Below are 144,179 nucleotides of genomic sequence, written 5' to 3' on the forward strand. Positions count from 1 at the left end.
GATGGCATTCAATTGCTCATTGGGAAAGCTATCATCGATAGGTTGTAGGTCATCAAGAACGTTCTCCAACCTAGACAAGTTATCTGCTACTGGGTTATCAGCACCCTTTCTGTCGACAACGTGCAAATCAAATTCTTGTAGCAAGAGGACCCATCTGATAAGTCTAGGTTTAGCGTCTTTCTTCTCCATGAGGTACTTAATTGCAACATGATCAGTGTGAATAGTGACTTTGGAATCAACTGTGTAGGACCTAAACTTTTCACATGCAAACACGACTGCTAAAACTCCCTTCTCCGTAGTAGCATAGTTTCTCTAGGCACTGTCTAGAGTTTTACTAGCGTAGTGAATAACATTCAACTTCTTATCGACTCTTTGTCCTAGAACATCACCAACAGCATAATCACTAGCGTCACACAAGATCTCAAAAGGTAAGTTCCAATCAGGTGGTTGAACAATAGGTGCAGTTATCAAAGCCCTCTTAAGTATTTTAGAAGGCTTCCTCACAATCATCGTCAAAGACAAAAGGAATATCCTTTTGCAAGAGATTGGTAAGAGGCCTAGAAATCTTAAAGAAGTCTTTAATGAACCTTCTATAGAAACAAGCATGACGAAGGAAACTTCTTACCCCTTTGATATCTGTGGGGTATGGCATTTTCTCGATTGCATCAACCTTAGCCTTATCGACTTCAATACCTATTTCAGAAATTTTATGTCTTAAGACGATGCCTTCATTAAGCATAAAGTGGCACTTCTCCCAATTCAAGACAAGATTGGTGTCTTTACATCTCTGCAAGACTTGATCAAGGTTGCTGAGGCAATCATCAAAGGAAGACCCGTAAACGGAGAAGTCATCCATGAAAACCACGACAATCTTTTCACAAAAGTCAGAGAATATAGCCATCATACATCTTTGAAAGGCGGCAGGTGCATTACACAAGCCAAAAGGCATACGTCTGTAAGCAAAGGTACCGAAAGGGCAGGTGAAAGTGGTTTTCTCCTGATCAGATTATGCAACTGGTATTTGGGAGAAACCAGAATATCCGTATAGAAAGCAGAAGTGTGTGTGTTTGCACAACCTTTCTAGCATTTGGTCGATAAAAGGCAAAGGGTAATGATCTTTCCTAGTGGCTTTATTCAGTTTCCTAAAATCGATCACCATCCTATAGCCAGTAATAATCCTTTGTGGGATCAATTCATCCTTATCATTAGGGACAACGGTAATGCCTCCCTTCTTAGGGACGCAATGCACCAGACTCACCCAATCGCTATGAGCAACAGGATAGATAATACCCGCTTCCAGGAGCTTTAGTATTTATTTTCTTACTACCTCTTTCATCTTAGGATTTAATCTCCTTTGATGATCAGCAACTGGTTTAGAATCAGGATCAGTTTTAATCTTGTGCTGGCAAAGGGTAGGACTAATGCCCTTAAGATCATCAAGAGTATATCCAATAGCAGCACAGTGCTTCCTCAGAGTTTTTAGTAACTTCTTTTCTTCATGCTCTAAGAAGCTAGCACTAATTATAACAGGATATATATCTTTTTCATCAAGATAGGCATACTTAAGAGTATCAGGCAACTGTTTAAGCTCGGACAGAGGATCACCCTTTGGTGGGGGTGGATCCCCAAGCAGTTCAACAGGCAGATTATTCTTAAGAATAGGATATTGTTCTAAGACAACTCTATCTATCTCATCCCTTTCATCCATATGCATATCATTTTCATGCTCAAGCAAGTATTGCTCTAAGGGATCAGTAGGAGGCACGACAATAGAAGCTAAGGCAATAGTTTCATTCTTACTAGGCAACTCCTTTTCATGAGATTGTCTACCAAACTTAGAGAAATTGAACTCATGTGACACACCTTCAAAGCCAACAGTGACAATTTGCTTCTTGTATTGAGAAAGGGTCTACCAAAAATGATGGGACAAAATCTATCTTGTGCGGTAGCAAGAACGAGAATATCAGCAGGATACTTTGTTTTACCACACAAGACTTCAACATCCCTAACAATTGCCACAGGGTAGATAGTATCTCTATTGGCAAGCTGAATAATGACATCAATAGGTTCTATGTCAACAGGTGCAATCTCATCTTTGAATTCATCGTATAAGTATTGAGGTATTGCACTAACACTAGCACCCACGTCACATAAACCATGATAACAATGATCTCCTATCTTAACAGAAACCACAAGCATGCCAACAACAGGCCTATGTTTGTCTCTAACGTGAGGTTTAGCAATTCTAGCACCATCTTCACAGAAGTGAATATTATGTCCCTCAACATCGTCGGACAGAAGATCTTTGATAATAGCAATGCTAGGTTCAACTCTAATTTGCTGAGGGGGTGTAGTTGTTCTAATATAGCCTCTACGTATCACAGTTGAAGCTTTAGAATGATCCTTTATCCTAACAGGGAAAGGTGGTTTCTCAATGTAAGCACTGGGAACAACAGGATCATTATAGGCAATGACTTTCTCTTCAACTGGAGTGGGTTTAACTACATTGACTTTTAAAGGAGGATGATATTTAAACCACTTCTCTTTGGGGAGATCAATATGAGCAGCAAAGGATTCACACAATGAAGCTACTATCTCAGAGTCAAGTCCATACTTAGCGCTAAAGTCACAAAAAGTATTTTTCTCAACAAAGGATTTAACGCAATCAAACGTGAAATTCATACCTGACTCCTTACCTTCTTCAAGGTCCCAATCTTCAGAGTTGCATTTAATTCTCTCCAATAAATTCCATTTGAAGTCAATATCTCTCTTCATAAAAGAACCGGTCCAAGAAGTGTCAAGCATGGTGCGATCATCATGAGAAAGCCGAGCATAGAAGTTCTGAATGGTAATTTCTCTCGAGAGCTCATGATTGGGGCATGAATATAACATTGATTTAAGCCTCCTCCAAGCTTGAGCGATGCTTTCTTTGTCACGAGGCCAAAAATTGTAAATATAATTCCGATCACGATGTACTAAATGCATAGGATAAAACTTTTGATGAAATTCCAATTTCAACCGATTGTAGTCCCATGATCAAGTGTCATCACATAGCCTATACCATGTCAACGCCTTATCCTTCAAAGATAAAGGAAAGACCTTCTTCTTGACCTCATCCTCGGGCAAACCTGCAAGCTTAAATAAACCACAAACTTCATCTACATAGATTAGATGCAAGTCTAGATGTGATGTTCCATCTCCTGTAAAAGGATTAGCCAGCAATTTCTCAAGCATACCCGAAGGAAATTCAAAGAAAATATTTTCAGTAGGTGCAGCAGGTTGAGGAGCAACTATTTGTGCTTCCGTTCGAGGTGAAGATACCCCGAACAAGCCCCTCAAAGGATTAGTATCCATAGTGACAAGTGACAATAAATTTCAGCACACTATATGAATGTTTCCTTACCAAGTTCCACTTACCAAAGGCGCTTCACTCCCCGGCAACGACGCCAGAAAAGAGTCTTGATGACCCACAAGTATAGGGGATCAATCATAGTCCTTTCGATAAGTAAGAGTGTCGAACCCAACGAGGAGCAGAAGGATCTGGCAAGTGGTTTTTAGCAAGGAAATATCCGCAAACACTGAAATTATCGGTAACAAGTGATTGTGTGGTGAGATGATTCGTAGCAAGCAACAAGTGAAAAAAGTAGCAACGGTGCAGCAAAGTGGCACAATCCATTTTGTAGCAAGGGACAAGCCTGGACAAAGTCTTATAGGAGGAAAAACGCTCCCGAGGACACACGGGAATTTCTGTCATGCTAGTTTCATCATGTTCATATGATTCACGTTCGTTACTTTGATAGTTTGATATGTGGGTGGACCGGCGCTTGGGTACTGCCCTTACTTGGACAGTCATCCCACTTATGATTAAACCCTATCGCAAGCATCCGCAACTACGAAAGAAGAATTAATACAAAGTCTAACCATAGCATTAAACTAGTGGATCCAAATCAGCCCCTTACGAAGAAACACATAAACTAGGGTTTAAGCTTCTGTCACTCTAGCAACCCATCATCTACTTACTACTTCCCAATGCCTTCCTCTAGGCCCAAATAATGGTGAAGTGTTATGTAGTCGACGTTCACATAACACCACTAGAGGAAAAACAACATACAACACATCAAAATATCGAACGAATACCAAATTCACATGACTACTATTAGCATGACTTATCCCATGTCCTCAGGAAGAAAAGTAACTACTCACAAAGCATAATCATATTCATGACCAGAGAGGTAATGAGTAGCATCAAGGATCTGAACATAAACTCTTCCACCAAATAATCCAACTAGCATCAACTACAAAGAGTAATTAACACTACTAGCAACCTTACAAGTACCAATCGGAGTCGCAAGACGGAGATTGGTTACAAGAGATGAACTAGCGTTTGGAGATGAGATGGTGCTGATGAAGATGCTGATGGTGATGAGTCCCCTCCAATGAGAGGAGTGTTGGTGATGACGATGGCGACGATTTCCCCCTCCGGGAGGGATGTTTCCCCGGCAGGATCGTCTTGCCGGAGCTCTAGATTGGTTCTGCTCAAGTTCCGCCCCGTGGCGGCGGCGAATCCACGAAAAAGCTCCTCCCTGATTTTTTTTCTGGACAAAACGCTTCATATAGCAGAAGAGGGGGGCCAGTGGGCTAGCAGGCTACCAACAAGCCCTCATGGCGCGGCCTGGGGGGGTGGCCGCGCCGTGCAGGCTTGTGGCCACCTGCTGGCGCCCCTCTGGCGCTTCTTCGGTGCAGTATTTTTTATAAATCCAGAAAAAAATCCTCGTTGATTTTTACGGCGTTTGGAGTTGCGCAGAATAGGTATCTCAACTTTGCTCCACTTTCAGGCCAGAATTCTAGTTGCCGGCATTCTCCCTCTTTATGTAAACCTTGCAAAATAAGAGAGAAAAGGCATAAGTACTGTACCGTGAAGTGAAATTACAGCCCAAGAAGCGATAAATATCAACATGAAAACATGATGCATAATGGACGTATCACCCAGTAATCAAAAGGCTCAATGACTAGCGAATAATTCATAGGCATCTCAACCCTCCTACTAATATTACCAACTCTCTGGCACTTATCACAGGATAAAACGTAATTTCTAGCATCTTTAAGGAGAGTAGGCGAATAAAAACATGATTCGAGAACCTTGTGTGCGGTCCTCTCACCGGCATGATGTCCTCCATAAGGACTGCTATGACATTGTCACAAAATATCCTTCTGCTCATGCTCTGGTATGCACCTCCTCACAATTCCATCTGCACCTTCTCTAAAAAGGTCGCTTGCATGGCGACTCCCACCTCCCACATCCCACCTCGGCGACTCCATGGCGATCTAGTGCTCTAGCCGGCGCATCTACCCTTATCGTCGCTCTACTGCTCAGGTGAACCCTCCCGACCCCCCTCACGTGGTCGTGCATGGCTTGCATGGGTGGTTCCACGTTGGATCTGGATTTTTCTCATGGTTTGGCTTTCGCCGAGGAGGTTTATCGCTATTCTGGGGTTACGGTGCACCCTATGAAGCACCGCCGCTCCTTCATCATGGTGGTTTCTTTTGGTCGCCATGTGTTCCTTCTCTCTAAGGACACGGTCGCCGCAGCTCTGGAATCTGTGATTGGGGGCTCTGCCATTGAGTTTCGCATCTCTCAAGTGACAGACTCGGTTTTCACGTTCAAATTGTCCTGCATGCAAGTTGGTTTTCATATTTTGGATCTACGCTCGTTCAAATGCTCAAGTTTTAAGTGCTTTTTCCATCTATGGGGCCATGGTGGTCCGAATTGGCGTCGGGAATTCTCTCTGTGGAGGAAGCAATGTGATGCTGAATGGATTATTGTGAGTCCATCTAAGAGGAGAGCCTCACTAGGTCTGATGGCCATGCATTCCAGACCTCTAAAATCTTCTCTTAAATATGGATCATCTGTTCGTAAGAAGATCACATTCGCATCCCTCCAACAATATGAGGTTTGCAAGGGTTATAGATGTCTTGTTTCCCACGATGAGCTACTCACGCTTGAATAGGCTGGTTATACGGTGCCTTCTCCTGAACGTGTTATCATCTCTACGCCACCACCGGCAGAACTCCGGTGGACGACAGCCACGCCGCATATCACGTTCGGCACCGTTTCTCGCCAACAGTCACCCCCCGGATCTCCCGGAGCTGATTTTCAAATAGCCAAAATTAACGGAACTTCTCCCGTGCAACAAGGTGCTGCAGCTGATCCCGCTGAGATTCATGGTGTTTTGAATTATCAGAATCAATTTTCGGTGGAAAGTTTGGACTCTGGGCCGATTTCCACGCTCATTAATGAGCCTACTGAGGTTACCTCTTTCTCTCGGCCCGAACCTAATCCTAGGATGGATATTCCCTCCTCATAGGAAGCCCATCTCGCCTTTGATGAACTTACTAATGGCATGGTTGAGGAAATCTTTTCTTGCTCCATTTGTAACGCTCGGGGACATCTAGCTGCCAACTGCACGGCTTCGCCTGGATACGCTGACAGAGATGTGGGTCAGACATGATCTAGAGGAGCCTCGTTTATGCGTAATAATTCTCTTACTTGGAACTGTAAGAGACCCACCACCTCCCTTGTCGCTGATATCTCGGGAACTGCTGATACTCTTGGCGAAGCCGCAACTCTTGCAACACAGTTCCGCCCTGTCTCATCATCGTCGCATCCTCGAACTCCCTCCGAGACGCCGCCTACCACTCCGCCACCGCCTCCCGCAATGGCGAACTTCGAGCTCGACCCTGAGTTCTTTCTCCCGCCGGGTCACAACATCATCGACGGAGGACCGGACCGGCTGCCTCGGACCTACACCACGCGTGCTCTCCCCATCACCAGGCGTCATGAGCGCTTTGTAATTGCTGACGTCCACCTTGCGCCCCCGGCTGACCACTTGGTCTAGGTACGGCAAGAAGTAGCCGCTCTTCTTCTTCACCGAGGACTTCATGTTCGATCAGCCCAGCCATGGATTGAGGGTGTTGGGCTGTTTGAACTTAGAGATGCGGCGGAGAGCTACGCTGCGGTTCACATGGTTCCGCAGGAAGTTGCCCATAACTCTGTAGTGCGCTTCTTGTGACATGATCAGGGCGTTGGTTTCCGTGGACAAGAGGGTTTTCGCCATGGGTGTCTCATGCTTCTGGGGGTCCCCCTGAACTTCCACAATACTGAAGACTTGCGGGCTGCTCTCAACACCTTCGGAGAGTTCCATCATTGGGTCAGCGATGATACTTACTTGGTTCGCTCCATTGTGTTTGCATCATTCCCAGACGACCAACTTGTCCCTCGCAGTATCAACTTCTCTGAATATGCTGCTTGGGGGGGGCAAGGTGTCCTGGTCTGCACCTGTATACATCCTGGGGGCGGCACCTGCCGAAGTACTGCCCAATGATGAGGATCCCATGCCCCTCAATGGCAACCCTCACCCGCTTCCTGGACATCTCGTCAATGACAACCTGCAATTTGCTCTGCCCCCGTACCCTGCTTTGGGATGGAATGCGGTGCCGCTAGCACCCGAAGATCCAGTGGTACCTGCTGCTGCTGCTGCTGCTGATGACGGTGGTTGGGGATAGCCGCCGGCAGCTGCTGATGGAGGAGGATGGGAACCTGAAGCGGCCCCATAAGCACCTGCTGCTGATCTTGTTCAGGATCAGGAGTCCATGGTGATTGATCAACCGAGTCCTTCTTCCTCTGACTCGGTTCATGAACTTGTCGACCTCGACCCTTAGCCACAGGGTGACATTGAGGCGGAACCTGCTGATCAAGCCCCCCCGGCTCCCAACCTGGATGTGGTAATGGCTAACCCTGTCGCCCCTGACGCTGACATGGCACCGGTTGTCCAGGGTCCTGCTGTTGAGCCGAAGGAGGATGTGCTAGGGGTGGAGGAGGCGCAAGATGACAATCCTCTAGCGATTGTCCCATACAAACCCCCTGAGATTCAGTCGGGAAACCTCTTTGTTGGGGCTGCCAGGGTTTTTATGGGCCTCCTCTGCCGCCGGTTCTATCCTGGTCCTGTACTTTTGATGTTTTAATGGGAGCTGCTACCTCTATGCACGTGCCTCGTCAGCTGCAGATGCCAATGGTGGCGCCCATTGTGATCCCCAAGCGATCATGGGCGGCGGCTTTCGACTCTGCTGCTCCTGCGCTACCACCACTAGAGCCTGCAAGCAGCACACTCTCCGTGGATGAGGTAATCTCTGTCAGTCCATCTTCGTCTGCTGAGGACTTCTCCTTTCAATCTCCTGCTCCAACAAAGAAAGGGACCCGCAAGAAGGCCAATCCTGTTGTCGACTCCTCCGTTCGTCAATGCACCCGCGGCTCCATCAAGCGGGATGGCTTCAAACCGATCCTGCAGGAGCTGCCAGTGCACGTCCCCAAGAAGAGGAAGCCCAAGGCCAAGACAATGCCTTCTCCACTGCAGGAGACTGATGATGTGCAAGTACCTCATGCCACTCCTATTCCGGTGATACAGGCGGTCGGGCACACACTTGGCATTGCCCCTGAGAAGCTAACTGTGGATTGACTTATGGAAGATCCTGCTGATTCCGCGCCATCATCTGCTGATGATTAGTTCACTTATGTTAATTTGTTACTGTACTGGCTCCATGTACTGTGAGACTACTGCTTGCTCTGTCTTTTGGTTAACTGAACCTTGGTCTCACGGGCTATTACATAGCCCTGCGTTTGTTCTATGTATATTGTCCAATGGATAGTCGTTCTACGAGAAGTTGGCGTTTGCTGTGTTGGAATGTGCGTGGCCTAAATTTGGACCATAGGCAACGTGCGGTTCGTAATAAGATTGATGAGAGCCTAGCTGCCGTGGTGTGCTTGCAGGAAACCAAAATGCAGTCAATTGAGTTTCGTACAGTCAAGTGTTTCTGTCCTAAACGTTTTGATCAGTTTGCCTACTCTCCCTCCAGGGGGGCATCAGGGGGGCTTATCACCCTTTGGAACTCTTCCATTCTTACTGGTCAGTTAGTTGAATGCACACCCTATGGTTTGATCATCTCCTTTACCTCAAATCATACTGGTGAATCCTGGACTTTGGTGAATGTCTATGGTCCTTGTCAAGGTGAAGCTAGAGATCTATTTGTTAGCTGGCTATACAATCTTCATATAGCCACTGGGGCTAATTGGTTGCTTCTTGGAGATTTTAATTTCATTAGTTCCCTTGACAACAGAAACCTTCCTGGGGCTGATGTAAATGATATGTTCATCTTCAATGAAATTATTGGGCATCTGGGATTATTGGAACTACCCATTAAAGGCAGATCGTTCACTTGGTCCAATATGCAGGATTCCCTCTTCTGGAGCAGCTTGACTGGTTTTTCGCATCAGCCAACTGGATATCCTCATATCCTCTTACACAAGTGCTCCCCTTGCAAAGACAGCTTCTGATCATGTTCCTTGTGTGGTCACTATCAACACTTCCATCCCTAAGTGTAACTTATTTCATTTTGAAAACTACTAGGTTGAAATGGAGGGCTTCATGGAGTGTGTTCAGCAATCCTGGCTCATTCCTTCCAGGAAAACCCATATTACTGCTGTCATTATGGATAAGATGAAACATCTCATGCATGCTCTAAAAAAATGGCAAACAAACCTATCCCAGTTGAAAATTTTCATCTCCAGATGCAATCAAGCTGTGTTGTGCTTGGATGAGCTTAAGGAATTGAGGACACTCTTTAGACGAGAGGCTAACTTCAGGAATATTGTTAAGTTACACTTGGTGCATCTTTTGCATCTCCAATGCTTATACTGGAAAAAGAGAGCCACTATCACATTTGTTAAAGTTGGTGTGGAAAACACTAAATTCTTTCATGCTATGGCAACTAAGAGATATAGGAGGAATTCCATTGCATCTCTGAAGTTAAATGATGGCTCCATCATATCTGATCATGATCAAATCGCTGCATGTTTTTGGGCATCCTTTAAGGATAGAATGGGAACTTCTCTTGGCATTAACATGGCATTTGATTTACAATCTATGCTTCAGAAGGTGGAGGGTCTGGATATTCTCACAGAACCTTTTTCTAAGTCTGAAATGGACAAGACTGTTCAGGAAATGCCCATTGACAAAGCTCCTAGACCTGATGGTTTTAATGGACTTTTCTTCAAGAAATGCTGGCCCATTATCTCCTCTGAGTTTTATCAACTTGCTGCTGCTTTCCATGCTGGTCATGCTCAACTTGAGAACACGAACTCATCTTATATTACTCTGATTCCCAAGAAGAGATCACCTGAACAAGTGGGAGATTACAGACCAATATCACTTACTGGGATGGGCCTCAAATTTCTGTCCAAAATGATTGCTAACAGGTTACAGTTGCAGATTGTGAAGTGTCTTCACAAGAATCAGTATGGTTTTATCAAGTCTAGAACCATTCAAGATTGTGTTGGATGGACTCTGGAGTACTGCACCAATGCCATCAATCCAAGAAACCAATAGTCATTCTCAAGATGGATTTTGAAAAGGCATTCGACTCTGTGGAGCATGAGTTCATTTTTCATATTCTCAAACACAAAGGCTTCAATGACAGATGGATACTTTGGGTAAAGCAGCTCCTAACTTATGGCTCATCTTCGGTCCTGATCAATGGTGTGCCTGGAAGGAAGTTTATGTGCAAGAAAGGAGTCAGACAGGGAGATCCCATGTCCCCACTGCTTTTTGCTATTGCTGCTGATTTTTTACAGACTCTGGTTAACCAACTGCTGATGGAGGGTCTGATTCAGCTGCCCATACCTTGTCATGATAAGGATTTCCCTATAGTGCAATATGCTGATGATACCCTTATCATCCTACCTCCTGATAAACCTCAATTGTTACAGTTCAAGAAAATGCTCTTACTTTTCTCCCAATCCACTGGATTACATGTGAATTATCACAAATCTGCCCTTCTACCAGTCAACACTCCTCCACAGCAACTCCAGGACCTGGCAGACTCCATTGGCTGCAAAGTGGGATCTTTGCCCTTCACATACCTTGGCCTTCCAGTTGGGACAACTAAACCAAGAATCATTGATCTCATGCCACTGGTTGATAACATGGAAAGAAGGCTCAATGCTAGTTCATCTTTTCTGGCTCAGGGGGGAAGGTTACAATATTTAAACTCAACACTGTCTTCTGTGCCTATCTTCTTCCTATGCAGTCTGGATATCCCACCAGGCATACTGAAGCAACTTGAAAGAATTCAGAGGCAATGTCTATGGAGGAGAAATGGGCAAGATCATGCACCCTCTCTTGCTGCCTGGCAACTGGTGTGCAGACCTAAAAATAAAGGGGGGTTAGGAATTATGAATCTAGCAATCCAGAATGAAGCAGTGCTGCTCAAGAATGTTGATAAATTTCTAAATCATGCTGATATCCCATGGGTTAACTTAATCTGGAACACTTACTATCATGACACAGTACCTCAGGGAACTGCCCTTTGTGGTTATTTTTGGTGGAAGGATATCTGTAAATGGCTTGACAAATTCAGATCAGTTACATATGTTCAGCCTAACAAGGGTGACTCCTTCCTGTTTTGGTCTGACTCCTGGTTGATTGGAAACTCCACTAGGCCCCTGGATGCTAGATTCCAAAGACTGTTTTCTTTTGTGGCTGATCCTTTCTGCACAGCTCAAGAGGTCTTTAAAGCCTTTTACGATGACAGCATGCTCTCTATGTTCCACTTGCCACTGTGTGCTGAAGCTTACCAGGAGCTGCTTTCAGTTCAATCTTTGCTTTAAGACCTGGATATTGATCACCAGGCCTCTGACAGATGGGTATGGGGAAAGGATGCTAAGGCCTACACATCCAAGAGATACTATACTCACATTCACAGCAGTATTACACCATACCTTTACTCAACTGGATCTGGAAAAGCTGTTGTACCATGAAGATCAAGATGTTTGCCTGGATGCTCATCATGGACAAGCTTAACACCCAAGACATGCTTGAACGGTGTCACTGGAATGTTTCCGACTCCAATCTCTGTGTTCTATGCCATGCTCGAGTCAAGGAAGACAGAGATCACTTATTCTTCAACTGTCTTTTCAGTACCAGGGTCTGGAATTACCTGCACATCACATGGCAGGGTCCATCCATGTGGAGTGCTACTGTAGCTGCTAAGCGAGACTTCCATAACCCCTTTTTTGTTGAGTTGGTATTCACTGCATGTTGGAACATCTGGACTGTTAGAAATACCAAGGTCTTTAACCAGGAGCAGCCAAAGTTCAGAAAATGGAGATCTGGTTTCATCCATGACAGTTCCCTGTTAGCTCGTAGGATTAAGGCTAGTTTCAGGGATGATCTCCTTAAATGGGTTTCCTTTTTGCCTCCTTGAGGTTTGTAGCCTTAGCTCCTCTTCCCATTTGTACATTCTAATTTCTTCTTGTACATACTGCTCTTATATATGGGAATAAAAGAAAAAAGGTTGTGGGGGGTTTTCCCTATAGTAGCCGGTCAAAAAAAAAGATGTGGGTCATCCCAAAAGTAATACCTCAAGTCATGGAAGAACTTCTTCCGCTGCTGGAATGTTAAACTTGGAGGAAAAAACTTTGCAACAATAAAGTTAGCATAATCTGCATACCATGGATCTGAATTAGATTTCACCTCTAAAACATCTAACTGTTCGTCAGGAAAACTATCGTTGACTGGAATGGGATCGTGTGGTATGTCCTCCATCCTGGAAAGGTTGTCTACTACAGGGTTGTCTGCTCCTTTCCTATCAACAATCTGCAAATCAAATTCTTGAATAAGAAGGACCCATTGGATAAGCCTTGGTTTGGCATCCTTCTTTTCCATATGATACTTAATAGCAGAATGATCAGTATGAATGATGACTTTAGAATCAACAATGTAAGGCCTAAACTTATCACAAGCAAACACTACCGCTAAAAATCATTCTCAATAGTAGCGTAATTCTTTTGAGCAGTGTCAGGGGTTTTGCTAGCATAATGGATAACATTCAATTTCTTATCAACCCTTTGTCCTAACATAGCTCCCACGGCAAAATCACTAGCATCACACATGATTTCAAAAGGCAAATTCCAATCAGGTGGTTGGACTATAGGGGCGGTTATCAAGGCTTTCTTAAGAACTTCGAAGGCTTCCTTACAATCTTCATCAAATACAAAAGGAATATCCTTCTGGAGAAGATTAGTAAGGGGTTTCAAAGTTTTAGAAAAGTCTTTAATAAATCTCCTATAGAAACTAGCATGACCGAGGAACTACAAATACCTCTGATGTCTTTTGGATAAGGCATTCTCTCGATTGCTTCCACCTTTGCCCTGTCCACCTCGATTCCTTTTTCAGAAATCTTGTGGCCAAGAACAATTCCCTCATTGACCATGAAGTGGCACTTCTCCCAGTTGAGTACCAAAGTTTGTCTCCTCACATCTCTGCAAAACTTTATTAAGGTTGTGGAGACAATGGTCAAAAGAGGTTCCATAGACGGAGAAATCGTCCATGAAGACCTCCGCAATTTCCTCACAAAAACCATGAAAGATAGCGGACATACACCTTTGAAAAGTAGAAGGAGCATTGCATAAACCAAAAGGCATACGTCTATAAGCATAAGTACCAAAGGGACAAGTAAAAGTGGTCTTCTCTTGATCGGCAGTATTAACATGAATTTGAGAGAAGCTAGAGTACCCATCAAGATAGCAAAAGTGAGTGTTTTTGGATAACCTTTCAAGCATTTGGTCGATGAACGACAGAGGTTGGTGGTCCTTCCTGGTTGCCTTGTTCAGCTTCCTATAATCAATACACATTCTATATCCAATAATAATTCTTTGAGGTATTAGTTCATTCTTATCGTTAGGAAACACAATCGTACCTCCTTTCTTGGGAACACATTGTACTTGACTTACCCACTTACTATCAGCTATAGGGTAGATAATACTTGCGGCTAGAAGCTTGAGTATTTCGGTCCTCCCAACATCCTTCATCTTCGGGTTTAACCGTCGTTGATGATCAACAACCGTTTTAGCATCAGGCTCAAGATTGATAGTATGCTGACAAATAGATGAACTAATCCCCTTAAGATCATCAAGGGTATAACCAATAGCGCCACAGTGTTTATGAAGGACTTCCAATAAACTCTCTTCTTCATATCCTGAAAGGTTAGAATTGATAATAACAAGATATACTTTCTTTTCATCTAAATAAGTATACTTAAGCATACTCGAAAGAGGTTTAAGATCAAACATCGGGTCTTCTTTTGGTTTCGATAAAATTCCTAGAGGCTCAACCGGAAGGTTGTGCTTCAGGATTGCAGGTTGTCTCAAGAATATGCCATCTAGCTCATTCCTTTCTTGCATATGAGTATCATTCTCATGGTTTTCCATAAATTGCCGCAAAGGATCATTAGGAGGAATAGCAATAGAAGAAATCTCTTCAATAATTTTACCATTACTAGGTAGATCAATACCACGAGTTTGCTTCAAGAATTTAGAAAAGTTAAATTCATATGGCTCACCATTAAATTCAACAGATACTTTTCCTTTCCTGCAATCTATAATAGCTCCACAAGTTTTGAGAAAGGGCCTACCAAAGATAATAGGGCAAAAACTATCTTGTACTGAACCAAGTACTAGAAAGTCGGTGGATATTTTACCTTTCCACATAGAACTTCAACATCTCGCACAATTCGAATAGGAGAGATAGTTTCTTTGTTTGCTAGATGAATAGTAACATCAACTTATTCAATTATTTCATGGTAGAATCTCATTCATAATCTCTTGATAAAGTGAAAAAGGAATAGCAATAGCACTGGATCCCAAATCACATAGCCCATAATAATTATGATCTCCTATTTTAACAGATACAACTTGAGTACCTGAAATTGGGCCTTTATTCTTGGCAGTAACAAGGTTAGTGGAAACATCACAAAAATTTATATTAGAATCCTCAATATTACTAGTAACAAGATCTTTGACTAATGTGTAACGACCAAGATGCGGTCCTTTCTGATCTGGGGATCGAGGCCCCGAATAGGAAAGAAGCGCATCTAAGCGTTTCGCAAACAGGTAACACAACACAAATAATAATAAAGGTAGACAATTCAGGATTCAATTATCTTCTCATAAGTATGTCAAAGTACATCACACATACAACCAAGGTAGTTCCGCTACAGACTACAAATAATAGAAATTCTATGCTACCCTGCCTGCAAGCCCACGATCACGACCATGCCTCAATCTTCTGGATAGTTCACGTAATGGCGGTCTGTATCCTCGTCGTACTGCCACGCCAGCCGAGTGCCGTCGGGATCATCTGTCTCTGGGGTACCTGTACCTGTTGGAGTTTCGGAGGAATCCGTGAGCCACGGTGACTCAACAATCTAAGACCTTGGTGCCCGAACTAGTCAAGTTATTATGTAGGATAAGGTGAAGTGTTTAAGGTTGCAGCATCCTAAGCTTGATTTAGTGGCTATCTTACGTAGAACAAGTATGAAGGTGGTCTATACTAGCGGTCGTGATTACTTGATTACTAAGTGATCCCGAACACCTACCTACGGCATTCATAACCCCACCATGTTCCCGATCGAAGAGTGATCTTCGAGGGGACAGTCATGGTTACGCACACAGTTGGCAATTTTATTGGCTTAAGTTTAAGTTATCTAATACCGGATGTCAACAAAATGATACAAGTTGCCACATAACCGCGGGCACGGCTTTCCGAAAGATTAAACCCTGCAAGGGTGCTCCAACTATTCCATCACAAACGTACACAGGCCGCAAAGTCATCCTCTATCATGAATCTCGTGATCTCGTCAGATTCCTTAGAGGAAAACCTCAACTCTGGGGAAAACCAAAGTTTCACTGGGATTCCTATACGCAAGATATACCGCTAAGGTAAGGCAAGGCTAGCAGGACCTCCCATCGTGTCGACGACCCTGATAAGAGCCGCGTATCTCAGTCTCAGGACACGATGGATGAGCTAGACGTCAGGATGGCTAAACCTCTGGGTGACCAGTGGGGCCCCGGACATCGCTCAGGTGGGACCAACACTCATGAGGAGCACTGGCCCGGGTTGTTGATTAAATTCCTCGAGGTAGCTATTCCCTATGCAGGTTATTAGGTGATTAGCAAATAAAACCAATGTTGGGTCCTGCCGGACAGGCCTTAGCACTACGCGATTTATCAAGGGGGTCCCCATAACAACCCCGAACGTGTTAGGAGCCATCATTATGGAATCAAACACCGGTAACCGGTAACTAAGGCGGCAATAACGGAACAAAGCACCCGGCAAAAGGCTAAGCCTTCCGTCATTTACCAAGTATATAGGTGCATTAATTAAATAACAGCATATAAGATAATGATATCAAGCTCATGTTGTCACATGAGACAAATCACATGCATCTAGCAACGCTAACATTAGTAGCTGAGCAAAGCGTACTTAGCCATTCAAGTTTTGCTAGGAAGGGTTCAGTGTATGGGTTCATGGCATATCAAGAGGCAACTTAATTCAGTGGTAGGCAGCGAGCAATATGACATGGAAACGCAAACTAGCATAACAAGTCTAGAGATGGAATCAAGGTCATATCATCTTGCCTGTGATATCCTCAGCTTGGAATGGTTCTGGTTGGTCCTGCACGTACTCTCCCGAATCCACGTACTCGTTCTCCGATCCCGGTGCTACCCAACATTAGAATAACATCCAATGAACAACAGCACCTCAAGATGCAACAAGCACATGATGCATGGGATGAAAAATGAGCATGCAACACTATTTCTATCACTAGCACAAGCAAAAGAAACTACTACAAGTTTCTGGACAGAACTGTACACAAATCTATTTTTACATGCATGATAATGACATGATCAGATGCGTCTCGTGAAAATGATGCAAAACCATATAAAGAACATTACAATCGGAGCTACGGATCAACGGGAATCAACGAAACAAGATATGAAGCCCTACGTGTCAAAATCAACACCACACACTCCAATGGCACAAATTTGATATTCCCAGGTTGCCAATACATATAACAACCCAACATGTATGGATTGGAGCAAGTAAGAACTCCACAACATCAACTAAGCACCCACAACCATCAAAATGACAATTCTACACAATCTGCCATAAGTTGCATCTTAGCACTTTGTGAGCTACATGCAACATAGCTACAGCCCTCCAAATATGACAAATAATACATGTGGCTGTAGCCAACCAAGAATAATACAAGCACAAGCAAGAATAACACCAAAAGGAATTAAACACAGGAAGATACAAGGCTACAAACTTTCCCAAAACCATCAGATCTCAGGGACTTAGTGAAAATTCCTGCACCTGACTTTCTGTCTTTGTTCTGAAGCATTTTGACAGCAACCAAAACATAATATACAGGACTTCAAATGAGATGAAATTTAACCGGGAGCTTCACAAACATAACAGGTCCAAATTCCTAGCACTGAACTAAGGCTAGATCACAACACAATGACCAGCACAACCTCATCTACAGGAGAAGAAAATGTTTCAAGATTCCCAGACTTAGTGAAATTCCAGATTTCACTAAGCTGGAATTTCCAGCCACATGACCACTTTGGATGGGCACCACTTGCACACATGGATTCCAAATAATGAATTGAAACCCACATGTGGTAGAGGGGGTCACCCTCTACTATCACAACCAAGAACCAAATACAAGAGCACATCACCATGCATGGAACCAAGCTCTAAACTTAGAAGAAAATGCAAATATGACTTTCCAGAAAATTGCTTCAATGTAAAATCTAAGTTCACCAATGGATTCCTGGGGAAATTCTACCACAAAATCATATATAATATGTGGGCACTTACTTGGAACAAGTGACCACAAATTAAGAAGGAAGAAGCTACTCCAAATCATGTATAGTGAATAGTGCAACATATCATGTGACTATCACTAGAACAACTACTACATAGTTATTCTCATGTGCACAAATACAATGGTGACATGAGGGTTTGAACCCCATGTATGTGTTATGCACATCAACACCACTAGCACAACTACCACTAGATCACCCCCCCACACACACATCATGCCCTCTCTCATATGAACATGAGGAGGTGCACCAGTGTTGCAAATGGGGCTGTTATCACCACACACATATCATCACAACACCCTCATCACAAGCACTTAATCCCAAGAACAACATGAAGGAAAAACTACTATGCAAGTAAGCATGGAGCAACACATACATACACTCCTGCTAGGTACCACATATGTGTGCACTACTTACACACACATCACCTCAACACACACAAATCTCACCTACTCAACAATGCACATACTTTGCAAGAACTACACACCCAAACACACTAGCAAGATCACATGAGCCACCTATCACTTAAGCCACATACACACATACACACATCACTTGCACTATCACAAGTGTGCACACACACACACAACCAAAGATCCTGCCTCTATCTATGCATAGCAGGAGAAGAAATCAAAATGGTCCACTTTAATGCCTATGGGTTAGGCACAAATATGGTAGGACAAGCAAAAGAAATAGAAATAAAAGATATGACAAAAATACAACAGGGGCACCTGGGATTCGAACCCAGAACCCACTGTATAGCAACAACAGAGCCATACCACTCTGCCACTGCCATTCTATCGATAGGGAAGGGGGTGTGTACAGGGTAACAAGTCCCTGTTGGCTACTGTACCGAAGCAAACGAGAAAACAAATAAAAGGTGCCGAGGGGGGATCGAACCCACGCCCTCTCATCAGGCAACAACACACTGCTACCACTAGGCTACGGATCGACACTTGACAGGTAAGAGGGAGTAACTCTGAAGAGTATTCCCTTCTGCATTTCTGCTACCCGACGAACGGCCGGAACAGGGGAGGTGCTCGCCGACGTTGTGCTGCAAATCAAACTGCGGGTCCTAGATGTAAGGTTGCTGGGGCAACCAGGGTTCCATTTCTAGCATTACTACGGCCTGAGGAGCCCTACGGCGACGGATCCACGGCGAGCGGCCGCTCCGGTGACAGAGGCGAAGCACGCGTCGATTCTACTGCTACTGCTCTTGATCTGGGACAGGGAGGAGGGAGGAGGAGCACTACCTCACGTACGGGTCGAGGAGGAAGACGCCCGTAGAGTAAGTAGTGGAAGAAGCGCGCGGAGTGGAGGAGCTCGTCGGAGTAAACGCTCCGCCGGGAAGAAGAGGAAGCAGGGGTGATGAAGACGATCCAGCGGCGGGAATGGACCCCTGGAGATGCCCTCGAGCTGCAGGAACCTTCGGCGAGGAAGAAGATGCCCCACGACGACGGCGACGTCGAGCTTCACGGATCGGCCATGGCGGAGCCGATCGCTTCTTACCTTGCAGCGACGAGAGAGAGAGAGAGGAGGGAGAAGGGATCTGGATGGAGCGGCGGCGGGGAGGAACCCTAACAAGGCACGGACGCCTAGGAGCCCTTTATAGAGCGAGGGGGGAAGCGAGGGACGCGCGGGAGGCCATGCGCGCGTGCTCTCTCTGGTGGAACAGAGGGGATCGAAGGAGACACTGACAGGAGGGACCCACTGTCGAGCTGGAAAGGGGGAGGACGACGACGGACGCGCGACGGGCTCACGAGGAAAGAGACAGATGGGCCGCTAAGTGGGAGGGAGCTCACTTAGTGTGCCAGATAGAAGAGAGAGGCCCTCTGGCTCTTTTCCCATTAAAAATAAACCAGAGAAAAGAAAATAGGTACAGGGCAAACTAAAGAAGATAAAATCAACACAAAAATGGCCCTGAACCTGAAAATGAACATACTATTTAAATAAAATACTAAAAGTATTTATGGGGCTACTTTAATAAATACCAAAACAACATTTAAATAATCTGTTTTGTTATTTATTTGCACCCTCAAGTCAAACAATAAAACTCCAAACTATCACATCATCAACTCCACAATATACTCTAAACACAAGACATTTTTAAATCAGCTTTGGGGAAGATGGAATTTTGAACATGAGATAAAAGGAAAGGAAAAGGGTTTGAATTGCAAGGAGCTTTGAAAATACATAGCAACCACTCCTACACTCCACACACCATCATCACATGTGCATCAACACATGAAATCACAAGTCTCCACACTAAGACATGGCAAGGTATAGATGCAAGCAAAATAAGGCATGGTAAGAATGGTATGGCATGGATGCATGCATGCAAAAGAAGAAATACAAGGTGACACATGAATTCATACATGCATAGATAGCTCTCATGACAATGTCAAAGTGGTCCCACATGGGAGGTTACAAAAAGGGAAAGCTTTACACTTGGGGTACTACAAATTCTGCCACACTACAAAGAAGATCTCGCCCTCGAGATCTAAGACTGAAAGAAATCGGGGAATTCGGAACGGAGGTGATCCTCGCGTTCCCACGTAGCCTGTTTATCGGAATGGTGAGACCACTGCACTTTGAGAAATTTGACAGTCTTGTTACGGGTCTTGCGCTCAGTCGCCTCGAGAACCGCAACTGGATGCTCACGATAAGGAAGGTCAGGCTGAAGGTCGATATCTTGAAGATGCACAGTGCGCTCGGGGGTCTTGAAACACCTCCGAAGCTGAGAAACATGGAACACATCATGGACATTTGCAAAGGTTGACGGAAGCTCGAGCTGGTACGCAAGGTCGCCCCTCTTGCCAACCACTCTGAATGGACCAACGAAATGAGACGCAAGCTTGCCTTTGATGCCAAAGCGCTGCATACCCTTCATAGGCGACACCTTGAGATAGACAAAGTCATCAAGCTCATAAGACATGTCATGGTGCTTGCTATCATAATAGCTCTTCTGACAGGACTGAGCTGCTCTGAGGTTGTCGCGAATGATCCGACACATCGCCTCAGCTTCTTCTATCATATCATTGCCAAGGATCTGATGCTCGCCGGTCTCGGACCAGTTGAGCGGAGTACGACACTTTCTACCATAGAGAATTTCAAACAGAGCCTTGCCAGAACTAGCTTGATAACTGATGTTATATGAGAACTCCGCGAAAGGCAGACAATCTTCCCACTTCATGCCAAAAGAGATAACACAGGCTCTCAGCATATCCTCAAGAACTTGATTCACTCTCTCCACTTGACCACTAGTCTGAGGATGGAATGCTGTGCTGAAGCGGATCTTCGTGCCCATAGCAGACTGAAAGGAGTCCCAGAACTTGGAAGTGAATATACTTCCGCGATCTGACGAGATCATCATAGGAGGTGTACAACTCTGCCAGCTGAGCTGCTGAAATAGACTCCTTGACTGGAAGAAAATGAGCTACTCAACTTGTCGATGACGACGAAGATGGCATCATTGCCCTTCTTGGACTTCGGAAACCCGGTGATGAAATCCATCTCAATGTGATCAAACTTCCACTCAGGAATCGGCAAAGGCTGCAAGAGACCTGCTGGGCGTTGATGTTCTGCTTTCACTCTTCGACATACATCACACTCGTTTATGAACTGAGCAATTTCACATTTCATATGAGTCCACCAGAATGTCAGCTTCAAGTCATGGTACATTTTGGAGCTTCCAGGATGAATAGAGAGCAGAGAGTTATGAGCTTCTTCCATGATCACCTTCCTGAGATCACCTTTCGGGACGACAAGGCGATCCTAAAAAAACGTGTCCCTGGCATCAACAGTGAAGCATTTATAGTTGCGGAGACTCTTTCCCACGCCAATCTTGACCTTCTTCACCATAGCATCAAGAAGCTGAGCTGCTCTGACCTGATCTTCCAAGGTAGGAGAGATCTGAAGGTTCGCAAGAAATCCCTGAGGTACTAGCTGAAGGTTGAGCTTCCTGAAAGACTCGGAAAGACCCGGCTAGAGAGGTTGCAGAATCAGACTGTTGCAATATGCCTTTCTGCTCAATGCATCTGCCACAACATTTGCCTTGCCTGGCGTGTACTCAACACTCGGATTAAAATCCTGGAGCATCTCCACCCAACGTGTTTGCCGAAGATTCAAGTTAGGCTGAGTGAAGATGTACTTGAGACTCTTGTGATCGGTGAAAACTTCAACCTTACGTTCCAACAAGAGATGTCTCCAAGTCATCAAGGCGTGTACAACAGCTGCTAGCTCGAGATCGTGCACAGGATAATTCTTCTCCGCAGGCTTCAACTTCCTGGAGGTGTAAGCAACCACCTTCCTATCTTGCATCAAGACGGCACCAAGACCCTGGAGAGAAGCGTCGCAAAAGACATGGTACGGCTTGGAGTCATCCGGAGGAGCCAAGACCGGAGTGGAGATAAGCTTCTCTTTGAGTGTATCGAAGGCCAGTTGACACTCTGGAGAACAAACATACTTAACACCCTTCTGAATAAGACTAGAGAGCGGCTTGGCGATCTTGGAGAAGTTCTCAACAAACCTTCTGCAATATCCAGCAAGCCCGAGAAAGCTTCGAAGCTGCTTCACATTCTGCGGAGGCTCCCATTCAACAATGGCTTGAACCTTGGACAGATCAACCTTAATGCCCTCGGCAGAGATAATATGCCCAAGATAAACCACTTCTTTCAGCCAGAACTCGCACTTGGAAAACTTGGCATACAACTTGTACTCTCTCAGTTTATCAAGCACCAATCTGAGATGTTTTTCATGTTCTTCCTCAGTCTCAGAAAAGACCAGAATGTCGTCGAGATAGAGCAAGACAAATTCATTCTTGTATGGGGTGAAAATATAGTTCATCAATCAACAAAATGTCGGAGGAGCATTAGCCAGACCAAAAGACATGACCGTATACTCATACGAGCCAAAACTAGTCCTGAATGCCGTCTTCGGAATGTCTTCCTCTCCAATGCGAATTTGATGATAGCCCATTCTGAGATCAAGCTTGGAGAATACTTTAGCACCTTTCAACTGTTCGAACAAGTGAGTTATGTTCGGAAGTGGATATTTGTTCTTGATTGTCTTCTTGTTCAATGGGCGGTAATCGACACACAGCCGGTCCAAGCCATCCTTCTTCTTGACAAACAGAACACCACATCCCCACGGAGATGAGCTCGGTCTGATCAAACCCAAACGCTCGTGCTCATCGAGTTTCCTCTTAAGTTCCTTCAATTCTTCTGGACCTAGCTTGTACGGCCGTTTGCACACCGGCTCTGTGCCTGGCTCAAGCTCAATGACAAACTCAACTTGACGGTGCGGAGGCATGCCTGGCAGCTCTTCAGGAAACACATATTGATATTCGCAGACCATTGGAACTTGCTCAATAGGATTGATCTCACCCTTTTCATTCAAGGAGAACAGACAGATTGTATCATCGCGTGCCGCGAATATAATCACATCCTCCGAAGAGTGGGTAAGCTTCACTTCTTTAGCTTCAGAATCAATTGACGCCTTGTTCATGGCCAACCAGTCCATACCAAGAATCAAGTCGATGTCGGAATTGCCCAAGACAATAGGAGTAACCAGAAAAGCATAAGCACCCATCTTGACAGAAACGTCTGGAACCACCATGTGAGAATTCATGATCTTACCCGGAGACACAATTGAAAGAGGCTTAAGCAAATCACGAGTAGGGAACCCATGCTTAAATGAGAATGGCCTTGAGATAAACGAATGCGATGCACCAGAATCAAATAACACTTTAGCAGGAATATCATTGACGAGGAGGTTACGCATGATCACATTAGAGGAGTTGTCTGCTTCAGCTACGTTCACCATGTTGACTCGAGCTGATCTAAGGTTGAATTTGACAAGAGCGTTGCTTAGAGGTTTGCCTGGAGGAGGAGGCGGCAGACGGAGCTGAGAAGTAGATTTGTTGGCATAGTGACCCTTCTGCCCGCATTTGTGACAAGTGACATCTGCTGGCAGCCGGAACTGAGTCTAAGGAGGCCCTGGCTTCTGATGCTGGTATCTCTGCTGGAAGCCAGGGTTGGGTGGGTGGGAAGAACCACGACCACCTGAGTGCTTCGGCTGCTGTGAGTGCCGAGGAGGAGGACAAACCCAAAACCTCTGTTGCTTCTGAACCACCTGAGTCGAGGAAGAGCTGGAATCTCTAAAGCGCTTCTTGGAATTTTCCACCCTGAGCAAGGATGCCTCTGCTCTCAGAGCTAGGTTGTAGAACTTGTCAAACTCCTCAGGATCGTGCAAGGCAAGAGCTAACTGCAAGTCTTCTTTCAAGCCACCCCTGAACTGGTAGATCTTGCTCTTTTGATCCGGGATATCCTGCAACGCGTAACAGGCGAGCTCGTGGAACTCGATATTGTACTTGTACACATAATTGCTACTCTGCTTCAAACGCTTGAACTTCTCACACATCTCTACAAAAATGGAAGGGATGTAGTGGGACCTGAAGTCACGACAAAACTCGTCCCAAGACATCACCCTGTCGCCTCTGGAGTCCTTGAGCTGCTGCCACCATATAGAAGCATGTCCCTTCAACTGAAATGTTGCAAACTTGACATAGTCCTCCGGACGCACATTGCTACACTCGAAATGTTTTCTCATATCACGGATCCAATCTTCTGCATCAAATGGCTGGTCGCAAGAAGTGAACGTCTTAGGCTGGTTTGACAGGAACTGACTCAGATTGGCGAAGTGATTGCCACCCTGCTGGAAATTGCCCTGCTGTTGATTGGCTCTCTCCTGGATCAACTGTAACAACATCTGAGTGTTTGCATTAGTCGCTGCCATCATCGCCTGCGAGGCCTCTGTAGGCGGAGGCGGCAGCGGCAGCGGCAGAGGAGGAGGTGGTGGAGGCGGCATATCCTCACGCCCTGGGGTCTGACGAGTCGGTGGAGCCATCCTGAAGACGGACATCATATTAGTCCACAGAACAATTGAAGATATTGCTGAATCAAAAGACAGAATATCTGAACAGAATTTAGCATTGCACTCGAACAACGTAGCAAGAATGCATCCTCAAAGTGACGGACGACAAAATTCCGATAAGGACCACTGCAAACAAGTGTGAGCTAGAACTGCTCGGAACAAACATATGACCGAGATTTCCCAAACCTCAGTCAAGCATCTGTAGGAAGATAGTCCTATAAGATACTAATTGATATCCCACCTATGAATTCCCGAAATAACTGGTCATGCAATCAGGTACACGGATACAAGGAGTATTTCACACAACTCCTAAACTAACCCGTCACCTGTATCACATCCTTCAACACACAACCAGCATCTCGAACCTTCATCTACAACAGATCCTCGTGATCACAATGATACCAAGTGTGGTAGTACCCCCGAACAATCTACACCAGTACTGGGGACATCGGGGTTATCTCACCACTACCAGTATTGAAGCAATAACGAACACCCTCCGTTCTTAGATACTCAGAAATCTGAATGATGGCGATGTGCGTGAGCATCCCGTGGAGCTCAACTCCCCTGATAGTTAGAGCAGATAGGAGGCACCAAGACAGGATTCTGTCACATCGAAATCATATAGACTACACAAATACCCGCGTGATCCTCAAAAAATTTTGAGCGAGAAAAGGAATAGAGTTAAAGATTTCCTAAGACGGGAACCTCACCAAAGCATAGAAGAGGAGAAAAAGAATCCTACTCTCCGATATAACTAAGACTCAAAACATTTTCTAGACTCGACTCGGCCAAGTACGATCACACAAAGGCTCCTATGGTCGTAAGGCTCTGATACCAACTTGTAACGACCAAGATGAGGTCCTTTCCGATCTGGGGATCGAGGCCCCGAATAGGAAAGAAGCGCATCTAAGTGTTTCGCAAACAGGTAACACAGCACAAATAATAATAAAGGTAGACAATTCGGGATTCAATAGTCTTCTCATAAATATCTCAGAGTACATCACACATACAACCAAGGTAGTTCCGCTACGGACTACAAAACATAGAAATGCTATGCTACCTTGCCTGCAGGCCCACGATCACGACCATGCCTCAATCTTCTGGATAGTTCACATAAAGGTTGTATGTCTCCTCGTCGTACTGCCATGCCAATTGAGTGCCGTCGGGATCATCTGTCTCTGGGGTACCTGTACCTGTTGGGATTTCGGAGGAATTCGTGAGCCACGGTGACTCAGCAATCTAAGACCTTGGTGCCAGAACTAGTCAAGTTATTAGGTAGGATAAGGTGAAGTGTTTAAGGTTGCAGCATCCTAAGCTTGATTTAGTGGCCATCTTACGTAGAACAAGTATGAAGGTGGTCTATACTAGCAGTCGTGATTACTTGATTACTAAGTGATCCCGAACACCTACCTACGGCATTCATAACCCCACCATGTTCCCGATCGAAGAGTGATCTTCGAGGGGACAGTCACGGTTACGCACACAGTTGGCAATTTTATTGGCTTAAGTTTAAGTTATCTAATACCGGATGTCAACAAAATGATACAAGTTGCCACATAACCGCGGGCACGGCTTTCCGAAAGATTAAACCCTGCAGGGGTGCCCCAACTAGACCATCACAAACGTACACAGGCCGCAAAGTCATCCTCTATCATGAATCTCGTGATCTCGTCAGATTCCTTAGAGGAAAACCTCAACTCTAGGGAAAACCAAAGTTTCACTGGGATTCCTATACGCAAGATATACCGCTAAGGTAAGGCAAGGCTAGCAGGACCTCCCATCGTGTCGACGACCCTGATAAGAGCCGCGTATCTCAGTCTCAGGACACGATGGATGAGCTAGACGTCAGGATGGCTAAACCTCTGGGTGACCAGTGGGGCCCCGGACATCGCTCAGGTGGGACCAACACTCATGAGGAGCACTGGCCCGGGTTGTTGATTAAATTCCTCGAGGTAGCTATTCCCTATGCAGATTATTAGGTGATTAGCAAATAAAACCAATGTTGGGTCCTGCCGGACAGGCCTTAGCACTACGCGATTTATCAAGGGGGTCCCCATAACAACCCCGAACGTGTTAGGAGCCATCATTATGGAATCAAACACCGGTAACCGGTAACTAAGGCGGCAATAACGGAACAAAGCACCCGGCAAAAGGCTAAGCCTTCCGTCATTTACCAAGTATATAGGTGCATTAATTAAATAACAGCATATAAGATAATGATATCAAGCTCATGTTGTCACATGAGACAAATCACATGCATCTAGCAACGCTAACATTAGTAGCTGAGCAAAGCGTACTTAGCCATTCAAGTTTTGCTAGGAAGGGTTCAGTGTATGGGTTCATGGCATATCAAGAGGCAACTTAGTTCAGTGGTAGGCAGCGAGCAATATGACATGGAAACGCAAACTAGCATAACAAGTCTAGAGATGGAATCAAGGTCATATCATCTTGCCTGTGATATCCTCAGCTTGGAATGGTTCTGGTTGGTCCTGCACGTACTCTCCCGAATCCACGTACTCGTTCTCCGATCCCGGTGCTACCCAACATTAGAATAACATCCAATGAACAACAGCACCTCAAGATGCAACAAGCACATGATGCATGGGATGAAAAATGAGCATGCAACACTATTTCTATCACTAGCACAAGCAAAAGAAACTACTACAAGTTTCTGGACAGAACTGTACACAAATCTATTTTTACATGCATGATAATGACATGATCAGATGCGTCTCGTGAAAATGATGCAAAACCATATAAAGAACATTACAATCGGAGCTACGGATCAACGGGAATCAACGAAACAAGATATGAAGCCCTACGTGTCAAAATCAACACCACACACTCCAATGGCACAAATCTGATATTCCCAGGTTGCCAATACATATAACAACCCAACATGTATGGATTGGAGCAAGTAAGAACTCCACAACATCAACTAAGCACCCACAACCATCAAAATGACAATTCTACACAATCTGCCATAAGTTGCATCTTAGCACTTTGTGAGCTACATGCAACATAGCTACAGCCCTCCAAATATGACAAATAATACATGTGGCTGTAGCCAACCAAGAATAATACAAGCACAAGCAAGAATAACACCAAAAGGAATTAAACACAGGAAGATACAAGGCTACAAACTTTCCCAAAACCATCAGATCTCAGGGACTTAGTGAAAATTCCTGCACCTGACTTTCTGTCTTTGTTCTGAAGCATTTTGACAGCAACCAAAACATAATCTACAGGACTTCAAATGAGATGAAATTTAACCGGGAGCTTCACAAACATAACAGGTCCAAATTCCTAGCACTGAACTAAGGCTAGATCACAACACAATGACCAGCACAACCTCATCTACAGGAGAAGAAAATGTTTCAAGATTCCCAGACTTAGTGAAATTCCAGATTTCACTAAGCTGGAATTTCCAGCCACATGACCACTTTGGATGGGCACCACTTGCACACATGGATTCCAAATCATGAATTGAAACCCACATGTGGTAGAGGGGGTCACCCTCTACTATCACAACCAAGAACCAAATACAAGAGCACATCACCATGCATGGAACCAAGCTCTAAACTTAGAAGAAAATGCAAATATGACTTTCCAGAAAAATGCTCCAATGGAAAATCTAAGTTCACCAATGGATTCCTGGGGAAATTCTACCACAAAATCATATATAATATGTGGGCACTTACTTGGAACAAGTGACCACAAATTAAGAAGGAAGAAGCTACTCCAAATCATGTATAGTGAATAGTGCAACATATCATGTGACTATCACTAGAACAACTACTACATAGTTATGCTCATGTGCACAAATACAATGGTGACATGAGGGTTTGAACCCCATGTATGTGTTATGAACATCAACACCACTAGCACAACTACCACTAGATTACCCCCACACACACACATCATGCCCTCTCTCATATGAACATGAGGAGGTGCACCAGTGTTGCAAATGGGGCTGTTATCACCACACACATATCATCACAACACCCTCATCACAAGCACTTAATCCCAAGAACAACATGAAGGAAAAACTACTATGCAAGTAAGCATGGAGCAACACATACATACACTCCTGCTAGGTACCACATATGTGTGCACTACTTACACACACATCACCTCAACACACACACATCTCACCTACTCAACAATGCACATACTTTGCAAGAACTACACACCCAAACACACTAGCAAGATCACATGAGCCACCTATCACTTAAGCCACATACACACATACACACATCACTTGCACTATCACAAGTGTGCACACACACACACAACCAAAGATCCTGCCTCTATCTATGCATAGCAGGAGAAGAAATCAAAATGGTCCACTTTAATGCCTATGGGTTAGGCACAAATATGGTACGACAAGCAAAAGAAATAGAAATAAAAGAATTGACAAAAATACAACAGGGGCACCTGGGATTCGAACCCAGAACCCACTGTATAGAAACAACAGAGCCATACCACTCTGCCACTGCCATTCTATCGACAGGGAAGGGGGTGTGTACAGGGTAACAAGTCCCTGTTGGCTACTGTACCGAAGCAAACGAGAAAACAAATAAAAGGTGCCGAGGGGGGATCGAACCCACGCCCTCTCATCAGGCAACAACACACTGCTACCACTAGGCTACGGATCGACACTTGACAGGTAAGAGGGAGTAACTCTGAAGAGTATTCCCTTCTGCATTTCTGCTACCCGACGAACGGACGGAACAGGGGAGGTGCTCTGTTAGATCATATATCTCCATATGTGGTTTTGGTAATTGATGACAATTCCTATGGACTAATGGTTGCCTTAAGTTATATTTATAGGATTTGTCCATAGGCACTTCTTGAAGTCCATCTGTTGGGTTCAAGGAGTTTATATGTTGACCAAGATGTTATTCAAGGTATTATCCAAAGAATGGTCATAGAAACACTAGGTTGATCAAGATCTCAGACAAAGAGTAAATCAAGATGATCAACACACAAAGCGTATAAGATGTACCGAGAGGGATCAAGTGATCCCATGGTATGGTAAGCATTGTCCATTACGTGTTTGTGTACTAACCCATGGTCTTTGTGAGACTCCTATGTGGGGGTTAGGTGTGTTTGCATTGGGCTTGCGTCAAAAGGAACATCTCATACAACCCATGAAGGATGACGTCAAGTGGTGATCGTCATCAAGATTGTGGTGTGCAAGTTCAAGTGGATCAGCACGAATATATCATTGAAACTATTGTCAATGATCATGTGTTGATAAGGACAATCTCATGTGCTAACAAGGAAAACATCAAGATAAGCATTCCTGAGCACTACATGCTTGATTCTTTTGGATGTTCACATGGTGGACAGGACAAGATCAAGATAAGCATTCTTGAGCATTACATGCTTGATTCTTGTGGATGATCACATGGTGGACAAACGAAGATAAATACATAAGCTAGGCTTTCCGTGTTGTGTATGGGAAAGATACTTGAAGACTTCATCATGTCTTGCTTTCAACTTGAGCCAAGAAGGAACAACAACATCAAGCTCAGGTGAAATGGCTAACTCAAAGGTATCAGTTCCTTTGACGTTAATGGTGCGGAGTGATGATCAGCGAATAAAAGTATACACTCAAGTATGGCTCATCAGTACTCTTTTATGATTCTTGAGTCCTTAGGGATCCCGCGCTATTAAGAGGGGATCACAGGTTTTGCGATGAACTTTCTCAAACTACAACTTCACTTTCTGCTCAGACCACATCTCCACTGCTTTGCTGTTATCTGAAAACAGAACCAGTGCCTCGGAGATCCGGCTTCCTCCGGACGTCCGAGGGCCGGACGACCGACTGCCTCGGAAATCCAGAGCCCTGCTCCAGAAGAACATGAGCTCTATAACTCGGATTTCCGGCTCCCTCCGGACGTCCGAGGGCCGGACGTCCGAGCCCCGTCGGAAATCCGGAACCTACCACCAGTAGAATTTGAGTTGTATAACTCGGATTTCCGGTCCTCTCCGGACGTCCGGTCATTGTTTAATTCAAAATAGTTTCAGTCGTATCTACAGGCCTCGGACGACCGACCCCTGTCGGACGTCCGACCCCTCGCGGACGCCCGGACTTCCGACAATTGTCGGACATCCGGATCCTGTGTGAATTAAAGTGTCCCCAGTATTTTCAGTGATATCTACAGGCCTCGGACGACCGACCCCTGTCGGACGTCCGACCCCTCGCGGACGCCCGGACTTCCGACAACTGTCGGACGTCCGGACCCTGTGTGTCTTGAAGTACCTCCAACGGCTGGATTTCACTCCACACTATAAATACCCACCTCCCACTTCGTGAGAGCGTGGCGCAACACAGCCTTATCCTCATAAGAACCCACTTCTACCTCACACACATTTGCTCACACCAAATCTTAGATCCCAAGAGCATTTGTGAGCCCCTTTGAGAGTTGTTCCAATCAAAAGATAGATCGTCTCCCTCTCCTCCTCTCAACCCAAGCTATTTGAGATTTGAGCAAGTTTTGAGCATTCCCCGTGATCTTGTTACTCTTGGAGGTTGGAGACTCCTAGGCGGTAGGAGTCCTTCGGAGAGGAATCAATTCGTGTGATTACCCCCCGGAAAAGTTTGTGAGGGTTTGGAAGCCACCTCAAAGGCTTACCACTAGTGGTTGAGAAACGCCTTCGTGGTGTTATCTCAAAGTGAGAATAGGGTGAGCCTTCGTGGCGTTGGTGTGCCTTCGTGGTAACATCCACCTCTCTAACGGTGACTAGCTTCCCTCCAAGGAAGTGAACATCGGGATACATCTTCGTCTCAGTGACCTTGGTTATCCTTAACCCTAACTCCTTACTTGTGGTTTACTTGTGTTACTTGAGCATACATACATTGCATATTGTTTGTGCTCATTATATTGTGTTGGCTATTTCTTGTACAAGATTAATCATTCAAGCATACCCTCTATATCCACACGTTCATACTTGCAGCCCTTGATATATCGTGTGATATAGTGTGATCTAGTATCTTGTGTTGTTCACCTACTTGTCGTGTGATATAGCTCAAGTAAGTTTGTGTAACTTACTTGTGCTTGTTAGTAACTGTATTGTGTCCATCTTGGTAGATCGTGTTGTTGATACACGTTGCAGTGCCTAGTGCATTTAGGATTTGTGCTTAACAAGTACCCTCTTAGTTTATTTCCGCATTAGTTTCAAGCCAAATCCAAAGAAGTTTTTAAATGGCCTATTCACCCCCCTCTAGGCGTCATTGAGGTCTTTTCAATTGGTATCAGAGCTAGGTCTCTCTTTAATTAGGTTCCACGACCTAGAGAGTATCGATGTCGACTATTGGATTAGTGCACAATGGCATCTTTGACTTTGATGGCACAAATTATACCCTATGGAGAATTCGTATGCTTCATCACTTTCGGGCCATGGGCCCAAATACTTTACGAATTGTTCTTGTAGGGATTGCCGACAAAAAGGATGATGCATCTTCATCTACTAATGAGATGTATCTTGATTGTGAGGCTTTTCTTGCCATTCATCGAACCATAAGTCCTGAAGTGTTTAAGTCTATCTCGACTTGCAAGTCAGCTCATGAAGTTTGGACTAAACTTGAAGATATATATGGTGGGTCCAATCTTTATGAAGATGGTATTATGATGAAGGAGTTGGTGCATGAGCTCTTCACTCTTTTCGATCTTAAAGAGTCCACCACTACTTCCATATCCGATTGCTTGCACACCTCAGCATCTTCAATCTCACAAGGTAATGACATGGTGAGTGAAGAAATATATGTTGATGAAAATGTCATAGCCTCTATGGACACGAGCATATCTAGCACCACACATGGTGTAAATTATTGTAATAATAGGTCATGCATTTCACCTAAAGATCCCTCGACAAATGTCTGTGGTGATATGCCTGCTTCCTCGTGTCCTCTTGATCAAAATATCTTGTTTCTCCCTAGTTGCTCTATGACTAATCATTTAGGGGAAATCAAGAAATATGAAGTACTTTTGACTAATGAAGAATCTGATTCACCAAAAGAATCATCATCAACTCCTCCAGTTCACATGTGCCTCCTGGCAAGAGGTAATAATGAGGTATCATCTTCCCTGTGCAATAACAATGATATTTGCGATGAGGATGATGATGATGATTTGACCGAAAATATCTATGTGATCAGTAAAATTCTTCATAAAGCTAAAAATAACGCTCTTCAAAGATTCCAAGATGTTCTTGCTTACTTTGAAAATTGTAATGATTCACTTAATCATGAACAAGCTAAAATTGAACAACTTGAACATGAACTTGAGAAGAGTCATCAAGCATGTAGAGACTTAAGATCTTCAAAAGGAGAGATTGAAGTTGCTCATGATAAACTTAAAAAGGATTTTGAGGTCCTTCTCCTTGAATGCAATAATGTCAAGGGAGAGCTCATCAAAACCTCTAAGATCTATGAGGAGCTTCAATCTACTCATGAGAAGTCTCTATTTCTACTTACTCCTCTCATACTATTGATGATACTTGTACATCTAACTCTACCTCATTTGAAGTATCAACATTGAAGGAGAATATTGAGCTATGTGCTCAACTTGATTTACTAACTAGCAATTATGGAAAGTTGGAAGAAAACCATGTAATGCTCACAAGCTCTCATGCCGATCTTCTAACATCCTATAATGTGCAAAAGTTAGCTCATGAGGCTATCATCACCAAGGTAACATCAAGTGAGCCTCATGTGGACAATGGCACTACTTCTAGTCAAAGTACTATATTTCCATGTGCTAGTCCTCGTAATTCGTCTACTCATAATGTTGCTACCTCGTGTGATGAATTACTTTCCTTGCCTTGTTGCTCTAACATTGAAGCTTACACTTCCTCTAGTACTTGCATTGATACTAACCGTGCAGGGGAAATTGAAAAGCTCAAGGCCCAAGTCACTTCTTTGAAGAAAGACTTGGAACAGTGTCATGAAGGGATGTCCACACTCAACAACGTCCTGTGTGAGCAAACATCTCCGAATGACAAAAATGATGTTGGAGTAAACTCAAACAAGAACAAGAGGGGCCTAGAACAAATCAATAATTCAGCCAAAATCATTTGCTTCAAGTGCAAAGTTAAAGGGCACCATGTTAGATCTTGCCCTCTGAAGACAAAGTCTCAAAGTCACAAGCAACAAGGGAAGCGACCACAAACTCAACCACATATTCAGCTACAAGTTGAAGGAAGGCCTCTTCCCAATAAGACCCAAGCCAACACTCCTCAAGGTGAGAAATCAACTGGGAAGAAAGCAAAGGGTAGATGTTGCTACTTATGTCGTGAGAAGGGTCACGTCGCTTCGTCTTGCACAAGAGGTAACTTATCCAACCCAATCACTATTGATGATATCTATTCCCTTGGGAAGGATAAGGTTGGCAATGTGTTTGCCAAATTTGTTGGTACTCAAAATGGTGTCAAGAAAAGAACCATTTGGGTTGCCAAGCCTATTGTGATTAACCTCTTAGGACCCAACGTAGTTGGGGACCAACAAGCTCAAACTTGATCAGTAGGTGACTATGGAGGACATTGGAGACTTGGATACATAATTAAGAATTAAGGGGTCTTCATCATTCATATTAAGGGGTCTTCTCAAGCCAAGTCATTTGGATTATTGAGTTTCTATCTTATATCCAATGTGCCTCCTTACGGTAACTTATACTTAAACTGTTTACATTGTTAGGTGCTTGCCCCTTTGCATGTTGTGGTTAGGTACCTTGCATGCGTTTGTACATGTTGTGCTTCCAACTTGCTTATCTTGAGTAATAGAGTATGTGTATGTTGGTTTGCATATCATGTACATGTGAGTCTTGTATTGAGCCTTTTTGCATCTTGTTTGTATTTTTGTTGGCTCATGTGAGAGATTAATGGATTATCCCATTTTGGGGGAGTGATGTGCTTTGCACACCTCACAATCCTATAAATGTGTATACATGGGGAATACCACTTGGTTTTGATATTTCAAGATTATCTAGTTTCTATGTGGAATACCCCGCCCCCCCCCCCCATGTATGCACATTTATAGGATTGTGAGGTGTGCAAAGCACATCACTCCCCCACAATGGGATAATCCATTAATCTCTCACATGAGCCAACAAAAATACAAACAAGATGCAAAAAGGCTCAATACAAGACTCACATGTACATGATATGCAAACCAACATACACATACTCTATTACTCAAGATAAGCAAGTTGGAAGCACAACATGTACAAACGCATGCAAGGTACCTAACCACAACATGCAAAGGGGCAAGCACCTAACAATGTAAACAGTTTAAGTATAAGTTACCGTAAGGAGGCACATTGGATATAAGATAGAAACTCAATAATCCAAATGACTTGGCTTGAGATAATAAGAATGATGAAGGCCCCTTAATTCTTCAATATGTATCCAAGTCTCTAATGTCCTCCATAGTCACCTATTGATCAAGTTTGAGCTTGTTGGTCCCCAACTGCGTTGGGTCCTAAGAGGTTAATCACAATAGGCTTGGCAACCCAAATGGTTCTTTTCTTGACACCATTTTGAGTACCAACAAACTTGGCAAACACATTGCCAACCTTATCCTTTCCAAGGGAATAGGTATTATCAATAGTGATTGGGTTGGATAAGTTACCTCTCGTGCAGGACGAAGCGACGTGACCCTTCGCACGACATAAGTAGCAACATCTACCCTTTGTTTTCTTCCCAGTTGATTTCTCACCTTGGGGAGTGTTGGCTTGGGTCTTATTGGGAAGAGGCCTTCCTTCAACTTGTAGTTGAATATGAGATTGAGTTTGTGGCCGCTTCCCTTGTTGCTTGTGACTTTGAGACTTCGTCTTCAGAGGGCAAGATCTAACATGGTGCCCTTTAACTTTGCACTTGAAGCAAATGATTTTGGTCGAGTTCTTGACTTGTTCTAGGCCCTTCTTGGTCTTGTTTGAGTTTACTCCAAACTCATTTTTGTCATTCGGAGCTGTTTCCTCACACAGGACGGTGTTGAGTGTGGACATCCCTTCATGACATTGTTCCAAGTCTTTCTTCAAAGAAGTGACTTGGGCCTTGAGCTCTTCGATTTCCTCTGCACGGTTAGTATCAATGCAAGTACTAGAGGAAGTGTAAGCTTCAATGTTAGAGCAAAAAGGCAAGGAGAGTAATTCATCACATGAGGTAGCAACATTATGAGTAGACGAATTACGAGGACTAGCACATGGAAATATAGTACTTTGACTAGAAGTAGTGTCATTGTCCACATGAGGCTCACTTGATGTTACCTTGGTGATGATAGCCTCATGAGCTAACTTTTGCACATTATGGGATGTTAGAAGATCGGCATGAGAGCTTGTGAGCATTTCATGGTTTACTTCCAACTTCCCATAATTGCTAGTTAGTAAATCAAGTTGAGCACGTAGCTCAACATTCTCCTTCAATGTTGATACTTCAAAAGAGGTAGATTTAGATGTACAAGTATCATCAACAATATGAGAGGAGTAAGTAGAAATAGAGACTTCTCATGAGTAGATTGAAGCTCCTCATAGATCTTAGAGGTTTTGATGAGCTCTCCCTTGACATTATTGCATTCAAGGAGAAGGACCTCAAAATCCCTTTTAAGTTTATCATGAGCAACTTCAATCTCTTCTTTTGAAGATCTTAAGTCTCTACATGCTTGATGACTCTTCTCAAGTTCATGTTCAAGTTGTTCACTTTTATCTTGTTCATGACTAAGTGAATCATTACAGTTTTCAAAATAAGCAAGAACATCTTGGAACCTTTGAAGAGAGTTATTTTTAGCTTCATGAAGAATTTTACTGATCACATAGATATTTTCAGTCAAGTCATCATCATCATCATCCTCATCGCAAATATCATCGTTATTGCACACGGAAGATGATACCTCATTATTACCTCTTGCCATGAGCCACATGTGAACTGGAGGAGTTGATGATGATTCTTTTGGTGAATCAGATTCTTCATTAGCCAAAAGTACTTCATATTTCTTGATTTCCCCTAAATGGTTAGTCATAGAGCAACTAGGGAGAAACAAGCTATTTTGATCAAGAGGACACGAGGAAGCAGGCATATCACCACAGACATTTGTCAAGGAATCTTTAGGTGAAATGCATGACCTATCAACACAATAATTTACACTATGTGTGGTGCTAGATATGCTCGTGTCCAAAGAGGTTATGCCATTTTCATCAACATATATTTCTTCACTCACCATGTCATTACCTTGTGATATTGAAGATGCTGAGGTGTGCAAGCAGTCGGATATGAGAGTAGTGGTGGACTCTTTAAGATCGAAAAGAGTGAAGAGCTCATCCACCAACTCCTTCATCATAATACCGTCTTCATCAAGATTGGACCCACCATATATATATTCAAGTTTAATCCAAACTTCATGAGCTGACTTGCAAGTCGAGATAGACTTAAACACTTCAGGACTTATGGCTCGATGAATGGCAAGAAAAGCCTCACAATCAAGATACATTTCATTAGTAGATGAATATGCATCATCCTTTTTGTCGGAAATCCCTACAAGAACAATTCGTAAAGTATTTGGGCCCATGGCCCGCAAGTGATGAAGCATACGAATTCTCCATAGGGTATAATTTGTGCCATCCAAGTCAAAAATGCCATTGTGCATTAATCCAATAGTCGACATCGATACTCTCTAGGTCGTGAAACCTAATTAAAGAGAGACCTAGCTCTGATACCAATTGAAAAGACCTCGATGACGCCTAGAGGGGGGGGGGTGAATAGGCTATTTAAAAACTTCTTCAGATTTGGCTTGACCCTAATGCGGAAATAAACTAAGAGGGTATTTGTCAAGCACAAATCCTAAATGCACAAGGCACTGGAACGTGTATCAACAACACGATCTACCAAGATGGGGCACAATGCAGTTACTAACAAGCACAAGTAAGTTACACAAGCTTACTTGAGCTATATCACACGACAAGTAGGTAAGTAACACAAGATACTAGATCACACTATATCACACGATATATCAAGGGTTGCAAGTATGTACGTGTGGATATAGAGGGTATGCTTGAATGATTAATGTTGTACAAGAAATGGCCAACACAATATAATGAGCACAAGGAATATGCAATGTATGTATGCTCAAATAACACAAGTAAACCACAAGTAAGGAGTTAGGGTTAAGGATAACCAAGGTCACTGAGACGAAGATGTATCCCGATGTTCACTTCCTTGGAGGGAAGCTAGTCATCGTTACAGAGGTGGATGTTACCACGAAGGCACACCAACGCCACGAAGGCTCACCCTATTCTCCCTTTGAGATAACACCACGAAGGCGTTTCTCAACCACTAGTGGTAAGCCTTTGAGGTGGCTTTCAAACCCTCACAAACTTTTCCGGGGGAAATCACACGAATTGATTCCTCTCCGAAGGACTCCTACCGCCTAGGAGTCTCCAACCTCCAAGAGTAACAAGATCACGGGGAATGTTCAAAACTTACGCAAATCTCAAATAGCTTGGGTTGAGAGGAGGAGAGGGAGAAGATTTATCTTTTGATTGGAACAACTCTCAAAGGGGCTCACAAATGCTCTTGGGATCTAAGATTTGGAGTGAGCAAATGTGTGTGAGGTAGAAGTGTGTGCTTATAAGGATAAGGCTGTGTTGGGCCGCCCTCTCACGAAGTGGGAGGGGGGTATTTATAGTGTGGAGAGAAAAAGAGCCATTGGGGACACTTTTAAGTCACACAGGGTCCGGACGTCCGACAGTTGTCGGAAGTCCGGGCGTCCGCGAGGGGCCGGACGTCCGACAGGGGTCGGACATCCGAGACCTATAGGCATGACTGGAACTCATCTGAATTCATCAGCGGCCGGACGTCCGACAGGGGTCGGTCGTCCGAGGACTGTAGATGTGCCTGAACATATTTGAATTCATCAGCATACGGACTTCCGGAGTGGCCCGGAAGTCCGTGATATACAACACAATTCCTACTGGTGGTAGGTTCCGGATTTCCGACGGGGGTCGGACGTCCGGCCCTCGGACGTCCGGAGGGAGCCGGAAATCCGAGTTATAGAACTCATGTTCTACTGGTGCAGGGCACCGGATTTCCGAGGCTAGTCGGACGTCTGGATCTTGACCGGTCCTCGGACGTCCGGAGGGAGCCGGAAGTCCGAGATATATGGCTCTGAGTTTTTCTGGTGCAGTGTTTCCGGAAATCCGACGCTGGTCGGATATCCGGCCCTTGGACGTCCGGAGCGAGCCAGAAGTCCGAGTTATATGACTCTGATTTTCTCTGGTATAGGATTCCGGATTTCCGAAGCAGTCGGTTGTCCGGTCCTCGGACGTCCGGAGGAAGCCGGATGTCCGAGAAACTGGTTCTCTATTCAGATAATAGCAGAGTAGTGGAGATGTGGTTTGAGCAAAACAGTGGAGATGTAGTTTGAGCAAGTTCATCGCAAAACCTGTGATCCCCTCTTAATAGTGCGGGATCCCTAAAGACTCAAGAATCATAAAAGAGGTATTGATCAACCATACTTGAGTGTATACTGTTATTTGCTGATCATCCCTCCGCACAACTAACGTCAAAGGAACTGATACCTTTGAGTTAGCCCTTTCACTTGAGCTTGATGTTGTTGTTCCTTGTTGGCTCAAGTTGAAAGCAAGACATGATGAAGTCTTCAAGTAGCTCTCCCATACACAATGTGGAATGCCTAGCTTATGTATTCATCTTCATTTGTCCACCATGTGAACATCCACAAGAATCAAGCATGAAGTGCTCAAGAATGCTCATCTTGATCTTGTCCTGTCCACCATGTGCACATCCACAAGAATCAAGCATGTAGTGCTCAGGGATGCTTATCTTGATCTTGTCCTTGTTAGCACATAAGGTTGTCCATATCAACACATGATCATTGACAATAGTTTCAATGATATATTCGTGTTGATCCACTTGAACTTGCACACCACAAGCTTGATGACGATCAGCACTTGACGTCATCCTTCATGGGTTGTATGAGATCTTCCTTTTGACGCAAGCCCAATGCAAACACACCTAACCCCCACATAGGAGTCTCACAAAGACCATGGGTTAGTACACAAATACGTAATGGACAATGCTTACCATACCATGGGATCACTTGATCCCTCTCGGTACATCTTATATGCTTTGTGTGTTGACCATCTTGATTTGCTCTTAGTCTGAGATCTTGATCAACCTAGTGTTTCTATGACCATTCTTTGGATAATACCTTGAATAACATCTTAGTCAACATATAAACTCCTTGAACCCAACAGATGGACTTCAAGAACTTCTTATGGACAAATCCTATAAATATAACTTAAGGCAACCATTAGTCCATAGGGATTGTCATCAGTTACCAAAACCACATATGGAGATATATTATGCTCTATCAATCTCCCCCATTTTGGTAATTGAAGACAACCACTTCAAGAGAGTTTATACAAGGAAATAAGCATAACCAAGCGCACACATACAAGGTAATAGTGCATGTGAGCAAGATGTAAATGCTTACGCAATAAAAGCAAAACCCTCTAATCATATCCAAAGTAAACTCTCTAAACTTCTCCCCCATTGGCATCGATTGCCAAAATGGACGAAAAGTTTAGAAAGCAAATATAGTAGGTGGTCCTCCACAAAGTGTGTACTTCTCAGCAAATGAGTGCAGAAAAATACACAAATAAAATGATAAGTAGTTGGAGGAAAACAAACTATATTAAGGACCCAAAGATTGCAAAAACAATCGTAAGCCACAAAGACATACAGAGATAGAGGCAAGCAATCAAAAGATCCCAGATGGAACAAACAATCATATGGTCCTTAGAACCACATGAATAAAAGATATTATGATAAAGGCAACATAGTGCTTTATCAAAAACTAGAGAAGCTCCCCATGATTTGTGCACTAATATGAGATTTTTGTATTTGACACAGGTGCACAAAATAGGATCGTTGCTCCCCCAGAATTAATAGAAACACACAACGAGTGCAAGAAGATAGATGAGACAATAAGCATATCAATTGCACAAAACTAATGGTTGAGCAACATGTAAAGGAAGCAACTTAAGAATAAGCTCAACCAAAGTAATGTGTATGAGTCATGGCAAAGCACTTGAGTAGACTAAGATAAGGATGAGCATTACTCATCAACATAGTCTTGATGAAATGAGATACAAAGTGCAAGACCTATCATTCCCACAGACACATACTAGGAAATGGGTTCACAAGCTTACTAATACACAAAATAAGAACCAACGCTTGTGACAACCCATTGTGAAGATAGGAAGTAAGAACCTTGTCAAGAGGAGGGATACTAATTGAAAAGGACACCACCCTCATCAAGACAAGCACGAGGAAAAATAATCTTCACGGCCAAAGAGTGCATCAAAATGTAAGAAAATAAGATACGCACTCAAAACAAATCCTTTCACGAATCCATAAAAAAAAACTTGAAAGAGGAAATGCGACGATGGACGTGAAAGTAAAGAGGATATCAATTAGAGATGTAACTTCTCTCATGTGTAAAAGATTCTATGTAGAAGACAATCATGATGATATATATCCACAAAGAAGGATGTACACACGAAATGGTTACAAGAGGGAACAAACTAGATATCCAAAAAGGAAGTCATAAATATATCAATGAGATCTTTTGCTTGGAAGCATAGCACATGGCCTAATATTTTCTTATTGTATAGTATGAACTTCCAACATACGAACATCAAAGACATCCCAACTAGTAGTAATACATCATCGTTCGGATGCTTTGAGAAGGCAAACAAGTACTACGAGAACAAATCAAGAGGTTCATGCCATGATGCAACCTGGAAAAGAAAAGACAGCTTGGGTCCTTTGCAAGAGAAGAATGCATGAAGTGGATACTTGTTACCGAGACAGCATTGGATTGATGTAGTAGATAGTTGTTCTTTGATCATCCTAACTTGGCTCCAATAATCATATGGTCTCAACATCTTCCTTATAGGTGAGCCGAGCATCCAATGCATCTCCAGTTGTTCCTGGAACAACAAAACAAACAAAATGGTGCCCAAACTCATTGGGACCAAAGAGTTAGAAAACCAGCAATACATAGGACAAACTCCACACACATATGTGCATATAGATATGAATTTGAATTTCATGCACACCTTAGCCAATTTATGACAGGGTGGAGTTTCCCTTATATATTGGGTCAAAGGAGGAAAGCAAGCAAAAGAAGTTGTATATAGTAGCTAGATATGCATGCTCAAGACTCTCAAGAAATCAACTCAACACAAAGTTGATAAGTCATCAAAAGACAAGGTATCAAGTGATAATAAGATCTTAAAACAAAAGAACTATCACTTGAAGGATATCAATTAAAATATACATCAAGGAATAAGATATGCATTGACACATGCCAAATAGAAGGCAACAAGAAACCAATTGGAGGAAAACAAACACGAGGTTTCTAGTTTCCAAAAGAGAGCTAGGTTCCAACAAACCAGTCCCTCGACAATTTTTCATGATGGCACAAAGCATGATAAAGAGCAAGACTTGCCTCCCATCAACACACACTTGATGGGGATCAAATGATTTTATGATGGGTGACTAAGAGAGTGTTTTAAAGAGAATAGGATAGCTCCCCCAAGGGACGTGCATTATATAGAATTTGCATTTGGATACAAAACGCACACGATGGGATCATCACTTTCACTATATCTATTAAAAGCACTAGACAGGTTAGAATAGATCCATAAGAGGCAAGGAAGACAAATGAAACGCAAAAACCAATGTAAAGATGATTAGCAATTCCAATCACATGATGAAAATACTTCTTGTGAAGTATTTTCGAAATGATACTCATTGGTAGATCACAAGTATATCCAAGATCATCTTTATCCATAAAACGCAAGCAAATGACACTTGTAGAGATAACATGCCACCTAGGAACAGGATAATTTACAATATCAACACTAAGTGGCTACACCTCAAATGTACACATTTTCTAGGTTTGTAATATGCACATAGCATATTACTCCCCCATAATGTGATAAACCAACAATATTAACAAGTGGCAAATCGAAACCAACAAGAGATAATTAATGGACCATATAGAATTTGAATTTCTCATGAGTAAGACATACCACATAGAAACTAGATAATCTTGAAATATCAAAACAAAGTGGTATTCCCCATGTATGCACATTTATAGGATTGTGAGGTGTGCAAAGCACATCACTCCCCCACAATGGGATAATCCATTAATCTCTCACAAGAGCCAACAAAAATACAGACAAGATGCAAATAGGCTCAATACAAGACTCACATGTACATGATGTGCAAACCAACATACACATACTTGATTACTCAAGATAAGCAAGTTGGAGGCACAACCTATACAAACGCATGCAAGGTACAAAACCACAACATGCAAACGGGCAAGCACCTAACAATGTAAACAGTTTAAGTATAAGGTACCGTAAGGAGGCACATTGGATATAAGATAGAAACTCGATAATCCAAATGATTTGGCTTGAGATAATAAGAATGATGAAGACCCCTTAATTCTTCAATATGTATCCAAGTCTCTAATGTCCTCCATAGTCACCTATTGATCAAGTTTGAGCTTGTTGGTCCCCAACTGCGTTGGGTCCTAAGAGGTTAATCACAATAGGCTTGGCAACCCAAATGGTTCTTTTCTTGACACCATTTTGAGTACCAACAAACTTGGCAAACACATTGCCAACCTTATCCTTTCCAAGGGAATAGGTATTATCAATAGTGATTGGGTTGGATAAGTTACCTCTCGTGCAGGACGAAGCGACGTGACCCTTCGCACGACATAAGTAGCAACATCTACCCTTTGTTTTCTTCCCAGTTGATTTCTCACCTTGGGGAGTGTTGTCTTGGGTCTTATTGGGAAGAGGCCTTCCTTCAACTTGTAGTTGAATATGAGATTGAGTTTGTGGCCGCTTCCCTTGTTGCTTGTGACTTTGAGACTTCGTCTTCAGAGGGCAAGATCTAACATGGTGCCCTTTAACTTTGCACTTGAAGCAAATGATTTTGGTCGAGTTCTTGACTTGTTCTAGGCCCTTCTTGGTCTTGTTTGAGTTTACTCCAAACTCATTTTTGTCATTCGGAGCTGTTTCCTCACACAGGACGGTGTTGAGTGTGGACATCCCTTCATGACATTGTTCCAAGTCTTTCTTCAAAGAAGTGACTTGGGCCTTGAGCTCTTCGATTTCCTCTGCACGGTTAGTATCAATGCAAGTACTAGAGGAAGTGTAAGCTTCAATGTTAGAGCAAAAAGGCAAGGAGAGTAATTCATCACATGAGGTAGCAACATTATGAGTAGACGAATTACGAGGACTAGCACATGGAAATATAGTACTTTGACTAGAAGTAGTGTCATTGTCCACATGAGGCTCACTTGATGTTACCTTGGTGATGATAGCCTCATGAGCTAACTTTTGCACATTATGGGATGTTAGAAGATCGGCATGAGAGCTTGTGAGCATTTCATGGTTTACTTCCAACTTCCCATAATTGCTAGTTAGTAAATCAAGTTGAGCACGTAGCTCAACATTCTCCTTCAATGTTGATACTTCAAAAGAGGTAGATTTAGATGTACAAGTATCATCAACAATATGAGAGGAGTAAGTAGAAATAGAGACTTCTCATGAGTAGATTGAAGCTCCTCATAGATCTTAGAGGTTTTGATGAGCTCTCCCTTGACATTATTGCATTCAAGGAGAAGGACCTCAAAATCCCTTTTAAGTTTATCATGAGCAACTTCAATCTCTTCTTTTGAAGATCTTAAGTCTCTACATGCTTGATGACTCTTCTCAAGTTCATGTTCAAGTTGTTCACTTTTATCTTGTTCATGACTAAGTGAATCATTACAGTTTTCAAAATAAGCAAGAACATCTTGGAACCTTTGAAGAGAGTTATTTTTAGCTTCATGAAGAATTTTACTGATCACATAGATATTTTCAGTCAAGTCATCATCATCATCCTCATCGCAAATATCATCGTTATTGCACACGGAAGATGATACCTCATTATTACCTCTTGCCATGAGCCACATGTGAACTGGAGGAGTTGATGATGATTCTTTTGGTGAATCAGATTCTTCATTAGCCAAAAGTACTTCATATTTCTTGATTTCCCCTAAATGGTTAGTCATAGAGCAACTAGGGAGAAACAAGCTATTTTGATCAAGAGGACACGAGGAAGCAGGCATATCACCACAGACATTTGTCAAGGAATCTTTAGGTGAAATGCATGACCTATCAACACAATAATTTACACTATGTGTGGTGCTAGATATGCTCGTGTCCAAAGAGGTTATGCCATTTTCATCAACATATATTTCTTCACTCACCATGTCATTACCTTGTGAGATTGAAGATGCTGAGGTGTGCAAGCAGTCGGATATGAGAGTAGTGGTGGACTCTTTAAGATCGAAAAGAGTGAAGAGCTCATCCACCAACTCCTTCATCATAATACCGTCTTCATCAAGATTGGACCCACCATATATATATTCAAGTTTAATCCAAACTTCATGAGCTGACTTGCAAGTCGAGATAGACTTAAACACTTCAGGACTTATGGCTCGATGAATGGCAAGAAAAGCCTCACAATCAAGATACATTTCATTAGTAGATGAATATGCATCATCCTTTTTGTCGGAAATCCCTACAAGAACAATTCGTAAAGTATTTGGGCCCATGGCCCGAAAGTGATGAAGCATACGAATTCTCCATAGGGTATAATTTGTGCCATCCAAGTCAAAAATGCCATTGTGCATTAATCCAATAGTCGACATCGATACTCTCTAGGTCGTGAAACCTAATTAAAGAGAGACCTAGCTCTGATACCAATTGAAAAGACCTCGATGACGCCTAGAGGGGGGGTGAATAGGCTATTTAAAAACTTCTTCAGATTTGGCTTGACCCTAATGCGGAAATAAACTAAGAGGGTATTTGTCAAGCACAAATCCTAAATGCACAAGGCACTGGAACGTGTATCAACAACACGATCTACCAAGATGGGGCACAATGCAGTTACTAACAAGCACAAGTAAGTTACACAAGCTTACTTGAGCTATATCACACGACAAGTAGGTAAGTAACACAAGATACTAGATCACACTATATCACACGATATATCAAGGGTTGCAAGTATGTACGTGTGGATATAGAGGGTATGCTTGAATGATTAATGTTGTACAAGAAATGGCCAACACAATATAATGAGCACAAGGAATATGCAATGTATGTATGCTCAAATAACACAAGTAAACCACAAGTAAGGAGTTAGGGTTAAGGATAACCAAGGTCACTGAGACGAAGATGTATCCCGATGTTCACTTCCTTGGAGGGAAGCTAGTCATCGTTACAGAGGTGGATGTTACCACGAAGGCACACCAACGCCACGAAGGCTCACCCTATTCTCCCTTTGAGATAACACCACGAAGGCGTTTCTCAACCACTAGTGGTAAGCCTTTGAGGTGGCTTTCAAACCCTCACAAACTTTTCCGGGGGAAATCACACGAATTGATTCCTCTCCGAAGGACTCCTACCGCCTAGGAGTCTCCAACCTCCAAGAGTAACACGGGGAATGTTCAAAACTTACGCAAATCTCAAATAGCTTGGGTTGAGAGGAGGAGAGGGAGAAGATTTATCTTTTGATTGGAACAACTCTCAAAGGGGCTCACAAATGCTCTTGGGATCTAAGATTTGGAGTGAGCAAATGTGTGTGAGGTAGAAGTGTGTGCTTATAAGGATAAGGCTGTGTTGGGCTGCCCTCTCACGAAGTGGGAGGGGGGTATTTATAGTGTGGAGAGAAAAAGAGCCATTGGGGACACTTTTAAGTCACACAGGGTGCGGACGTCCGACAGTTGTCGGAAGTCCGGGCGTCCGCGAGGGGCCGGACGTCCGACAGGGGTCGGACATCCGAGACCTGTAGGCATGACTGGAACTCATCTGAATTCATCAGCGGCCGGACGTCCGACAGGGGTCGGTCGTCCGAGGCCTGTAGATGTGCCTGAACATATTTGAATTCATCAGCATACGGACTTCCGGAGTGGCCCGGAAGTCCGTGATATACAACACAATTCCTACTCGTGGTAGGTTCCGGATTTCCGACGGGGGTCGGTCGTCCGGCCCTCGGACGTCCGGAGGGAGCCGGAAATCCGAGTTATAGAACTCATGTTCTACTGGTGCAGGGCACCGGATTTCCGAGGCTAGTCGGACGTCCGGATCTTGACCGGTCCTCGGACGTCCGGAGGGAGCCAGAAGTCCGAGATATATGGCTCTGAGTTTTTCTGGTGCAGTGTTCCGGAAATCCGAGGTTGGTCGGATATCCGGTCCTCGGACGTCCGGAGGGAGTCGGAAGTCCGAGTTATATGACTCTGATTTTCTCTGGTATAGGATTCCGGATTTCCGAAGCAGTCGGTCGTCCGGTCCTCGGACGTCCGAGGAACTGGTTCTGTATTCAGATAATAGCAGAGCAGGGGAGATGTGGTTTGAGCAAAACAGTGGAGATGTAGTTTGTGCGAGTTCATCGCAAAACCTGTGATCCCCTCTTAATAGCGCGGGATCCCTAAGGACTCAAGAATCATAAAAGAGTACTGATGAGCCATACTTGAGTGTATACTTTTATTCGCTGATCATCACTCCGCACCACTAACGTCAAAGGAACTGATACCTTTGAGTTAGCCATTTCACCTGAGCTTGATGTTGTTGTTCCTTCTTGGCTCAAGTTGAAAGCAAGACATGATGAAGTCTTCAAGTATCTTTCCCATACACAACACGGAAAGCCTAGCTTATGTATTTATCTTCGTTTGTCCACCATGTGATCATCCACAAGAATCAAGCATGTAATGCTCAAGAATGCTTATCTTGATCTTGTCCTGTCCACCATGTGAACATCCACAAGAATCAAGCATGTAGTGCTCAGGCATGCTTATCTTGATGTTTTCCTTGTTAGCACATGAGATTGTCCTTATCAACACATGATCATTGACAATAGTTTCAATGATATATTCGTGCTGATCCACTTGAACTTGCACACCACAATCTTGATGACGATCACCACTTGACGTCATCCTTCATGGGTTGTATGAGATGTTCCTTTTGACGCAAGCCCAATGCAAACACACCTAACCCCCACATAGGAGTCTCACAAAGACCATGGGTTATTACACAAACACGTAATGGACAATGCTTACCATACCATGGGATCACTTGATCCCTCTCGGTACATCTTATATGCTTTGTGCGTTGACCATCTTGATTTGCTCTTAGTCTGAGATCTTGATCAACCTAGTGTTTCTATGACCATTCTTTGGATAATACCTTGAATAACATCTTGGTCAACATATAAACTCCTTGAACCCAACAGATGGACTTCAAGGAGTGCTTATGGACAAATCCTATAAATATAACTTAAGGCAACCATTAGTCCATAGGGATTGTCATCAATTACCAAAACTACATATGGAGATATATTATGCTCTATCACATTTACATCTTGCTCACATGCATTATTACCTTGTATGTGTGCGCTTGGTTATGCTTATTTCCTTATATAAACTCTCTTGAAGTGGTTGTCTTCAATTACCAAAATGGGGGAGATTGTTAGAGCATATATCTCCATATGTGGTTTTGGCAATTGATGACAATTCCTATGGACTAATGGTTGCCTTAAGTTATATTTATAGGATTTGTCCATAGGCACTTCTTGAAGTCCATCTGTTGGGTTCAAGGAGTTTATATGTTGACCAAGATGTTATTCAAGGTATTATCCAAAGAATGGTCATAGAAACACTAGGTTGATCAAGATCTCAGACAAAGAGTAAATCAAGATGATCAACACACAAAGTGTATAAGATGTACCGAGAGGGATCAAGGTATCCCATGGTATGGTAAGCATTGTCCATTACGTGTTTGTGTACTAACCCATGGTCTTTGTGAGACTCCTATGTGGGGGTTAGGTGTGTTTCCATTGGGCTTGCGTCAAAAGGAAGATCTCATACAACCCATGAAGGATGACGTCAAGTGGTGATCGTCATCAAGATTGTGGTGTGCAAGTTCTAGTGGATCAGCACGAATATATCATTGAAACTATTGTCAATGATCATGTGTTGATAAGGACAATCTCATGTGCTAACAAGGACAAGATCAAGATAAGCATTCCTGAGCACTACATGCTTGATTCTTGTGGATGTTCACATGGGGGACAGGACAAGATCAAGATAAGCATTCTTGAGCACTACATGCTTGATTCTTGTGGATGATCACATGGTGGACAAATGAAGATAAATACATAAGCTAGGCTTTCCGCATTGTGTATGGGAAAGCTACTTGAAGACTTCATCATGTCTTGCTTTCTACTTGAGCCAAGAAGGAACAACAACATCAAGCTCAGGTGAAAGGGCTAACTTAAAGGTGCGGAGTGATGATCAACGAATAAAAGTATACACTCAAGTATGGATCATCAGTACTCTTTTATGATTCTTGAGTCCTTAGGGATCCCGCACTATTAAGGCGGGATCACAGGTTTTGCGATGAACTTGCTCAAACTACAACTTCACTTTCTGCTCAGACCACATCTCCACTGCTTTGCTGTTATCTGAAAACAGAACGAGTGCCTCGGACATCTGGCTTCCTCCGGATGTCCGAGGGCCGGACGACCGACTGCCTCGGAAATCCGAAGCCCTGCTCTAGAAGAACATGAGCTCTATAACTCGGATTTCCGGCTTCCTCCGGACGTCCGAGGGCCGTACGTACGACCCTCGTCGGAAATCCGGAACCTACCACCAGTAGAATTTGAGTTGTATAACTTGGATTTCCGGTCCTCTCCGGACGTCCGGTCACTGTGTAATTCAAAATAGTTTCAGTCGTATCTACAGTCCCCGGACGACCGACCCGTGTCGGACATCCCAACCCTCACGGACGCCCGGACTTCCGACAACTGTCGAACATCCGGATCCTGTGTGACTTAAAGTGTCCCCAGTATTGGTGTGATATCTACAGGCCTCGGACGACCGACCCATGTCGGACGTCCGACCCCTCGCGGACGCCCGGACTTCCGACAACTGTCGGACGTCCGGACCCTGTGTGACTTAAAGTACCTCCAACGGCTGGATTTCACTCCACACTATAAATACCCCCCTCCCACTTCGTGAGAGCGTGGCCCAACACAGCCATATCCTCATAAGAACACACTTCTACCTCACACACATTTGCTCACACCAAATCTTAGATCCCAAGAGCATTTGTGAGCCCCTTTGAGAGTTGTTCCAATCAAAAGATAGATCGTCTCCCTCTCCTCCTCTCAACCCAAGCTATATGAGATTTGAGCATTCCCCGTGATCTTGTTACTCTTGGAGGTTGGAGACTCCTAGGCGGTAGGAGTCCTTCGGAGAGGAATCAATTCGTGTGATTACCCCCCGGAAAAGTTTGTGAGGGTTTGGAAGCCACCTCAAAGGCTTACCACTAGTGGTTGAGAAACGCCTTCGTGGTGTTATCTCAAAGGGAGAATAGGGTGAGCCTTCGTGGCGTTGGTGTGCCTTCGTGGTAACATCCACCTCTCTAATGGTGACTAGCTTCCCTCCAAGGAAGTGAACATCGGGATACATCTTCGTCTCAGTGACCTTGGTTATCCTTAACCCTAACTCCTTACTTGTGGTTTACTTGTGTTATACATACATTGCATATTGTTTGTGCTCATTATATTGTGTTGGCTATTTCTTGTACAAGATTAATCATTCAAGCATACCCTCTATATCCACACGTTCATACTTGCAGCCCTTGATATATCGTGTGATATAGTGTGATCTAGTATCTTGTGTTGTTCACCTACTTGTCGTGTGATATAGCTCAAGTAAGTTTGTGTAACTTACTTGTGCTTGTTAGTAACTGTATTGTGTCCATCTTGGTAGATCGTGTTGTTGATACACGTTGCAATGCCTAGTGCATTTAGGATTTGTGCTTGACAAGTACCCTCTTAGTTTATTTCCGCATTAGTTTCAAGCCAAATCCGAAGAAGTTTTTAAATAGCCTATTCACCCCCCTCTAGGCGTCATCGAGGTCTTTTCATGCTCGTCGGCGTTGTGCTGCAAATCAAACTGCGGGTCCTAGATGGAAGGTTGCTGGGGCAACCAGGGTTCCATTTCTAGCGTTACTACGGCCCGAGGAACCCTACGACGACGGATCCACGGCAAGCGGCGGCTCCGGTGACAGAGGCGAAGCACGCGTCGATTCTACTGCTACTGCGCTCGATATGGGACAGGGAGGAGGGAGGAGGAGCACTACCTCACGTACGGGTCGAGGAGGAAGTAGTGGAAGAAGCGCGCGGAGTGGAGGAGCTCGTCGGAGTAGACGCTCTGTCGGGAAGATGAGGAAGCAGGGGTGATGAAGACGATCCGCCGGGGGGAATGGACTCCTGGAGATGCCCTCGAGCTGCGGGAACCTTCGGCGAGGAAGAAGATGCCCCACGACGACGGCGACGTCGAGCTTCACGGATCGGCCATGGCGGAGCCGATCGCTTCTTACCTTGCAGCGACGAGAGAGAGAGGAGGGAGAAGGGATCTGGATGGAGCGGCGGCGGGGAGGAACCCTAACAAGGCACGGACGCCAAGGGGCCCTTTATAGAGTGAGGAGGGAAGCAAGGGACGCACGGGAGGCCATGTGCGCGTGCTCTCTCCGGTGGAACAGAGGGGATCGAAGGAGACGCTGACAGGAGGGACCCACTGTCGAGCTAGAAAGGGGGAGGACGACGACGGACGCGCGACGGGCTCGCGAGGAAAGAGGCAGATGGGCCGCTAAGTAGGAGGGAGCCCACTTAGTGCGCCAGATAGAAGAGAGAGGCCGTGTGGCTCTTTTCCTATTAAAAAACCAGAGAAAAGAAAATAGGTACATGGCAAACTAAAGAAGATAAAATCAACACAAAAATGGCCCTGAACCTGAAAATGAACATACTATTTAAATAAAATACTAAAAGTATTTATGGGGCTACTTTAATAAATACCAAAACAACATTTAAATAATCTGTTTTGTTATTTATTTGCACCCTCAAGTCAAACAATAAAACTCCAAACTATCACATCATCAACTCCACAATATACTCTAAACACAAGACATTTTTAAATCAGCTTTGGGGAAGATGGAATTTTGAACATGAGATAAAAGGAAAGGAAAAGGGTTTGAATTGCAAGGAGCTTTGAAAATACATAGCAACCACTCCTACACTCCACACACCATCATCACATGTGCATCAACACATGAAATCACAAGTCTCCACACTAAGACATGGCAAGGTATAGATGCAAGCAAAACAAGGCATGGTAAGAATGGTATGGCATGGATGCATGCATGCAAAAGAAGAAATACAAGGTGACACATGAATTTATACATGCATAGATAGCTCTCATGACAATGTCAAGGTGGTCCCACATGGAAGGTTACAAAAAGGGAAAGCTTTACACTTGGGGCACTACATAATGTAACTTGAGGATCGACTTTAATCAGGTCCTCATGCGCATTAGTCGTTCTTTCACTTTTATTCAGGATGCCCGTGACAAAAGAATGCTCCCTCATCCTTGTGGGAAAAGGGGGCTTTTCATATTCAACTACAGGCAAGATAGGGTCAACACCATTAATATCAACACGTAATTCCTTAAAAGGTTTATGGTGTTGATCCTCCTTCTTCTCAGAAGAGTCAATATGAGAGGCAAAGTCAATGCAAAAATCAATTAGAAGTTGGGAATCAACACCAATCTTAGTGCAAAAGGTATTGAAGTAATCAGTTTTCACATAGCTCTCAATGTAATCACGTTCATAATTTATAACGGGTTCAATACCTTTATCAACCTCCCAGTCTTCGCTGTTATTCTAGATCATTTCAATAAGATCCCACTTAGCTTCGTTGCTTTTGTTGGAGAATGCCCCACTAGAGGAAGCATCAATCATCTCTTTATCTTAACGAGAAAGTCTTGCATAAAAATTCATGAGAATAATTTCTTTGGAGAGCTCATGATTGGGACATTTGAGCATTAAGGACTCAATCTCCCCCAAGCTCGAGAGATGCTTTCTTCGTCACAAGGCCAAAAGTAATAAATATAATTCATGGCTCGATGTATTTCATGAAGAGGATAAAACTTTGCATAAAAGGGAGGCATAAGATCTTGCCAATTTAGTAAATGAGAGTCATCAAGAAGCATATACCAATCCAAAGACTTATCTTTTAATGATAGAGATAATATCTTCCTCGTAACAAAATCCATCGATATACCTGCAAGCTTAAATAAGGAGCATAGTTGTGAAAGATATAACAAGTGTTCACCTGGATGTCTATCTCCTGCATATCGATTAGCCAAAACACAATCAATAATACCAGTTGGTATTTTAAAAGGCACAATTTCAGTAGGTGGGGGAGGCTTATCCACCACAATAGCGTTGGGGCGGTTCCCAACAAGAAACAATCCAAGATCATAGTGGTCCATAGGGACAAAAGGCGGAAACTGGAAAAAAACAACAACACGTATAGTGTAAAGATTTCCTTACCGATTTCACTTACCAATAGCGCTCCACTCCCCGGCAACGGTGCCAGAAAGTGGCCTTGATAACCCACAAGTGTAGGGGATCTATCGTAGCTTTTTTGATAAGTAAGAGTGTCGAACCCAACGAGGAGCAGGAGGTATTGACAAGTGATCTTGAGCAAGGAATAACTACAGGTGATGAATGGTAACTTTTATGGGTTTTCTAGTGTAAGCAACAAGGAAATAAATGCAAGTAAAGTAAATCGTGCCGAGGTGAAGAAAGTGGCCCAATACTTTTAACCACAAAGGATAAGCCAAGGGACTAAACTTATAAAGACTAAGGCGTTCCTGAGGACACATAGGAGAGATAGTCAAGTGCTTTCGGCATACTCTGTCTAGTATTATGTTTTGTATTGATAAGTGTTATGTGGGTGGATCTTAACTAGTGCACCGTCTAGGCTAAGACAAGTAAACTCTTATGATTAATACCTCTTACAAGCATCCGAAAATACAAGAGAGAAATTAAGGCAAAGCCTAACCATAGCAATAAGCTTTAGGATCCAATACTCCCTCATGCAAAAGTATGCGAACTGGGGTTCAGGTTTCTGTCACTCTGGCAACCCACCATAAGCATTCTTTATACACAATGCATTCCCCTTGGTCCTTAAAAAGGCGAAGTGTTATGTAGTCGATGTTCACATAACACCACTAGAAGAATAACACCATAACTTAAATATCAATCAACACATATTAATTCAACATCATATGACTACTAGCATCTAGACTTTTCCCATGTCCTCAAGAACTAACGGAACTACTCACAAGACATAAAAGAGATCTTGATCAGAGGTGATTAAAATATGATTAACAATCTGTTCATAACAATAATCCTCCAACAAAACTCAATAGCATTCACCACAAAAGAGTAATCAACACCGATAGAGTAGAGGGGATGAATAGTGCAAGGTACAACTCCGATTGCAATGGTGAAGTAGATGGGATGAAGGTGGAGATGGTGTTGGTGTTGGTGATGATGGTGATGATGATATCGATGATGCCTGTGATGATGATGATGACGATGAGGACGATCTCCCCTTCCGGGAGGAGTTCTCCCCGACGGAATCTGCCACCAGAAAGGTCTTTTCTTCTCTGTAGGTTTCCGCCCCGCAGCGGTGGCGGAATCACGAAAACTCTTCTGTCCCCGGAACTTTTAGGTCAAGAGGGACATATAGGACAAAGGAGAGCACCGGAGGCGGGGCCCATCACCCAGGCGGCCTCCTGGCGCGGCAAGGGGGGGCGCGAGCAGGTCGCCTGGGTGACTTGTGGCCCCCCTCCGATCCTTCTTTGGCCTGTGTTCGGGATCTGTTCAGAAACTTCTTCCCTTAAAATTTCAGCGCAATTGGAGTTGTTCTGATATTGCAACTCTTCATGCTATTTTCTCCGCTGAATCTTGCGTGTGTTGTTTCAGCACCGGAAAGCTGTAAACTGTGTAAAATAAGCCAAAACACTATAAGTACACCATCATAAAGTGAAATATATCAATGAATAGAGACAAATTATGATACAAAATAGTGATGCATTTTGGACGTAACACCTTGGCACGTGAAGCACTTGATGGAGCTTGTTTTACTGGTGGCATCCGTTGTTGGAGTAGAGGATGAAGCTCTTGGCTTGGAGTTGCTTGTTGTAGGAGTTCGACTTGACTTATGCTCGTAACTTGACTTGTCGCCGGTTGTTGGAGAAGGTTTAGTAGTTGAAGGTGTTCTAGTCGGATAAGCTTGAGCAATTGAACCATAGGTCTTGGAAGAGAACTTGAAGTACTTGTAGTCATCTTGCACTTGGCATTCCACCTTTGATGCTTGAGGCACTAGCTCGAGTAAGGTGGTGTAGGGTTGGAAATCCAATTTACTTGACTTGGTGGTTGAGACCATTCAAGAAATGCTCCATTGTTTGCTCCTCATCTTCCTTGACATTGGCTCAGATCATGGCAATTTCCATCTCTTGATAGTATTCTTCTACCGACTTGGTGTCTTGCTTGAGTAGTTGTAGCTTCTTGAAGAGGTCGTGGTTATAATGTGTAGGCACAAAACAAGGTCTCATGAGATCCTTGATGACGAGTTGATGGATATACTTCTCACCCCTCGTTGGTTACCCCAAGTGGAAGGTGGAGATGTAGTTAGCAGCAAATTTCCCTTACACGAAGACTGTAAGGTTTATCGAACCAGGAGGACTCCTAGGCTCAACAAGTAGGTGTCTTCCACCCTGGCGCTAGCAGAAGACGTGGACCTGCACACACAACAAATAACTTTGCTCCCAACAAGTACAGAGAGGTTGTTAATCTCTCCGGCCTTGTAGTTTGCAAAGGATCAAAACACAAGCAGGAAGGTAATAGTGATTGCAACGGAAAAGTAAATGAAAGCGGTAAATGATGGAGGTATAAACAATGATGGTGATATGCACCTGAGTCGCATGATGTTCACTAGTGATGTCTCTCTCCCAAAAGAGGATAATCAACTATGCTTGGGTAAACAAATCACAGTTGGGCAATTGACAGAATTATGATCGCACCGCAATGCTAATTATGCTCCTTGATAGTTAGAGGTTCAATAGTAATGGGCAGTACACCAAGAAAAGTAGACCATTTATTCATCAGCATCTACTTACTAATCATCCACCTTGATATATCTTTTCAGAACATCTCTCCGGTATTAAGTTGCGAGCCCCACCCAAAGTGTAAACTCAAAGCAACGGACAACTGCATTAACGAACTATGTGTAAGGTAAACAATCCTTGCAACCGTGGTCACAAGCACCGTTGTTTTCTTCATGGTGGCAACAAGCACATCCCCTAGTCTCATGTTTCTGTCACTCAAGCTAGACATCGAGGGGCCTGAACCCACAATCATGCATAACACTCCCTCTTGGAGTTACGATCTACTACTTGGCCAAAGCAATAAAAAGCAATGGAGAACATGCATGAACCACTAAGCAACATAATATAAAAGGATAATCAAATATATAACTCATATCAATCTGAACATAATCTCATAATCCATCGGATCCCAACAAACCAAGCATAGCAATAGCAAGAGGATTACATAGATGCCTTGATCATGTAGGGCAACTCACAAGGACTAACCATTGAAGCACGAGATTGGAGAGAAGACATCGCATAACTACTGGTCATGGACTCATGGTCCAAGGAGGACTACTCACGGCACGTCCGGGACGCGTCCATGGCGGTGGATAAGCTCCCGGTGGACAATCCTGCCTCTGGCAGGGTGTCGGGAAGAGGTCTCGTGACGCTCCCAATCTCGAAAGCGCTGTGGTGGCGGAACGATGGATAAATTCACGATTCCAGAAAGTCTGCAAGGGTTTCCTCTCGGGACTCTAAATATAGGCCAAAGGAGGGCACCGGAGGAGGTGGGACCCACCCAGGCGACCTCCTGGCGCGGCCTAGAGCCTGGCCGCGCCAGCAGACCGCCTGGGAGGCCCCTAGCCCCCCTCTGGCCCTCCTTCGGTGATCCGGAAGCTTCTGTTTCGCTGATTTTTTGTATATTTTTTCTGGATTTTTTCGGGCTTCGGAAAATTGGGTAAAAGCCCCTGCAAAATAGACATCAGCAGATAGAAACTGGCACTGGGTGCACTGCGTTAGTAGGTTAGTCCAAATATGTGTAAAATGATATAAAAGTGTAGATAAACATATAACAATGTCACCCAAAAGATCATGGAACAAGCAGAAATTATAGATACGTTTGGGACGTATCAACATCCCCAAGCTTAATTTGTGCTCGTCCTCGAGTAGATAAATGATAACACAATAATTTATGTGGTAACATTCTAACACACATATAAGAACTTCAAAGTAAGGCAAGTGATATATGCAATTCAAGTCAAGACAATAACTAGCAAGAGTCTATATCTATTATTGAATTTAGCAAAGTAAGAACATAAAGGTGCAAGAGCTCTCGCTGTTCGTGACTCGAATGTCTCCAAATGGTGTTTGCGTGCAAGAAGTGGGAGATGGGTTGAGATCATAAAATGTTTTTTAATTTAGAACTCAATCTACTAAACCTCACACTTAGTATCCTTCGGAATCTTATTTTGACTCATCCCCAGACCACTTGTGAGGCACAAGTCAAAATGATCCTCTTCCTTTCGATTTTGAGCACTCATGCAATCTATGAGCGTAAGAAAGATATTTTGGCACTTAGGATGGCAAATAGAATAATGATGGGGAAGGAAGACAAAAAGGTGTGAAAGGCTCATATCAATGAGGACAATCATAGGCGAGAGAAAGCCAAATGATAGATATGATGTGAGGAGTAGAGATTGCCATGTAACGGATGCACATATGAGCTAAAGTAAGCTCTCCAATGGAACTAGTGGGGGTGCATCCAACTTGTTTTCTCATGAAGACCTAGAGCTCATTTGAGGAGGCTCATCACTGGAATATGCAAACCAAGTTCTATAGTGTAAGGGTCCCCACATAGTTATGCATGAATGTAATCTCTATGTAGTACCAACATAGTAATGGAGTACGAGTGTGGATCTTTCAAAAGGAATAGTAGTGTTGCCCCCTTCTCTCTTTTTATTTCTTTTTATTTTTTGTTTTTTTCATTTTTCATTTTTTATTTTTGTGGCCTCTTTGGCTCTTTCTTTTTATCTCTCATTTGTCCTCTTTGGGATCTTTTGTTTGTCCACTTTGGGATCTTTTCCTCTCTTAAGGGAAACACTCTATGTTTTACATGAATAAAAAGAAAAATCATCACACTTTATAAGAAGTACTCAACATAAACACAAGTGAAAACTATCATGATGTATGCAAATGTATGCCTCTGTCACTGTAGCAGGATATGCAATGATACTAGCACGTCATGTAGCAGTAATGAGGGCAAGGCCCAACTAGCATGCGGCTCTATGATCAAGCAAAAGCATGTATGACATGAAGATCAAGTCATGAGATGGTGGATGTTGCATGACAATGTATCTCGGAAAGGCTATGGAAATGCCTTAATAGGTAGGTATGGTGGCTGTTTTGAGGAAAGATATAATGAGGCTTATGTATGACAGAGCCTATCATGTCATGGGTTTGGATGCACCGGCGGAGTTTGCACCAACTCTAAATGTGAGAAAGGGCAATGCACGGTACCGAAGTGTCTAGCAAAATATGGATGGTGGAAGTGCCAACAATCGAATACTCACATTAGTCCTAAGAACTCACACACTTATTATCGGTAACTCTCTATCTAGTTAGGAAATTCACAAAGAAACAAGTACCCCGAGGAGGAGTGTTTGGGGTTTTGGTTATCCTTGCGCATCCTCGACTCATGGTAACATGAGGGTACTCTATATATTCCAACCCCTCCAGAGGTTAGCGATCAATTTAGTAGCTAGAGTTCTCAACTAACTTTAGTTTTTGGAAAACACACGGATTTCCCAAAATACGACACCTATCACTAATAGGCTCAAGCTCTTGGCACCAATAGTCCAAACATTACTCAAATCAATACCTCACAACTATTGCAAGTTACTACTATACTTAGATAGCAATCTCAATTACCTACTCATGCAAGACACACAACTCAGTGCAACGAGCCAACTCTCTAAACAAGATAAGCATGATAGCTCAAGAGAGTTCCAAAATCAACCTAAATAATAGCTCTTAAAAATATAAGAATGAAAACCAAGAGCTAAGCATGACAGTAGCTACGAAAAGATGAAGAATACACAAAAAAATAAGCATGAAAACCTATGTTGTGTTCTAGAGTGGAATGGAGCGTGTGTCTATCCCAAACAAGGTAGGCTAGGTTCCGACTTGTTATGAACAACAAGCAAAACTAAAACAAACTAAAAAGTAAACAGCGGGACGCTCCAAGCATAGCACATATCATATGAAGTGATAAAAATATAGCACGGAGATAGACGAACTGATGATTGTTGATAGAGAAGGGGATGCACGGGGGCATCCCCAAGCTTAGACGCTTGAGTCTCCTTGAATATTTCTTGGGGTGCATGGGGGAATCCTCAATCTTGAGCGCTTGGCACTCCGATATCTTCTTTCATCATCTCTCCCATCGCATACTTGAAAACTCCCTTCATACAAAACTCATCATAAGCTGATTAGAGTGGTTAGTTCCCTTAATAAAATAATTCATTACCTGCTGGAAATAAAGATTTTCATGAAAAGCTATTGCTTCTTATGAATGCCAAAGGGTTTTTTCCAAATAAAAAGCAAGCTTAGGATTTGCAAAACAATGAAAACGCAAAACATGGCAGAATCTGTGAAAAACAGAACAGTAGGTAGTAAATAATTTATTCGGGGCACTTCTGCAACTCAAATCAAAAAACTCAGAACAGATGCCAGAAAGTCAATTATATAGATCATGCTGCCAAAACAATTCACATCAAAAAGATGATCTCGTGATTTTTGGTGATTTTTTTCGTCAAGCAGACAAAATCTGTTTCACGACAGCATGTCACAATTTTTGAACTTTCTAACTTGGTACAAAGCTTAAAAATAAAGATACAATGATGTTGCTACAATAGTAACAAGCATCAAGACCACTAAAACAAAAAGTAAAAAACAAATTGGGTTGCCTCCCAACAAGCGCTTTCTTTTATGCCTTTGAGCTAGGCATAATGCAAGAAGATCAAGTTGTATCAATTGAACCATCATCAAGATCATCAAAGAGCTCTTAAATACTACAACTAGTCTTAAGACGACTCTCAAAGAGAGGCTTAGTGGCAACACTTCTAGGAGCAAAAGCAAAGGTAGTAAGACCAATTGGAATTTCATCTCTAATTCTATTTAAGAGAGGTATCTCTTCCAAGGTCTTCACAGTTTCAACACCCTTGGCAATAGGTATACTTGTTTTGGGTTGAGGAACGTTGGGTACGTTAACAAACCTAGGTCCCTTCCTTGCGGGGGTTTCTACCTTTTTAGTCTTGATGGAGGATAGAGTGGTTCCTAAAGTTTCAAAAATATCCGCGATCTTATCAATCCTAGAAGGATCCACATCATGGGATTTAAGGATCTCCAAAATTTTGTAAATTTTGTTCATGGAGCTATCAAGTCTATTCAAGTTCCGTTGAATCCTACGGTCTACTTCATTAATTTTACTCATACTTGGCATCTCTAGCTCTATTTTCTCAAGTTTACTCATAACATGAGATAAAGTGATATCATCCTTTATGTCAACAATAGGTGGGATTCCGACAAGATTTTCCATAACGTTAAGAGCCTCCCCAACGGGAGCTTCCAAGAAATTCCCTCCTATTGTTGTGTCCAGAACAAACCTATGCCAAGAAGTAATACCAACATAAAAATTTCTAAGAAAAATAGTGGTGGATTGCTTCTTGGTGGCTCTATCTTGAGAATTTTTAATTCTATACCAAACATCTTTCAAACTTTCTCCAACCCTTTGTTTGAAGGTGAGAATCTCTCCTTCGGGTGCAACACTAGAGGCAAAGGATTTAGACATACTGACTAAACAAAGCAAAGTAACTAATTTTTTTTGTGGTTTTTGGTATAAGACTCTAAAGCAAAAACTAAAAAGCAAACTAACAAGACTAAAAAGCAAAGGTAAAAGATAGCGGGCAACTCCCCTATCTTGAAGACTGGAGTCCCCGGCAACGGCGCCAGAAATTCACTTGATGACGAGTTGATGGATATACTTATCGCCCCTCATTAGTTACCCCAAGTAAAAGGTGGAGATGTAGTCGGCAGCAAATTTCCCTTACACGAAGACTGTAAGGTTTATCGAACCAGGAGGACTCCTAGGCTCAACGAGTAGGTGTCTTCCACCCTGGCGCTAGCAGAAGACGTGGACCTGCACACACAACAAATAACTTTACTCCCAACGAGTACAGAGAGGTTGTCAATCTCTCCGTCCTTGTAGTTTGCAAAGGATCAAAAACACAAGCGGTGAGGTAATAGTGATTGCAACGGAAAAGTAAATGAAAGCGATAAATGATGGAGGTGTAAACAATGCTGGTGATATGGACCGGAGTCACATGATTTTCACTAGTGATGTCTCTCTCCCAAAAGACAATAAACTAATATGCTTGGGTAAACAAATCACAGTTGGGCAATTGACAGAATCATGCTCGCACCGCAATGCTAATTATGCTCCTTGATAGTTAGAGGTTCAATAGTAATGGGCAGTACACCAAGACAAGTAGACCGTTTATTCATCAACATCTACTTACTAATGATCCACCTTGAGATATCTATCCAGAACACCTCTCTGGTATTAAGTTGTGAGCCCCACCCAAAGTGTAAACTCAAAGCAACGGACTAGTGCATTAACGAACTATGCCTAAGGTAAACAATCCTTGAAACCATGGTCACAAGCACCGTTTTTTCTCCCTGGTGGCAACAAGCACATCCCCTAGTCTCATGTTTTTGTCACTCAAGCTAGACATCGAGGGGCCTGAACCCACAATCATGCATAATGCTCCCTCTTGGAGTTACGATCTACTACTTGGCCAAAGCAATAAAAAGCAATGGAGAACATGCATGAATCACTAAGGAACATAATATAAAAGGATAATAAAATATATAACTCATAACAATCTGAACATAATCTCATAATACATCGGATCCCAACAAACCGAGCATAGAAATAGCAAGAGGATTACATAGATGCCTTGATCATGTAGGGCAGCTCACAAGGACTAACCATTGAAGCACAAGATTGGAGAGAAGACATCACATAGATACTGGTCATGGACTCATGGTCCAAGGAGGACTACTCACGGCACGCCCGGGACGCATCCATGGTGGTGGGGAAGCTCCTGGAGGTCAATCCTCCCTCCGGCAGTGTGCCGGGAAGAGGTCTCCTGACGCTCCACATCTCGGAAGCGCTGCGGCGGTGGAACAATGGAGAAATTCGCGATTCCAGAAAGTCTGCGAGGGTTTCCTCTCGAGACTCTAAATATAGGCCAAAGGAGGTTACTGGAGAAGGTGGGACTCACCCAGGTGACCTCCTGGCACGGCCTAGGGCCTCGCCGCGCCAGCAGGCCGCCTGGGAGGCCCCTGGGCCCCCTCTAGCGCTCATTGGGTGATCTGAAAGCTTGTGTTTCGCTGATTTTTTATATATTTTTCTGGATTTTTCGGGCTTCAGAAAATTGGGTAAAAGCCCGTGCAAAATAGACATCAGCACACAGAAACTGGCACTGGGTGTACTGAGTTAGTAGGTTAGTCCAAATATGTGTAAAATGATATAAAAGTGCAGCAAAACATATAACAATGTCACCCAAAAGATTATGGAACAAGCAGAAATTATAGATACGTTTGGGACTGTTGGAAATATGCCCTAGAGGCAATAATAAATTAGTTATTATTATATTTCTTTTTTCATGATAATCATTCATTATCCATGCTATAATTGTATTGATTGGAAACACAATACTTGTGTGGATACATAGACAAAACATTGTCCCTAGTAAGCCTCTAGTTGACTAGCTCGTTGATCAAAGATGGTCAAGGTTTCCTGACCATAGGAAAGTGTTGTTACTTGATAACAGGATCACATCATTAGGAGAATCATGTGATGGACAAGACCCAAACTATCAACGCAGCATATTGATTGTGTCGTTTTATTGCTATAGTTTTCTGCGTGTCAAGTATTTGTTCCTGTGACCATGAGATCATATAACTCACTAGCACCGGAGGAATACCTTGTGTGTATCAAACATCACAACGTAACTGGGTGACTATAAAGATGCTCTACAGGTATCTCTGAAGGTGTCCGTTGCGTTAGTATGGATCAAGACTGGGATTTGTCACTCCGTGTGACGGAGAGGTATCTTGGGGCGCACTCGGTAATACAACATCACACACAATCCTTGCAAGCAATGTGACTTAATGTAAGTCATGGGATCTTGTATTACAGAACGAGTAAAGAGACTTGCCGGTAAACAAGATTGAAATAGGTATGCAGATACCGACGATCGAATCTCGGGCAAGTAACATACCGAAGGACAAAGGGAATGACATACGGGATTATATGAATCCTTGGCACTCAGCTTCAACCGATAAGATCTTTGGAGAATATGTAGGATCTAATATGGGCATCCAGGTCCCTCTATTGGATATTGACCGAGGAGTCTCTCGGGTCATGTCTACATAGTTCTCGAACCCGCAGGGTCTACACACTTAAGGGTAGACGATGTTTTATGCGTATTTGAGTTATATGGTTGGTTACGGAATGTTGTTCGGAGTCCCGGATGAGATCACGGATGTCAAGAGGGTTTCCGCAATGGTTCGGAAATGAAGATTGATATATAGGATGACCTCATTTGATTACCGAAAAGTTTTCGGACATTACCGGGAATGTACCGGGAGTGACGAATGGGTTCCGGATGTTCACCGGGGGGCCAGCCAACCCAGGGGAAGCCCATAGGCCTTAGGGGTGCCGCACCAGCCCTTAGTGGGCTCGTGGGACAGCCCAAGAGGCCCTATGCGTAGGAATCAAAGGAAAAAAAGGGGAAGTGGGAAAGTGGAGAAGGACTCCACCTTCCAATCCTAGTTGGACTAGGATTGGAAGGGGAGGACTTCCCCCCTTGCTTAGGCCGACCCCTTGGGGCTTGCTTGAGCCTCAAGGCAGGTCCCTCCCCCTCCCTCCTATATATACTGAGGTATTAGGGCTGATTTGAGACAACTTTGCCACGGCATCCCGACCACATACCTCCACGGTTTTTCCTCTAGATCGTATTTCTGCGGAGCTCGGGCGGAGCCCTGCTGGGATAGATCACCACCAACCTCCGGAGCGTCGTCACGCTGCCGGGGAACTCATCTACCTCTCTGTCTCTCTTGCTAGATCAAGAAGGCCGAGATCATCGTCGAGCTGTACGTGTGCTGAACGCGGAGGTGACGTCCGTTCGGCACTAGATCGGAGCGGACCGTGGGACGGATCGCGGAACGGTTCATGGGACGGTTCACGGGGTGGATCGAGGGACGTGAGGACGTTCCACTACATCAACCACGTTTCTTAACGCTTCCTGCCGTGCGATCTACAAGGGTATGTAAATCGGAAATCTCCTCTCGTAGATGGACATCGCCATGATAGGTCTTCGTGCGCGTAGGAAAATTTTTGTTTCCCATGCGACGTTCCCCAACAGTGGTATCAGAGCTAGGTTCATGCGTAGATGTTACCTCGAGTAGAACACAAAAGTTTTTGTGGGTGGTGATGTGCGATTTGCTTAACTCCTTAGTCTTTTCTTGATTCCGCGGTATTGTTGGATCGAAGCGGCTCGGACCGACATTACTCGTACGCTTACGAGAGACTGGTTTCATCGCTACGAGCAACCCGGTGCTCAAAGATGACTGGCGAGTGTCGGTTTCTCCAACTTTAGTTGAATCGGATTTGACCAAGGAGGTTCTTGGAGAAAGGTTAAATAGCAATTCATACATCTCCGTTGTCGTGTTTGCGGAAGTAAGATGCGATCCTACTAGATACCCATGGCAACCACGTAAAACATGCAACAATAATTAGAGGACGTCTAACTTGTTTTTGCAGGGTATGCTTGTGATGTGATATGGCCAACGACTGATTTGATATATTGGATGTATGAGATGATCATGTTGTAATAGTTAATATCCACTTGCACGGCGATGGTACGGCAATCGGCAGGAGCCATAGGGTTGTCTTTAAACTAACATTTGTGTTTGCAGACGCGTTTACTATATTGCTAGGAAGTAGCGTTAGTAGTAATAGCATAAGTAGCACGACAACCCCGATGGCGACACGTTGATGGAGATCATGGTGTGGCATCGGTGACAAGAAGATCGTGCCGGTGCTTTGGTGATGGAGATCAAGAAGCACATGATGATGGCCATATCATGTCACTTATGAATTGCATGTGATGTTAATCCTTTTATGCACCTTATTTTGCTTAGAACGACGGTAGCATTATGAGGTGATCTCTCACTAAAAATTTCAAGACGAAATTGTGTTCTCCCCGACTGTGCACCGTTGCTATGGTTCATCATTTCGTGACACCACGTGATGATCGGGTGTGATAGACTCAACGTTCACATACAACGGGTGCAAAACAGTTGCACACTAGGAACACTCGGGTTAAACTTGACGAGCCTAGCATGTGCAGACATGGCCTCGGAACACAAGAGACCGAAAGTTTGAGCATGAATCATATGGTTGATATGATTAGCATAGAGATGCTTACCACTGAAACTATTCTCGACTCACGTGATGATCGGACTTGAGATAGTGGATTTGGATCATGTACCACTCAAATGACTAGAGAGGTGTACTTTTTGAGTGGGAGTTCTTAAGTAATATTATGAATTGAACTAATTATCATGAACATGGTCTAATGGTCTTTGCGAATTAAGATGTAGCTTGCGCTATAGCTCTACTGTTTTATATGTTCCTAGAGAAAATTTAGTTGAAAGTTCATAGTAGCAACTTTGCGGACTTAGTCCGTAAAACTGAGGATTGTCCTCATTGCCGCGCAGAAGGCTTATGTCCTTAATGCACCACTCGGTGTGCTGCACCTCGAGCGTCGTCTGTGGATGTTGCGAACATCTGACATACACGTTTTTGATGACTACGTGATAATTCAGTGCACAATACTTAATGGCTTAGAAGCAAGGCGCCGAAGACATTTTGAAAACATCACAGAACATAAGAGATGTTCTAGGAGATGAAATTGAGGTTTCATGCTCGTGCCCTTGTTGAGAGGTATAAGACCTCCGACAAGATTCTTTGCCTACAAAGTAAAGGAGAAAAGCTCAAATCGTTGAGCATGTTCTCAGATTGTCTGAGTACAGCAATCGCTTGAATCAAGTGGGAGTTAATCTTCCAGGTGAGATAGTGATGGTTCTCCAAAGTCACTGCCACTAAGCTGCTAGAGCTTAGTGATGAACTATAAACAAATCAAGGATAGATATGATGATCCTTGAGTGATTCGCAATGTTTGACACTTCGAAAGTAGAAATCAAGAAGGAGCATCAATAGTTGATGGTTAGTAAAACCACTAGTTTCAAGAAGGGCAAGGGCTAGAAGGGATACTTCATGAAACGGCAAACCAGGTGCTGCTCTAATGAAGAAACCCAAAATTGAACCCAAACCCGAGACTAAGTGCTTCTATTATGAGGGGAACGGTCACTAAGACGGAGCTACCCCAGATACTTGGTAGATAAGAAGGTTGGCAAAGTCGACAGAAGTATATTTGATATACATGATATTGATGTGTACTTTACTAGTACTCCTAGTAGCACGAGGGTATTGGATACCGGTTCGGTTGCTAAGTGATTAGTAACTCTAAATGAAAGCTACGGTATAAACGGAGACTAGCTAAAGGCGAGGTGATGATACGTGTTGGAAGTGTTTACAAGGTTGATGTGATCAAACATCGCACACTCCCTCTATCATCGGGATTGGTGGTAAAACCTAAATAATTGTTATTTGGTGTTTGCGTTGAGCATGAACATGATTGGATCGTGTTTATTGCAATACGATTATTCATTTAAAGAGAATAATAGTTATTCTATTTGCTTGAATAATTACCCTCAATGGTTTATTGAATCTCGATCGTAGTGTTACACATGTTCATAATATTGGTGCCAAAAGATACAAAGTAATAATGATAGTACCACTTAGTTGTGGCACTGCCACTTGAGTCATGTTGGTATAAAATGCATGAAGAAGCTCCATGCTGATGGATCTTTGTACTCACTCATTTTTGAAACGTTTGAGACATGCAAACCATACCTGTTGGTATAAATGCATGAAGAAACTCCATAGAGATGGATCGTCTGGACTCACTTGATTTTGAATCACTTGAGACATGCAAAACATGCCACATGAAACAAGAGAGTAACTTGCTGGGAGTAATGCATTTTTTATGTGTGCAGTCCAATGAGTGCTAAGGCACGCAGTGGATATCGTTATGTTCTTACTTCACTGAAGATTTGAGTAGATACATGAGTATTTACTTGATGAATCACAAGTCTGAAATATTGAAAAGTTCAAAGCAATTTCAGAGTGAAGATCGTCGTGACAAGAGGATAAACTGTCTACGATATGATCATAGAGATGAATATCTGAGTTACGAGTTTTTGGTACGCAGTTAGGACAAAGTGAAAATTGTTTTGCAGTTCATGCCACCTGGAACACCATAGTGTGATGATGTGTCTGAACGTCATAGCCACGCCCTATTTGATATAGTGCATACTATGATGTCTCTTATCGAATTACCACTATCGTTTATGGGTTATGCATTAGAGACAACCGCATTCACTTTAAATAGGGTACCGCGTAATTCCGTTGAGATGACACAATATAGACTGAGGTTTAGAGATATCTAAGCTATCTTTCTTGAAAGTTTGGGGCTGCGACACTTATGTGAAAAAGTTTCAGTCTGATAAGCTCGAACCCAAAGCTGATAAATGCATCTTCATAGGATATCCAAAACAGTTAGGTACATCTCCTATCTCAAATCCGGAAGCAAAGTGTTTGTTTCTAGAAACGGGTCCTTTCTCGAGGAAAGGTTTCTCTCGAAAGAATTGAGTGGGAGGGTGATAGAACTTGATGAGGTTATTGAACCATCACTTCAACTAGTGTGTAGCAGGGCGCAGGAAGTTGTTCCTGTGGCGCCTACACCAATTGAAGTGGAACCTGATGATAGTGATCATTGAGCATCATATCAAGTTACTACAGAACTCGTAGGTCGACAAGGTCGCGTACTACTACAGCGTGGTACGGTAACCCTGTCTTGGAGGTCATGTTGTTGAACAACTATGAACCTACGAGTTATGGAGAATCAATGGTGGGCCCAGATTCCGACAAATGGCTGGAGGCCATGAAATCCGAGAGAATCCATGTATAAAACAAAGTGTAGACTTTGTAAGAACTGCTTGATGGTAGTAAGACTATTGAGTAAAGATGGATCTTTAAAAGGAAGACAGACGATGATGGTGATAAGTCACTATTAAGGAAAGCTCGACTTGTCGCAAAGATGTTTTCGACAAGATCAAAGAGTTGACTATGATGTGACTTTCTCACTCGTAGCGATGCTAAAAGTCTGTTGGAATTATGTCAGTAGTTGCTACATTATTTGTGAAATATTGCACATAGGAAGTCAAAACATTGTTTCCTCGACGGTTTCCTTGAGGAAAGATTGTATGTGATACAATCAGAATGTTTTGTCGATCCTAAGGATACTAACAAGTATGCAAGCTCCAGCGATCCTTCAATGGACTGGTGCAAGAATCTCGGAGTTGGAATATACACTTTGATGAGATGATCAAAGATTTTGGGTTTGTACAAGGTTTATGAGAAACTTGTATTTCCAAAGAAGTGAGTGGGAGCACTATAGAATTTCTGATAAGTATATGTGGTTGACATATTGTTGATCAGAAGTAATGTAGAATTTCTGTGAAGCATAAAAGGTTGTTTGAAAGGAGTTTTTCAAAGGAATGTCTGGATTGAGCTACTTGAACGTTGAGCATCAGGATATATGGAGATAGATCGAAACACTTAATAGAAGTTTCAACAAGATGCATGCCTTGACAAGTTTTTGAAGGAGTTCAAAATAGAACAGCGAAGAAGGAGTTCTTGACTGTGTTGTAGGGTGTGAATTTGAGTAAGACTCAAAACCAGACCACGATAGAATAAAGAGAATAGACGAAGGTCGTCTTCTATGCCTTGGCAGTAGACTCTAAAGTATGCCATGCTGAGTACCGCACCTGATGTGTACCTTGCAGCAAGTCTATTAAGAGGTACAGAGAGTGATCCAGGATTGAATCACTGATCAGCGGTCAAAGTTATCCTTAGTAACTAAATGGACTAAGGATTTTTTTTCTCGATTATTTAGGTGGTTAAAGAGTTCGTCGTAAAGGGTTACGTCGATGCAAGCTTTGACACTAATCTGAATAACTATGAGTAGTAAAACGGATTTGTATAGTAGAGTAGATATTTGGAGTATTTCCGAATAGCACGTAGTAGCAGCATCTATAAGATAACATACAGATTTGTAAAGCTCACTCGAATCTGAAAAGGTTCAGAACCGTCGACTAAAACCTCTCTCACAAGCAAGACGTGATCAAACCCCAGAGCTGTAAGGGTGTTGGATTCGTTAGAATCACATAGTGATGTGGACTAGATTATTGACTCTAGTGCAAGTGGGAGACTATTGGAAATATGCCCTAGAGGCAATAATAAATTAGTTATTATTATATTTCTCTGTTCATGATAATCGTTTATTATCCATGCTATATTTATTGATTGGAAACACAATACTTGTGTGGATACATAGACAAAACACTGTCCCTAGTAAGCCTCTAGTTGACTAGCTCGTTGATCAAAGATGGTCAAGGTTTCCTGACCATAGGCAAGTGTTGTTACTTGATAACGGGATCACATCATTAGGAGAATCATGTGATGGACAAGACCCAAACTATGAACGCAGCATATTGATCGTGTCGTTTTATTGCTATAGTTTTCTACGTATCAAGTATTTGTTCCTATGACCATGAGATCATATAACTCACTGGCACCGGAGGAATACCTTGTGTGTATCAAACGTCACAACGTAACTGGGTGACTATAAAGATGCTCTACAGGTTTCTCCGAAGGTGTTCGTTGAGTTAGTATGGATCAAGACTGGGATTTTTCACTCCGTGTGACGGAGAGGTATCTCGGGGCCCACTCAGTAATACAACATGACACACAAGCCTTGCAAGCAATGTGACTTAGTGTAAGTCACGGGATCTTGTATTACGGAACGAGTAAAGAGACTTGCCGGTAAACGAGATTGAAATAGGTATGCGGATACTGACGATCGAATCTCGGGCAAGTAACATACCGAAGGACAAAGGGAATGACATACGGGATTATATGAATCCTTGGCACTGAGGTTCAACCGATAAGATCTTCGGAGAATATGTAGGATCCAATATGGGCATCCAGGTGCCGCTATTGGATATTGACCGAGGAGTCTCTCGGGTCATGTCTACATAGTTCTCGAACCCACAGGGTCTGCACGCTTAAGGTTCGACGATGTTTTATGCGTATTTGAGTTATATGGTTGGTTACCAAATGTTGTTCGGAGTCCCGGATGAGATCACGGACATCACGAGGATTTCCGGAATGGTCCAGAAACGCAGATTGATATATAGGATGACCTCATTTGATTACCGGAAAGTTTTCCGACATTACCGGGAATGTACCAGGAGTGACGAATGGGTTCCGGATGTTCACCGGGGGATAGCCCACCCGGGGGAAGCCCATAGGCCTTCGGGGTGCCGCACCAACACTTAGTGGGCTGGTGGGACAGCCCAACAGGCCCTATGCACAGCAATCAAAGGAAAAAAAGGGAAGTGGGAAAGTGGAGAAGGACTCCACCTTCCAATCCTAGTTGGACTAGGATTCGAAGGGGAGGACTTCCCTCCTTGCTTCGGCCGACCCCTTGGGGCTCTCTTGAGCCTCAAGGCATGTCCCTCCCCCTCCCTCCTATATATACTGAGGTATTAGGGCTGATTTGAGACAACTTCGCCACGGTAGCCCAACCACATACCTCCACGGTTTTTCCTCTAGATCGTATTTCTGCGGAGCTCGGGCGGAGCCCTGCTGGGATAGATCACCACCAACTTCCGGAGCGTCGTCACGCTGCCGGGGAACTCATCTACCTCTCCGTGTCTCTTGCTGGATCAAGAAGGCCAAGATCATCGTCGAGCTATACGTGTGCTGAACGCGAAGGTGCCATCCGTTCGGCACTAGATCGGAGCACATCGTGGGACGGATCGCGGGACGGTTCGTGGGACGGTTCGCGGGGCGGATCGAGGGACGTGAGGACGTTCCAGTACATCAACCGCGTTTCTTAACGCTTCCTGCTATGCGATCTACAAGGTTAAGTATATCGGAAATCTCCTCTCGTTGATGGACATCACCACGATAGGTCTTCGTGCGCGTAGGATTTTTTTGTTTCCCATGCGACGTTCCCCAACAGGGACGTATCAATCCTTCATTTGGGCCCAAGTGGTGATAGCAGACTCGCCCTTGTCTCTTCTTTGCTCAATCACTTGCTCCCACCAAATGAGAACATAATCTTGGAACTCAAGTGAGGCCATGGCAGTCTTCTTGTTGTTGGGGAATGTAGTAATTTCAAAAAAAAAAATCCTACGCTTCACAAGAATCTATCTAGGAGAAACCAGCAACGAGCAATGGGGTAGAGCAGCTTCATACCTTTGAAGATCGTTAAGCAGAAGCGTTGCTAGAACGCGGTTGATGGAGTCGTACTCGCAGCGATTTAGATCGCGGTGGATTATGATCTAAGCGCCGAACAACGACGCCTCCGCGTTCAACACACGTGCAGCCCGGTGATGTCTCCTACGCCTTGATCCAGCAAGGAGAGAGGAGAGGTTGAGGGAGAGCTCCGCAGCACGACGGCGTGGTGACGGTGGATCTGCGTGGTACTTCGACAGGGCTTCGCCAAGCGCTACGGAGGACGAGGAGGAGGAGAGGTAGGGCTGCGCCGAGAGAGAGAAATAAATTGTGTGGGCAGCCCCAAAACCCCTTGGTTTTATATAGGAGGAGATAGAGGAGGGTGCACCACCCCTAGGGTTTCCACCCTAGCTGGTGCGGCAGACCTAGATGGGAGAGGGGCGACGACCAAGTGGAGGAGGGGCGGCACCCTAGGGAGGGCTTAGCGCCCATGGCAGCCCCCACGCCTAGGGTTTGCCCCCCCTAAGCCCTCTCTTTGCGCCTTGAGCTGAAGTGGGAGGCGCAACAGCCCATATAGGGGTTGGTTCCCTTCCACTCTTGGCCCATGTAGCCTTTTGGGGCTGGTGGCCCTTCCCGGTGGACCCCCGGAACCCTTCTGGTGGTCCCGATACATTACCGGTGATGCTCGAAACACTTCCAGCGATCAAATCCTCACTTCCTATATATGAATCTTTACCTTCGGAACATTTCTGAACTCCTCATGACGTCCGGGATCTCATCCGGGACTCCGAACAACATTCGGTAGCCACATACACTATTCCCATAATAACCCTAGCATCATCGAACCTTAAGTGTGTAGACCCTACGGGTTCGAGAACCATGCAGACATGACCGAGACACCTCTCCGGTTAATAACCAACAGTGGTGTTTCGATATCCATGTTGGTTCCCGCATGTTCCACGATGATCTCATCGGATGAACCTATTGGAAATATGCCCTAGAGGCAATGATAAATTAGTTATTATTATATTTCCTGTTTCAAGATAATCGTTTATTATCCATGCTACAATTGTATTGAATAAAAGCATAGATACATGTGTGGATATATAGACCAAACAATGTCCCTAGTAAGCCTCTAGTTGACTAGCCAGTTGATCAAGGATGGTTAATCTTTTGTGACCATACGCAAGTGTTTTCACTTGATGACTGGATCACATCATTAGGAGAATAATGTGATGGACAAGACCGAAACTATGAGCGTAGCATGTGATCGTGTCATTTTGTTGCTATTGTTTTCTGCATGTCAAGTATTCATTCCTATGACCATGAGATCATGTAACTCACTTAGATCATGTAACTCACTAACACCGGAGGAATACCTTGTGTGTATCAAACGTCACAACGTTACTGGTTGACTATAAAGGTGCTCTATAGGTATCTCCGAAGGTGTCCGTTGAGTTAGCATGGATCAAGAATGGGATTTGTCACTCCGTGTGACGGAGAGGTATCTCCGGGCCCACTCGGTAATACAACATCACATATAAGCCTTGCAAGCAATGTGACTCAAGTGTTAGTCATGGGATCTTGTATTACGGAACGAGTAAAGAGACTTGCCGGTAACGAGTTTGAAATAGGTATAGGGATACCGACGATCAAATCTCAGGCAAGTAACATACCGAAGGACAAAGGGAATGTTATACGGGATTATATGAATCCTTGGCACACAGGTTCAACCGATAAGATCTTCGTAGAATATGTAGGATCTAATATGGACATCCAGGTCCCGCTATTGGATATTGACCGGGGAGTGTCTCAGGTCATGTCTGCATAGTTCTCGAACCCCGGGGTCTGCACACTTAAGGTTCGGTGACGTTTCGCTATAGTTGAGTAATAGGTATTGGTGACCGAAGGTTATTCGGATCCCAGGTGAGATCACGGACGTCATGAGGGTTTCCGGAATGATCCGGAAACGAAGACTGATATATAGGATGGTTTCATTTGGTCTCTGGAAAGATTTCAGGCATTACCGGCAATGTACCGGGAGTGACCAATGGGTTCCCGGTTTTCACCGGGAGGGGCCCACCCACCCGACAGTGAGCCTAATAGCCCAAGGGTGGCGCACCAGCCGTTAGTGGGCTGGTGAGGTGATACGTCTCCGTTGTATCTACTTTTCCGAACTCTTTTGCCCTTGTTTTGGACTCTAATTTGCATGATTTGAATGGAACTAACCCGGACTAACGTTGTTTTCAGCAGAATTGCCATGGTGTTGTTTTTGTGCAGAAATAAAAGTTCTCGGAATGTCCTGAAAATTTACGGAGAATTTTTCTAGAATAAAAGAAAAATACCTGCGCAAAGATCCACCGGAGGGGGCGTGTCAGTGGGCCACAAGCCCCTGGGCCGCGGCCACCCCCCTAGGCCGCACCGTGAGGACTTGTGGGTCCCATGTGGCACCACCGCCCCCAAACTCAGCTCTATATCTTCCGTCTCGCCCGGAAAAAAAATCAGAGAGAAGGTTTCATCGCGTTTTACGATACGGAGGCGACGCCACCTCATGTTCTTCATTTGGAGGGCAGATCTGGAGTCCGTTCGGGGCTCCAGAGAGGGGAAATCGTCGCCATCGTCATCATCAACTTTCCTCCATTGACAATTCCATGATGCTCTTCATCGTTCGTGAGTAATCTCATCATAGGCTTGCTGGACGGTGATGAGTTGGATGAGATTTATCATGTAATCGAGTTAGTTTTGACGGGGATTGATCCCTAGTATCCACTATGTTCTAGATTGATGTTGCTACTACTTGACTATGCTTAATGCTAGTCACTAGGGCCCGACTGCCATGATTTCAGATCTGAACCTATTATGTTGTCGCCAATATATGTGTTTTAGATCCTATCTTGCAAGTTGTAGTCACCTACTATGTGTTATGACCCGGCAGCCCCGGAGTGACAATAGCCGGAACCACTCCCGGAGATGACCATAGTACGAGGAGTTCATGTATTCACCGAGTGTTAATGCGTTGGTCTGGTTCTTTATTAAAAGGAGAACCTTAATATCCCGTAGTTTCCATTAGGACCCCGCTGCCACGGGAGGGATGGACAATAGATGTCATGCAAGTTCTTTTCCCTAAGCACGTATGACTACATACGGAATACATGCCTACATTAGATTGACGAACGGGAGCTAGTTACTTATCTCTCCGTGTTATAGCTGTTACATGATGAATCACATCCGTCATACTCATCCATCACCGATCCACTGCCTACGAGTCTTTTACTACTGGTCCTTGCTATGTTACTTTGTCTAGGCTTGTCCCTTGCTACAAAAGGGATTGGGCCACTTTGCCACTACTGTTGCTACAGCTGTTACTCTGCTGCTGCTGCTACTTCGGTGTTACTTGTTGCAAGAGTATTTTCCGACACTGTTGTCGAGGAAGAATAGTTACTCGCCCACGTGCAACTTACTGGCGCCTTTGATACAAAAGTTACGAATAATCTGCCGTCAACAGATCGTTTCTGGCACCGTTGCTATCATACTACTTTGCTACTGATACTTTGCTTGCACGCACTAATCTTTCAGGTGTGGTTGAATCTGACAAACTCAGCTGCTAATACTTGAGAATATTCTTTCGCTTCCCCTTTGGTGAACCAACAAATTTGGGTTGAATGCTCTACCCTCGTTAACTGTTGCGATCCCCTATACTTGTGGGTTATCAAGACCTTTTTCTGGCGCCGTTGCCGGGGAGGCACAGCTATATTCTGTGAGTCACTTGGGATTGACGTCTGCTGATCACTATGAGGAATCCAAAAGATCCAAGAACTAAAATCTTGCCTTCCACTACGAGGAGAGGTAAGGAACTGCCATCTAGCTCTGCACTTGATTCACCTTCAGTTATGAGTAAGTTTGCGACATCACCTCCTGCTAGAAATCTTGATATGTCGCCTATGCTTGATGATGCTACTTCTGCTGCCCATGATACTATGATTGATACTATGCCTGATGATGCTATGCTTGATACTATGCCTGATGATGCTATGCTTGATACTATGCCTGATGATGCTATGCTTGATGATGCTATGCATGATACTGCTTTGCCACTTGGTGCATTCCTTGATGCACATATTGCTAGAGTTGCTGCTAGATGTGATGATACTTCTGAAACTGCTGATACTATTGAAGTAGAACCTGCTACTATGCATGAATTGCTTGTTATGTCTGATACGCGCTATGTTATGGAGGGAGAGATAGATGAGGATTTTCTTGTGTGTAAGGATAGATATGATGTTGAGAAATTACTGCGCAAGTGGAAAGAAAAATCTCTGAACGCTAGGATGAAATACGATCTGAAGTTTGCTACTTTGCCTATCTTTGTGACCGATAAGGATTATGAATTCTCTGTCGACCCTGTGTTAATCACTCTAGTCGAATCTGATCCTTTTCACGGTTATGAGTCTGAAACGGTTGTAGTCCATCTTACCAAACTGCACGATATAGCCACCCTATTCACTAGTGAGGAAAAGATCCGCCACTACTACATGCTCAAGTTGTTTCCTTTCTCGCTAAAGGATTGTGCTAAGACCTGGTTCACTTCTCTTGCTCGTGGTTGTGTGCGTTGCACCCAGGATATGGTCAACTACTTCTCTGAAAAATATTTCCCTGCCCATAAGAAGCAAGTTGCGTTGCAGGAAATATAAAACTTTGCTCAAGGTGAATAAGAGAGTCTCCCACAAGCTTGGGGGAGGCTTATCCAGCTACTGGATGCTTTACCTGATCACCCTCTTGAGAAGAATGAAATACTTTATATCTTCTATAATGGACTTACTGATGCTTCCAAAGACCACCTAGATGGTTGTGACGGTAGTGTTTTTAGGGAACGAACCGTAGAACAAGCTGAGATTCTATTGAATACATCTTGTGCAATGAGAATGCTTGGACTATTCCCAAACCACCTCCTAGGCCAACTCCGAAGAAAAGAGGTATTCTATTCCTCAGTCCTGAAGATATGCAAGAAGCCAAGAAATCTATGCGAGAGAAAGGCATTAAATCTGAAGATGTCAAAAATCTACCACCTATCGAAGAGATCCATGGTCTCGATAACCCGATACAGGTAGTAGAAGTAAATTCTCTGCATAGGTTTGATGAGAGTTATATTCATTTTTATAAACCTGCTAGCCTATGAATGAATGAATTTGATAACTTCGTTGCCAAACAACAAAGTTTCAATGATTATGTTAGCAGACAATTGGAACAGAATGCTCGTATGCTTAGTCATTTAAGTGCTTGTGTGAACAAAAATGTCGATGATCTTAAGCTTCTGAGTAAACATGCCTCTATGGTTACTACTCAGGTAGAACAAGTACTTAAAGCTCAAAATGACTTGCTCAACGAGTTGAATGACAATTTTGTCAGAGTCGTTACTAGAGGCGGTAGAATTACCCAGGAACCTTTGTATCCTGAGGGTCATCCGAAAAGAATTGAACAAGATTCTCAAGGATTTAGCACTGATGCACCTAGTCATCCTAGAAAGAAGAAGAAAGATGATAGGAACCTGCACACCAGCAACCCAGTTGCTGCTACACCTCAGAGTCCAAACGATGTCTCTGTCTCTCATGCTGAAACACAATATGGTGATGAACATGAGCCTAATGATGATATCAATAGTGATGTTCATGAAGATGCTCAACCTAGCAATGATAAGGATGTGGAGATCGATCCTGATCTTGATAACCCACAGCCTAAGACTAAGAGATATGATAAGAATGACTTCGCTGCTAGGAAGCACGGTAAAGAAAGGGAACCATGGGTTCAGAAACCTATGCCCTTTCCTCCCAAACCATCTAAGAAGAAGGATGATGAGGATTTTGAGCGCTTCATTGAAATGATCAGACCTGTCTTTCTGCAAATGCGTTTGACACATATGCTCAAGATGTCTCCGTATGCTAAGTACATGAAAGATATTGTGACTAATAAGAGAAGGATACCTGAGGTTGAGATTTCCACCATGCTCGCCAATTATACCTTCAAGGGTGGAACTCCTAAGAAACTAGGTGATCCCAGTGTGCCCACTATACCTCGCTCCATTAAAGGCAACTACGTTAGAACTGCATTATGCGACCTTGGAGCCGGAGTTAGTGTTATGCCTCTCTCTCTTTATCATAGACTTGAACTGGATAAGTTGACACCCACTGAAATCTCTCTGCAAATGGCTGACAAATCAACTGCTTTCCCTATCGGCATTTGCGAGGATGTGCCTGTTGTGGTTGCTAACACCACTATCTTAACAGACTTTGTTATCTTGGATATTCCCGAGGACGATGTCATGGTTGTCATCCCCAGAAGACCCTTTTTAAACACCGCAGGGGCTGTTATAGATTGCAACAAAGGCAATGTCATTTTCCTTGTCAACGGTAATGAGCATACGATGCACTTTCCGAAGAAACAATATAGAGTACATTGCATCAATGCTATCGAAAAAACTTCATCGATTCTTATTGGGAGCTTTGAATGCCCTATTCCTCGTGTCAAGATGAAGTATGATTTGTATCAAGGTGACTTAGTGACTGTTCAAAAATTCTCCGTTCTCTTTTGCGATTCGAAAAGGTTTGTCAAAGAGGCTTGATCAACCTCACTAACGGATTTCTTTCGATGACCATGAGATGGATGAATCGAGGAGTCACAAACCTCTGTTTCAAGCTTTCACTTTAGGTTGCTTAGAATAAAAATGATAGATTTAGTTTAGTTTTCCCTGTTTTTTGTCTTAGCGTCCGGTAGAAAAGTACCCCGAAAATAAAAGTTCTCCGAACGTCCTGAAAATCAAGTATGATTTTTTCTGGAATTTTTGAAAAAATCTGAGACAAAGAGCTTGTCTGGGGGCTGCACCAGTGGGCCACAAGCCCTTGGGGCCCGGGCACCCCCCTGGTCGCGCCACCCAGGCTTGTGGGGCCCACAGGCACCCCCTCCACTCATTCTTTCTCTCATCTGGTTCTCCTACCTCCAGAAAAAAATCGTTTCACAGCTCAAACCTGTGTTCTTGCTCCTCTTGCTGGGATTTTTGATCTCTTTGCTCAAATCACCGTTCTTTGAACTGTTTTGGGGAAATTACTCCTTGGTAAGTGACTCCTCCATTGGTCCAATTAGTTTTTGCTCTAGTGCCTTATACTCCGTGTATTTTTGTTGCATTGGTGACCATGTTCTTGAGATTTGCATGCTGATTTTAGCTGGTCCCAAGTAGTTATGATGTGTAATATGGCCTCTAGGCACTTGTTGGAGTAGTTTCTACGAGTTTAGTTGAACCTTGTTCACCTTTCCTTTGGGTCACTGAAAATTTCAGAAAAGGAAGATGTTCAGGAGAAACTTTCATGGTGGTTCCTCAAGCAAGAGAGGTCCCCGTCTTGCGATTCGGGAGCATGATCCTTACCAACCTAGGGACGCGCAGGTACAACCATGTGAATGGCCTTCTGATGAATTTATGATTGAGGCAGGTTTCAAAGATGAGTTTGATGCACTTGTTCACAACGTCGGACTCGAACAATTCATCTGTGATAAATGTGAACAGTATGTTTCTCTCACTGCCTCTTTTGTTTGTAGATTCAAATTTTCAGTTGGCCGTGAGCCATCGGTACTGTTTGATCTCTATGATAAATCTTATACCATGGATTTAGAGGATTTCAATCGAATTTGCAAAATACCTATTTGGGGTAGCCTCAATGATCCTCCTAAATCTTCGGTTAGAGATTTTTGCTCTGGTATTACAGTTGGAGAAACTAGAGACATTACGCAAGCTACCATGGGGAGTATTCATTTTCCTTCCTTGCATTACTTTGCCCTCTTCATAGGCAGATGCATTAATGGCAAGATTGAGCATTGTCACCTCTGCGCACCGACCTTAGTATCCTTAAGAGCGCAGTGACAGGTGACAAAAGCTTCAACATGGGAGCCATTATAGCAAGGAGGCTGAAGAAGAATGCTATTGAAGGGGATTTCTTTGGTGGGATCTATGCCACTCGCATAGCAAATTTTCTTGGAGTACCCATCCGCGAAGGAGATCCCCCACTCCATACAGCTTTCCTTGACCGCGTCACTTTGACACGCTACCAGTTCCTTGAGAGGGATGACGAATCCCTCCTATACCGTTTGATATTTAACTGGTAGCATGTTTTCCATATTACCCTTCCTGCTCCTGCCTTCTTTGACTTTCAGGTAAAACGGAGATATTACATAACCAGAGGAGAGGCAGAGGAGTATGAGAGGGAGGCAAAGGCTACTCGTCTCCGTGAGGCAGCTATTCAGGCAGTGGCTGCAGCGCTCCCGTATAACCCCCATTATGATTTTGGGTTTCGCCAGGACCATCCTTGGGAGTAGACCAAGTTAGGCCAAAAGCCTAAGCTTGGGGGAGTACGTGTTCTCACCGACTTTACATTTTTGCTTATGCTTTCACTTTGTTAGCCGGTGTTCACACTTGGCCACTGTATCATCCATGCTAGTTTATTTCTTTTCTCGTTTTCTTTTCATGTGTCTGTCTAGTTTGAGAAAACCCAAAAAGATTTCCTTTTCTTCTTTTGCTTGTTGGGAGCTTTCCCGTTTAAATAGTTTTATTTTTATTTGGGTCAAGGTAGAAGACCATGGTTACAATGTTTAGTGGCTCTTGCATGCATACCTGTTTAGCTTTCAAAGAGCCATATTACTTTGTCTTCTCCTTTGTGTTTGCCTACAGATTCCAGCATAGTCCAATGCACGAGCACACTTATTATTGTTCACATCGTTTGGTCGTGCAAGTGAAAGGCAATAATGAGGATATGTGATGAAGTGACTGAGCCTGGAAAAGCTGGTATGAACTCGATCTATTTTGTTTTTGTAAATATGACTAGCTCACTCTTCCTAGTTCAGCTTTGTTGTGAGAGAAACATGTTTGCAATGACAACTTAGAGATCATAGTTGCTTATGCCATGATTATTTAGCTAGGAGCTTATAATGGTTTGTCCTCGTTGCCAACATGAATGTTGAGATGACTATGATGTAGTATGATAGGATGGTATCCTCCTTTGAATTATTCAAGTGGCTTGACTTGGCGCATGTTCACGCATGTAGTTGAAACAAAATCAATATAGCCTCTATGATGTTCATGTTCATGGTGATTTATGTCCTACTCATGCTTGCACTCAATGCTAGTTAATCTCAATGCATTTTGATGACTGTTGTCGCTCTCTAGTTGGTCGCTTCACAGTCTTTTGCTAGCCTTCACTTGTACTAAGCGGGAATACTGGTTGTGCATCCACCTCCATAAACCCAAAGTTGTTCCATGTGAGTCCACCATACCTACCTATGTGCGGTATCTACCTGCCGTTCCAAGTAAATTTGCATGTGCCACTCGCTAAATCTTCAAGAAATAATCTGTTTTGCATGCCCGAACCGCTCATGTGGTGACACGGGGCTATTGGTATCTTCCATGCTAGGCGTGTTATTCTCGATATGTGTTTAATAACTATCATTCATGAGAAAGGAGCCGGTAGTTGGAATTCCCAGTTCCATACTCAAATCGGAAAGATAATTGCAAACAAATCTCCCCCAGGATTGATGTTGGTATGGACGGTACCCGAGGATTCGGCTAGCCGTGGAGTGTGATTGATTGGTGGTGGAGGAGTCAAAACTTTACTTTTCTGTTTGGGAACCGCCTATAGCATGTGTAGCGTGGAAGATGTTGAGAAGTCTTAGTCATTGCATTGAAAATGAAAGCATGCCACCCAAAATTATTATCTCTGTTTACAAAGCTTGAGCTCTCGCACCTCTGCAAATCAATGCTTCCCTCTGCGAAGGGCCTGTCTATTTATGTTCGTGTTGAGTCATCCTCCTCTTACAAAAGCACCAATTAGAGAGCACCTCTGTCATTTTTATGCTTTGCTTTTAACTATGTTGAGTATGACTATGACTGGATCTTCATTGCCATGAATTACAATGTTTAGTCAGCCCTTGGTCTTTGAAGGTGCTCTGCATTTATATGCGGTCTCAGAAAGAGCTAGCGAGATACCATCTATTCGTACCGCTTCATGTTGTTTTGATTGAAGTGTTGACATTTGAGGCTTATTATTATTTTCTCGCTAGTTGATTATGCCATTGATATGAGTTTACCATGAGACCTAGATGTCATTTTCTTATGTGGTTTGCTTGTGATCTTGCTGAAACTCTGGATATGAGTTAGACATAGTTGTAACAACAAGATCAAACAGAGTTCGTCAAAGTTTTTCTTTTGTCTCTTTCAGTTTGTCAACTGAATTGCTTGAGGACAAGCAAGGCTTTAAGCTTGGGGGAGTTGATACGTCTCCGTCGTATCTACTTTTCCAAACTCTTTTGCCCTTGTTTTGGACTCTAATTTGCATGATTTGAAGGGAACTAACCCGGACTAATGTTGTTTTCAGCAAAATTGCCATGGTGTTGTTTTTGTGCAAAAATAAAAGTTCTCGAAATGTCCTGAAAATTTACGGAGAATTTTTATGGAATAAAAGAAAAATACCTGCGCAAAGATCCACCGGAGGGGGCGTGCCAGTGGGCCACAAGCCCGTGTGCCGCGGCCACCCCCCTAGGTCGCGCCATGAAGTCTTGTGGGGCCCACATGGCACCACGGCCCCCAAACTCAGCTCTATATCTTCCGTCTCGCCCGGAAAAAAAATCAGAGAGAAGGTTTCATCGCGTTTTACGATACGGAGGCGCCGCCGCCTCTTGTTCTTCATCTGGAGGGCAGATCTGGAGTCCGTTCGCGTTCGCCATCGTCATCATCAACCTTCCTCCATCGACAATTCCATGATGCTCTTCATTGTTCGTGAGTAATCTCATCGTAGGCTTGCTGGACGGTGATGAGTTGGATGAGATTTGTCATGTAATCAAGTTAGTTTTGACGGGGATTGATCCCTAGTATCCACTATGTTCTAGATTGATGTTGCTACTACTTGGCTATGCTTAATGCTTGTCACTAGGGCCCGAGTGCCATGATTTCAGATCTGAACCTATTATGAGGCCAGCCCAAGTGGGCTATGTCGGCTAGGAAAAAAACCAAAGAAAATAAGAAAAAAGAGAGGGAGGTGGGAAGGAAGGAGGGGACTCCTCCTCCTCCAAACCGAATTGGAGTTGGAGTCCCCCTCCTCCTCTCTCGGCCGGCGCCCTAGGGGCTCCCTTGAGCCCCAAGGCTAGCCCCTCCCCTCATCCTATATATACTAGAGGTTTTAGGGTTTGTGAGATACAACTTTGCCACGTGCAACCCAAATCTCTACTTCGTAGTTCTTCCTCTAGATCGGTTTTCTGCGGAGCTCGGGCGGGGCCCTGCAGGAATAGATCATCACCATCACCGGCGCACCGTCACGCTGCCGGAGAACTCATCTACTTCCCCGTCTCGCTTGCTGGATCAAGAAGGCGGAGATCTTCATCGAGCTGTACGTGTGCTGAACGCGGAGGTGTCGTCCGTTTGGCGCTAGATCGGAACGGATCATGGGACGACGGTGATTTGAATCACGAAGTTGTTCCACTATGATACGTCCATTTTGCATCATGTTTTCATGTTGATATTTATCGCTTCTTGGGCTGTTATTTCACTTCATGGTACAATACTTATGCCTTTTCTCTCTTATTTTGCAAGGTTTACATGAAGAGGGAGAATGCCGGCAGCTGGAATTCTGGCCTGAAAATGGAGCAACTTTGAGATACCTATTGTTCGCAACTCCAAACGCCGTAAAAATCAATGAGGATTCTTTTCCAGATTTATAAAAAATACTAGGCTGAAGAAGCGCCACAGGGGTGCCAGCAGGTGGCCACAAGCCTGCTAGGCGCGGCCACCCCCTGGCGCCGCCTAGGGGGCTTGTGGGCAGCCTGCTGGCCCACTGCCCCCCCCCCTCTTCTGCTATATGAAGGGTTTCGTTTGGGAAAAAAAATCAAGGAGGAGCTTTTTTGTGTATTCGCCGCCACCACGAGGCGGAACTTGAGCAGAACCAATCTAGAGCTCCGGCAGGACGATCCTGCCGGGGAAACTTCCCTCCTAGAGGGGGAAATCGTCGCCATCGTCATCACCAACACTCCTCTCATCGGAGGGGACTCGTCACAATCAACATCTTCATTAGCACCATCTCATCTCCAAACCCTAGTTCATCACTTGTAACCAATCTCCGTCTTGCGACTCCGATTGGTACTTGTAAGGTTGCTAGTAGTGTTGATTACTCTTTGTAGTTGATGCTAGTTGGATTACTTGGTGGAGGAGTTTATGTTCAGATCCTTGATCCTACTCATTACCTCTCTGGTCATGAATATGATTATGCTTTGTGAGTAGTTACTTTTGTTCATGAGGACATGGGATAAGTCATGCTAATAGTAGTCATGTGAATTTGGTATTCGTTCGGTATTTTGATGTGTTGTATGTTGTTTTTCCTCTAGTGGTGTTATGTGAACATCGACTACATAACACTTCACCATTATTTGGTCCTAGAGGAAGGCATTGGGAAGTAGTAAGTAGATGATGGGTTGCTAGAGTGACAGAAGCTTAAACCCTAGTTTATGTGTTGCTTTGTAAGGGGCTGATTTGGATCCACTAGTTTAATGCTATGGTTAGACTTTGTCTTAATTCTTCTTTCGTAGTTGCGGATGCTTTCAAGAGGGGTTAATCATAAGTGGGTTTCTTGTCCAAGTAAGGGCAGTACCCAAGTGTCGGTCCACCCACATATCAAACTATCAAAGTAACAACGCGAATCATATGAACATGATGAAAACTAGCATGACAGAAATTCCCGTGTGTCCTCGGGAGCGTTTTTCCTCCTATAAGACTTTGTCCAGGCTTGTACCTTGCTACAAAAGGGATTGGGGCACTTTTCTGCACCGTTTCTACTTTTGTTACTTGTTGCTCGCTATGAATCATCTCACCACACAATCACTTGTTACCGATAATTTCAGTGCTTGCAGATATTTCCTTGTTGAAAACCACTTGTCAGATCCTTCTGCTCCTCGTTGGGTTCGACACTCTTACTTATAAAAAGGACTAGGATTGATCCCCTATACTTGTGGGTCATCAAGACTCTTTTCTGGCACCGTTGCCGGGGAGTGAAGCGCGTTTGGTAAGTGGAACTTGGTAAGGAAACATTCATATAGTGTGCTGAAATTTATTTTCACTTGTCATTATGGATACTAATCCTTTGAGGGGCTTGTTCGAGGTATCTTCACCTCAAACGGAAGCACAATGATTTTATCCTCAACCTGCTGCACCTACTGAAAATATTTGCTTTGAATTTCCTTCGGGTATGCTTGAGAAACTGTTGGCTAATCCTTTTACAGGAGATGGAACATCACATCCAGACTTGCATCTAATCTATGTAGATGAAGTTTGTAGTTTATTTAAGCTTGCAGGTTTGCTCGAGGATGAGGTCAAGAAGAAGGTCTTTCCTTTATCTTTGAAGGATAAGGTGTTGACATGGTATAGGCTATGTGATGATACTGGATCATGGGACTACAATCGGTTGAAATTGAAATTTCATCAAAAGTTTTATCCTATGCATTTAGTACATCGTGATCGGAATTATATTTATAATTTTTGGCCTCGTGACAGAGAAAGCATCGCTCAAGCTTGGGGGGGGGGGCTGAAATCAATGTTAGATTCATGCCCCAATCATGAGCTCTCGAGAGAAATTATCATTCAGAACTTCTATGCTCGGCTTTCTCATGATGATCGCACCATGCTTGACACTTCTTGTACCGGTTCTTTTATAAAGAGAGATATTGACTTCAGATGGAATTTATTGGAGAGAATTAAACGCAACTCTGAAGATTGGGAGCTTGAAGAAGGTAAGGAGTCTGGTATGAATTTCACGTTTGATTGCGTTAAATCCTTTGTTGAAACAAATACTTTTTGTGACTTTTTGTTGAAACAAATCCTTTGTTGAAACAAATACTCTTTAGCTTCATTGTGTGAATCATTTGCTGCTCATATTGATCTCCCCAAAGAGAAGTGGTTTAAATATCATCCTCTTGTAGAAGTCAATGTAGTTAAACCCGATCCAGTTGAAGAGAGAGTCATTGCCTATAATGATCGTGTTGTTCCCAGTGCTTACATTGAGAAACCACATTTCCCCGTTAGGATAAAGGATCATTCTAAAGCTTCAACTATGATACGTAGAGGCTACATTAGAACACCTACACCCCCTGAAGAAATTAGAGTTGAACCTAGCATTGCTATTATCAAAGATCTTTTGTCCGACGATGTTGAGGGACATAATATTCACTTCTGTGAAGATGCTGCTAGAATTGCTAAACCTCACGCTAGAGACAAACATAGGCATGTTGTTGGCATACTTGTTGTTTCTGTTAAGATAGGAGATCATTGTTATCATGGCTTATGTGACGTGGGTGCTAGTGTTAGTGGAATACCTCAATCCTTATATGATGAAATCAAAGACGAGATTGCACCTATTGAGATAGAGCCTATTGATGTCACTATTCAGCTTGCCAATAGAGATACTATCTGCCCTGTGGGAATTGTTAGGGATGTTGAAGTCTTGTGTGGTAAAATGAAGTATCCTGCTGATTTCCTCGTTCTTGCTACCGCACAAGATAGCTTTTGTCCCATCATATTTGGTAGACCTTTTCTCAATACCGTCAATGCCCATATTGACTGTGAGAAGCAAACTGTCACTGTTGGCTTTGAAGGTGTGTCACATGAGTTCAATTTCTCCAAGTTTGGTAGACAACCTCATGAAAAAGAGTTGCCTCATAAGGATGAAACTATTGCCTTAGCTTCTATTGTCGTGCCTCCTACTAATCCCTTAGAGCAATACTTGCTTGAGCATGAAAATGATATGCATATGGATGAAACGGATGAGATAGATAGAGTTTTCTTAGAACAATATCCTATCCTTAAGAATAACTTGCCTGTTGAACTGCTTGGGGATCCACCCCCACCAAAGGGTGATCCTGCGTTCGAGCTTAAACAGTTGCCTGATACTCTTAAGTATGCTTATCTTGATGAAAAAGAGATATATCATGTTATTATTAGTGCTAGCCTCTCAGAGCATGAAGAAAAGAAGTTACTAAAAACTCTCAGGAAGCATCATGCTACTATTGGATATACTCTTGATGATCTTAAGGGCATTAGTCCTACTCCATGCGAGCACAAGATTAAAACTGATCCTGATTTCAACCCGGTTGCTAATCATCAAAGGAGATTAAATCCTAAGATGAAAGAAGTAGTGGGAAAAGAAATACTAAAGCTCCTGGAAGCAGGTATCATCTATCATGTTGGTCATAGTGATTGGGTGAGTCTGGTGTATTGCGTCCCTAAGAAGGGAGGCATTACCGTTGTCCCTAATGATAAGGATGAATTGATCTCACAGAGGATTCTTACTGGCTATAGGATGGTGATCGATTTTAGGAAATTGAATAAAGCCACTAGGAAAGATCATTACCCTTTACCTTTTATCGACCAAATGCTAGAAAGGTTGTCTAAACACACAGACTTCTGCTTTCTAGACGGTTATTCTGGTTTCTCCCAAATACCAGTTGCACAATCTGATCAGGAGAAGACCACTTTCACCTGCCCTTTCGGTACCTTTGCTTATAGACGTATGCCTTTTGGCTTATGTAATGCACCTACCACCTTTCAAAGATGTATGATGGCTATATTCCCTGACTTTTGTGAAAAGATTGTTGAGGTATTCATGGATGACTTCTCCGTTTACGGGTCTTCCTTTGATGATTGCCTCAGCAAACTTGATCGAGTCTTGCAGAGATGTAAAGACACCAATCTTGTCTTGAATTGGGAGAAGTGTCACTTTATGGTTAATGAAGGCATCGTCTTAGGACATAAAATTTCTGAAAGAGGTATTGAAGTAGATAAGGCTAAGGTTGATGCGATCGAGAAAATGCCATACCCCACACATATCAAAGGTATAAGAAGTTTCCTTGGTCATTCTGGTTTGTATAGAAGGTTCATTAAAGACTTCTCTAAGATTTCTAGGCCTCTTACCAATCTCTTGCAAAAGGATATTCATTTTGTCTTTGACGATGATTGTGAGGAAGCCTTCGAAATACTTAAGAGGGCTTTGATAACTGCACCCATTGTTCAACCACCTGATTGGAACTTACCTTTTGAGATCACGTGTGATGCTAGTGATTATGCTATTGGTGTTGTTCTAGGGCAAAGAGTTGATAAGAAGTTGAATGTTATTCACTATGCTAGTAAAACTCTGGATAGTGCCCAAACAAACTATGCTACTACGGAGAAGGAATTTTTAGCAGTTGTGTTTGCATGTGAAAAGTTCGGGTCTTACATAGTTGATTCCAAAGTCACTATTCACACTGATCACGCTGCTATTAAGTACCTCATGGAGAAGAAGGACGCTAAACCTAGACTTATCAGATGGGTTCTCTTGCTACAAGAGTTTGATTTGCACATTGTCTACAGAAAGGGTGTTGATAACCCAGTAGTAGATAGCTTGTCTAGGTTGGAAAACGTTCTTGATGACCCACAACCTATTGATGATAGCTTTCCTGATGAGCAATTGAATGTCATCAACGCCTCACGTAGTGCACCGTGGTATGCTGATTATGCAAACTATATCGTTGCCAAATATATACCACCTAGTTTCACATACCAGCAAAAGAAGAAATTCTTCTTTGACTTGAGACATTACTTCTAGGATGATCCTCACCTTTATTTGGAAGTAGTAGATGGTCTTATTAGACGTTGTGTACCTGAACATGAACAGGGACAGATCCTACAGAAATGTCACTCCGAGGCCTACGGAGGACACCATGCGGGAGATAGAACTATACACAAGGTATCGCAATCAGGTTTCTATTGGCCCACTCTCTTCAAGGATGCCCGTAAGTTTGTCTTGTCCTGTGATGAATGTCAAAGACTAGGTAATATAGGTAAACGTCAGGAAATGCCTATGAACTATTCACTTTTCATTGAACCATTTGATGTTTGGGGCTTTGATTACATGGGAACTTTTCCAAAATCCAACGGGTATACTCACATCTTAGTTGATGTTGATTACGTCACTAAGTGGGTAGAAGCTATCCCCACTAGTAGTGCTGATCACAACACTTCTATCAGGATGTTTAAAGAAGTTATTTTCCCTAGATTTGGAGTGCCTAGATATCTAATGATCGACGGTGGTTCACATTTCATTCATGGTGCTTTCTATAAAACGCTTGCTAAGTACGATGTCAACCATAGAATTGCGTCTCCTTATCACCCTCAGTCCAGTGGTCAAGTGGAGCTAAGCAACAGAGAGATTAAACTGATTCTGCAAAAGACTATCAACAGGTCTAGAAAGAATTGGTCTAAGAAGCTCGATGATGCACTGTGGGCTTATAGAACTGCCTATAAGAATCCCATGGGCATGTCTCCGTACAAAATGGTGTATGGTAAAGCATGTCATTTACCTCTTTAGCTAGAGTATAAAGCTTATTGGGCAATCAAAGATCTCAACTTTGATTCAGACTTGCTGGTGAGAAGATGGTATTTGACATTAGCTCGCTTGATGAATGGAGAACTCAGGCATATGAGAATGCCAAGTTGTTCAAAGAGAAGGTTAAGAGGTGGCATGATAAGAGGACACAAAAGCGTGAGTTCAATGTAAGTGATTATGTCTTGCTATATAACTCTCGTTTAAGATTCTTTGCAGGCGAGCTTCTCTCTAAATGGGAAGGTTCCTATATTGTTGAGGAAGTATATCGTTTCGGTGCTATCAAGATCAACAACACGGAAGGGAATTGTCCGACAGTTGTAAATGGGCAGAGATCAAGCAGTATATCTCAGGTACTCCCATAAATGTTGAAAGCAATATCATCAATACCATAACTCCGGAAGAATACATAAGGGACATTTATCAGCCTATTTCAGACTCCGAAAACGAAGAGGTATGTGGTTCGGTAAGAAAACAGAGCCCAAAGCATTCCGAGTAGGAAATTTTCTCTGTTTTGGAATATTTGAAAAAATACAAAAATTCGAAATAGTCCGAAAAGTGCGCGAGGAGGCGACAAGCCTGCCAGGCGCGGGCCCACCCCCTGGCCATGCCTGGGGCGCTTGTGGCCACCTCGTGCGCCTCCCGGACTCTGTTTTCATGCGGAGTACTCCTTATGGTCTGGAAATAATCATTATATATTCTCCCGTGAGGTATGACCCGTGTATCACGCAGATTTCCTCTGTTTTTCGTTTCGAGCCTATTTTCTGCCGCAGATCTAGGGCAAGATGTCTTCTCAAGATTCATAGGGGGAAAGCTATGTGGCAGATTACCTTGCTGACCCCAAAGTCTATGGGGACTTGGATCCTTATGGCTGGACCACTGATGAGGAAGAAGATTATGATACCAAGGGGAAGGAACAAACAAGTTCCGATGAAGAGGAGGCTCCTCTACCTCAACCTGGACACACGCATGTGGAGTTCAAGAAGTCGAGCCTCCCTGACTCAAGGAAGAAGCCTAAGACTCTATTTATCCCTTCCCGTTTCTTGCAGGAGAGTACGCAGCAATTATGCCAAAGGGTGTTGAAGCTTGAAGAGGAAAATGATGATCTAAGGGAGCAGAATTTTATGCTCAAGTGGAAATTACACAAGCTCAAGACCTCTTCAACAACTCCACCACCATCACCACCAAAGGAAGACAACTGAGCATGGGTATGGGCAATCCCTTTGGCTTTTGCCAAGCTTGGGGGAGTTGCCCCGGTATCGTATCACCATCACATCTTTTGCCTTTACCTTTGCTTTAGTTTTCCTTTTCAGTTTTCTTTTTCTCTAGTAGATTAAAAGTCTTAGTGTTTAGTCTTGAGTTTTGCTTTGAGTCACCCCCGTTGTATTCGAGCTCGTGAGCCATATAATAAAGAGTGTCTTAGTTGAAGGGCTTTGCCTCTTGCCATGATCAATAGATTGAGAAAAGAACAAAAGCATGAAAGATCATGTAATGATCTTATGGGAAGTGATGGCTTCACATATAGAAAGAATGATGATTGAAACTTGTTGAGGGTAGACAAACGTAGACCTTGGTCATTGTTTTAATTAATAGGAAGTGATAAGGAAGGAGAGGTTCACATATAAATATATCATCTCTAACACCATCTATGATTGTGAACACTCACTAAACTATTACATGCCTAGAAGTAGATGTTGGACAAGGAAGACAACATAATGAATTGTGTTTGCTTGATTCCGAACAATGTTATATGATTAGAGGTCCCTTAGCATGTGACGATTGCTTCCACCTCATATTAGCCAAAACTCCCGCAGCAAGTAGAGATACTACTTGTGCATCCATAAACCTTCAACCCAGTCTTGCCATGAGTGTCCACCATACCTACCTATGGATTGAATAAGATCACTCAAGTAAGTTGTCATCGGTGCAAGCAATAAAAATTGCTCTCTAATATGTATGATCTATTAGTGTGTGGAAAATAAGCTTTGTACGAACCTGTGATGAGGAAGACATAAAAGCGACAGGCTACATAATGAAGTTCTTTATCACAGGAGGCAATATAAAGTGACGTTCCTCCGCACTAAGGGGACACGCATCCAAACCTCAAAAGCGCATAACAACCTCTGCTTCCCTCTGCGAAGGGCCTATGTTGTACCTTGACTTTTTGCCCTTGAAAGAGTCATGGTGATCTTCACCAATTCCTTATCTCGCATTTATCTTGGCTAACGTCATATGCTTGGGAAAGATCTATATTCATATGTCAACTTGGAAGTAAGTATTCATGATTTATTAGTGTTGACATTACCCTTGAGGTAAGCAGTTGGGAGGCAAAACTATAAGCCCCTATCTTTCTCTGTGTCCAGCTGAAATTTTAATCTCATGAATACCACGTGAGTTGTAGCAATTGTAGAGAACGAAAGGATGATTGAGTGTGTGGATTTGCTTTACAAGATCTTATTTGACTCTTTCTGATGTTGTGATAAATTGCAATAGCTTCAATGACTACAGGCTATCGGTTGTTACTTCTCGGTAAGGTTCGTGATCCATGCTTTACTTTGTGAAGGAATTATCACTTTAGCATGAGAGATTATATGTTGGTATTGCTGTTCTGGTCATGATCATGATGCATGCATGTTCGTATTCTTTTTTGTCGACACCTCTCTCCCTAAACATGTAGACATATTTATTGAGCTCGGCTTTCGCTTGAGGACAAGCGAGGTCTAAGCTTGGGGGAGTTGATACGCCATTTTGCATCATGTTTTCATCTTGATATTTATCGCTTCTTGGGCTGTTATTTCACTTCACGGTACAATACTTATGCCTTTTCTCTCTTATTTTGCAAGGTTTACATGAAGAGGGAGAATGTCGGTAGCTGGAATTCTGGCATGAAAGTGGAGCAAGTTTGAGATATCTATTCTACGCAACTCCAAACGCCGTAAAAATCAACGAGGATTTTTTTCGAATTTATAAAAAATAGTGGGCCGAAGAAGCGCTAGAGGGGCGCCAGCAGGTGGCCACAAGCCTGCTAGGCACGACCACCCCCCCCCCCCCCGGTCGCGCCTAGGGGGCTTGTCGGCAGCCTGCTGGCCCACTGTCCCCCTCTTCTGCTATATGAAGGGTTTCGTCCGAAAAAAATAAAGGGGGAGCTTTTTTGTGGATTCGCCGCCGCCACGAGGCGGAACTTGAGCAGAACCAATCTAGAGCTCCGGCAGGACGATCCTGCTGAGGAAACTTCTCTCCCGGAGGGGGAAATCGTCGCCATCGTCATCACCAACACTCCTCTCATCGGAGGGGACTCATCACCATCAACATCTTCATCAGCACCATCTCATCTCCAAACCCTAGTTCATCACTTGTAACCAATCTCCGTCTCGCGACTCCGATTGGTACTTGTAAGGTTGCTAGTAGTGTTGATTACTCTTTGTAGTTGATGCTAGTTGGATTACTTGGTGGAAGAGTTTATGTTCAGCTCCTTGATGCTACTCATTACCTCTCTGGTCATGAAGATGATTATGCTTTGTGAGTAGTTACTTTTGTTCCTGAGGACATGGGATAAGTCATGCTAATAGTAATCATGTGAATTTGGTATTCGTTCGGTATTTTGATGTGTTGTATGTTGTTTTTCCTCTAGTGGTGTTATGTGAACGTCGACTACATAACACTTCACCATTATTTGGGCCTAGAGGAAGGCATTGGGAAGTAGTAAGTAGATGATGGGTTGCTAGAGTGACAGAAGCTTAAACCCTAGTTTATGTGTTGCTTCGTAAGGGGATGATTTGGATCCACTAGTTCAATGCTATGGTTAGACTTTGTCTTAATTCTTATTTCGTAGTTTTGGATGCTTGCGAGAGGAGTTAATCATAATTGGGATGCTTGTCCAAGTAAGGGCAGTACCCAAGCGCCGGTCCACCCACCTATCAAACTATCAAATTAACGAACGCGAATCATATGAACATGATGAAAACTAGCATGACAGAAATTCCCGTGTGTCCTCGGGAGCGTTTTTCCTCCTATAAGACTTTGTCCAGGCTTGTCCCTTGCTACAAAAGGGATTAGGCCACTTTGATGCACCGTTGCTACTTTTGTTACTTGTTGCTCGCTACGAATCATCTCACCACACAATCACTTGTTACCGATAATTTCAGTGCTTGCAGATATTTCCTTGTTGAAAACCACTTGTCAGATCCTTCTGCTCCTCGTTGGGTTCGACACTCTTACTTATCTAAAGGACTACGATTGATCCCTTATACTTGTGGGTCATGACACTACACCAACCACGTTTCTTAACGCTTCCCGCTTAGCGATCGACAAGGGTATGCGGATCCGATCTCCCTCTCATAGATGAACATCACCATGATAGGTTTTCGTGTTTGTAGGAATTTTTTTGTTTCCCAAGCAACGTTACCCAACAGAACTACGATGTCGGGGATTCAATCATTCCCATATGCAATTCCCTTTGTGTACCGGTATAATACTTGCCCGAGATTCGATTGTCAGTATTCCTATACCTTGTTCAATCTCGTTGCCGGCAAGTCTCTTTACTCGTTCCGCAACACATCATCCCGTGGCTAACTCCTTAGACACATTGAGCTCATTATGATGATGGATTATCGAGTGGGCCCAGAGATACCTCTCCATCACACGGAGTGACAAATCCTAGTCTCGATTCATACCAACCGAACACACACTTTCGGAGATACCTGTAGTGCACCTTTATAATCACCCTGTTACGTTGTGACGTCTGATACACCCAAAGCACACCTACGGTATCCGGGAGTTGCACAATCTCATGGTCTAAGGAATGATACTTGATATTAGAAAATCTTTAGCAGACGAACAATACGATCTAGTGCTATGCTTAGGATTGGGTCTTGTCCATCACATCATTCCCCAATGATGTAATCCCATTATCAATGACATCAAATGTCCATGATCATCTATTGATCAACGAGCTAGCCAACTAGAGGCTCACTAGGGACACATTGTGATCTATATATTCACACATGTATTACGGTTTCCGGTTAATACAAATATAGCATGAATAATAGACAATTATCATGAACTAGGAAATATAATAATAATCACTTTATTATTGCCTCTAGGGCATATTTCGAATAGTCTCCCACTTGCACTAGAGTCAATAATCTAGTTACATTGTGATGAACCGAACACCCATAGAGTTCTGGTGATGATCATGTTTCGCTCGTGGAAGAGGTTTAGTCAAAGGATCTGTGACATTCAGATCCTTATGTCCTTTACAAATATCTATATCTCCATCCTGGATGTGTCCACGATGGAGTTGAAGCGGCGCTTGATGTGCTTTGTCTTCTTGTGAAACCTGGGCTCCTTGGCAATGGCAATAGCACCACTGTTGTCACAAAAAGAGTCATCGGGCCCGACGCACTGGGAATCACTCCTGGGTCGGTGATGAACTCCTTCATCCACACTCCTTCCTGTGCTGCTTCTGAAGCACCTATGTACTCTGCTTCACATGTAGATGTAGCCACGACGCTTTGCTTGCAACTGCACCACCTGACCGCCCCACCATTCAAAATATACACGTATCCGGTTTGTGACTTGGAGTCATCCGGATCTGTGTTGAAGCTAGCATCGACGTAACCATTTACGACGAGCTCTTCGGCACCTCCATAAACGAGAAACATATATTTAGTCCTTTTCAGGTACTTAAGGATGTTCTGGACCGTTGTCCAGTGATCCACTCCTGGATCACTTTGATACCTCCCTACCAAACTTATGGCAAGGTTCACATCAGGTCTGGTACACAGCATGGCATACATAATAGAGCCTATGGCTGAAGCATAGGGGATGATACTCATCTTCTCTCTATCTTCTGTCGTGGTCGGGCGTTGAGTCGTACTCAACCTCACACCTTGTAATACACGCAAGAACCCATTCTTAGCCTTATCCATATTTAACTTCTTCAATATCTTGTCAAGGTATGTGCTTTGTGAAAGACCAATGAGGCGTCTCGATCTATCTCTCTAGATCTTGATGCCTAATATGTAAGCAGCTTCTCCATGGTCCTTCATTGAAAAACTCTTCTTCAAATAGGCCTTTATGCTTTCCAAAAGTTCTATATCATTTCCCATCAACAATATGTCATCCACATATAATATGAGAAATGCTACAAAGCTCCCACTCACTTTCTTGTAAATACAGGCTTCTCCATAAGTTTGTACTAACCCAAACGCTTTGATCACCTCATCAAAGCAAATGTTCCAACTCCAAGATGCTTGCACCACACCATAGATGGAGCGCTAGAGCTTGCATACCTTGTCAGCATTATTAGGATCGACAAAACCTTCTGGCTATATCATATACAATTATTCCTTAAGAAAGTCGTTCAGGTATGTCGCTTTTACGTCCATTTGCCAGATTTCATAATCATAAAATGTGGCAACTTCTAACATGATTCGGACCGACTTCAGCATCGCTACGGGTGAGAAGGTCTCATCATAGTCAATCCCTTGAACTTGTCGATAACCCTTAGCGACAAGTCGATCCTTATAGATGGTCACATTACTATCCTCGTTAGTCTTCTTCTTAAAGATCCATTTATTTTCTATGGCTCGCCGATCATCGGGCAAGTCCACCAAAGTCCATACTTTGTTCTCATACATGGATCCTATCTCGGATTTCATGGCCTCAAGCCATTTGTTAGAATACGGGCCCGCCATCGCTTCTTCATAATTCAAAGGTTCACTGTTGTCCCACAACATGATCTCCATGACAGGGTTGCCATACCACTCTGGTGCGGAACGTGTCCTTGTGGACCTTCGAGGTTCAATAGCAACTTGTTCCGAAGTTTCATGATCATCATCATTAACTTCTTCTCTAGAGGGTGCAGGCACCTCAGAAACATTTTCTTGTGCTGCGCTATTCTCCGGTTCGAGAGGAGGTATGATTACCTCATCAAGTTCTACTTTCCTCCCACGTACTTCTTTCGAGAGAAACTCTTTCTCTAGAAAGGATTTGTTCTTGGCAACAAAGATTTTGCCTTCGGATCTAAGATAGAAGGTATACCAGATAGTTTCCTTAGGTATCCTAAGAAGACGCATTTTTCCGCTTTGCGTTCGAGCTTCTTAGGTTGAAGTTCCTTCACATAAGCATCGTAGCCCCAATCTTTCAGAAACGACGGCTTAGGTTTCTTGCCAAACCATAATTCATACGGTGTCATCTCAACGGATTTATACGGTGCCCTATTTAAAGTGAATGCGGCAGTTTCCAATGCATATACCCAAAATGATAGCGGTAGATCAGTAAGAGACATCATAGATCACACCATATCCAATAAAGTGCGATTACGACGTTCAGACACACCGTTACGCTGCGGTGTGCTAGGCGGCGTGAGTTGTGAAACAATTCCACATTTTCTTAAGTGTGTTCCAAACTCGTGACTCAAATATTCTCCTCCACGATTAGATTGCAAGAACTTTATTTTCTTGTCACGTTGATTCTCTACCTCACTCTGAAATTTCTTGAACCTTTCAAAGGTTTCAGACTTGTGTTTCATTAAGTAGACATACCCATATGTTCTTAAATCATTAGTGAGGGTGAGAACATAACGATAGCCACCGCGAGCCTCAACGCTCATTGGACCGCATACATCGGTATGTATTATTTCCAACAAGCTCGTTGCTCATTCCATTATTCCGTAGAACGGAGACTTGGTCATCTTGCCCATGAGGCACGGTTCACATGTGTCAAATGATTCAAAATCAAGAGACTCCAAAAGTCCATCTGTATGGTGTTTCTTCATGCGCTTGACGCCGATATGACCAAGGCGGCAGTGCCACAAGTATGTGGGACTATCATTATCAACTTTACATCATTTGGTACTCACACTATGAATATGTGTAACATCATGTTCGAGATTCATCAAGAATAAACCATTGACCAGCGGGGCATGGCCTTAAAACATACCACTCATATAAATAGAACAACCATTTTTCTCAGATTTAAATGAGTAGCCATCTTGCATCAAGCAAGATCCTGATACAATGTTCATGCTCAAAGATGGTACCAAATAACAATTATTAAGGTTTTAAACTAACCCCGAAAGTAGATGCAGAGGTAGCGTGCCGACGACGATCACATGAACATTGGAACCATTCCGGACGCGCATCATAACCTCATCCTTTCCCAGCCTACGTTTGTTCCGCAGTTCTTGTTTTGAGTAAGCCGAGTATAGGAGTTCTGAATGATAATTTCTCTCGAGAGCTCATGGTTGGGGCATGAATATAACATTGATTATATAACATTAATTTAAGCCTCCCCAAGATTGAGCGATGCTTTCTCTGTCACGAGCCCAAAAATTATAAATATAATTCCGATCACGATGTACTAAATGCATAGGATAAATTTTTTGATGAAATTCCAATTTCAACCGATTATAGTTCCATGATCCAGTATCATCACATAGCCTATACCATGTCAACGCCTTATCCCTCAAAGATAAGGCAAAGACCTTATTCTTGACCTCATCCTCGGGCAAACCTGCAAGCTTAAATAAACCACAAACTTCATCTACATAGATTAGATGCAAGTTTGGATGTGATGTTCCATCTCCTGTAAAAGGATTAGCCAGGAGTTTCTCAAGCATACCCGAAGGAAATTCAAAGCAAATATTTTCAGTAGGTGCAGCAGGTTGAGGAGAAAATCTTTGTGCTTCCGTTCGAGGTGAAGATACCCCGAACAAGCCACTCAAAGGATTAGTTTCCATAGTAACAAGTGACAGTAAATTTCAGCACACTATATGAATGTTTCCTTACCAAATTCCACTTACCAAAGGCGCTTCACTCCCCGGCGACGGCGCCAGAAAAGAATCTTGATGACTCAAAAGTATAGGGGATCTATCGTAGTCCTTTTGATAAGTAAGAGTGTTGAACCCAACGAGGAGCACAAGGATCTGACAAGTGGTTTTCAGCAAGGTAATATCTGCAAGCACTGAAATTATCGGTAACAAGTAGTTGTGTGGTGAGATGATTCGTAGCAAGCAACAAGTAAAAAAAAACTAACAACGGTGCAGCAAAGTGGCCCAATCCCTTTTGTAGCAAGGGACAAGCCGGGACAAAGTCTTATAGGAGGTAAAACGCTCCCGAGGAGATATGGGAATTTCTGTCAAGCTAATTTTCATCATGTTCATATGATTCGCGTTCGTTACTTTGATAGTTTGATATGTGGGTGGACGGCGCTTGGGTACTGCCCTTACTTGGACAAGCATCCCACTTATGATTAACTCCTCTCGCAAGCATCCGCAACTACGAAAGAAGACTTAAGACAAAGTCTGACCATAGCATTAAACTAGTGGATCCAGATCAGTCCCTTACGAAGCAACGCATAAACTAGGGTTTAAGCTTCTGTCACTCTAGAAACCCATCATATACTTACTACTTCCCAATGCCTTCCTCTAGGCCCAAATAATGGTGAAGTGTTATGTAGTCGACGTTCACATAACACCACTAGAGGAAAAACAACATAGAACACATCAAAATATCGAACGAATACCAAATTCACATGACTACTTATAGCAAGACTTATCCCATGTCCTCAGGAACAAAAGTAACTACTCACAAAGCATAATAATATTCATGACCAGAGAGGTAATGAGTAGCATCAAGGATCTGAACATATAATCTTCCACCAAGCAATCCAACTAGCATCAACTACAAAGAGTAATTAACCCTACTAGCAACCTTACAAGTACCGATCGGAGTCGCGAGATGGAGATTGGTTACAAGAGATGAACTAGGGTTTGGAGATGAGATGGTGTTGATGAAGATGTTGATGGTGATGAGTCCCCTCTAATGAGAGGAGTGTTGGTGATGACGATGGCGATGATTTCCCCCTCCGGGAGGGAAGTTTCCCCAGCAGGATCGTCCTACCGAAGCTCTAGATTGGTTCTGCTCAAGTTCCGCCTCGTGGCAGCGGCGAATCCTCCGAAAAGCCTCCTCCTCATTTTTTCCAGACCGAAACCCTTCTTGTAGCAAAAGGGGGAGCCAGAGGGCCATCTGGGAGCCCACAAACCCCTAGGCGCGGCCAGGGGGGTGGCCGCACCTAGCAGGCTTGTGGGCCCCTGCAGGCGCCCCTCCGGCACTTCGCCGGCCCAGTATTTTTAATAAATCCCAAAAAACCCACGTTGATTTTCACGGCTTTTGGAGTTGCGCAGAATAGGTATCTCAAACTTGCTCCTTTTTCAGACCAAAATTCCAGTTGCCGGCATTCTCCCTCTTTATGTAAACCTTGCAAAATAAGATAGAAAAGGCATAAGTATTGTACCGTGAAGTGTAATAACAGCCCAAAAAGCGATAAATATCAACATGAAAGCATGATGCAAAATGGACGTATCAACTCCCCCAAGCTTAGACCTTGCTTGTCCTCAATCGAAAGCCGAGATCAATAAACATGCCCACATGTTTAGGGATACAGGTGTCGACAAAACAAGATACGAACATGCAGGCATCATGATCATGATCAGAACAGCAATACCATCATATCAACTCTTATGCTAAAGTGACATTTCCTTCACAAAGTAAAGCATGGATCAAGAACTTAACCGAGAATTAACAACCGATGCCTTTAGTCATTTAAGCAATTGCAATTTATCACAACATCAGAAAGAGTCAAATAAGAGCTTGTAAAGCAAATCCACATACTCAATCATCCTTTTGTTCTCTACAATTGCTACAACTCATGTGGTACTCGTGAGATCAAAGTTTCAGCTCGACACAGAGAAAGATAGGGGCTTATAGTTTCGCCTCCCAACCATTTACCTCAAGGGTAATGTCAACAATAATAATTCATGAATACTTACTTCCAAGTTGACATATGAATATAGATCTTTCCCTAGCATATGACGTTAGCCAAGATAAAGGGGAAATAAGGAATTTGTGAAGATCACCATGACTCTTTCAAGGGCAAAAAGTAAAGGTACAAGATAGGCCCTTCGCAGAGGGAATCAGAGGTTGTCATGCACTTTTGAGGTTTGGATGTGTGTCCTCTTAGTGCGAAGGAACGTCACTTTATATTGCCTCCTGTGATAAAGAACTTTATTATGCAGTCTGTCGCTTTTATGTCTTCCTCATCACAGGTTCGTACAAAGCTTATTTTCCACACACTAATAGATCATACATATTAGGGGAGCAATTTTTATTGCTTGCACCGATGACAACTTACTTGAGGGATCTTATTCAATCCATAGGTAGGTATGGTGGACTCTCATGGCAAAACTGGGTTGAAGGTTTGTGGATGCACAAGTAGTATCTCTACTTGGTGCGGGAGTTTTGGCTAATATGAGGTGGAAGCAATCGTCACATGCTAATGGATCTCTAGTCATATAACATTGTTCAGAACCGAGCAAACACAATTCATTATGTTGTCTTCCTTGTCCAACATCTACTTCTAAGCATGCAATAGTTTAGTGAGTGTTCACAATCATAGATGGTGTCAAAGATGATATATTTATATGTGAACCTCTCCTTCTTTATCACTTCCTATTAACTGCAACAATGACCAAGGTCTACGTTTGTCTACCCTCAACAAGTTTCAATCATCATCCTTTTTATATGTGAAGCCATCACTTTCCATAAGATCATTACATGATCTTTCATGCTTTTGTTCTTTTCTCACTCTTTTGATCATGGCAAGAGGCAAATCCCTCAACTAAGACACTCTTTATTATATGGCTCACGAGCTCGAATACATCGGGGGTGACACAAAGCAAAACTCAAGACTAAAACACTAAGACTTTAAATCTACTAGAGAAAGAGAAAACTGAAAAGGAACAAACTAAAACAAAGGTAAAGGCAAAAGATGTGATGGTGATACGATACCGGGGCAACTCCCCCAAGCTTGGCACAAGACAAGGGGATTGCCCATACCCGTGCTTAGTTGTCTTCCTTTGGAGGTGATGGTGGTGGAGTTGCTGCAACCTTAGATTCCAAGAGGGCCATCAGTCTTTGATTTATACCTTGGAGATGTGTGATATGTTTCTCCAGCAAAACAACTTCACGAGTGAGATAAGTATTGCAAGCATGAGTTGTTTCACAAAACCTCAAGAGTTCAATCAAGGATGGAGACAGTAGGTGGAGGTAGGGTTGGAGGAAATCCACTTCTTCAACTTCTTCCTTGTTGAACACAGATTGTACTTTGTCCCACGCCTGATTTTTCTCCTTAGTTTTGCCCTTGGCTTCTTTAGGTAGCCTTTCCTTAGCCTCCATGATCTCCATTCTTTTCAAATCAGCATTTACTTCTCCATAGACTTGATGGAGATTGTTCTCCCCGACACACTCCTCAGACGGCATCCTTGCTCTAAATCTGCGGCAGAAAACAGGCTCGAAACGAAAATAGAGGAGAATCGTGTGATACGAAGATCGGACCCTTTAGAAGAATATATAATGATTTTTTTCCGACCAGAAGGAGTACTCCGCAAGAAAATGGAGTTCGGGAGGCACACGAGGTGGCCACAAGCCCCCCAGGCGCGGCTAGGGGGTGGGCCCACGCCTTGGCAGGCTCGTCGCCTCCTCGCGCGCTTTCCACACTACTTCCAATTTTTCTATTTTCCTAAATATTCCAAAATACAGAAAAATTCCTGCTGGAAAAGTTTTGGAGCCTGTTTACTTACCGAAACACATACATCTTCGTTTTCAGACTCTGAAACAGGCTGATAAATATCCCTTAGGTATTCCTCCCAAGTTATGGTATTGATAATATTGTTTTCAACATTTATGGGAGTACCTGAGATATAATGCTTGATTCGCTGCCCATTTACCACTCTCGGACAATTACCTTCCGTGTTGTTGATCTTGATAGCGCCGGAACAATATACTTACTCAACAATATAGGGACCTTCCCATTTAGAGAGAAGCTTGCCTGCAAAAAATCTTAAACAAGAATTATATAGCAAGACATAATCACCTACATTGAACTCACGCTTTTGTATCCTTTTATCATGCCACCTCTTAACCTTTTCTTTGAACAACTTGGCATTCTCATATGCCTGAGTTCTCCATTCATCAAGCGAGCTAATATCAAATAACCTCTTCTCACCAGCAAGTTTGAAATCAAAGTTGAGCTCTTTGATTGCCCAATAATATTTATGCTCTAGCTCAAGAGGTAAATGACATGCTTTACCGTACACCATTTTCTACGGAGACATGCCCATGGGATTCTTATAGGCAGTTCTATAAGCCCACAGTGCATCAGCGAGCTTCTTAGACCAATTCTTTCTAGACCTGTTGACAGTCTTTTGCAGAATCAGTTTAATCTCTCTGTAGTTTAGCTCTACTTGACCACTGGACTGAGGGTGATAGGGAGACGCAATTCTATGGTTGACATCGTACTTAGCAAGCATTTTACGGAAAGCACCATGAATGAAGTGTGAACCACCGTCGGTCATTAGATATCTAGGGACTCCAAACCTAGGGAAAATAACTTCTTTAAGCATCCTGATAGAGGTGTTGTGGTCAGCACTACTAGTGGGGATAGCTTCTACCCACTTAGTGACGTAATCAACAACAACTAGGATATGAGTATACCCGTTGGATTTTGGAAAAGGTCCCATATAATCTAAGCCCCAGACATCAAATGGTTCGATAACAAGTGAATAGTTCATAGGCATTTCCTGACGTTTAGTGATATTACCTATTCTTTGACATTCGTCACAAGACAAGACAAACTTACGGACATCCTTGAAGAGAGTGGGCCAATAGAAACCTGATTGCAATACCTTGTGTGCAGTTCTATGTCCCGCATGGTGTCCTCCGTAGGCCTCGGAGTGACACTTCTGTAGGATCTGTCCCTGTTCATGTTCAGGTACACAACGTCTAATAACACCATCTACTCCTTCCTTATAAAGGTGAGGATCATCCCAAAAGTAATGTCTCAAGTTAAAGAAGAATTTCTTCTTTTGCTGGTATGTGAAACTAGGTGGTATATATTTGGCAACGATATAGTTTGCATAATCAGCATACCACGATGCACTACGTGAAGTATTGATGACATTCAGTTGCTCATCGGGAAAGCTATCATCAATAGATTGTGGGTCATCAAGAACGTTCTCCAACCTAGACAAGTTATCTGCTACAGGGTTATCAGCACCCTTCCTGTCGACAACGTGCAAATCAAACTCTTGTGGCAAGAGAACCCATCTGATAAGTATAGGTTTAGCGTCTTTCTTCTCCATAAGGTACTTAATAGCAGCATGATCAGTGTGAATAGTGACTTTGGAATCAACTATGTAAGACCTGAACTTTTCACATGCAAACACGACTGCTAAAAATTCCTTCTCCGTAGTAGCATAGTTTCTTTGGGCACTGTCTAGAGTTCTACTAGCGTAATGAATAGCATTCAACTTCTTATCAACTCTTTGCCCTAGGACAGCACCAACAGCATAATCACTAGCATCACACATGATTTCAAAAGGTAAGTTCCAATCAGGTGGTTGAACAATAGGTGCAGTTATCAAAGCATTCTTAAGTATTTCGAAGGCTTCCTCACAATCATCGTCAAAAACAAAAGGAATATCCTTTTGCAAGATATTGGTAAGAGGCCTAGAAATTTTAGAGAAGTCTTTAATGAACCTTCTATAGAAACCAGCATGACCAAGGAAACTTGTTATACCTTTGGTATATGTGGGGTATGGCATTTTCTCGATTGCATCAACCTTAGCCTTATCGACTTCAATACCTCTTTCAGAAATTTGATGTCCTAAAACGATGGCTTCATTAACCATAAAGTGGCACTTCTCCCAATTCAAGACAAGATTGGTGTCTTTACATCTCTGCAAGACTCGATCAAGGTTGCTGAGGCAATCGTCAAAGGAAGACCCGTAAACGGAGGAGTCATCCATGAAAACCTCAACAATCTTTTCACAGAACTCAGAGAATATAGCCATCATACATCTTTGAAAGGTGGCACGTGCATTACATAAGCCAAAAAACATACGTCTATAAGCAAAGGTACCGAAAGGGCAGGTGAAAGTGGTTTTCTCCTGATCAGATTGTGCAACTGGTATTTGAGAGAAACCAGAATAACCGTCTAGAAAGCAGAAGTGTGTGTGTTTAGACAGTCTTTCTAACATTTGGTCGATAAAAGGCAAAGGGTAATGATCTTTCCTAGTGGCTTTATTCAATTTCCTAAAATGAATCACCATCCTATAGCTAGTAATAATCCTCTGTGGGATAAATTGATCCTTATCATTAGGGACAACGGTAATACCTCCCTTCTTAGGGACGCAATGCACCGGACTCACCCAATCACTATGAGCAACAGGATAGATCATACTTGCTTCCAGGAGCTTTAGTATTTCTTTTCTTACTACCTCTTTCATCTTAGGATTTAATCTCCGTTGATGATCAGCAACTGGCTTGGAATCATGATCGGTTTTAATCTTGTGCTGGCATAGAGTGGGAATAATGCCCTTAAGATCATCAAGAGTATATCCAATAGCAGCATGGTGCTTTCTCAGAGTTTTTAGTAACTTCTTTTCTTCATGCTTTGAGAGGCTAGCACTAATAATAACAGGGTATATCTCTTTTTCATCAAGATAAGCATACTTAAGAGTATCAGGCAACTGTTTAAGCTCGAACACAGGATCACCCTTTGGTGGGGGTGGATCTCCAAGCAGTTCAACAGGCAAGTTATTCTTAAGGATAGGATATTGTTCTAAGATGACTCTATCTATCTCATCCCTTTCATCCATATGCGTATCATTTTCATGCTCAAGCAAGTATTGCTCTAAGGGATCAGTAGGAGGCACGTCAATAGAAGCTAAGGCAGTAGTTTCATCCTTACTAGGAAACTCTTTTTCATGAGGTTGTATACCAAACTTGGAGAAATTGAACTCATGTGACACGCCTTCAAAGCCAACAGTGATAGTTTGTTTCTCACAGTCAATATGAGCATTCACGGTATTGAGAAAAGGTCTGCCAAATATGATGGACAAAAGCTATCTTGTGTGGTAGCAAGAACGAGGAAATCAGGAGGATACTTCGTTTTACCACACAAGACTTCAGCATGCCTAACAATTCCCACAGGGCAGATAGTCTCTCTATTGGCAAGCTGAATAGTGACATCAATAGGCTCTATCTCAACAGGTGCAATCTCGTCTTTGATTTCATCATATAAGGATTAAGGTATTGCACTAACACTAGCACCCACGTCACATAAACCATGATAACAATGATCTCCTATATTAACAGAAACAAAAGGCATGCCAGCAACACGCTTATGTTTGTCTCTAGCGTGTGGTTTAGCAATTCTAGCAGCATCTTCACAGAAGTGAATATCATGGCCATCAACATTGTCGGACAGGAGATCTTTGATAATAGCAATGCTAGGTTCAACTCTAGTTTGCTCAGGGGGTGTAGGTGTTCTAATGTAGCCCCTACGGATCATAGTTGAAGCTTTAGAATGATCCTTTATCCTAACAGGGAAAGGTGGTTTCTCAATGTAAGCACTGGGAACAATAGGATCATTATAGGCTACGACTTTCTCTTCAACTAGATTGGGTTTAACTACATTGACTTCTAAGGGAGGATGATATTTAAACCACTTATCTTTAGAAAGATCAATATGAGCAGCAAATGATTCACACAATGAAGCTACTATCTCAGAGTCAAGTCCATATTTAGCGCTAAAAACAGAAAAAGTATTTGCTTCAACAAAGGATTTAACGCAATCAAACTTGAAATTCATACCTGACTCCTTATCTTCATCAAGATCCCAATCTTCAGAGTTGCGTTTAATTCTTTCCAATAAATTCCATTTGAAATCAATATCTCTCTTCATAAAAGAACCGGTACAAGAAGTGTCAAGCATGGTGCGATCATCATGAGAAAGCCGAGTATAGAAGTTCTGAATGATAATTTCTCTCGAGAGCTCATGGTTGGGGCTTGAATATAACATTGATTTAAGCCTCCTCCAAGCTTGGGCGATGCTTTCTCTGTCACGAAGCCAAAAATTATAAATATAATTCCGATCACGATGTACTAAATGCATAGGATAAAACTTCTGATGAAATTCCAATTTCAACCGATTGTAGTTCCATGATCCAGTATCATCACATAGCCTATACCATGTCAACGCCTTATCCCTCAAAGATAAGGGAAAGACCTTCTTCTTGACCTCATCCTCGGGCAAACCTGCAAGCTTAAATAAACCACAAACTTCATCTACATAGATTAGATGCAAGTCTGGATGTGATGTTCCATCTCTTGTAAAAGGATTAGCCAGCAGTTTCTCAAGCATACCCGAAGGAAATTCAAAGCAAATACTTTCAGTAGGTGCAGCAGGTTGAGGAGCAACTCTTTGTGCTTCCGTTCGAGGTGAAGATACCCCGAACAAGCCCCTCAAAGGATTAGTTTCCATAGTAACAAGTGACAATAAATTTTAGTACACTATATGAATGTTTCCTTACCAAATTCCACTTACCAAAGGCGCTTCACTCTCCGGCAACGGCGCCAGAAAAGAGTCTTGATGACCCACCAGTATAGGGGATCTATCTAGTCCTTTCGGTAAGTAAGAGTGTCGAACCCAATGAGGAGCAGAAGGATCTGACAAGTGGTTTTCAGCAAGGTAATATCTGCAAGCAAAGAAATTACCGGTAACAAGTAGTTGTGTGCTGAGATGATTCCTAGAAAGCAACAAGTAACAAAAGTAACAACGGTGCAGAAAAGTGGCCCAATCCCTTTTGTAGCAAGGGACAAGCCTGGACAAAGTCTTGTAGGAGGTAAAACGCTCCCGAGGACACATGGGAATTTCTGTCAAGCTAATTTTCATCATGTTCATATGATTCGCGTTCGTTACTTTGATAGTTTGATATGTGGGTGGACCGGCGCTTGGGTACTGCCCTTACTTGGACAAGCATCCCACTGATGATTAACCCCTCTCGCAAGCATCTGCAACTACGAAAGAAGAATTAAGACAAAGTCTAACCATAGCATTAAACTAGTGGATCCAAATCAACCCCTTACGAAGCAACGCATAAACTAGGGTTTAACCTTCTGTCACTCTAGCAACCCATCATCTACTTACTACTTCCCAATGACTTCCTCTAGGCCCAAATAATGGTGAAGTGTTATGTAGTCGACGTTCACATAACACCACTAGAGGAAAAACAACATACAACAAATCAAAATATCGAACGAATACTAAATTCACATGATTACTTATAGCAAGACTTGTCCCATGTCCTGAGGAACCAAAGTAACTACTCACAAAGCATAATCATATCCATGACCAGAGAGGTAATGAGTAGCCTCAAGGATCTGAACATATAATCTTCTACCAAGTAATCCAACTAGCATCAACTACAAAGAGTAATTAACACTACTAGCAACCTTACAAGTACCAATCGGAGTCGCGAGACGGAGATTGGTTATAAGAGATGAACTAGGGTTTGGAGATGAGATGGTGCTGATGAAGATGTTGATGGTGATGAGTCCCCTCCGATGAGAGGAGTGTTGGTGATGACGATGGCGTCGATTTCCCCCTCCGGGAGGGAAGTTTCCTTAGCAGGATTGTCCTGCCGGAGCTCTAGATTGGTTCTGCTCAAGTTCTGCCTCGGGGCGCCGGCGAATCCTCCGAAAAGCCTCCTCCTGATTTTTCCAGACCGAAACCCTTCTTGTAGCAAAAGGGGGGCCAGAGGGCCAGCTGGGAGCTCACAAGCCCCCTAGGCGCGGCCAGGGGGGTGGCCGCGCCTAGCAAGCTTGTGTCCCCCTGCTGGCGCCCCTCCGGCACTTCTTCGGCCCAGTATTTTTTATAAATCCTAAAAAAATCCACGTTGATTTTCACGGCTTTTGGAGTTGCGTAGAATAGGTATCTCAAACTTGCTCCTTTTTCAGGCTAGAATTCCAACTACCGGCATTCTCCCTCTTCATGTAAACCTTGCAAAATAAGAGAGAAAAGGCATAAGTATTGTACCGTGAAGTGTAATAACAGCCCAAAAAGCGATAAATATAAACATGAAAGCATGATGCAAAATGGACGTATCAACTACCTCCGCAGATTTCAGCATTGAATACAACTCGGGAATGGTCTTCTCCATCCCTTGCATGTGGTAGTTCATCACAAAGCCCTTATAGCTATGGAAGCGACTAGAGGATTCTATCAATGACCGCGTCATCCAGAAGTAAAACTCCCAGCTGAGTCAAGCGGTTGTGCACCCCAGACATTATGAGTATGTGCTCACTCACAGAACTATTCTCCTCCATCTTACAGCTAAAGAACTTGTCGGAGACTTCATATCTCTCGACTCGGGCATGAGCTTGAAAAACTAGTTTTGGCTCCTCGAACATCTCATATGCTCCATGTTGCTCAAAACGCCTTTGGAGCCCCGGTTCTAAACTTAAAGGATGTCACACTGAACCAGAGAGTAGTCATCACCCCGCGATTGCCAGGCATTCCTAACGTCTTGGGTTGTCGCGGGAACGGGAGGGTCACCTAGTGGTGCATCAAGGACATCTGCCTTCTTGGAAGCCATGAGGATGAGCTTTATGTTACGAGCCCGGTCCACATAATTGCTCCCAACGTCTTTTAGCTTGGTTTTCTCTAGGAACGCGTTGAAGTTGAATGGGACATTTGTGTTGGCCATTGGATCTACAATATTTGTAAAGACAATTTTATACTAAGTTGATGATAATTAAGTTCATCTAATCAAATTATTTAATGAACTCCCACTCATATCGACATCCCTCTAGTCATCCAAGTGATACATGATCCACGTCGACTACCCCGTATCCGATCATCACGTGAGATGGACTAGTTATCAATGGTGAGCATCTCCATGCCGATCGTATCATCCATACGACTCATGTTCGACCTTTCGGTCTCACGTATTCCAGGCCATGTCTATACATGCTAGGCTCGTCGAGTCAACCTAAGTGTTTTGCGTGTGTAAATCTGGCTTACACTCGTTGTATGCGAATGTTAGAATCTATCACACCCGATCATCACGTGGTGCTTCGAGACAATGATCCTTTGCAGCGGTGCACACTTAGGGGAATACTTATCTTGAAATTTTAATGAGGGACCATCTTATCTCTGCTACTGTTGTTCTAATCAATAAGATGAAAAACATGATAAACATCACATGGAATCAAATAGTGACATGATATGGCCAATATCATCTTGCTCCTTTGGTCTCCATCTTCAGGGCACCATGATCATCATTGTCACTGGCATGACACCATGATCTCAATCATTGTGTCTTTGCAAAGTCGTCTCGCCAACTATTACTTCTACTACTATAGCTAATGGTTAGCAATAAAGTAAAGTAATCACATGGCGTTGCATCTCATACAATAAATTAATACAACTCATGTGGCTCCTCCGGTTGTCACACTCATCGACATGCAAGTCGTGAATCCTATTACAAGAACATGATCAATCTCATACATGACATACGTAACATCACAACCTTTTGGCCATATCACATCACATAGCATACCCAGCAAAAACAAGTTAGACGTCCTCTAACTGTTGTTGCAAGTTTTACGTGGCTAATTTGAGTTTCTAGCAAGAACACTTCTTACCTACGAGACAGCCACAATGTTGATATGCCAATGCTAGTTACCTTTCATTAGGACCCTCTTCATCGAATTCGATCTGACTAAATTGGGAGAGACAGACACCCGCTAGCCACCTTATGCAACAAGTGCATGTTGGTTGGTGGAAACAGTCTCATATAAGAGTACGTGTAAGGTCAGTCCGGGTTGTTTCATCCCACGATGCCGCCGAATCAAGATAATACAAGTAACGGCAAGCAATTGTCAAAATCATCACCCACAACTTTTGCGTTCTACTCGTGCATAGAATCTACGCATAGAACCTATCTCGGATGCCACTTTTGGGGAACGTAGTAATTTGAAAAACAAATCCTACGCTTCACACAGATCTATCTAGGAGAAACCAGCAACGAGCAATGGGGTAGAGCATCTTCACACCTTTGAAGATCGCTAAGCGGAAGCATTGCTAGAACGCGGTTGATGGAGTCGTACTCGCAGCGATTCATATTGCAGTGGATTCCGATCTAAGCGTCGAACAACGGCGCCTCCGTGTTCAACACACGTGCACCCCAGTGACGTCTCCTACACCTTGATCCAGCAAGGAGAGAGGATAGGTTGAGGGAGAGCTCGGTAGCACGACGGCGTGGTGACGGTGGAGCTGCGTGGTACTCCGACACGGCTTCGCCAAGCGCTACGGAGGACGACGAGGAGGAGAGGTAGGGCTGCGCCGAGAGAGAGATGAATTGTGTGTGCAGCCCCAAAACCCCTTGGGTTTATATAGGAGGAGACAGAGGAGGGTGCGCCACCCCTAGGGTTTCCACCCTAGGTTGTGCGGCAGCCCTAGATGGGAGAGGGTCGACGACCAAGTGAAGGAGGGGCGGCGCCCTAGGGCGGGCTTGGTGCCCAAGGCAGCCCCCACGCCTAGGGTTTGCCCCCCCCCCCAAGCCCTCTCTTGCGCATTGGGCTGAAGTGGGAGGTGCACCAACCCATCTAGGGGCTGGTTCCCTTCCACTCTTGGCCTATGTAGCCTTTGGGGCTAGTGGCCCTTCCCGGTGGACCCCCGGAACCCTCCCGGTGGTCCCGGTACATTACCGGTGATGCTCGAAACACTTCCGGTGATCAAATCCTCACTTCCTATATTTGAATCTTTACCTCCGGACCATTCTGTAACTCCTCGTGACGTCCGGCATCTCAGCCGCGACTCCTAACAACCTTCGGTAACCACGTACACTATTCCCATAATAACCCTAGCGACATCGAAACTTAAGTGTGTAGACCCTACGGGTTCGGGAACCATGCAGACATGACCGAGACACCTCTCTGATCAATAACCAACAGCGGGGTCTGGATATCCATGTTGGTTCCCACATGTTCCACGATGATCTCATCGGATGAACCACGATGTCGGGGATTCAATCAATCCCGTATGCAATTCCATTTGTCTACCGGTATGATACTTGCCCGAGATTCGATCGTCGGTATCCCTATACCTTGTTCAATCTCATTGCTGGCAAGTCTCTTTACTCGTTCCGCAACACATCATCCCGCGGCTAACTCCTCAGTCACATTTAACTCATTATGATGATGGATTATCGAGTGGGCCCAGAGATACCTCTCCGTCACACGGAGTGACAAATCTTAGTCTCGATTCGTACCAACCCAACACACACTGTCGAAGATACCTGTAGTGCACCTTTATAATCACCCAGTTATGTTGTTATGTTGTATACACCCAAAGCACACCTACGGTATCCGAGAGTTGCACAATCTCATGGTCTAAGGAATGATACTTGACATTAGAAAAGCTTTAGCAAACGAACAATACGATCTAGTTCTATGCTTAGGATTGGGTCTTGTCCATCACATCATTCCCAAATGATGTGATCCCATTATCATTGACATCCACTTTCCATGATCAGGAAACCATGATCATCTATTGATCAAAGTGCTAGCCAACTAGAGGCTCGCTAGGGACACATTGTGATCTATATATTCACACATGTATTATGGTTTCCAGTTAATACAATTATAGCATGAATAATAGATAATTATCATGAACTAGGAAATATAATAATAACCACTTTATTATTAACTCTAGGGCATATTTTCAACACTTCTCTCCATCAAAGTTGTGGAGACGGAATATCTTTTCAACTTTGAGTGCCCATGAAAGATAATCTTCGGGGTCATTGCTTTTGGAGAACTTAGGCACGGTGAACTTGAGAATGCCGAGGTGTTCCTCTTCATGGTTGTTGTTTCAGCAATGTCCTTGTCTTGGCGGAGGGTCTTCAATGTCGTTGTCAACTTGATGTTGTCGGTCTTGCCTTGGAGCTTGGTCATACATTTGCTCATCATAATTTGCTTGCGATTTTTGGCGATGTCTTCTTTCTCGATGTCGTAGCTCTTGGTGCTCCTCTTGGTGCATGGCTTCTTCTCGATGTTCACGCTAGAGTGCGTCTTGTTCTTTGTGTGCTTGGCGATTGCGTTCTTGCAAGGTGCAAGTTGCTTGTAGGAGAGCATGTTGAGCTTCAAGTGCTTGTTCTTCACGTCTTCGTTCTTCTTCATAGCATTGTTGAATGTGTTCTTGCTCCAAAGCTTCTTCTTCTTGTCGATGTCGTCGATCACGCTCGTGAAGACGATCTTGCAATCCATTGATATGGAAAGGATTGTCCAAATCTTGGTTGTTGTGACGGTCATCATGTTGATGATGCCGAGCTTGTGGAGGACTTGCACCAGAGGAGTACTCATCGGAGTGGCGACTTAAGTGACGTTGTCACGATGAAGTAGAGGTTGAGGATGCACGGTTCACCATCAATGAGTGAATCTTGTCCATTTGGCTTGATAGCTTGTCATCGAGGTAGTCCCTCGTGCACGCCTCGGATTCGCGCAAGTCGGTGGTGAGTTGCTCGATGCGGTCGTTCATAGTGTGTTGTGCTTGGCGCATTGCTTTTTGTGCGTCGAACAAGTGTAGTTTGGTGACGTAGTTGTTCTCGTCATCGTCTTGCTCCTCGAAGGACGGGTTTGACAAAGTAGTCCTATCCATAGTAATCAAGGCAAATATAAGTGGAAGAGTGAGAAGACAATACCAATTAGTGATCCAAAAGTTGAAAATGAATCAATATCACCCAATGTGCTATTATGGAGATAGTAGAATTGGTACCGAAGATTGTCCTTCTCACACCTACACAAATAAAGCTTATGGTAGAGCTTGGTTAGCATTGTGACACAAAATTCAAGAAATTCGAAGATGAGAATCAATAATGTCGAAAGAAATTCACAGATTCGCAAGTAAGACAAGCTAGATCAATAGCAATGAGTATACACGGAAACACACAGACGGATAGAAAAGTGGGGTCGTGAAACCAAAAGATGATAACAAAATGTGGTATCCTTGGAAATGCTCGTGTTGCACAACACTAGCAGACGCTAGCACGATTTCTCAAATGGGCGTGATACAAACTTGTGCACAACCTATAAGAAACAAAATGTGTTGCCTTCCTATTCCCAACCTTTACTATATGTATGAGGCACAATGACGCTCGCTCAAGTGATCCAGGATGATCAAATATGATACGATATGATATGATATCAATGTTTTGCAATGTGGCGATGCTATTGCTCTTTGTGCGTGCTTAAAAGATTTGCTTTTCTAACTTTGGATGATGATATTTTTTTGTTGTCACTATGCGGGACATGCACACCAAGCTAGCAATTTTGTATGCGGGTACTATTGCGACACAATGAGATACGAAGATGATACCTATGGTATATGCATGCTATGGAACTTATGCATCGCATGCATCACTAATGTGCACAAGTAGCATGGCCCGCGATACTCGATTGCTAGTCTCAATAGGCAAGTAACGGAAATAGGCTTGGGGTGACAATGCAATGGCAAGGGTATAAGCCAAGGGTGTTGTCGCGGTTACCGTGCTTGCTTATGGCGTGTTGTCAATGGAGAGGTGTTTGGCAACGATTCAGGGCAATGGTGAGCGGCGATGTCGATGAAGAACCACTCCTAATTAGCCGAAACACCTTAGGAAGTGGCGGGGCTCGCGACTCAAAATTTCAAATGTAAATGGGTTGCGGAAGAATTGCGGTGGAAAATACAGAAGGAAATGGTGGAAAACAATTTTTTTGCGAGAAATGCAGCTTGTCCACAGTTGGTTGAGAGATCAGGTGGCTCGATCGTCCGACAAGGACCAGACATCCGGACGGCTCGGTCGTCCGATGACAAACAACCGGCCACAAGATGAACAATGGTGAAAAATCCGGAAATCATCAGATTTGGCAGATTTGGTGGTGAAAAATGGCGGAGATGGTGGGGAAAAGATACATCCACTTCCACAACAAAATCCATGGATCCAAATCAAAAAAGTCTCTTCACATCCAATGAATCCAAGAAATTTTGGTATGGTTATTTTTGTGGGGAATTTTCGAATTTAGGTAATATCAAAACAAAAATTGGCTAGAAAGTGGGGGATGAGACTCCAATATGTGAATCAACCTCGCTCATGATACCAATATCATACGAGGCAAATCTGTGGGTGTCGATCTTTTCACACTTGGAGGGGAAAACAGGGCAAAATCAAGAGAAACCACAAAACTCTCAAGAACAACCCTCAATCACACATCCACTAGATCCACATAGGCACATGAGGATACATGATTCAAGGTCAACAAAAGGATACATGTAATGATTGTCTTCCCCATGATAGGGGCCTTGTATCCGTGAGGGGATCTTCCCTAAAGTAGGGGCCTTGGCATCACTATGGATCTTCTTCACATGGAGGGCATCGCCATGGGGAGGGAGGATAGTGATGGAGCTAAGCTCAACAAAGCCTGAAAAATCATAGCTAACGCTATAGAGGAGGGGAAGGAGGTCTATTTATAGTACAAGGTGGGAAATAGGGATACATGGGCCATGGCCCAACAGCCTGCTCACAGACAGGGGCCGGTCGTCCGACGACTCAGCGGGTCTCGGACGTCCGGCACCACCCATTCGTTTGAGGGATCTAGCTCGGGCATGTTGTTGTCAGATGCTCGGAGCTTGTCGGTTGTCCGACTCGGTCGGAAATCCGGGGTAAAACTTCTAGCATTGTGGCACCGGAATTCCGGGCAGTGTTGGACATCCAGTCGCTGGGGATGCCGGACTTGGAGGGCTTCAGGCGTCAGTCGTCCGGGCCGGCTCGGACGTCCAACGGCTGGGACGGTGAAAGCACAATTGCTCCCTAAGGTGGTTTTGATAATTGGTCACAACATATGCATCATTGGACTAATGTTTCTATCCAAGTATATTTTATAAAATTTCAAAATATGCATTGGCTAAAGATTTATGTGGAGATGCCCCTTGATGCAAGAAAGGAATAAGATTGGCCCAAGCTTCAAGCTAGAAGACTCTTCATTTTATATCTGCGAGAGATCACTATTGAGTCCATAGGAAAGCCAATACTATTAAAAGGTGAGGTATTAAAATGAACTAGTTGCTCAAGTGCTCAGAGATAGCCACAAAAAATACTAAGTCATTTCCCCCACATAACACTTCTGTCCAAAGCCACATACACAAAATCGGTGCCACCAACATTCTCATTTCGTCCCTATCGATTTTCATCCCACACAGAACCCTAGACAAACCCACCGAGTTCAGGTGACCAACCTTCTATTGCCTCGGTACACAAAATCAGAATTTCCAGATTTGGGTATCGGTGTCACCGAGTTGGGTTATCTGACCATTAGCCACCTTTTCGGTTCAACTGAGTTGTGTATATCAGTCTCACCAAGATTCAAAAGTTGTTTCCTTTGTCCAAGTCGGTACCACCGAGTTCATGACTTCGGTGTCACCGAGTTTGTCACTTTCGGTGTAACAGTTGGTTTTTGGGTGTTGCCTATATATACCCCTCCACCTACCTCTCATTCGTAGAGGAAGCACTCAGAACACACACTTCATTTCCAGATCCATTTTTTTGAGAGAGATCCACCTACTCATGTGTTGAGATCAAGATACTCCAATCCATCCATTTGAAACTTGATCTCTAGCCTCCCCAAGTTGCTCTCCACCAAATCAATCTCTCCTACCCATGCCTATTCCGTGAGAGAGTGACCGAGTGTTGAGGAGACTATCTTTAGAAGCACAACTTCTTACTTTCATCTCCCTACCTTACTCCTTTACTTTACACTTGCATGTTTTACATTCCGCTGCTATACTCTTAGATATGCATGTGTAGGGTGTACTTGACTTGTCATAATTGCTAAAACTGGCCCACCAGTAAAATTGGGAAAAGGCTAGGTTTTTATTGGCCAAGTAGTCTAATCACCCCCCTCTAGACATACTTTCGATCCTACAGACGACTTGGATGTCCGACACGTCTTGGTGGTCCGGCCGCTGGGAGGTGCAACTTCTTCTTCTTATACGTGTTCCTTCGCGATCGGCCCTTATCCTCCTTCAAATCACCTGAGTATGCATAAGGTCTCCCTCTAAGGTAGACACCATGTATCGAGAGGATCGAACGAGAGTTGAGATAAGAGAGATGTCACCTCAATTTCAATGGCACGTGCGCAGGCTCTCGTCATGGACCACTCGTAGCATGATGTGTTGGAGTAGTATTCATGGGAATGATCAAGGGATGCTCTGTATCAACTACTGTCAAGTTTTCTCACACTGTGGTCGAGGTGTTTGGAGTAGAGTATCTGTGTAACGCCCAAGATGTGATCCTATCCTTATTTTGGCATGAGGGCCTCGACAGGGATAGATGCGCATCTCGTCATTTCGCAAGAATGGATATCGTTACAAGTACATGTACTGAAGAGAAGAGTATATAGAATTGGCCTACACTCGCCACAAACTACATCAGAGTCACATCAGTACAATACATAATATCGCGAAGAAGAGCAGGGTTCGACTACGGACATAAACAAACGAGAAAAGAAAACGACGTCCATCCTTGCTATCCCATGCTGCCGGCCTGGAACCCATCCTAGATCGATGAAGAAGAAGAAGAAGAAGCAACTCCAAATGAACAATCAACGCGCACACGTCAAGTAACCTTTACTTGTACCTGCAACTAGTGTTGTATTAATATGTGAGCCATAGGGGACTCAGCAATCTCATTTCCAAAGGTATCAAGACTAGAAAAGCTTAATAGGTGAGGTATCGTTAAGTGGTGAGGCTGCAGCAAGCGACTAAGCGTTTATATGAGGTGGCTAACTTATGAGTGCAAGAATAAGAGGGGGATGATCTACGCATAACGGACGTGAACTACTGATGATCAAATGAATGATCCTGAACACCTACTTACGTCAAACATAACCCCACGGTGTCCTCGATCGGAGAAGGAGCTCGCGAAAGAGACAATCACGGTTACGCACTCAGCTGGCAAGTTTTAATTAAGTTAACTTCAAGTTGTCTAGAACCAGTGTTAAACAAAGTTTCCACGTTGCCACATAACCGCGTGCACGACTTTCCAAAAAGATTTATCCCTGCCAACTAGTCCATCATAAATTACCACAAGCCACATAGAAATCCTCGATCACGAAACTCGCGATCTCGACGGACTCCTTAGTGGAAAACCTAAACTCTGAGATTACCCAAAGCATCACCGGAATCCCGATGCACAAGATATTTCATAAAAGGTAAAACTAATCCAACAAGCCCGCCCGACGTGTCGACGATCCCGATAGGAGCCGCGTATCTCGTTCTCAGGACACGACGGATGAGCTAGACGTCGGGTTGGCTAAACCGTGGGTGACCAGGGGGCGCCGGACTTTGCTCAGGTTGGACCAACACTCATGAGGAGCAATGGCCCGGGGGTTGATTAATTACTCCGCGGGTGCCGGCGGGTCCCTATGCATTTTTATCAGGTTATTAGGCAAATGTAGTACCAAAGTTGGGCCTTGCCAGACCAGCTTTAATCTAAAACGAATTATCAAGGGGGTCCCCATAACAACCCTGATCGTGTTAGGAGCGCTCAAATTATGGAATATAACACCGGTAGCCGAAACTAAGGGGGCAAAGGTGGAACAAAACACCAGGCTAGAAAGGCCGAGCCTTCCACCTTTTACCAAGTATATAGGTGCATTAAATTAAATAGCACTAATAGGGTGATATAACAAGGAACCCATGTTATCGCATGGAAGCAACTGCACCTGCAACTAGCAACGCTAACACATGGTTAAGCAAGCGGTAACATAGCCAATCAGTGGTTTGCTAGGTTGTGATCAGGTTGAAGGTTTTCATGGAAAAGTTGGGACGCTGATATTTAACAGGTGGTAGGCAGCAAGACATAACGATAAAAACGATAAAAACTAGCATGTCAATGATAGTAATGCTATCTGGGGAAATGGTCATCTTGCCTGAGATCCCGCTTGGAAGAAGAATGACTCCATGAAGCGGACGAACCGATGTAGTCGAACGGGTCCTCACATTCCGACACGCTTGCGGAACTCTATCGAGATGAAGCAAACCAAAAACAAGAATCAACACATGATATTCACCACGGCACATGCACGACAAGATGAAATCCATACATGATCAGCTGAATATATGCAAGACAAGGCATGTCAATTCACCACAATCAAATACTACACATTAAGTGAAGTTCATTATGCAACGAGTTGCATATTGACGAAACTCCACATACGAATTATTTAGTTCTATCCCGATTAGGTACACGATAGCATTAAATGTGGTTAAACACGGCAAGAGGTGAAGCGTAATTATTCTACCTGTCTAGGCATTTTAAATGAGGTCGGAAACGACATATAGCATCTCCGAGATGACCTCATACGTTAATTTACAAATCAGTTCAGATCTGAACTAACACGTTTTAGTATTTTCTAAACAACAAAATAAATAGGTTCACGTGATTCTACGTGTCGTTCCAATCAATTTACACATAGAGAACATCTCCAATGGAGCTACGGTTCAAAAGATATGATCACCGCAAGGTATGATGCCATGAATGCAATATGTGTGCAATGACATTCACAAGCATTCCAAAACATACAAACAACAATGTAATATGAAACTACATGAGATTCTAAGCAAGTTTCATATAGGACACGATCAAAACGGAGCAAAGGTTCAACAAATACAAGCTACACAAGAAATAGTCAGAATCTGCCAAAAACAGCAACATGGCATTTTCCACACCTCAAAACAACAAGCTACATAAATCCAAAATGCTCAAACAAGACATGAAGCGGTAGAGGTCAAGATGCACTACAACATACTACTAATAACATCTAGCATGGAAGCATGGATCACTAGGAAAAAAACTCACAAAATGACATCTCACACACAGTTTCAGACTTAGTGAAAATATCAGTTTTTGACAATGCAGTTTTCAATCTAAAGGCATATTGACAACAGAAAAACTATATGCTACAGGGATCCAAATGGCATGAAAATTCACAACCTACTAGAGAATCTTAAGGAATGCAACTAACTCCATTGTACCAACCTCAAAAGAGCTATAGATCACCACATAAGCTCATGGCAAGACAGCAACAAAATATAACAGATTTCAGACTTAGAAATATTTCAGCATTTCCAATCAGCACTATTTTCTAGCATGTTGACAACAAGCAAACAACACCTAAACATGGATTTCAATTGCACCCAAAATTACCAGGGGCTAGCCTGCACATCCAAGGGCATATCTCTAATTGACAACTCATTCATATCATGCATGGAATAAATCCCACAAAATAAACAAAAGGGCAACATGACAAAATATCACGCGCACTAACTTGCTCAAAAGCTAAAATTAAATGCACAGTTAAATTCTATGGATTTTTCTACCCCGAAAACATATATAACATGTGGGGTTGCAAAATAAAAATATTGCCACACGCATATGCGAGAATATGTCCTAAACACGATATAACACACTAGCAACAGAACCTACATGCAAAAATTCAAACAACTACTCTAAAATACACGGAAAAAGGTCCCTAATAACATGAGCATTTTACCTATGGTATAGGAACAAACCGGACACGCGCAAAATAGCTACGGATTAATTCCCTATTAGGATAGCACGCAAATCTAGGCATACGGCGAGTCAAACTACTTCAAACATCCATGCAAGTTGTAAAATCATAATCTACGCGAAATTCTACACGAGTTACATATATAAATCATCGTGATCCGACACACGGTTAAAATTCTACGAGCGTTTGAAATATGCATATTTTCCTCAAATAAATAAATCACGGATAAATGGGAAAAACGAACGGGCCGAATCTGGTGCTATTAGGCCGAACAGGGGCATGGCACAATTTAATAAAACGCACACGGGCGCTCAATAGAGGGGGTCGGGGGGCTGCTTACCTTGGGCCGAACTGAACCGGCCTGCTCGGGGAGAGGTGGCTTGGTGGAGTCTGACTCGGCTGTGGGGTGTCGGCACACGCGAGCGGGAGGGGCGAGCGAGCGGCACGCTCGTTGCCTCGTCCTCCCTATCCCGATTGGGATCGAGGGCACAGTCGAGGGCGACGGCTCCTGGCGGCGGGTGGCTGCACGAGGAGCGAGGGGTCGCCGCTGGCATGGAGGCCGTCGGGCGGCGACACGCGGCGAGGACGGCCGGGATCCGGCGGGGCGACGACCGGAGGGGCACGGCGGCGGGCGGCTGCAGAGCATGAGCAGGGAGGGCGACGGCTGTGCAGGGCGGCGGCTTCAGGCGAGGCAAGGCGACGGCGTCGCCCCAGGAGGCGCAGGGCACGGCACTGGCGCGGAGGAGCTGGGGCGGCGCACGGGCGAACTAGGGCAGCTCGAGCTGCTGCTCGGACAGGGGCCGGCTCGGGGGCTCCTCCCCACGAGCTGGCGGCGGATCCGGGCCGGGAGGGCCGCCTGCGAGCTCAGGCAGGCCCCGACGGCTGAGGAAGGAGAGAGGAGGTGGAGGCTGCGCTAGGGTTTGGTGGGGCTGCACGGATTTCAAGGAGGAGAGAGGAGAGACAAAATGGAAGGGGAGACCCTTCCTTTTATAGCCGGGGTAGCTAGGTTTTGCCAAATGGGGCGTTTTCGGACCCTCCGATCTCGATCGGACGCTCCGGAAATGCCCTAGGGCTAGGTTAGGCCATGTAGAGTGGCTAGGTGGGGATGAGAGGGAAATGGTACGGCGCGACAACGCGATTTAAAACACCGAAACACGTCCGGCGAATAACCGAAGACGATGCCGCTACAGTCGACCGTTCGGGTACCAAACGGACTCCGATTACGAGGAAATTTGGCAGACAGCCTACCTATATTAAAATAAGACCGCACACCAAGTTTCATACCAATCCAAGAATATTTTATACACACTTTTAAAAACAAATATTTTAATGATGCCACGGGCGCGTGCGTGTGTGGTCGGGCTCAAAACGGATAACGATGAAAACGAAGAGAACCGGCAACTAATATTGGATGCAGGTTTTGAAAACTGGCAGCAATGGGATGCTGATGCAATGCAGATGATGCGAATGATGCGACGATGAGTGCGACACACAAACGAACCACACGACGAGAACGGAATAAAAGGAGAATCTTCTGGAGCGTCGGTCTCGGGCTGTCACAATCTGAGAGAACCAAATGTGTAGGACACACAGAAGTTGTTGGCTATTGGAGAGGCCAAAGGATTTCCACGAATTCTCGGATAAATCGATTGCATGCATTGGTAGTGGAAGAACTGCCCCAAAGGTTTGCGAGGAACGTATCAAGGTCACACCAAAGAGGACACCATCATACAAGAAGCGGTGGCATCACATGACTTATGGATTTGGCATGCTTTCTTTGTAATGTCAGGTTCTCAAAACGACATCAACATGCTTCAATGATCTCCGGTGTTCAGGAGACTTTGCAATGAGGAATCACCTCCGTGCAACTATACCGTCAACGATCGAGACTACAACATGGGATACTATCTTGCCTATGGCATATATCCTGAGTGGCATGCATTTGTAAAGACCATATCCGAACCACATGGAAACAAACAAAATCACTTCACAACAATGCAGGAAGCAACTAGGAAGGATGTGGAGAGGGCATTCGGAGTGTTGCAAGCATGTTGAGGAATTGTCCGTGGGGCTGCACTGATGTGGGAATCAGAAAATTTGTGGCGGCTGATGACATGTTGTGCTATTTTGTACAACATTACCGTTGAGGATGGGAGTAATGGTGCAACTCAAACCAATGATTTTGAAGCAGCTAGAGAACAAGTTGAAGTCCCGGAAGATCAAGATGTAGTTCAACTTATGAACTTTTTGCGGATGCATCAGAATCTTCGAGATCATCACTGCACGCATAACTACTCAATGATCTCGTGGAGCATATGTGGACCCATAATGGAAATAAAAAAGGAGATGATTCATCGTGCACTTGAAATAAATTTGATGTAAACGCTATTTATGTTCAGTACCGACATTTGTTATTTACGTGTGGCATTAGTTTGCGTGATCGACGTGCATAATTTCGCATGGGTTTGAGAGTCCGGATATGAGATATGTGGATGTAGTAAGCGACATATGAGGGGCCCTTTGGATGCATCTGTGGGCGTGCCGGGGCGCGTTCGTGGACGTATAGGGGGTCGGATATGCCCAGTCCGACCGTAGATGCTCTTACAGACGGTTGGGTGAACGTCGTTGTATATGCCCTAAAAGCAACTTCATCTTGGCAACCCATTTCGTCTGCCGCCGTCTATTTAGGTCATCGCAGACAAAAGTGATGGCCCAACGCGTCGACCGATTCCCAAAACACGTACGTGCCGACCCATCTCCAGCACAAATTTGGGCCTGGAATGTGTCGGCACGGACGCGACGTGTGTCCTCTCGGTGTCCGCCCCATCCCCACTTAGCGGTCGGTCAACTACCACATGCGTCTTTATTGATGATGACCACCCACCACGGGCCCACGCATTAGCGACCGCCTGCGTCCCCTTTTAATCCGAGCATGTGGGGGGAGGGGGCGTCCTCATCCTCTTCGAGAAGCCCATCACCATCCCCTCTGCTCCTCCGCTGATGACAATTCCTAGTCACCATGGGTTTCTTCTCAGGCGCAGACTCAAGCTCATGCAAGAACAAGGGCAAGGCCCCCGCCGTCGCTTGGTGCACGCTCCCCCTACCGTCGTCTTCGAGACCGCCTCGGCAGCGGATAAGCGTCCCAGTGCACCAAGCGAGGTGGCACTCGAAGCATCGCATCCCCCTTCCCTACCCCGGCGTGACTCTGCCACAAAACTCACACTTGGATCCGAAGAGGATCCAGTGCCAGTTGTGCCGCGGTCGGCGCGGGCGCATGCGGTGGAGTTGAGGCGCCAGTCGCAATAGCTGACGTCTGATGAGCTGCTCAACCTTGCCTATGTTGCGTACTCTCCCGATTGGGAGGACTAGTTTGCGTTTGAGCATGAGGAGCAGCGCCGACGCGGCATCCGCATCGTGCGAGCTGGCACCCAATCGCCCCTCTTCATGCGCGACAAGGACCAGGAGACGGATGTCGCCTACGAGGAGGCGCTGGCGGCTGTCCTTCGTGAAAGCAGGGATGAAGAGCGACACAAAGAGGAGGAGGAGGAGGAGGCTTACCAGTCGCGGATGACGGAGGCCATAGCACTCTCCACTATTGGCGACTACATCGAACCACCGCTGGCCCCGTCTTCCCCCGCCGAGGCCGAGCCGGGGCCGATCGCCCTCAAGACCGAGCGCTACACATGGGACGGGGCAGTGCACGAGTGGGTCAACACGTCACCCGCCTGGTTGTGGGCGACACCGACGCAGGAGTAGATCTAGCTAGAGAACTCGCGACAACGACGGCTGACGGAGGAGCGCCTTGAGGGCAAGCGACTCAAGCAGTTGGAGCGCAACGCCGAGGCGAAGAAGGAGGAGCGACGTGCCGGAGCCAACCAGCGGCATTAACGTTTAATTAATTTTTTTTATTTTCAAAATAATTATGATGTATTTTATTTTGCGTCATTAAAAAATAATTATGATGTATTTTTATGGATGTCTGAGCAGGGTTGATTTGAGCAACCATGTTTAGAACTTGAACTCGTAACATGTCACACCTGAATGGTTACGATTACTAAGTAGAAAAGGAGATAACGGATTTCTAGGCTTCAAATATGGTTTCTAAACTGAAGGTACACATATTTTGCATAACACACTTCTTGGAATCAATGTTTAATTATTTTAATTCTTTGTATGCTTAGGTTGGTGTTATTTTTTCAATAGTGTACAAAGAGAAGTAGCAGGAAGATGTGTATATATATTGGAGGCTTCATTCGAGTCAACTAAAATTTTGTATGCATGTAAAGTTTGGATTATGAACGGTGTATAATCGAAAATAATATGAATTACTTTGAGCTAATGCTTTCCTTATGGTTGTCATCTTTATTTCGAGAAGATAATTACATTTCTCTTGGCAAGCTGTCGTTTGTTTGCAAACTCAGTACGGAATGATGATGGAAAATATATGCATTAACAGAAATGCACACATGTACGAGTTTTGAGAGTATTCACTTGCTGGTTTAAGTCCGGTGTATGCATTTGGAACTAGAGAGGGGAAGAGAGACCTTCTAACTCATACTTGAGACTTGAAGTGATTAATGCTTAGAATTTTCTGTACATTGCCATATACGATGGCATGTTGTTTTGATGTATACAAATACGTGAGATGTTTGTGTGTGAAGGTGGAGCTGTTAATCTAAGCTTTACTTTTTGTAGTACTTCATTCCTTACTCTTTTCATCTAACTATAATCAATCATGGTGATGTACCCATCATCTTCCCATGGACTATCATCGGTATAAAAAATATGAACTCAAGAAATTGAAGTGGCAAATTCATAGAGCTAAGCTAATAGGCCAAATTCATAGGGTCATTAATATGTTTGTTTCTAAGCTATGTTTTAGACTTTTGCTTGATATTACCTAGCATGTATATGTTCTGTTTACATTATTAAATTTATTCCAACCCCTTCACCCCATCTAGGAATTTTTTATGTGGAGTGTGAGGCAAATTTATTTGTACATTAGTTCACATTGTTATAGTTTTGGTTGTAGCATGTTGTGTTTGCTATATTTTCCTCCTTGATTTTCTATTTTTTGAAGTTTCTTTATTGTTTATATTAATGTGTGCCTTATATATGTTATCACTTTTTGTAGGAAACAAGAATGCACTCAAGCCGGAGGCATGAATGAAGACCAACCAAAAAAAGAAGTAGCCAATGATGAGGAAGATCCCCCTCATACTTTATCTCCTTAAACATGGTGATCACCATGGAGAGAAAAAGACATCTGAGTTTGTGAATGAGTTTTCAAAATTTAATGGGGAAAGATATTACTTCAATGCGTGGTAGAAAACCTTAATCCATGTTTGTAAATAAATAAGCTCAGTATGCACTTAGATAAAAATAGAAAGAAGAATGACTTTTGTCTTATTAGTGGGGTATGTGAAATAAGATGCAGGTCAAGAAAAATAAAACCAATAGATAAAGAAACGAAACAAAGTAATAGAACTAGAGGATATTGTTATACAATCCGGTAACGACGTACGGGTATTTATGTTGCAGTTGATGTTGGAGTTGCACTCGTGGCACGCAAGGACAAGATAACGAAAGCAGCCATATCCCGTTTCACACGCCGTCCACCCAGACCCAGCGCTCCCCTTCCCTCCCGTGGCCCTCCGACGTCGGTTCGTCTCCGACCACGATTGGAAAAAGTCAGAACCGCCACCACCCTGTCAAGCTCAGGCTAACTAGAAACAGGACATGATCATGATCAAACCAACCAAGGATCAAAACCGAGAAACATCACGGGGAATTTAGAGGTTTTACTGAGGAAATGGTAGCTCGCCACCGGCGGCTAGGGTTCTAACCCAATTACAATAAGCATAAAGTATAGCCAAGAGGATTACATGGCTTTATAGCCAGGGGAAGGAGAGGGACGCGCGTGGTGAGCAGGTGAGGGACGCGCGCGGCTGGCCAGGGGTGTTGTCGGAATTTCAGCAGTACTCTTTATGACGTAGCCGTTGGATCGGAGATCGACGGCCGATAACACTTCAGACAATCTACACAGTGCCTTCAATTCAGGTGTTTCTTCAGAGAGCCTAACAATACCCCCCCCCCCTTTGAATCTGAGCTTGTCCGCAAGCTCTAAACGCCGGAAAGATCTTCTGAATGAAAGTTGCATCCTCCCATGTTGCTTCTTCGATTGGCATGTTAATCCACTTGATTAGACAGCGCACCACTGGGACACTTATGTCACCCTGTCGTCGAGGAACCAGTTTTCTGTCCAACACAGCCTTAGGCTCTCTCTTGATAGTTCCATCTGCATTCACCAAAGGCAAGTGAGGAGATGGCACTGCATGCTCTCCAATGTGCTTTTTCAGCTGGCTCACATGAAATGTATGGTGCAGTTGACAGCCTTCTGGTAGTAACAGCTTATAAGCATGCTTGCCCACTCTGGCCAACACTCTGAATGGACCATAAAACTTAGAATGCAGCTTCAGGTGCTTATGCAGGCTCAGAGATGTGTGACTGTATGGTTAGAGTTTTAGATAGACCATGTCCCCTACTATGAACTCTCTTTCCTTTCTCTTGTGATCAGCATACTGTTTTAGTCTTGCCTGAGCTTTACTGAGATTGTGCTTGATTACTTCCATAGCTAGCTCCCTATTCTACATCAAGTTCTCACTCTCTGCCCAAATAGAATGAGGCAGTGCTGATTCAGCTACCATTGGAGGTGGAAATCCATACAAAGCCTGAAATGGGGTCATTTCCAAGGATGTGTGGTAAGAAGTGTTATACCACCACTCTGCTAAGGCCAACCATCCATGCCACTTCCTAGGCTGTTGGAAACACATACACCTAAGGTAGTTCTCCAAACACTGATTTACTCTTTCAGTTTGGCCATCAGTTTGAGGGTGGTAACTAGTGCTCATGTGTAGCTTCACCTTCATGCATTGAAACAGTTGCTGCCAAAGGTTGCTTGTGAAGATTCTATCTCTATCTGTGACAATAACCAGAGGCATGCCATGCAGCTTAAAGACATTGTCAGAAAATGCTCTAGCTACTGCCTGAACTGATATAGGATGCTTCATGGCTATAAAATGGGCATACTTTGTGAATCTGTCCACCACTACTAGAATCAGGTCCTTGTTCTCAGACACAGGCAATCCTTCCACAAAATCCATGCTTATGTGTTCCCAAGCAAAATCAAGCACTCGCAAGGGCTCAAGCAACCCAGGATATGGTGTGTGTTCTGCTTTGTTAACCTGACAGACAGGACAACTTTTAACAAATAGCACTACATCGTGTTTTAAACCTGACCAGTGAAAAACCAGCTTGACCCTGTGATAAGTTGCTCTCTCACCAGAATGTCCACCTAGCTCTGAATTATGGAATACTTTCATGATTTATGTTCTCAGTTTAGTAGCTTTTCCTACTACCACCTTGCTCTTGTACCTTAGGATCCCATTGCTGAAAGTGTAAGCAGAATTGTTTTCCTTATCCACCACACAGGTAGCAATCAGTTCTTTGATATTATCATCACCCTCATAGCTTTTAATAACTTCCTTAACCCAAGTTGGTGAAGCAGATGTGGCAATCAGTGTGGAAAGCTTGTGCTTCACTCTGGATAAAGCATCAGCAGCTCTGTTCTCTTTTCCTTTTCTGTACTCCACAGTAAAGTTATAACCCAACAGTTTATGTTGAATGCCCTCAGTTATCTTTTGCTCCTGGATATACTTTAAGCTTTCCTGGTCAGTTCTGATTACTAGGGCAGTAGCTGCAAAGTAATGCTTCCATTTTTTTACTGCTTTAATGATGGCTAAAGCTTCTTTGTCATATGTAGACATAGCAGCAGCTTTTGGGCCAATTGCTTTGCTGAAATATGACAGAGGTTTGCCTTCTTGCATTAGTACAGCTCCCAATCCATAACCACTAGCATCAGTTTCCAGAATAAATGGTTTAGTGAAATCAGGTAATGCCAGCATAGGAGTGTTAGTTAACTTCTGCTTCAGTGTTTCAAAGGCCTTGGTTTGCTCCTGCTGCCAATCAAATGCATTCTTTTTCAAACAATCAAATAATGGTCTGCAAATGATTCCATATCCCTGAATAAATCTTCTGTAATAACCACTCAAGCCCAAGAAACTTCTCAATTATGTGATGTTAATAGGAATAGGCCAGTCCTGAACAGCTTTGATCTTGCAGGGATCTATGGACACCCCTTCTTCATTAATGATATGACCCAAGTATTCCACTTCCTTTTGTCCAAATGAACACTTTTCTATCTTGGCATACAGCTTGTTTTCTTGCAAGATGTCAAACACCTGTTTTAGGTGCTCTTTGTGCTCTTCCCAGGTTAAACTAAAAACCAAAATATAATCAAAGAAAACCACCACAAATTTAAGCAGGCCAAATAGCAGATTCATTAGTGCTTGGAATGATGGTGGGCCATTTGTGAGCCCAAAGGACATTACCAGATATTCAAATAATCCCATGTGAGTTGAAAAAGCAGTTTTTGCTATATCCTCTTCTGCCATCCTGATCTGGTGATATCCATTCCTTAAATCAATCTTGGAGAAATACTTTGCTCCTTTAAGCTGATCCAATAAGTCCTCAATGACAGGTATAGGGTATTTGTTCTTTATAGTGATAGCATTCAGCTTCCTGTAGTCAGTACAGAGTCTCCAAGAGCCATCTTTTTTCTTTACTAGCAACACAGGAGAAGAGAAGGGGATGGTATTAGGTCTGATCAAACCTTTCTTTAGCATATCCAAAATTATTTTCTCCAAAATTTCTTTTTGATGATGACGTACTATGTAAGGCCTTTGATTCACAATTTTTGCTCCTTCCATGAGAGGAATCCTATGATCACAAGGTCTGCTAGGAGGCAATCCACTAGGCTCCTGAAACAATTTCTCATATTGTTGAGGAAGTGGCTGCAAATCTTCAGGTACTTTATTGGCTGTTAATTCATAATTTCCTTCACAAACGGGAAACAAAAAGAAACCACATACGGCTTGCTCCATTAACCTGCTAGTATTATCCCTGCTTTCAGTGATCTTGCCCAGAGGAACAGTTTCATCCACAAATGTAATTACTTGACCTTGTGTGCCTGCAATTTTCAGCTCCATCTTGATAAAATCCATCTGCACTGGACTGTATTTCTTCAGCCAATCCACTCCCAGTATCATATCATATCTAGTCAGTTTAAGGATTCTGAAACTGTCACAGAATGCATTTCCCTGGATCTCATATGGGCAATTTTTGACAGTGAATTCATTCCACAGAATTTCTCCACTAGCTACTACCACTTTCACCTTAGTGTTAGCTACAAGAGAAATGGACATATTGCTTGCCATTTCAGGTGAGACAAAAGTAGCAGTGCTCCCACTATCTACTAAAGCAGTAGCTGTCACTTCCCCAACTTTGACTGACAGAATAAATGTATTTTTAGCTGAACTTAGGCCATGAGCAGCATGAGCTGAAACCTGTAACACAGTTTCTGGTGCTGGAGCTTCTTGTGTGTCCAAATCAGGATCCTCAAAGTCTGTCACAAATATTACAACTGAGTTATCAACTTCCTGACTAAGCAATGCCTGGATTTGTGCTTTCTGACTCATCTTGCACACTTGTCTATGCCCTGGAACCCATGGTTCCCTACACTTGTAGCATACTTGGTTCTGTTTAGCTTGCTGGCTAATGGAACTTTTTGCTAGAGGAGGTATATTACTCTGGCCAGAAGCTTGCTCAGAATTCACATGTCTCTTCACTTGTGGGAAATAAGGTTTAGTCCGCACTACTGTAGGAGGTGGTTGTGCTTTTTCCATTCTTCTGGCATACCACACAGCAGTTTGCATGTCCTTGGGTTTGAAACATTCCACATGACTTTTGATGTAGGGATTGAGCCCAGCTATGAAGCTAGTTACATAATATTCATTGGGAATCTCAGGGTTCTCCCTTCTCATTATGTTCATTGGTTGCTCAAACTGCTCCACATATCCTTCCACAGTTGCTACTTGCTTGACAGCATGAAAGGAGGATACAATATCACAGACAGATTGTACTGAAAATCTGTCAGACAGCAAGGAGCAAAATTTATGCCAAGCAATGTTACGAGGAGCAAAACCAGTACCCCTCCACCATTGTACAGCAGGTCCCTTTAAATATGATATAGCTAGCTCAGTCCTGTGCTCAATTGGTGTTCTTGCAACTGCAAAATACTGCTCCAAATTCTATATCCAGGATTCAGGATCATCTCCTTCAAACTCTACCATGTTAAGCTTAGCAGGTTTCACAGTTAGAGGACTTCTTCTACTGTCCATTGGTGTAGTGACCCTCCTTCTATAGTTGTTATCATAACCATCAATCTCCTGCAATTCTTCTCCTTGCATATTCTTCCCAGCTACAGCATTTTGACCCATGCCTTCAGCCTTGTTAATCCCAAAATTAGGATGCCTGTAAGGCTGCTTCAGAGTGCCATCCATGTTTAGTTCTCTTCCTGCTTGATCCCTTAACACTTCTGTACCCACTGCTCCCACAACAGCTTTTTCAGGCATAGTAACAGAAGGAGGAGTGTCTGCTACCAACTGTTTTGGGCGCCCAGGGGCAATCATAGGAGATCCACCATGGTTATCTTTCTGCACCACTGCTCCTTGCACTGAAACATGATTAGCAGCATCATCCTTACCAGGATCAGGATCACGTAACAGCCTTCTGAAATTATCTTGGATCTTGTCAAAGTTTTTCTGCATGGTGATGAAATTCTTGTTCACAGTTGCCTGAAACTGGTGGAATTCCTTTCTATCCTCATCACTTTCTTGCCTTAGTGATTTCAGGTCCAACTCCAACGATTCCAGTTGCAGATCAGCAGTTGTAGCCGACTCTGCTCCTCCAGCCATGATCACAACTAGCTGCTTGAAAGGGAGGGAATAAAAGGGAGGGACTTTACCTCACCCCCGTTGCTCACACCGCCGGCAGCAACTTCCTTGCTCTGGATCGATCTCTTCCCTAGGGTTTTACCACCAAAGCAGAGTGCTCCAGCAACCAGGACGAAGACCCAGCAGTCCTGTCACCAGATCTGCGATCTATCTCCTTGTGGCGCCCGCCCCAGATCTGCCGAGGAAGGACTGGGCCTCTCATACCAATTGTCAAGCTCAGGCTAACTAGAAACAGGACATGATCATGATCAAACAAACCAAGGATCAAAACCGAGAAAGATCACGGGGAATTTAGAGGTTTTATTGAGGAAATGGTAGCTCGCCACCGGCGGCTAGAGTTCTAACCCAATTACAATAAGCATAAAGTATAGCCAAGAGGATTACATGGCTTTATAGCCAGGGGAAGGAGAGGGACGCGCGCGGTGAGCAGGTGAGGGACGCGCGCGGCTGGACAGGGGTGTTGTCGGAATTTCAGCAGTACTCTTTATGGCGTAGCCGTTGGATCAGAGATCGACGGCCGATAACGCTTCAGACAATTTACACAATGCCTTCAATTCAGGTGTTTCTTCAGAGAGCCTGACACTTCTCTTCTCTTCTCTTCCACCTCCCATCGTCGGGTAAGTTGAAGGTATGGTGTTCGTAACCGGTTTCGATCTCGCGCTCCCTTTCCACTGTTCTTCGTATCCTTGTATTACAGGCGAGCATTCCGTCTTGGTCGTGGTGCTCCGTCCGTCGATTTGGAGGTCTAGCTAGTCCCGGTGGTTTCTCCTCGTCTGTTCCGTTGATATTGGTACCCTGTTCTTCTGAACCTTGCTGCTTTGGTTTAGGGTCGTGGATAATCTGTTTTGTTGTTGGCTTCTGATCTGATTTAGGGATCCATCATGCTCTGGTTGTGATCTGATCTAGGGTCGCGTCTTATCCTTTATATTGTTATCATGGTCGTGATGATTTGATTTAAGGTTGTGATGAGAAATGGAGATTATATTTGGCGCGAATAACGAGCTTTGTTGGTATAGATGCATGGAGGTGGAGCAGTTCGTTTGGTTTTCATTTCTGTTTGTTATGGCAGATTGGTCTGGTCGCTTTAGTTGCTTCAGTGGAGACATGATCCGAACGAGAGATTGATGGTTGTGGTTTCAGTTTGGCTTGGTCTGTTCAGTTCAAGCTGTTCATATTTTTGCAGCGAAAAACAACGGGTTGGAGGCAGTTCGCAGTCAAAATTCAGCTGTTATTTTTGCTTTTGATCCCGTTCCTTCATACTTGGTCAGACTCGATAAGAATTAGTGGAAGTTGGAAAAAGGGTTGCTAGGTCTATCTGGTTATATTTGTTGTCGCCTAGCAGCCTATACATGTCATATTATATGGAAAGGATAGTGCTACATTACCATGTCATAAACTGTGTGGACATGCTCATGGCGGAGGTGATTCTTCAGTGGCTATATTTTGGTGTTTCATTTCAAGATTCCTAGGAAAATTGGAGGTGCTTGTTTTGTTTGCATTCTACATTTAATTTTCCTCGGAGGTACCTTAAATGAACATGGAAGTTTGCTTTTGAAGTGATCTGTTTGAAGGTTCTTTCAAGTAGAGTGAAGATGCTCTTGGATTGTCTCCATAGAACTACTTTACTGCTGCTCTATTTTTCTCTGGTGGTATGTCGAGGTGTATTCAACTGCTCGTTACTGTGATGGAATCTATCAATCCTTCTGATCATTAGTCTGTGTGTTTGATTTTCTACATGGATATTCCTGTTGGGCTTCAGCTGGTTTCATACTCTGTCCGGTGTTGGATTAGTCTTAGCTTGGTAAATAGTATTGCTATTGTAATCTGTAGCCATGTTCTGATAATTAGTTTGTTCTAATGCAATTTATATTGTAGCACAATTGTCAATTATGCATCTGGTCTGATGTTGCAAATTGTAACTGATGTAATTGTTGAATGCTATATATGGATGCCATAATTTAGCCCTTCTTCGTCGCTTGGTTGGGTGTATAAAACCTGTAACCTAATAGCAACTGAATTTCATAGCTTGATGTTCTTCCTCCCTGCATAAATTACATTTTTAGTCATTGTTATCTGTTCATTCAATGAAGATTGTTGTGAGCATCCTGTTTTTGTAGTTCTCACGATCAGTTAGTAATGTTGACTATTGACCGAACATTTTGAACGTCGTTCCCTTATCCTTTGTTATGTTGTCCGTTCATCCGTCTGGTCAGTTTAACTGTGAAATGTGATGCCTGTATTTTCTTATTCTGTCCTATAAGGATGCACAAGATTCATTATTATCACATCGGGTGTTGTGCATCTTATTTGCATCATTCATGAGTATCATATTATGTTGCTGTTTTACATAGTTTGGTATTAAGCTTCAAGTTAATCTCATGTTACTGTGAGAGTAATGTTGTGAGATAAGTAGGGGTTAGTCCATATGAGTTCTATGTTTGCATTATTTATAGTCTGCTTTTACTCTTGGAGTTTCCAACCTGGTTATTGTGAACTAAGATTTTATACTTTTCATGGGCGTAGGCTATATGGAACACCTTATATGATGAGTAACAGTTTTCCATTCAACATAGTTTCAGTTTTGAGCAAGTATTCAAAGGCAGTATTATGTGATAAGTGGTGTTGGTCTAGTCGGAGTTCTATGCTTATGTTGTTTATAATTTATATTCACTCTTATAGTTTTCATGGTGTCAGTGAATTAACATTTTAGTTCTGTTTTTTTTAAACTTGATTAACATGGAATTTTAAGTTCTGATTTAACTCCCCCCCCCCCCTACTTGGTTGAGATTATAAGAATGGCACGTACTGTAACTTTCAAGCTTAGTAGAAGATTTATTCCCATGTGATTTAGCTTTCCTTCCCTTCTTATTTGGTTCAGATGACAAGCATAAGCATGCCACGTTACTATAATTTTCAGGTGCCTTGTTTTCAAAATTAGAACATTTTGTTATCTTGTGAGATTATGTGAATAATTACTTGCCCCTGATTTGTTGTGCTGTATTTATCTCTTATAGGCCTGAACAGTGCAGTAGCTATTACATAAGTTGTATATATGACCTGATGTTTTTTTGCGTGCTTCGATGCCGGCTTCTGTTTGTTTACTAGTTCTCATTGGTTCAGCAACTAAGTGAGTCTTATCCACATGACTAACTAGAGCAGTCTTAAGCACTCTTAAATTTGTTAGGTACAGTCTTTTATGATCTAGTTTTGACGCTCTTTCTGAATAATGTCAATAATGTTATGTCGTTTAACTTACAATTCTTCTTTCTTGAGTTCCAATTCCTACAATCTAATTTTATTTTGCTTGGTATAGAATTATGCTTTCTGTTGAAATTATTTATGGAATAATCGTGCTACTAGACACTGTTTACATGATTTTTTTAATGCTTAGGTGATGTTCCGGGCCAAGTAGGTGTTGCTACATTCCATGCTTTATTATTAGTTAGAAGTCACCTGAAAAATACTCCCTCCGTCCCAAAATATATGTCTCAAGCTTAGTACAACTTTATACTAGAGCTAGTACAAAGTTGAGACACTTATTTTGAGACGGAGGGAGTACATTATAAGGTTTAAAATTTCTCAACTTTGGTTATCAGTTGTATATAAGTTGGTAGTTAGTTAGTTCAAGAAACATTGATTCCTTCAGGTGAGTTCTTAGTTTCATGTTAAGCTTGTTCTCCTATTAGAAAGTTCACGCTATCCTTGTGCTATACGTATGTATAAATTGAGTTATCTGCCTTCCTTTTTTGTTTGAGAATTTTATGCAAGCTTATTGTAAACACTTACGGGTATTTATTTATTGTTCGTACTGCATTTTCAGTTTTTTGCTAATAATAAATGTTTGATCAGTCTTGGTATGCCCCACCTTCTTGTTGTTTTTTCTGGTGTGAAAGTGAGCTTTGTTCCCTATACATGTTGCACCGCTTTAAGATATATTAGAATCTTTTGATTTGATGTGATGTGATGTGTCTATATATATTTAACAAACTCGAATACCTTTATTCATCGCCCATATAATACCTTACAAGCTTCTTTTTGTTGAGAATTAGGTGGGTGAGCTGTTCGTAGTGCTGTTTATTTCATGTTTGCATGTCTTATTCACAATTTGTAGTTGACACAGTGATATTTATTTTGAGGAAGAGTTTGTTTCGTCTTGTTCGCTATTCTGTGTGCTTAGTAACCATCTTTGTATGTTGTTAATTTATAATGTTAAATAACTTATGTGTACCCTTAATAATCTTTTGCTAATTTTGCTTGTGATCTGTTATTAAGTACTAATGTTGAATTGATCCATAACCGTTTTCAGACAGTGTTCTTCTTTTCTCGTCCATTGCATTTTGAATGACAATATAATAAATATTCCGCGTTTCAGTCTTTAGTGTTGTGTTGTTAATCTAAGTATGTTTCCCCTATTTAACTAAATTTAAATTAACTTAACAGCAAGTTTTTAATTAATCCTTATTTTTTTGACTTTCTGCTTACTACCTCTTTAAAAATCTCTAGATAAATAATATTTACCATGACGTAATATAGTATAGTTCAAGGCCCCTTTACCTCGATTTATTTGTTAAATTGTATATGTGCTCTACTGGGTCACTCCATTTCCTAGATGTTTTTCACCTTTTCTTCTTTTTTTCGAGAAAACGCAAAAGCCTTGCGTTTCTTTGCATTGAAAAGGGGGATAGTACAGCCTCCGAAGAGGAAGTTACAGCACGGTTACATGTAGGTCTAGTGGACATCCCAGGTTGGGGGCAAAGCTACCCTAAGCCCTTTGTCCCCAGCCCGAGCCCAGCACCTAATCTCCTCTTGAATCCTATCTAAGAGCTCGCTCAGCGACGGAGGTATGTGATCGAACACACACGCGTTCCTATGCTTCCATATCATCCAGGGGACCAGCAGCGCGACAGAACGCAGTGTCTTGCGGAGCGGTGCGGGGGTGGCGTTTCGCGCCCTACTCCACCAGTCCTGGATGGAAGCGTCGTGCATCGGCAGAGGGGCCGGGAGGTGCAGCCAGGACAACGTCTCATGCCATGCCTGCCGCGCGAAGGAGCAGGAGATCAGCAGGTGCCGGATAGTCTCGGGCTCCTGGTCGCATAGGAGGCAGCGAGTGTGGTGAGGGAGCCCTCGGCGCGCAAGCCTGGCTGCGGTCCAACAGCCTTTTCTTCTCACTGTACATTCTCACTTTGAGTTTTGCTAGTTTTATCTTTGTGCGACTCCAGGTTTGTATGTATAAGATTTATTTATCACCTTGCTTGAATTGTGTAAAACTTTGATCTCAACTTTAATTCAGAACTTGGCTCGATAGCTAATATTGGAATTTTTTCTGTCTCCTTATTATAATTGTGAATATTTTTCATATAAAAATAGATCTAGGTTATTGAATAGAGGAATCAGAATCATCTCATTGCCTTCTCTGCTTTATAACTTAGGACTATGCCACAGTGGCAGATTCTACTATGTGGCAAGTGTGCATGTAGAGTCTAAATTTTTGTTTCAATTGTTTGGTTTCATTTTCTGGTTAAAGATTGGTAGCAGAAGGCATTTTGCCCTTTTCGGCACTGTTATTTAATATGCCACAGTGTTAGAATTGCTTGTTCCATACTTGTTTGTTTACACACCATAATGTATTTAGTTACATATTTGTCAATAATTCAGATAGCAGGTGTGTGCATGTAGTTTAATATGACACAGCGTTAGAATTGCTTGTTCCATAATTGTTTGTTTAACATCATAGTGCATGTAGCGACATATTTGTCAGTAACACCTTCTGGGCACTGTTATTTGCTACGCCACAGCTTTGTTTCATACTTGTTTCTTTAAACAAATATTTACGTATCTAGTTACACCATGAATTGAGAAAACATTTAAATGTACGTTACGCCATGAATTCAAATAACAGTTAAGATGTGTGACTGGTCTTGAAGGGGGTTTAGGGTTGTAAAACCAGAATCAATCCTTAATTTCCTTCTGTAGTTAAATTGCCTGGCTGTATTTTGTGTTGCTCATCAGATATTCATGAGGTGTATAAGTTAAGATATCTTCTTAGTTCTTACTTCAGTGAGGTCATTTTTATTCCGTACTATAGTCAAGTCTTTGAGCTCACATTTCAGCTAGTATGTCCTTCTAAACTCGACAACTATTACATGCCTATAATTTTGCAAATAAGTACCTCTTGTAGGTTCATTATTAGTACCATGCTTTCTGAAATGCGAAGTTAATATATTTAACTTTTTTCCAGATATCTTTTGCATAGTACAAACTAGGACGTATTTTGACTCGTTAAGTTCATATCATCCCATCGTCAAGTTAATCTTATCTCTTTTTAGTCCGCATTTTAAGTTCGTCTTAAGTCAACTTTCTAAACTTCAACAAAAGTTTATTGAGAAAAACACCAGCATTCACAATACCCAAACAATATCACTAGATTAATCATAGAATATATCTTCAGTATACTGTAGATGTTGATACTTTTCAAAAAGAAACGGGAGGACTATTTTTTTTCCATAGTTATAGTGTTGTTTTGAATACGGCTATTTTATCTTAGATGGTGTGCCGTGCATTAACTTCTTTGACTCTGCATTGTCTTCAATTTAGTGCATGGCTGAATTTGTAGTGTGATTGTGGTAAACTGTCATTATTAAGGTGTAATTTTGAATGTTGTCCTTTTGTCTGGGTTAGTTATCGGTCTCTTTCCAAAGCTTTGGTGGCATTTTGATTTGTTGAAAAAATAACAACTATTTGAAGAATATCCATTGGGTCTACCGGATAGTCAAGAACCTGATATTAGTTGTCTTTTCTCTTTTGAGGTAACTGCAACAATTGCAAGCTTGAAAAGATGAACTTGTGTGTGGTCTGGGACTTGGGGGTGTATTTGGTATCTTGCACTTATTTTAGAACCTCTAGCATGCATCTTTGCTATTTTTACGCAGAACTACTTTTTGTATTTTTTCCTTAATGCGTTATTTATATCTCTTTTCTTTTTGAATTTAGCTATTATTCTCACTAGTTCTACTTGGTTGTAGCTCATGAAAATCTCTGCGCTATTTGAAGTATAATTTAACTTAAAACATCTTAGAATTATGTGAAGTTGTCTGTATCCCATACCATATTTAGGTCTGTCCACATTTTGGTTACAAGGCTTGTCCTTCTAAGATAGTTGAAGGTACTAACTGATATCTTTTACATTTGTAAGTTTCTTTTGATTTGTTCGACTGTATGTTCCCTTTGTTTATGGTACAATTGTGAAATGATTATGATCAAAACAATTTGAGTGCCTATATAATTCATTAGCACTATTGTACATCTGAAATGCAAGTTTCTACATTTTCTGTATTTTTCTTACAGCATTTGTTGTACAACTTAGCTAAACATACTGCTATGTTCTTTTCAACTTTTTATCCATTGTTATTGTATGGCTGTTTTACATTAGATAGTACTGTACATTAACTTGTTTCAGATTTGGTGTATGTCGGAATTTCTATTGTGATAGTGTACAGTCATGATGCAAGGTGTTAATTTGTTTATGATAATTCCTGGTTGACAAGTTCAAAATGATGATTTTAACTGAGGCCTGTGACTTGGGGTGTATCTATTAGTGTGAGTACAGATTTCTTTAATTTTTTTGAGATGTTGAGCATGAAAATTTGCTATTTATATACAATGTTTTTATTAACGAATAAGTCTGTTGGATAGATCGAGTCTTGCTTGGCGGTAGCTTCTATTTGTATGATTTGTTTTGAAAAGGAATTGCTGGTTGTTCTCTCGATGGATGTGTTCTCATAGTCTTTTTTTTTTTTTTTGTGCGCTAGCTGTGGACAAAATGACCCCTTGAAAGACTATCTTAGTAGGTCATTCTTATTTGTTTTGTTCTATCTTTTTGGATCTTGATCATTCTGGTACGTTCTTAAATCTTGGTTTCTAGTAGTAGATTACAAGATACTGTACTGTCTATATGTCCCCTCTGGTTGACTGCTTTAGTTCTTGCATCTCATTTTGATGTGGGTTGTATGTTGTTTGCATCTCCATTTACAGTTTGTATTGTTTGCTCCGTTTACATGTTTCATCTTCGTCTCTTTAGATTTATTATTGCCACTTTATGTGTGAAGCGTATGTATGGGATGGGTGAGGGTGCGTAACACTGCCAATGCCGGTCCCAAGCCCGGATAAAAGTGGAGGGAGCACCAACTAACTATTGTATATGGGACAGATGAACATCCTGTTATACTCTACCTAGTTTTGTTGTATACTTTTGGAAGTTGTTTCAGACTTTCAGTCCAGCTTGAGTATGCACACAGGAAATTAAAATCTCCGGCCTCAACTGATCCTAGCATCAAAATAGGGAAGAAATAAAGAAAAATAGGGAAGAAAGTAAGAACTTGGGAGGTATGTTGATGTTCCAAATCCCATGGAAGTTTGCCAAAGGTGCGCCAAGCAGAGCCGTGGAAATTGGTGGAAGTCGTCTTTAACTTTTTAGTTCATTAAATTTTGCGGTTCTTCTTTTTACTGTGGTCAACTCTACAAATAGCACGGGCAAAACATGTATTCATCAGATGGTGGTAACAAACCCATTTTTGTTACTTGTCAGCCTTACTTGACGAAACGACAGCTTAGTGTTGTATTTCATTGATTGATGAAGAGAGAGCACACTGTTTGAAGGAACTGTGAAATCTCCTCACTCCGACGCTCGGTAACTAATTTCACAACCTTTCCATCTTGAACCTTCGTCTCCATCAGGCCTGGTTGTGATAGCGGCTTTGTCTTACTTCTCCTAATTTTCTTTACAAACTGCAACAATCTTGTATAAACTTCTAGCCAATATAATAGGGATCACTATATTTTGACAAAATGTGGGGCCGCTCGGTAACTAATTTCAAAACCTTTCCGTCTTCACTTCTGCTTCGGTACACCCCCCCTAACACAACGACGGCCGAGATGAGCCGATACCTCTTCATAACAAAGGGCAGGATGGTCCCCCAAAAATACCCGCGATGTACAGCCGCCGGGGTGACGTGTCGTCAGCGCGCGAACCGCCATGACGTGGCACGTCCACGTCGTCTCGCGACGGTTCCCAAAGCATGCCGCGTCGTCGGTTCCCGAGGCCGCCGCCTTCAATCGCGCAGCCGCATCGCCAGTGTGTCCCTCGTTTCGGGGGACAGTTAATGCCCCACCCGCGTCAGTGCGTCATGTCGTTTTGCCGTCTCCCGTGGGCACCATTAATGGCGGCAACGTCGTCAGTGCCTGGGCACGTCGTTCCCTGGCGACGCCGCCTGCTGACCGTCGGTCTCCGCCGTCTCCCGAGGCGACACGGGCTATTGACCGCGGGTCCGACGCGTTCCCGAGGCCGTCGCGCTCCCAAGGCACCGCGTTTACTCCCCCGGAGTAACGCCGGCCACCTACCCCGTCGCCTCCCCCCCCCCCCCCCCGCCGATGCACTATAAAACCCGGCGCCCCCAGGACATCGGCCCCCATCTCTTCCCGATGTTCTCTCCCCTTGATGTACAACGATCTCCTCCCTCCCTCCTCCGGCGACGCTCTCTACCCGACGTTCTCCTCCCTCCCCCTCCTCCACCGACGATGGACCACGCCGACGGGAGCAGCTCCGGCGGCGGCGATGCCCCGGAGAGCAACTGGACGAATAGCCTCGACCAGCCGGCGACGGAGGAGCTCCACCGGCTCGGGCTCCTCGTCCCGCTGGGCTGCCGCCTTGCGAAGCCCTGGCGGATCAACAAGGACGGCTACCCGACGAAGGACGACCCGCCGACGCGGAGGAGCTTCGCACCCACTGCGGCGGACGGTACAACGCCCACGGCCGTCACTACTTCTGGGACGGTAAGAGTTACTACGCCGTCGTCGCACAGCTCCGCCCGAGGAGGCGGGCGGCCGTCCCCCAGCCCCCGCCGGCGGCCCCGCCGGTTCCCGAGGAGGTCGACCAGCCGCCGGAGCACGTTGTCCTCCGCGAGGACGGCGACCCCGACGACACGCCAGGGCTCCTCGTCGCCCTGCGCGCATCTCAAGCAGCAGCGGCCGCCGCAGCGGCAGCGGAGGCGGCGAGGGAGGAGGCCGAGATCGCGGCGGCCATACGAGCGGCGCATGCTATGGGAGCGGCGGACCCGCAGCCCGTCGCCGGCGACGACGACGACGGCGACTTGGACGGCCTTGCCGTCAATTCCGACGACGACGACGGCTCGGATGGGGGCGGCGCGGGGGTTGGGCAGGACGTCGTCGAGTCCGATTAGTTTTTTTAGTCGTTTTAATTAAAATCGAGTTATATTCGAATGTAATCGTGAACTATGTTTTATTAAGTTATGTATCGAATTTTATTATATTATCTAAGTTATTTATCGAAGTTATTATGTATTATTTTTTGTAATATTTTAAATTTGTTTGACTATTTTAAAAAAATTAGAACTTCCATAAATTATTAGAAATAAATAAAAAAATTAGAAAACGATAAAAATAAAAAATAAACAGATTATTAAAATAAGATGATGTAGCCTATCCTTTAATTTACTATTCTTGAGTATAGGGATCCCGCACTATTAAGAGGGGATCACGGGTTTTGCGATGAAATTGCTCAAACTACATCTCCATTTCTCCTTTGTGATCTTTCCAAAACAGAACCAAAGCCTCGGACATCCGGCCGGACGCCCGACCACTTCGGAAAACCGGAGCCTTATACCAGAGTCAAAAGCTCGGACATCCGGCCTCCTCCGGACGTCCGAGGGCCGGACGTCCGACCCCTTTCGGATATCTGGAGCCTTGCACTAGAGTCAAAAACCTCAGACTTCCGGCTTCCTCCGGTCGTCCGAGGGCCGGACGCCCGACCTCTTTCGGAAATCCGGTGCCCTTAAACAAAGTCGTACTCTTGGACATCCGACCCTATCTTCGGACGTCCGGTCCTTGTTTGACTATACAGTGGCCAACTGATATGAACACTTCCTCGGTCGTCCGACACCTGTGGCCGTCCGGACGTCCGGAATTCGTCGGACGTCCAACCACTGTTAGACTTAAGTGACCCCAACGGTTATTTTAGTCTCCCCACTATATCTACTCTTTGTCTTTGCAATTATTAGGCTCACTCTCGTATTCCGCACTATTGCCAAAAATTGCTAAGTAACTATTAAAATTTGAAACTGTACCTATTCACCCCCCCTCTAGATCCATCTCGATCCTTTTCAGCTACCCCCATGTGCCGACGTCTAGGGGGGGTAGACGGTCGGGGGCCATTTTTGTGATTTTTGTAAAAAATAAAATAAAATAATATGTAACTTGTGTAAAAATTATATAGAATTGTGCATGTGATGTTGTTTTCATCATGTGAGTCTGTAAAAAAACATGGGGTGTTGTCTTGACTGTCGAAAAATGAAGGTGCTCCGAGACGGAGCCTACAAGGCTAGTCTGAGAGACCCTTTTTAGAGAAGTTGATTTTTCGACCAACTCCGAACGATCTCATATTTTGGTAGGCCCTTGGTGTTGATATTCTAGGTGTGCATGCCAAGTTTGAACGAGTTTCGACAAAGTTGGCAAGATTTGTCACGTTCGGGACTTTTTCGGGCATTTTAGACGGAAAAAAATACAGAAAATGGATAATCATTGCCAACACATTGAAATTTGGCATGCTTGGTTTGCACGATGCAAGTAGTCACTATAAAAAATTACACATCATTCTGAGCCTCTGGAGATCCAGTTGCTTCACAAAGTGAAGGGTGCTGGAGAAAGGTGCATGTGTATACACTACGGATTGATCGGAGTGAATACACGGTAATGCTCACATTGATCATCAGGGTAGCATGATGGTGTAGGATATTTGTAAGGCTTTTCCTAACATGTTGGAGGTGTAATGAAGCAGTTGCTACCCCCATGTGTCGACGTCTAGGGGGGGTAGACGGCCGGGGGCCATTTTTGTGATTTTTGTAAAAAAATAAAATAAAATAATATGTAACTAGTGTAAAATTATATAGAATTGTGCATGTGATGCTATTTTCATCATGTGAGTTTGTAAAAAAAACATGAGGTGCTGTCTTGACTGTCGAAACATGAAGGTGCTCCGAAACGGAGCCTACAAGGCTAGTCTGAGAGACCCTTTTTAGAGAAGTTGATTTTTCGACCAACTCCGAACGATCTCATATTTTGGTAGGCCCTTGGTGTTGATATTCTAGGTGTGCATGCCAAGTTTGAACGAGTTTCGACAAAGTTGGCAAGATTTGTCACGTTTGGGACTTTTTCGGGCATATTAGACGGAAAAAATGCAGAAAATGGATAATCATTGCAAACACATTGAAATTTGGCATGCTTGGTTTGCACGATGTAGGTAGTCACTACAAAAAATTACACATCATTCCGATCCTCTGAAGATCCAGTTGCTTCACAAAGTGAAGGGTGCGGGAGAAAGGTTCATGTGTATACACTACGGATTGATGGAAGTGAATACACGGTAATGCTCACATTGATCATGAGGGTAGCATGATGGTGTAGGATGTTTGTAGGGCTTTTCCTAACATGTTGGAGGTGTAATGAAGCAGTTGCTACCCCCATGTGTCGACGTCTAGGGGGGATAGACGGCCGGGGGCTATTTCTGTGATTTTTGTGAAAAATAAAATAAAATAATATGTAACTAGTGTAAAAATTATATAGAATTGTGCATGTGATGTTGTTTTCATCATGTGAGTCTGTAAAAAAACATGGGGTGCTGTCTTGACTGCCGAAAAATGAAGGTGCTCCGAGACGGAGCCTACAAGGCTAGTCTAAGAGACCGTTTTAGAGAATTTGATTTTTAGACCAACTCCGAACGATCTCATATTTTGGTAGGCCCTTGGTGTTGATATTCTAACTGTGCATGCCAAGTTTGAACGAGTTTCGACAAAGTTGGCAAGATTTGTCACGTTCGGGACTTTTTCGGACATTTTAGACGGAAAAATGCAGAAAATGGATAATCATTGCAAACACACTAAAATTTGGCATGCTTGGTTTGCAGGATGTAGGTAGTCACTACAAAAAGTTACACATCATTCTGAGCCTCTGAAGATCCAGTTGCTTCACAAAGTGAAGGGTGCGGGAGAAAGGTTCATGTGTATACACTACGGATTCATCGGAGTGAATACACGGTAATGCTCACATTGATCATCAGGGTAGCATGATCGTGTAGGATGTTTGTAAGGCTTTTCCTAACATGTTGGAGGTGTAATGAAGCAGTTGCTACCCCCATGTGTCGACGTCTTGGGGGGATAGACGGCCGGGGGCCATTTCTGTGATTTTTGTAAAAAATAAAATAAAATAATATGTAACTAGTGTAAAAATTATATAGAATTTTGCATGTGATGTTGTTTTCATCACGTGAGTCTGTAAAAAACATGGGGTGCTGTCTTGACTGTCGAAAAATGAAGGTGCTCCGAGACGGAGCCTACAAGTCTAGTCTGAGAGACCGTTTTAAAGAATTTGATTTTTCGACCAACTCCGGACGATCTCATATTTTGGTAGGCCCTTGGTGTTGATATTCTAAGTGTGCATGCCAAGTTTGAACGAGTTTCGACAAAGTTGGCAAGATTTGTCACGTTCGGGACTTTTTCGGCCATTTTAGACGGAAAAACTGCAGAAAATGGATAATCATTGCAAACACATTGAAATTTGGCATGCTTGGTTTGCACGATGTAGGTAGTCACTACAAAAAGTTACACATCATTCTGAGCCTCTGAAGATCCAGTTGCTTCACAAAGTGAAGGGTGTGGGAGAAAGGTTCATGTGTATACACTACGGATTCATCGGAGTGAATACACGGTAATGCTCACATTGATCATCAGGGTAGCATGATGGTGTAGGATGTTTGTAAGGCTTTTCTTAACATGTTGGAGGTGTAATGAAGCAGTTGCTACCCCCATGTGTCGATGTCTAGG

This window comes from Hordeum vulgare, chromosome 5H, assembly GCF_904849725.1.
Source record: "Hordeum vulgare subsp. vulgare chromosome 5H, MorexV3_pseudomolecules_assembly, whole genome shotgun sequence".
Lineage (NCBI taxonomy): Eukaryota > Viridiplantae > Streptophyta > Magnoliopsida > Poales > Poaceae > Hordeum > Hordeum vulgare.